General features: G+C 42.4%; 2 protein-coding genes and 1 long non-coding RNA gene across 6 annotated transcripts; 1 reads left to right on the top strand and 2 right to left on the bottom strand.

Annotated features, from left to right (window-relative positions):
• The first annotated feature begins 9,293 nt into the window (after window positions 1-9,293).
• On the top strand, window positions 9,294-66,616 carry TASP1 (taspase 1). Of its 4 annotated transcripts, none has more exons than XM_035110063.3 (14): window positions 9,294-9,459; window positions 10,989-11,205; window positions 11,850-11,917; window positions 13,615-13,683; window positions 25,115-25,235; window positions 25,799-25,883; window positions 27,448-27,527; window positions 31,447-31,553; window positions 36,511-36,630; window positions 39,296-39,374; window positions 45,577-45,687; window positions 56,644-56,754; window positions 58,042-58,115; window positions 65,248-66,616. In XM_035110063.3, the coding sequence occupies exons 2-14, from the start codon at window positions 11,061-11,063 to the stop codon at window positions 65,338-65,340; spliced, it is 1,263 nt and encodes a 420-aa protein (XP_034965954.1). In that variant the 5' UTR covers window positions 9,294-9,459; window positions 10,989-11,060; the 3' UTR covers window positions 65,341-66,616. The 4 variants fall into 4 exon arrangements, with proteins under 4 accessions (XP_034965954.1, XP_034965956.1, XP_060128407.1 ...); XM_035110065.3 differs by having other exon boundaries at window positions 9,328-9,459; window positions 58,045-58,115; XM_035110064.3 differs by having other exon boundaries at window positions 9,398-10,075.
• A 1,838-nt stretch (window positions 66,617-68,454) lies between these two features.
• Window positions 68,455-88,365, bottom strand: LOC148686168 (uncharacterized). Its single transcript, XR_015949302.1, has 3 exons — window positions 88,251-88,365; window positions 74,781-74,889; window positions 68,455-68,582 (listed from the first exon to the last, which is right to left on the bottom strand). It is a non-coding gene; the product is annotated as an uncharacterized LOC148686168 (long non-coding RNA).
• A 5,283-nt stretch (window positions 88,366-93,648) lies between these two features.
• Window positions 93,649-124,322, bottom strand: ISM1 (isthmin 1). The gene is made up of 6 exons (XM_035110066.3): window positions 123,479-124,322; window positions 105,004-105,243; window positions 102,386-102,659; window positions 101,417-101,560; window positions 98,254-98,343; window positions 93,649-96,236 (listed from the first exon to the last, which is right to left on the bottom strand). The coding sequence occupies exons 1-6, from the start codon at window positions 123,599-123,601 to the stop codon at window positions 95,719-95,721; spliced, it is 1,389 nt and encodes a 462-aa protein (XP_034965957.2). The 5' UTR covers window positions 123,602-124,322; the 3' UTR covers window positions 93,649-95,718.
• Window positions 124,323-128,504: the final 4,182 nt, after the last annotated feature.

Raw genomic sequence — 128,504 nt, 5'->3', positions numbered from 1 at the left:
ATCCCAACTGGAGCTGAATCTTCTGTCCATGGTATATCTGTTTTTGCATGCTCGGAATGGTGTGTGGGGTGTAGGCAGGGCAAATAGCCACATATGACATGATTTGGTTTCAAGTGTGCTCTGAAATCACACCTTTTACAGCTCACAGTGGAGTGCTTGGAAGATTTCATTTTAAAAAGCACTGGCTTATGGAAACTCCTGGGCAAGGTTTAATCATTTGTATCTGAAATACGAGCATGTTGGAGCAGCCACAGATATTTGGACTTGGCTAACTTAGAATTTATTTGGAACATTTTCATGGCAAAGCTATCGGAAGAAACTTTATTCTGAGGAAATGCATAAAACACACTTGATTTACATTCCATGCACTGTAAAAAGTCCTTGTCCTCATGGGAATTTGAAGAGCTCAAGCTGCCTTGCACTATTGGTTTTTGCCACTTCTCTCTTCTTCTTCTGCATTACACATATAGTTGAGGTGGTTTTAAAATAATAAAGCAATCAACAATAGAATAAAAAATTTTAAAAAAATTCCTTCCAGCAGCACCTTAGAAACCAACTAAGTTTGTCATTGGTATGAGCTTTCGTGTGCATGCACACTTCTTCAGATACACTGGAACAGAAGTCACTGGACACTTATATATAGTGAGAGGGTGGGGAGGGGTATTACTCAAAAGGGGGTGGGAATGGGAGTTTTTATTGCAGGCATAACATGTATCTCAGAGACAGCCCGCCCCCGCCCCCCAAAAAACCACACTACAGCTGGATGCTAGAAAAGAGTCTGAGATGGGAGTGAAATTCTTGGGCATCCTCAGATAGGCGAAGTGGTTATTGAAATATTCTGCTCCCAGGCCATTTGGGGCTTTGAAGGTCAAAACCAGCAACTTTCTCATCTTTCAAAATGCTAGCTGGGTGGTTGTCTTTGTTTTGTGTTTAGCCTCTATTACCTTAAAGGGGATCAGGAGAAATTAGTAAAAGCAATTTATGCCTGGTGTCAAATCACTGCAAGAGGCAGTCTACAGCAGTTTTGCTCATCTTTAGAGCTGGAGGACTTTTAAGCAGCCTATTTTTGTGTGTATTGGGGGATTTGATTCCTTCAAATTGAAGGCAGGTATAGTGGTTTGGGGGATGTGGGTGGCACTGTGGTCTAAACCAGTGAGCCTAGGGCTTGCTGATCGGAAGGTCGGCGGTTCGAATCCCGGCGACGGGATGAGCTCCGGTTGCTTGGTCCCAGCTCCTGCCAACCTAGCAGTTTGAAAGCACGTCAAAGTGCAAGTAGATAAATAGGTACTGCTGCGACGGGAAGGTAAACGGTGTTTCCGTGCACTGCTCTGGTTTCACCAGAAGCAGCTTGGTCATGCTGGCCACATGACCTGGAAAAACTGTCTGCGGACAAACGTCGGCTCCCTTGGCCAGTAAAGTGAGATGAGCGCCGCAACCCCAGTGACTGGACTTAACTGTCATGGGTCCTTTACCATGTTGGGTTTGGGATTCACTTCACTTAGGTTAAGGATCCTCGTCTCAACATTATTTGGGGGGGGGGCTGTTCAAGTTTGGTTCACCCACTTTAAAGAGCATCTTCATCCCTGTAGTAAATAAATTAGATACTGTGTTTCTCATATTTTAAGGCATCCCTACAAAATAAGGCATGGCAGGATTTTCCTGAGGTGGAAAAATATAAGGCATACCTCGAAAATAAGCCGTACCGGGTGGTGGAAGAAGGTCTGTGGCAAAGAAGGGTTGCTGCTGCCGCGTTAACCCCCGAGACCTGGCTGCAGCCTCAGCGCGCAGCGCGTGCAGCCCCAGAACCCGGCTGTAGCCTTTGCGCACCGCGCGCGGACACCCGGGACCTGGCTGTAGCCTCAGCGCGCAGCCCCAGGACCCGGCTGCAGCCTTTGCGCACGGACACCCGGGACCCGGCTGCAGCCTCAGCGCGCAGCGCGCGCAGCCCCAAAACCCGGCTACAGCCTTTGCCTGCCGCGCGCGCAGCCCCAGGACCCGGCTGCAGCTTCTGCCTGCCGCGCGCGCAGCCCCAGGACCCGGCTGCAGCCTTTGCCTGCCGCGCACGCAGCCCCAGGACCCGGCTGCAGCCTCTGCCTGCCGCGCGCGAAGACCCGGTGGGAGCAGGTCTGTCGTCTGTACAGATACCGGTACCGGTACTTAATTAAAAAATAAGACATCCCTTGAAAATAAGCCATGCTGTGTTTTTTTCAGGAAAAAATTAATATAAGACGTGTCTTATGAGAAACACGGTAGATTTGGAAGAGTACTGTTTAGCACAAAGAAACAGCGAATTGGTTTTAAAATTGCCCTGTTAATGTTAGTCTGGCATGCAGATACTTATTCTAACAGAAAATCAAAAGTTGCCAGTTGTGCTTTGAACTGTCATGGGGGAAATAAAGTTTGGGAGAAGGATGACGTGCTACTCTCTACTTCTGTGTCTCTCTGTACTGGGCCTGTTAATTAATCCTCCTAGGTATGTGGGTGTGGGGTGTTTTTTTTTTTTTTTGGTATTATTTTAAATAATTCCAAAATTCAGCCAACTTGCATTCTCTGTGCGTGCTTATTCTATCCTCACTTTTTATGGACAGCTTGTATTTGTTTATAAGTTCTGTGTTTGCTCACATGTTGCCAACTGAATAGATTCTTGGGTTTTATCTACACGGCAGACTCTTTCTCCCCTCTCCTCAGAGGCCCAAAGAACTACGCAAGGGATCTTGTTGGGTTTAATGCTCTCTAAAGATATCTCAGCATATCACATGTGTCTTACACCACAATGATCTAATGTAAGTTTGAAGTATGGATACATCCATTGTGATGTAAGTTTGCAGTATGGATACACCCATTGTGATGTAACACATTGAACAGCATCCCAGGAGGTCTGATTAAGTGCAAGGAGACCATGAAGCAGGTGAGAAGGAAGGTGGCTCTCTGGCCATTTGGGCTTGGGAACTGTTGTCTTCCATAGGTGGGAGATCTGCTCTACTCCAGATTCCTTGTTACTCTTCAGAAGCTATGTTTACAACCTCAAAGTCCTATCAACCCTGACTTAGATGAGATTTGTGGTCATCAGGTCAACAAAGATTCAGCATGTAGGTAAAATTTTATTGAATATGTACCCCACACACAGAGACCTTCACCCCCAACCATAAAGAACCAAATTATTGTTTCTTTGTTATGTCAGGAAACAGAGAAAAGTAGTAGCTACTGGTACATAGCCCTATTAATGAATTTGTTTAAAGCTCAGTAAAAAGTAACCCTATGTGCCCGCGCATTTAAAAGGTGATTTAGTATCAAGCCATTTCCAAGGTTGGCAGCCATAGTGGTAATTGCTGAATGTGTAAGTCAGGCACTTAAAGATCTTATGTTACAGGTTGGAACCACAAGAGGTTTTGATTTATTTAATAACACAAAGAAAAAGATCAGACGAGCAGAGATAAACAGGCACGCGTGTTTTTTATTATTTCTGCCCTCCAGAATTAAATTTATTATTTCCAATCAACAGCGACAGTTGGTTTTTATTCCCTTTCATATTCCTGTAGCCTCCAAAAATAACATAGCTAAGCCATGCTGACACATAGTTTAAATAAACAGTGCTATTGAAGATTTTTTCCTTAAAAAACAAAACAAAGAAAAGAGCAGCTGAAAATGTTACAGTACCTGTCAACCTGAATTTTATCTTTAGTTATATTACAGTTTTACTTTAAATTACTAGAATTGTGTATTATGTTCACTTTAAATGTTCACACTTCATTTAATATTCTTTTTTTAAAAAAACTTGTTATGTAACTGTGATTGTAATCAGAATGCCTACTATAACGGCTGAATGGTCTTCAAAAGATTTGATAATATGGTAAGTTGAACTTAAACCTTTTGTCCTGGTAAACTCTTGTGTGTTTATGTTTCCCTATGGAGCCACAAGACCAGGCATCCCCAAACTGCGGCCCTCCAGATGTTTTGGCCTACAACTCCCCTGATCCCTAGCTAACAGGACCAGTGGTCAGGGATGATGGGAATTGTAGTACAAAACATCTGGAGGGCCGAAGTTTGGGGAAGCCTGCCAAGACCATAGGAGAAATTTGTCAATGGACAGATACCAACAATACATGTAGTTGTCTCATTGTTGATGGAATATAATTAAGATTTATTAATGATTTGCACAGCTGGCGTACTGGGTCATGTATCTCTGAATCCTCTTGGTTCTTTCCAAAGAATCATCTTGTGGGAATGCTGAGAATCAGAGGGCGGCTTGGTGTACCTGTATCTGATGCATGAGACCACAAATCCTTCCCTCACTGCTCTCTTGAGGGGAGGTAATTTGTGAGGGCATTCTCAGCAACAAATATAGTAGCATGAAAATTGAGCGCTGGACTGTCAGACATCCTGCGGTTAGATGTTTCATACACGCAGCCGTTCTTGCTAATGTCAGTGGGTGGAAATAAAGGAGAACTCCAGCCTCAAGCATTTTCATCTCTCGCTCCCCCCCCCGGCCGGCCGCCTTTTCTGGCTTGGCCCAAGTACAGAGCTAGAGTTGCGAAAGCAAGGGGCAGAGCAAGATCACATTTTACTTAGGAACTCATTGCCATGCTGTGGTTCGTGCACTGGAAGGACTAGCGAGTGGGTGTTAAGACAACTGGGAGCTATAAAGAATGCTATTCTGGCTGATCCAGGGAAGCAGGCTGAAACGTTTTGGTCATGTTGAGAAGGCGACTAGCTGAAGAAAGCATTGTGTGCTGGCAGGATGTCAGGGAAGGGACCCTTTCATGTAGAGAAGGAGCAGCTCCGAGCAGACATGTCCTGCAGTCCTTTTAAAGCTGCTGGGAAGGATCAAACTTTTTGCTTTTGGTAACAAGTGAGGGACTCCTCCCCTGCATGCCCCATTTGCTGGTTTTGCTCTCTTCATTTCATTGTCTTTCTAGCCTGCATTGTCTCCAGTGAGTTCCAATTTAAAATTAATGCAAAAAGTATCCAACAAAATTTGACGGAGCTAAACCATATGTTTAACAAAAACACATCAACCTCACACTCATCCCAAGGCAAACCAAGTACACCCACACCAGCCCCTCTTGTGTTATTTCTCGTGGTTTGAGGTAGAGCCCCTATTTGCATAAATCCTGTATATATGGAAGGTCTTGATCTACCTGTGCTTGGCCTGGCCACAGCACTTCGGACTGAAGATGGAGGCTCACAGGAGTTAGTGCTCCTCCGCAGAAATATCAGAAATGAATCCTTTACTCATAGACAATGAGCATGCCAAGGAGAGGGAAAGGCTAGAACCTGTCTCTTTCAGAGGTAGTTTCCCAAAGTGAGATTATGTTTTTGTATGGAAGAGCAATGAATTGCACCAGTTCCCCACCCCTTGCCCAGATACAGGTTGCCCAACTCATGGAGACTTCGGTTGAGTTCACATGACCACCTTAAAGAGCAGGGGAGTTATTTCTACTCCCTCCAGCTGTTCACATCTGCACAGCTTCAATTCATTTTGGTCTGTGCACACACCAGAGGGTATTGACCAAACAGGGATTATCTCAACCCTATGCAAAGGCCATGTGGCAAAGGACAATTTAGGAACATGAAAGTGTGCTACTCTGGTTTACCAGAAGCGGCTTTGTCATGCTGACCACATGACCTGGAAGCTGTACGCCGGCTCCCTTGGCCAATAACGCGAGATAAGCGCCGCAACCCCAGAGTCAGTCACGACTGGACCTAATGGTCAGGGGTCCCTTTACCTTTAAGGACTACAGTCTGTGTGAAGCTAGTTTGAGAAACAATGCATCAGACAGTGGTATATTGTAACAAAAGGGTACACACACATTATGGATAATGTCATGTGGACACTTTAAAAACTCAGCTGTGTATGCCTGCTCAGTCTGCTGTCAGGGTGCTGTTGATGGGCGACCTCAAGCCCTCTGCTCTCCTTGCTTATCTTTCCACTGGACTTGGACCTGGCAGTTCTTCAAACAGAGGTCTGTCTTCTGTTAAGTAGGACAGATGGCTATTGTAGATAGCTGTGCTGTTTAGAACGCCATGTTGTTGTAGCTACTTGTGAGCAAATGACTTAATGAGTTGATGCAGAAATGCCCTTCATAGGGCCTGTGGAAAGTTTGCGTTAGAGAAATGCAACTGACCTTAATCGCTCTGCAAAGGAACCGAGAAATACGGTGCATATCACAAACAGGTCTTGAGATGAAGTGGGGGTTCTATCAGGGACATCACTCTCTTTCTCTCTCTGACACCCGCAAGCAGCAGGCAGACATTATTATGTCCTCTTTTTCCAGGACACATCCTCTTTTTCATACATAGTGTCGTCATAGCAATCCATAGTAGTTATAAGTAGAAGTCGGAAAATGTGTCCTCTTCAGAATATGGCAACCGTATACAGTACAATAAGGTTACCAGACGTCCCCATTTTCCGGGGACAGTCCCTGGATTTACAAATCAGTCCCCTGACAAAATCCTATAATTCCTACTGAAGTTGAAAAGTGACCCCGGATTCATTGAAAAAAATCCGGTAACCTTTGTATAATTTTTTGATGTGGTCATTTGATTCCACATCTTACAAGTACTATGGTCACCACAATGGCTGTAGTAATGTGTTGTTGTTTAGTCGTTTAGTCGTGTCCGACTCTTCGTGACCCCATGGACCATAGCACGCCAGGCACTCCTGTCTCGCGCACTGCCTCCCGCAGTTTGGTCAAACTCATGTTCGTAGCTTCGAGAACACTGTCCAACCATCTCGTCCTCTGTCGTCCCCTTCTCCTAGTGCCCTCCATCTTTCCCAACATCAAGGTCTTTTCCAAGGATTCTTCTCTTCTCATGAGGTGGCCAAAGTATTGGAGCCTCAGCTTCACGATCTGTCCTTCCAGGGTGATTTCCTTCAGAATGGATACTACAGAATGTAGTAATGTACTCCAGAACAAATAAGAAAAATTGACGGGAATAATTTTCTTCATAGAATCATTGCCAGGTTGGGAAATAAATGTAATAAATGGGTAATGAAACCCCCGGTAATTAATGTAGACCCCTAAAATAAGACACTATGGGACCATACTACCACTTCCTTGACCAAATACTAAGGGTGATCTTGATAAGCTGCAGTTTGCTAAGGGTTGCTGGAACTGAAGCTCTGTGCCGGGTATACTATAGTTCTTAGGAATCCTTGGGGTGGGATGTGTTTTAAATTTATGTTGTTTGTGCAGCTAAAGCAAGAAATAGCCAAAGGAGATAATGCTGTAATAATAAATGACTCCGCCTACCCTCACATTGCTTTGAGATACACAGACACACAGATACACAGACACACACACAGCCCTGCCTAGTGGTATTATATCCATATAGCATTATTTAGGGTTATGCTGTGGCTGAGAGAGAAGCATAAAACAAACTTGCCCTGCTCTCTACTGCTGTTATCACCATGCTGGAGGTTGAGGAGGGTCAGTTGAGTGGGGGGCAGGGAGTGAGAAATGTCCCTATTTTCATCTGAGGAATGTTGGATGGTATGACAAGTTAATCCAGTGAGGGAAAGTCCCCTTTCCCCTCTTTTGAAAAAGGAAGGAATAATTGGCAAAAATGTATAAATCAAAATCGAATAAGTGTTGGAAATGCAAAGAGAAAGAAGGTACTTTCTCTCACATGTGGTGGTCTTGTAGTAAGGTTAAAGCTTACTGGGGGATGATATCTAATGAATTGAAAAAGATGTTTGAAATAACATTTGTAAAAAAAAAAACCCAACCCAGAAGCTTTCCTTTGGGAATTATAGGGGTAGAACTACCTAAACAATATAGAAATTTATTCAAGTATGTGACTACAGTGGCAAGAATGTTATTTGCCCAAAATTGGGAAGAAGTAGTCCCGACGAGAGAAGAATGGATACAAAAACTTATGGACTATGCAGAAATGGCGAAACTTACCAGAAGAATAAGAAATCAAGATAAAAAAGGGGTTTTTTATATAAAAGAATGGAAATGGTTTATTGAATATTTACAAACAAATTGTAAACAGATAAGAAAATTGGCAGGATTATTGTAATAACCTGCAGTTTCATAAAAGACTAAGTTAAGTTAATTTAGAATAAGTTAGAATATACAGGAAATGATAAAAATAAATTTAAGGAACCACAGAAAGAGGAGGAAATAGTTTTGAAATGTTAAAATGACTGGTAAAACTATTGAAATGTATATACAGTAACTGAAAATCATAAATAAAAATAAAAAAGGAAAAGGAAGGAATGTTTGTTCCAGAGCCTGCTCAACAATATATATATTCAGGAAAGGCCTGCTGCTCTCACACAGGCATGCTTTGTGGGGATGCGGGACAGGGCCTTCTCAGTGGTGGCTGCTCCCAGACTCTGGAACTTCCAACAGGTTTTTGGGAACTGGCTGCTTTTTAATGGTAATTATTTGTATGTTTTAAAACAGATTTTATACAGTATGTGTAAGGAAAACACTGAGGCCTAATTTGAATAAAATGTTTGGTATCTGGTGGGTGGGGCTTGTGTGTTTTGCCCCGGAATCAGCCTCTCCCTTTAGTGTGTGTTCTGTTATGTTCATTTAAGAATGGCATTTAACAGGGACAAACTGCCTCTTCTTGTTTTTTGCCTCAGGTTATTGTATTTAGTTTCTCCCATTATGTTATTTTTTTCAGAGTTTTCTTCATTATTTATACCGGTATTATTAATTGAATTTATATACCGTCCTATACCCGAAGGTTTCAGGGCGGTTCACAGAACAAAATCAAAATATAAAACCACAAAATATATAACCAACATAAAAACAACCCAATAACACCCCAGCCAATAAAATCCCACATTTAAAAAGGACATATTATTAAAGCTTAGTTTACATTTACATGAGCCACTTATTTTTCCTCAAAGAAAAAGAAACTCAGCTGAAGAATGGTATATCCTAAACTTTGGTGAGTGAGGAGATATTCCCAGTTTGCCAGGAGGAATGATTTTGTTAATCACGCCCCCGACCCTCCCCGCCTCCACAACAGTATGTGTATAGTTTTTAATTGTTTTTAAATCGTGGGGTATTTTTTCCTTAAAAAAAAAGTGATTCTTATTTTCATCTGCAGGCTGCCTTGAGTCCTGTGGGGGGGGGGAGGCGAGATATAAATAAATATATATGTAACAATGATTATAATAAAAAGCGGGGCCCTCCCTCTCCCCCTGCTCACTACCATCTTGTTAAACTAACGTTGATTTCTCTCCAGCCTCAGCAACACTTCCGCCACTCTTGGCCCCGCATATGGTGAAGGCACTGTAGCAGGAACCGGAAGTCAAAAAGACGCCGAAAGAAGCCTTGCTTGTCGGGCTTTCTCTTCTAACCTCCAACCCCCGCATCCCTTAGCGTTTCCCTTTCTCGCAGAGGCACAAGCGCCCGGCTGACGACAAGCACGCGGCGGCACGGGTGCGCATGCGCGCGCCGGGAGAGAGAGCCGCAAGCCCGCGCTAACGGGCGGGTGAGTGAGTGTTCCCAACGCAGCCCCAGGCAGCGCCTGCGTTCCCGCCACGCGCCGACGCAAGGCCGCGCGTGCGAGCGACGCTAGGGCAGCCCGGCCTCGCCTCGTTGCGCCGGCGGGCTCGAGCCCCAGTCTCCAGACGCTGACGGAGGAGGGCAGCGCTTGGGGAGCTGGGGGGCGGAGCTTAGCAGGGCGGGCCGGGCCCCGAGGCTGCGCTGGAACCTCGTCCGCGGTGCCTGAGGGGTGGAAGCGAGGCGGGAGCCTTCGAGCCGAGCGAATAGCTCTCCGCCTTGAATTCAGGGCCTCGCCGGCCCAGCAGCCAGGTCCTCTCCTGGGGGATGTGACAAGACTCTTCGCCCCGTATCCTGGGGCTGCTGCTCCCGTCAGGTCCCAGGCAGGGGCTCCCGTTGCATAGCGCCGCGTGGATGAGTCCATTCATGCTACATCCCTCTCAGAGTAGAGATGGCGCTTGACATTTCTCCTGAGTCCTGCCGTGTGAACTAAGGAAACTTCCCCGCCCCCGATTTGTGGCCATTCATGTGGACCATCCATCACCACCTTGGTCTCTGTTGGCTGCTTAGAGCCCAGCTGCGCCCTGCAGCTCTCCTGAGCTTAAGTAAGACCAAGTTGCTTGAGAAGGTTTGGTGGCCTGTGTGTTGAAGTCGCCTCGGGCGTGATGAGATGGGGTTGGTGCTGCGTTTATTGCCACCTTTCTCAGTGTGTGCTTTGCTTCAAGCAGGCTTGCTGTGAAGTAAATGCTATACATGAGGAGAGAGAGGGGAGACTTAATGTAAAAAGGAATATATGTGGTCCAGCAGTAAAGCTACCGCTACATTTGCAAAGCTAAGCAGGCTCTGGTATGGTTTCAGATTGCATGGGAGACTGAGATTCCTGAGTAGATGACCCCTGAGGTCCCTTCCAATACTCTTAATTCTATGATTATATTAAATAAAGTCTTCTATGATTTTTGCATTAATAACATTCTGCACTTCACTGACAAAATGTTGCAGTAGGTTTTGAGATCCTAAAAGGACATGCTGAAATAGTTAACATTCTAATACTGTGCCCAGGTTTTGTGGCAGAGGTGGAGTTTCAGAAGGGGAAGGGAGCCCCTTATTTTGGGGTGACAATTTTATTTTCAAAATGATAGGTCACCGGCTGAGTTTTTTATTTGAGAGAATTGTGATGTTCCATTTGTAAAACACATTCCCATTAGAATTATCAAACTAAGAAGGCACCTAAAGGTTTTCTGTGGTGGTTTTAAAAACCTAACTGCTCTCTATTTGTTTCTACTTTTATTTAAAGGCCAGCTTATTAGCACAATGGAAAAGTCAGATATGTGATACATGACTATATTGTAGAGTGTTGTCACATATGTAGGCTACTATCTGGTGTTTCCTATAATTGTTTTGTACTGAGGGGGGGGGTCATCCTACATGGAATGATAGTATTTTCACAAAAAATATACTGCATGAAATCTCCCATGGACAGAAAAATACTATACTGTATGCTTATTAATTTGTTTTCAGGGAGAGTCCTCAGCTGTGTTTTCTCTTGGATGGAACTATGCTATTCTCCACAGAAGATGGTAACGTTGAAGTATGAGCATGGAAAAGGGGATAAGCTCAGTAGAAGTTCTACCCTCCAGATCTTCACACACCACTGCAGTAGGGGAGATGGTGAAAGAACACGAAGCAAAGCAAGCTCAGAAAGGGAGACGAGTGGGATTTGTACTTGTCCATGCAGGTGAAGGCATGTGCGGTGTCCCATAGGAAATTTGTGTACAATATTTTGGGGGAAGGTGGGGGGTAGAGAAGAAATTGATATGCAGGAATTTGCTCTCATTCAGGGCTATGCTTCATCTCATTTAAGATAGGAAGTACGATGCATATATCTTTGCACTTCTCATTTGAGCTGGAGGCATCTCATTTTATGTTTAATGTCATATTCTCCTGCGCTTTCTCATTTGAAAACAAAAACTGTACTGGCCCCTTTTACATTTGTGGCCCAGTGTGGGAGCTGCTTCTGCATGGTGGTGCAGTTTCACACTTTAGCGTTAGGCGTGTGGGTGGGTATTTCTGATGCAGCTGGCACTCTGCTTGGAGACTGGGTGCTGACTGAGTGCTGAAGATGTACATGTTCAGTCCCTATTCTTGAGGTTGCACTGTGCATGTCCTTCTACTGCTGGATTGCACTAGGTGAAGGCAGTTCCCCCACTGATGGCAGTGCATATGAATGAACTTTTAATGAGATGGATGCTTGTTAGCTCCAGGAAGCAGCTGGGCTGTATTTTATATTGGTGAGGAAAGGTTAGTTCCATTAACTTTAGATAAGGTGGGAGGGTCTAACTAATTGAATTAATCCCTTCTCTCCCCCTTCCTTGATATTAGGTGCAGGGTATCATTCTGAATCCAAAGCCAAAGAATATAAGCATGTGTGCAAAAGAGCATGTAGGAAGGTAAGAGTTTGCTAGTTTTGGAGCAAGCGTTTAAACTTTTGGAACTTGTTGCTATATTTCTTCATGAAGTACAGAATTGAAATGTTTCTCTTTTCTCCATGTATACACAAGGATGCCCCCTCCCATAAATATGTAACATAAATTCAAAAATGTCATTCATCTGATAGCAACTTTGAACATTTAAAATTAATTTTTAAATTTAAGTGAGTTTTCTACACAATACTTGAGAAAGTCATCATCTTGTGCAAAAAAAAAAAAATGGAATGCTTATGTTACTTGTGTAGTGGTTCAGCTGCTTCAACACCTTGAGATGCATTGATCTTTTTGCTCTTCTTAATTTTCTCATTTTGCAAGATGTTTTTGATAAACTTTGGATCTTCACAAATTATCTTTTTGTTAGCTCTATATACGCTGTAATCTTATACATATGTACATAGGAGTAAGTCATGTTGAAGTTTGTGAGACTTCTCTTATGGTTGCACTGTTAACTATTTTATTTCCATTTTTTCTCTTATTATGCTTGGTATAGTTATAGTATCTGACCTAGATGGCATTGCACTGACTAAAGAGTAACCTGATTCCTTGTCTCTTGTATTTTAACTTCAGCTTTACCGCTATTTAATATGTTTTAAGAGTTTTAAAATCTCAATCTTATTTGTATAGTTACATATTTAGAACTTGCTTAGGAACAGCCATAAAAATATTTTTCTGAGTTAAAGTGGGATTTTGTATTGCTTCTCACTTGGGCTTTCTTGAACCTCTTGGAGGGAAGGAATTCTCAAATTGGGGAATAACAATTGGGAATATCTCCTTGTATCATTGTTAGGAACCCAAGCTCAGCAGTCTATAGAAATCATGATAGGAAGTGAGGAAGGCCCAGAGGTAATCTCTGTCAATTGGAGCTCTTCAGATGTGTCTCCAGTGTTATAGTAAGCCACTCCAAATATTAGAACATCAATGGAAGATGTTCCTTGTGGATCCTCTCCCCTTCCCAGTCCATCAGATGTTTGGATTGCTTTTAGTTGCTCTGTTTGGAATTTCACTTCACTCTACTTTCTGGACAGAAAGCCAACAAATGTCTAATCTGAAAGCAAGCCTTATAACAACTTTTTCGCCCAGTGTGGCATTAGGTTAATGCAGTGTGTGTGTGTGTGGTGAAAATCTGTTTCAGAACAGAAGTATGCTTTCTTTACAAATCCATAGTTTGAAAATTATTTTCTCATTATTGAGTGGTTTGTTTCCTATTTCATACAGTGAAACTGGGGGGAAATTCAATTTTTCTCTGTGTAAATGGTAGTGCTGGTATTTTAATGTCCTATTGTTATCTTAATATGTGAAGTACAATGTAGTCAGTGGTATTATGTGGTGCCTTAATTTAATAATAGTGAAATAAGTGTTTAGTTCCTTTATTTCCCTTCTCAGAGTACTCCATACACCAGGGATGGGGAACCCCCTAGATGCTAGTGGATGGCAGCTCCTCTATTCCCAGACCATTGGCCAGGCTGGCTGGTGCTGATGAAGTCTAGCAACATTTGGAGGACCACAAGTTCCCCATCCCTGCCCTGCACCCTTCTTGATTATAATTATGCTTTGTAATGTCTGTCTCAGGACCAAGTGTCTGGCCTTTATTGTATAGAAGATTTAGCATGTAAAAAATAAGAGGCAAAACTTTATATCCTAAAAATTCTGTCTTCTAGGCAATTGAAAAGCTACAGGCTGGGGCTCTTGTAACAGATGCAGTGACTGCAGCGCTAGTTGAACTAGAGGTACTTCTATTTATTCAGGCATTCACTCTTTTGGTTGCAGTTTGTTGACCATATTTTCCTGTTTAGCTGCCCTATATTAAATGCATTAACTTTGCAACCAATGCTATAAGTCTTTCATATGTGAAAGGACAATTTTAATATAATTATATATATATATATATATATATATATATATATATATATATATATACATTTTTCTGTCTGCTTCTACTTATTATTGCTGCAGGTGTCATTCTTTTTTTGGAAAGGGAGGTGGCTGAGCTTATCACTGTGGGTGCATTTCAGCCTTTTGTTGTTTTTTCTTTGGAAGTTAGGGTTTGCTTCCTTAATGTCTGTTTTAATCATTGTGGGGAGCCACTACCAATTCCTAATGTGCTTTCAATAAAGACATGCATCTGTTTTCATAAGATGAGGGACAATGCCATAATAAAACACCACATTAATTCCCTAGGTAAGACCTGGAACAACTAATCTTGCTACCCTAAAGATGTACAATTTAAATTTTAAACAAACATGTTTTTTTTTTGTTATTAAGAATATGCCATCAAATGGTTGGCATGTGCATGGAAATTGATACTGCAGATGAGATGGGTTGTTTCTGGATAGATGGGTGAATGCCAGACAGAGCTTTCCTTTCCGAGCCAGCTTTGTCTGCTTTCTTTTTCCTGGCCTCTGCTTCTTCCCTCTCTCTGTCCCTTGGTGGTTCTGCCTCACCTTATCTGCTGTCTTCTATATGCTCTTCGTTCTCTTTGGTCTTATTCAGTGGTAGTCCACCCCTGTGACCATGTTGGCAATGGTGGGAAGCAATCTTAAGTCTTCTCCCAAATATATTTGTAGGCCTAGCAATAAGCATTACTACAAGAATGGCTTTGCCTCAACTTCACCATAGAATCCACTTTCTTTAACTTGGTTACCTTTCCCCCCTGCATGTCTTTTTCTGCCTTTTAAACCTTAATTGGATGCTGAAATGTATCAGTTGGAATATGCACGGTGCCCCACCTTGCCCTTTAGTCCAGCTGTGGGGAGCCTTTGGCCCTCCCAGATGTTGCTGGGGAAAAAAAATATATGGAAAGATCTGGCTTTCAGTTCTTGATAGTTCGTCTCTATTTCTCAGTTCCAAGGGGATCTTGGAAGCTGTGAATAAACAAGGGTTTACAACTGGTAGAAGGAAAACACTACTTTCCATTCTGGCTGAACTATAATCATATGAGCTATTAATGGATTTGAGTTGGGAAGGAACTTTCCCTCGATATCAGATCAGGGCCTTTATCAATGTTGCTACCAGTACCTGTAATACTGATAGGAAAGTCTCTGAATGTAGTGGAATGAATAAGGAGCTCCTGACTGAGGTTACCTTTTTATTTTTTATTTTTAAACCTTTTTTTTACAGAGACTTCTACAGCGTAGACTACCAATCATCTGATTTTGTTTGAATGTGAGAAGGGGGGTGGGGAGAGATGATGTGCCTTTTCAGGCAGTTGTCTCCTCCCATCTGCTCCCCACTCAGTTCTGCAGAGTTTACATATTGTCGATTACACAGGATTCCAGCCAGTCCAAGAGGCATCACTTCAAAGACTTGTCAAGGAGCAGGGGTTTCTATTGATCTTTTATGAGCTAGCAGACAGTTTGCTTGTGGTATGCTGGCTGTTTTTTGCTCACTTTCTGTGTAGAAAGAACGTAAGCTCCTTGTGCCAGACGATGTGACTTCACAGAAATGCAGCCAGCTACTTTGTGAACCAGAGAGAGCAGTTTGCATGTTGAGAAAATAATCTGCTGTGATTTAGTTGTCAGTGACCGCTGTATTTCCTAATATTAAGGTGGCCGATGTTGATTGCAGGTGCTTGCCAGATGGGGACATACAATTATTTTTACTTTCCTTTGGTGCGAGCAGAAAGTGTGATGAATATTTGTAAATACAGCATGAAGGAATCTAGAACATCTGCAATGGGTACTTAACGGGACAGCTCAAGCTGCAAATATTAATGCTGCGAGTGGGAACTCCCCTGCGTCCCCAATGTGCAAATCCAGAGTTCCAGATATTTGGGTGGATGGAGAACTGGAACATGCTTTTCTTCATGGTTTGCCATTTCCTGCAAACCACACTCACCCGTGCATCAGCTGTTATGTCTGGTGATGTCAGCCAGGCAGGAGGACAGAGCTTAATCCTGTACTGGCTGCATGCCTGTTCTCAGCGGGGAGTAAGGTGCTTCTCAAAGCATGCTTGAAGCACCTTGTGCACTTCTCCTGTAACAGGGAGGGAGGGTGCTGCCTGCTCACAGAAATTTCAAGCAACATTTTTGAGAAGTGATGTAAAGCAGTCCTGCTGCTCTTGTTTCAGCTGAAATGCGATAACGGGCTGCCTGAAAGCGCTTCTCAAAAACGCAGTTTGAAGCAGCTCTCCTCTCCATTTAAAAGAAAAGGGGGTGACTACTTCCAACAGCAAGGGACGGGGGTGGCGCTATGGTCTAACCCATCGAGCCTAGGGCTTGCTGATCAGAAGGTCGGCGGTTCGAATCCCTGCAACGGGGTGAGCTCCCGTTGTTCGGTCCCTGCTCCTGCCCACCTAGCAGTTTCAAAGCACGTCAAGTGCTAGTAGATAAATAGGTTCTGCTCCGACAGGAAGGTAAACGGCGTTTACGTGTGCTACTCTGGTTCGCCAGAAGTGGCTTAGTCATGCTGGCCACATGACCCGGAAGCTGTCTGTGGAAAACGCCGGCTCCCTCGGCGTAAAGAGCGAGATGAGTGCTGCAACCCGAGTCGTCCGCAACTGGACCTAATGGTCAGGGGTACCTTTACCTTTTACTTCCAACAGCACTTCTGCAAAAGGCTTTAAGACAGCCCCCGTGTTCATAATTCAGGCTGAAATAGAAGCATGGGGTTTGTCTTACAGCATGTGCAAGTCTCCCTGCGTCCCCCTCTTTAACTTCTGAGATCAGGAGTTTAAAAGGGATGCGGAAGACTTGCACAGCTGCATATTTAACAGGTGGGTGGCCCCAACCATCTGTCAATCATATGATGTCATAATGCTGTGTGATATATAAGTCAAATTTGACCCATGGGGCTAATCCTAATAAGGATCTGGCCCGAGAAGCTGAAAAGCCCCCCCCCCCCCGGTTTATGTGGACCTTAATCAGATGTTAATTTCTCTGTATTGCTTCTGGAGTTGGAATGCCCAGGACAGCCTACAGAATTGATTAGTTTTCTTGGCATTCCCAGGGATATCACATACAAAGTTTTGCCTTGCTCATGACATTTTGTAGATTGCTCAGAGAAGATAAATGTGCTCAGTGTTTTGCAGTTACCTGTTGTTGCTTAAACACAACAAGATTGTTCTTGTTGTTGGTTGTAGAAATAAAGGGAGGGCTTGTGAATAATTTCAAGTGAAATAAAAACCAAATAAAATATAGTGTCAAGTCAAGTGCATGCTGTTAACTTTCAAGAAAGCAGTGATGAGACAGTTTATCTATTGACGTACCTTTGAATTATTATTTTTAAGCCTGCCGTATTGCAGGCTTTGGTTGTTGCTTAGCCTAAATTTTTATTTTTTATTTTTATTTGAAAAATGTTTTGTACTGAGCTTTGCGGTTGGCTGGCCATTTCTCTTAGCCTTTTCTCGCTCCTTTTTTCCGAATGAAAGAGAACTCTTATCTGTTTTCTTAACAGATGACTATTGTATTGACACGTTTTGGAGGACTGGGAAGTCTATGCTGAAGAACACTAGAGGTGGCAGTGACATGCATTGCTGCTATAAAAGATCTTTCACATTTTAAATGTGACTTTATTTTAATGATTGCAGCTCATAAAATGAGACTTTCAAATCATTCCTTCCCTTCTTTCAAAAGCATGGGTAGTCTTACATCACTGGGCTAATACCATTGGTATTTAAATGATACATTTGAGTTCATTCTTCTCATGGTAATTGACAAAGTTTAGAGAAAAGACCATTTCCCCCAGGTGTTATTCTTTTTCTGACTATTTTGGGCAGTGTGAGTGTGACGTTTTTCCTATGATGCCCTAACATTTTATCTGTGATTAAAACACAGTGGCTTCAAAGCATAGCCTAAGATTTAACATACCAAAAGATTCTTTTTTGTTGAATATCATAGGTTTGCCACTCCCATTTTCCAACTAGGACTTATTCTATTCTATTCAACTCCAGGGGTTGGCAAGGTTTACCTCATCTGGGCTGGTTCACTCCAGAGGAGATCCCCCTCCCCATGGATCCCCCCAATGCATGGATCGCGCGTGAGCGGCTGCGTTTTCCGGTGTCTGCATCTGTACAGACACGATTTCCGGTGTCTTTGTCTGCGCAGATGCGATTTTTGGCACTGCGGAAACGAGTCCCCGCGCCACGCTGCACCGGTTTAGCGCAGCATGTGGGGACTCACCGAGCGGGCGGCTCGGTTCGGGGGCAGCTTGTGGGCTGGTTAAACAACCCCTGTGGGCGCCTGTGGCCCATGGGTCTTCGGTTGCCTACCCCTGATCTACTCCCTCTCCCAAGTTGCTTGTCCTGTGGTGACATTATCAATAGAAAGGGTCAGTGCTTTTTTCTAAAAAAAAATGTTTAGGGGCAGGGTGGATTTGATTTAAATCAAACTGATTTAAATCACAATTTAAATCACGATTTAAATCACTAGTCAGTAAGGCTTGATTTAAATCATAGTTTTCTACATAAAGACTAATTCTTGCTGGTATAACTTTAATATGCAAGTAGATGAAGATTTTTAGAATAACAACTTTTCATATTAGTTTTTTATCCCCAGTTTAATAGGTTAATCATTCATATTTCGACAACTTTACTGTTGTACTTAGGAAGGAGAAAAATATTCATTACCTTAATAATAACACTTTAAATAGATTTATTCAACTGAAACAATAACATTACAGCATATGTTATTTGCTTAAACAAACATCCATGTTTGTTAACTAATTTGGCTAAACAAAAACAAAATATATATATTTTAAGAAACTTAAGACTGTCAGCCCAGCCTACACATGAAAAACTTAAATACTGTCCACTCCAAACAATCAGAAAAATATTGTTTCTATTCTATTCACTGAACTTCTTGAAACTTAGCAGTGAAGGGGTTGTTTCTGTATTCATAGGTTTGTAGAACAATAGGATTAAGGTCTTTTTCTCAACTCTGTTCATGTTATAACATTTTTGCTGTGAAGAAGAGGCATGTGATCTCTGTTGAGTCAAATTCAGTTTTGAGAACTGCAAAAGTAAACCAAGCATCTGTGATAATATCTTGTAGGCAGAGAAACTGCCCAATAATCTTACAAAAACCTCTGGAAGAGCATGACATTGTGAATGGATTAATGGAATTTATTTACCCAAAAATTAAACATATACAACCTTATTCTACATAATTTAAAAAACTAATCTTTATTTCATGATGGAATAACCTTTGGATGGTAATATATTTTCCTCAAAAAGCATTTTATTTAAAAAAATCCAATTTAAATCAAAAAAATCGATTTAAATCAAAAAAATCTGATTTAAATCAAAAAAATCGATTTTTTTGATTTTTTTAAAAAAATCATTGATTTTTATCCACCCTGTTTAGGGGTACAGTACTCTCATTTTCATTCAAGAAAATCACCATTTTATAGTTCAAATCGGGAAAAATAAATACAGTAAATGGACAAAAGTACAAAGATGCACAAAATGTTTAGGGGTATGCGTACCCCTGCGCACCCCCAGAAAAAAAGCACTGGAAAGGGTCAATCACCATGATGAGGTAAGGACTGGTTGGAGCAAAAGTGGAAGACTATTTTTGGAGCAGACGCGGAAGTAGGAACACGCTGTGTGTTTGTAGTGAAAATGTTATTTACCGTGAATTTCTGTTCTGTTGGAGGACATTCTCTTCTTATGCCTCCTCTTCCAGCAGGAGGAGTCATCCTGCCCTCCAGATCTTCCCTGCCTTAGATGGAATAGAACGGGTCTTTTGCCTATCTGTGGAAAATTCCCTTTTTTCCTCTACATTTGCTGTGAGTTCATTCCTTCTGTTTCCTCCTCTTCCCTTGCTGTGTTTGTCAGGTTTGTTGTTTCCTTCTTGGGTTTTTTTAATGTTTGTGTTCCCCCACAAACACCCACCCACCCACACCTTGTGTGTTGCCTTTGTTTGTTTTTACTCCCGGGGTGGTGGTGGTTTTCCTATTTATTTTCTCCAGTTTCCTTTTTGGCCTCCTGGTGAGTCCTGTGTTACTACATCAAGCAGGACTACCATTGTTGGACACTGAGCACCCTGATTACTTGGTAGATTTGGCAGGGTCCTGCATTACTCCATCAAGGAAGATCACCATTATCGTGAAAATGAACTCCTTCACTCCTCAGTGGCAATTGCAGTGGGTCCCGCATTTACACTGCCAAGTGATATTATTGTCTTCCTGGAGATAGGCTGCTAGTGTTGATTTCACCCTTGGTGAGTCCTACATTTACCACCTCATCAAGTGGGACCACAATTAAACAGGCTTTGGGTGCCTTTTTTGTTCTTTATGGAATGCACCTGTGATTTGTACTGACAACACTTTGTACTGAGCTTACATCAACAAGCAGGGTGGGTACCCTCTTGCAGAGGTTGCTTTTGTATGAACTGAGTTATCTTCCAAATAACTTAAAATCTTCAACAGTCCAGTTAACTGACGTTTTTAACCTGTGTGATTTATTCAATGGCTTAATTCAAACAATACAGAGATATTTCTGGGACAGAGAATATATCCCTTACCAGAGACACTCCTCCAGCTCAATCCAGTATACCATTAATCATGGCATATTGTAACCCACTGAGTCTTTGAATTGTCAATATGAGTTTGTTTCCAGCACTGTGATCAAGGCTTCCATACAGATCTTCATAAAAAGAATATATTTGTTTTTTTGGAACATCTGAGGAAATGTGCTAATTTAAGAAGTTGCTTTGTTGCATTGGCCACAGACTTTTGATCTGATCTGCTTATTTTGCTTGTTAATTAGTTGCCAGTTATTTGTGTAACTTTAATATATTGAACCATTTCAGTGTTTCTTCGCAGATGTAAAATACCACCTGCAGTTTGGTTTTGAGGAATGTTTTATTTCTAGCTAGAGTAGAGAGATGAATAGAAGTTGTAATTCGGGTTGTGCAGAACAGAAATGGGAAGAGAACAGAAATTCATATGGTGCTGTAATTTACTGATGTTGTGGGATACCGTTGTGGGATAGCTCAGTCGGTAGAGCAAGAGGCTCTTAATCTCAGGATTGTGAGTTTGAGCCCCATGTTGGGCAAAAAGATTATTGCATTGCAGGGGGTTGGACTAGATGGCCCTTGTGGTCCCTTCCAACTCTACAATCCTGTGATGTTCCCGGAGCCTGTCTCCAGGTGATCCCTTGGGCCAGTCCCTCAGCTGCTCTGCCGAGTCCAGACTTTCCTTAAAAGTACTGTCTGCCATCATGTACTGGCAGCAGTAGGTCTCTCTCTTTATATTCTTCCTCTAGTACATCTACGCAAGACACATGGAATGAGATACATTCACCTTGGAATCCAGCCAGACCAGATCATAGAGAGTTAAAACATAAATATATATTTGCTTATGAAAAATAATATCTAAAACAAGTAGCCATTGTACACAGAATTCTCATATTTTTCAATATCTTAACATAATCTTCTCCACAACATCTATGCTTTTATGCATGTGCTTTCATTATCTCTGTCATCTCATTCCTCTTGTCTGTTTTGCTCATACTCTCTCCTTTTAGTTGTCATTTCCAAACCCCACCCTGTCACTCATTCTGCTCTGCCGAACATTCCGTTTGGCTTCCCTAATGTCAATCATCCTTGCATTGACACTCGACAACTTTTGAAGATTAATGCTACAGGTCTTAATGGCCATTGCCTATTGACACTTTTAGGAAATAGGTATTCATACTATCACATGTTCTCCAAACTGGGGAGACCAATTACATAACCACATTTTAAAAAGTTATTATTTATATATACAGTCATACCTCAGTTTAAGTCTGCTGTGGTTTGAGTACTTTCGGTTTAAGTACTCCGCGGACCTGGAAGTCCAGGTTCCGCGGCGCGTGCATGCGCAGAAGCGATCTGCGCGGTTTGCACATGCGCAGAAGCACGTTATCGGCGCTTCGCACACGCGTGGAAGTAGCACTCCGTTTAAGTACTTTTCGGGGAGCGGACGGCTCCCCGGAACCAATTGAGTACTTAAACCGAGGTAGCACTGTACAGTACTTCCCAAACAGATACAGTTTATTGGTCTCTGCCCCCCTTTGGCTTATTTTCATATAATTGTAAGTAGCCAGTTGAGTGCTCGAGAAAGAGCTGACAATAAGTAAATGCGAGAAATGAAAGAGTGCTTGCTTATAGTGATATCTCTGTATTGTAACACAGAGTGCCTCTGGCTCATAGTTCAGTCACACTATTGGGAATGTAGTAGGTTGTATTCTAGAGCCTTTTATATCTTTGTCTTTCCTGAAGGAGGCTGAAATGCTCAGTGGACACTGCTACCTAGCTATTACTGTGATTACAATAGGTTTGTACACAGTCTCATAAATGCAATAGTAAGGATTTGTTTTTGCAGAAGCTCTCTCTCTATATATGCATGTATATAAATATATCTAAAACCAATAACTTCATATGTCCCAGAGGCCTGAGATTTTGTTTTTGACAGTTCATAGAGAGATAGATAACTGTAGTTATTTAATGATTGGTCTTTAGGCATTGTATGTAATATTAGCCCTGTGTATGAGCAAGCAGGTGTTAATTGAACTACTGTATATCCATGGCCACTGAAATAATGTTTAGCACATAATGGCCCAGTTTCCATATCGTGGTTAACTGGCTCTGTGAGTGGAGATTGATGCTGCTGCTGCTTCGCTCCTTCCGTAGTGCATGTGGGAGCATCGATGATCTGTGGCTTAGCATTCTGTCTGCACCAGGGATTGTGGTTTTGTTTTGCTCCAAACAAACCACAGAGTGAAGGCAGGAACAAGCCTTGCCTACTCTTTGTAGTTTGTTTGAAGCAAAGCAAACCAATATCTCCAGTTCAGACGGAACACTAAGCTAGGGATTGTTGATGGTTACTTCCAGTTGCACAAGGAGAGGGAAGCCCCATGTCCCCAGTCAACAATTAACTATGTCTTACCATGATATGTACATGCAAAGAAAAGCTGTGCTGGAATCTCAGAATTCAAAAACTTCTCAAGGTGTTACAGCACTGAGCACAGTTATGAAACTGCCAATATATTTGCAAATAAATATTGGATGGAAAATATTGAAGAAATGTAAGTGATAGCACATGTGACGACTATATGATTAGAATTATGAACTGCTGTTGTTATGGGAATAAGTCAGTGATGACATAATTCTCATTCTCACTGTGATAAGCTATGCCTTAAGCTCTGAATACTTGGTTGATAAATGCTTTGGCTGGTATTGATAAAGAATATCAGTTCATTGTGATGGATTGATCTTGCTTATTCACCAGAACAAATCTATGATCATTCTGTTTGGGAGGATTGTGTGTGTTTTGCATACTGCTTAGAGAATGCAAAGTAGTTGTGTGGGTTTTTTAAAGTAATAAAATCAATTGTGTCCTTAAATGTTACTCCCTAATTTGGAGGCTGGGATGGAAGGAGGAAGAGAAATGACAGTGCAACTTGGGCAGATTAATGGTCTCATCTTAAAAATGGCATTGCTTTCAAGGCTTTGTTTGGTCTTTTATAGAACTGAATGTTTGTAGCTGGAATAATTAACATCCTGTGTTATATGCTTTATTTTCTAGTAGAAGGGATACCAGTAAGTTTGTTGCAATAAAGTTTTACTGAAATATGAGTGAAAAGTTAGGCATGGCTAAGTGAAGTCCAACTTCAATAGGGACAGAGTTCGACTAACTTGCTGTGGATCTAATCCAAAGTACAGTACTTTAATCATAGCTGTGGATTATCTGATTTCTGCTGGCCTACGTAAGGGTTATGATGACAAATACTCTTTATTTCCACACTTCAAAGATGTTACTTGCTTTGTAGTGTTGGGGAAATGAGAATTTCTTCCATATGAATAGTTTGACAGACTTGTTTCTTAAGCCACACCGCCTTTATGAGATGTGTAAATGTGATAATAAAATGGCTAGTTAAGAAAGAAAATAATAGGGTGGCAATTTTGCGGAGTTGGGAGAAACCACTTTATCCTTTATTTAAGGGGTATTAAGCACATAACTTTATCATCCAGCTTGCAAGTCCCCAAATGTTTCACACAGCCCTGCGTTCAGCTGTGTACCTTACTGACCCCTATTCAAATTCTAAGCAATTCATATCTGGTGGCCAGATCTCTTTACCATGATGCAAAATGTCCATAATTGCAAATTTCCTTGTGGTGGCAGCTTTATTAACCCCCAACTACCTCCTCCTACTAGAAGAGTAGTGGCTGAGAAACCCCCACGACAAATGCAACAGATATAATCCTGGACAATATGCACAGAATATGGACAATATGCATACTGTACTTGGTTTTCTGGTTGCATAACTATATATAGACAGTTTAGTTTGGAGCCTCTTTTCTAACATGCTTCATATGTTATGCAGCATGGAACACATATTTGCACGGTGTGTGAGGCTCTATATTACTTTCCATGCATATATGTAAAGCTTATGTTTATTCATAAAAGTCTAAATGAAACTGCCTGAACAAGACTTCTTCTTGCCATACTCAGAAGCAGTTGTCTTTTTCTTCATTTTTAGCTTGAACAATCAAATTATTTTTATCTATTGTAAACTGTACACAGGCAACTCCCTGTTTGCACGGGGTTTGCATTCTGGGTCACAGTGCATGTTAACGGACTTGCCTATACATGTTTTATTTTGTCTTTCTCTACAGGCACAGGTACAGACACATTTTGTTTCCCATATTTATTTAGGTTATATTTGCCATTCTTGCCCGGAGAGAGAGACGAAATCTCTGGTGGATAATCCAGGGATGCATGTTTATGTGTTAGAACTACTTCCAGTATATTGGATGAAATCTGACACTAGAATAATGATGCAATTTTAGCATTTGTTACCAGGGTCGCGTCCTCTCCCCCCGTTTACCCTCTTCATGTGCTCTGCCAATTTCCATGTTCGAAATCCATTGAAATTGTTTCTCTGGTCTCTTATTCAGTTGTTGCAGATAGTGTCTCAAACACTTCCCACCCTAGCCCTCTTTAAGGCTGAAAGCAAAGTTGCTTTTTTCTCCACCTGCCATTCCTTTGCATCTTCCTCTTCACTCTGCCCCCTTCATTGACTTCTCTCCTGCAAGGAAACTTGAGTTTCAGCTGGTGGGATGAGCAGCATGTGCTGGGAGGCCAGTTGGCCCCAGTACTCATCATTCAACTCCTTTGATAATATGCATAATTATGGATGGTTTGCCTTCATGCATTTTTTCTTTACATTTCTTTACAGGATTCACCCTTTACTAATGCAGGAATGGGGTCTAACCTAAACCTTTTGGGTGAAATAGAATGTGATGCCAGTATCATGGATGGAAAATCACTCAATTTTGGAGCAGTTGGTGCTCTCAGTGGTATGTTGAGCAAGCTCTAAAAGATGGAATGTGTAGATTCAAAAAGATAATTGAGTATATAGTTGGAGTCCTACTATGCTATAAACATTGTGCATAACGTTACTTCAGATCCTATTACATGAATAGCATTGCATGTGACGAAGAACAAGCACCGTATCTTTTAGGCATTGTGCAAAATAATCATTTGATGGCTATTAGCCAGGTTTGTTTTCGCCCTTTCGATGTTATTAGTTTAAGGTTTTTGCCTTCATCTATCCAGTCTCTGTTCTGTTTTTAATTTTACATCTCTGGTGTTTGGGGTGCTAAAATAAGGCTTATTTTTGAGATGTTAATTGCAAAGCCAAGGAATAAATGAACATTTTTTTCTGAATAACCATAGCTGCCAAGTTTTCCTTTTTCTCGCGAGGAAGCCTATTCAGCATAAGGGAAAATCCCTGTAAAAAAGGGATAACTTGGCAGCTATGGAATAACTTGTTGAGTTAATTGGTTTAAATCCAAGGTAATTAAAACTATCTGGAGCACTGCATAACCATTTCCTTAAATGACTTTTTTCCTGTTCCCAGGAATCAAAAATCCTGTTTCTGTGGCAAATAGATTGTTGTGTGAAGGGCAGAAAGGAAAGCTGTCTGCTGGCAGAATTCCACCTTGGTAATTACTTTATACTGTTTGTTTCTTATTTTGGGCAGTAATGCATACAATATTTGAAAGTTACTCTTATTAAAAGAAGGCTGATGCTTTTTAGTGTGGATCAGTAATAGCATGCTTTTAAGATGAGGACTGGCTTTGTTGTTGATCTTGGAACATCTTGCATGCTTATTACAGCTGTAAATAGCATAACTTTGCCTTTTATCTTTAATATTCTGTTCTAAGTCTGAACTTCTTCCTCTGTGGTTGTTTATGCAGATATTTACACTGCTAAGCTTTTGTTTCTGATGTTTCGGGTTCAAAATATTAAAAATCCAATAAATCAGACCTCAAAGCTAAACATAGCTTGTTGTTGTGAAATGTTACATTTGTGCTAAAAGGACAAATGTAACAAAAACTCTGGAAGCAACAGAGTTTTAAACTTACAGAATATGCTCTCATTTTTCTTGAGGAAACAATGGTTTCACATTGATTTAAGTTTTGTATAGATTTGAAGGTGAACTATAGTTATTCACATTCACTACAGTTCTAATAATTTTCAAGTGTGGAAGAATAAGGACATATTTACTATAAATTTTAGTAATAATAATAGCCAAATTATGGTCTGAATATCCTGTTCAAGCTGATTAGCTTACATGATATATCATTCACCTATAAATGTAAAAATAGGTGAAAACAGCCAAAAATCTTGCCAGAGAAATCAGGTTGAAATAAGTTTTCCTACGGTCTATATAGAATGTTGATAAAGGAGAAGATCTCTTGATAGAGTATAGGGCAGGCTTCCCCAAACTTCGGCCCTCCAGATGTTTTGGACTACAATTCCCATCTTCCCCGACAACTGGTCCTGTTAGCTAGGGATCATGGGAGTTGTAGGCCAAAACATCTGGAGGGCCGCAGTGTGGGGATGCCTGGTATCGGGCCTAAAGTGCTTAAAGCCCCTGATCCATAGGGGTAAAACAATGTCATATCCCAAATCTGTTTTTAACAGGGATCACGTTCAGTCATACAGTGGTACCACGCAAGACGAATGCCTGGTGCAACGAAAAACTCGCAAGACGAAAGCATTTTGCGATCTTGTTGTTGACTTGCAAGACAAATTTTTCTATGGCCGGGCTTTGCAAGACGATTTTTTTTGCATTTTTTTTGCTTTGATTTGTTTACATTGGCCAACCACAAGACGAAATTTTCGCGATACAAAACAGCTCGCAGAACAAATTAATTTTGTCTTGCGAGGCACCACTGTATTCCTCTTCACAGAGGGCTTAAAATACTTGGGTCTTTCTCTCTTGAGGAGGCAACAACAACCGAGTGGCAAAATGATGCAGGAGGTATTATGAAATGGTTTTTACTTTTTCTCAGAATACAAAAATTTGGGCTTTTCAAGGGTAATTGGTATGTGGCAGGTTTTAAGATAAACAGAATACATTTTGTGTGCTGTGTTAATAACCAATGAATAACCAAGTTGCAATAGTAGTAGCTGGCTTAAATAATTGGCTACTTATTCGTTGTTGCTAGTCATGCAGTCAAAGTTTGTCTTCCCCACCCATTTTGTCTTCCCCATTGCTAGTTTTTTAGTTGGCGAAGGAGCTTTCAGATGGGCAGTGGATCACGGGATACCTGCCTGCCCTCCAGGTGTCATGGCAACAAGTGAGTAAACTGATCCTAGGAATTCTTGTTCTGAGAATCTTAAGGCACACAATCAAGAAAACATTCATATCAGTGGGATTTAGGCCGCTAAACACTTGGATACTGTTCAAATTAAAGGATCGTAGTCACACTGGATATTTATCTGCATAACAGCTAAAATATTATCTCTGGAGCTAAGGAGGTTTTAAATAGTGTAGCATTGTCAGTCTCACTTTCAGATACTTACTCTTAATTATTTTCGTCTCTGCCTCTCCTTGGTTACGCAGTTTATAAGCTGCCGACCTGATAGCTTTGCTAAACAAGCTTACTCTCGCTGGATTTCTAGTAATTGTGCTTTGTAATCTTTCTTTTGCCAATCATTTTACCCCCAGCCAGCTTTAGAAGGGAAGCTGCAGTACCACTTCAGCCTCAGTGCATTTTTGGTACACTCCATTAAATGACTGCTAGAGGGTGCTGTGTGATTGGCCAGAGTCAGATTGCTTTTCTGAGGATTAGGAACATGTTATTTTGTTGTTGCTGTGATTGCACTTAAAACTGTTTCTAGGGCTTATAGCATGTTTCTAAATTTGTTTTGGTGATTCCAGACAATATTGTTGTTTTAACGTTGGTGGTGAAATAGACATGGTGATTGCTCATGGCTTGTGAAATTGTTGGATATCTAGTGAAGCCTATCCTGGTTAATTTCAGTTCACTGCAAATAGAATGAATCTGAATAACATTTCTGAAAATATAGAGTATAATTAAACTGAATACACGGTTGAGGGTGGGGGAAAAATATTGACTTAATAGTAAATTTTTGACCAATCTGAATTTGAGAGGGTAATTTAACCAAGCTTGCATAATCAGCAGTTGAAAAGACCATGTCTCCAACAGGTGGCTAAAAAAATTCTTTTAAAAAAGTTCTTTTAAAAAGTATGGGTTAGTTTCCATTGATACATTAAGTTCAAACAAGCAGAAGTAAACTGATTTTTAGATATAAAATAAGTCATTGGAACAAACCAGAAGCCATCATTGTGCATCAATAAATTTTGCTAATCTGGTTCAGAAAAATATTCAGATTATTTAAAACAAATATAATTGTTTTAAATGCACAGATACTCTGTGACTCCCTGTGCTTTATTTCTTCAGACCACTCATGGGAAGAATTTATAATATCTGTGATTGACATACAGGTCAGCCAGCTTACACTTCAGGGCCTGCTGCTGGTAGTTGCCATTCTCCCTCCACAGGTATCCAGATAGGTAGCTGATTCCTGACTATCCACAAAGGTCAGGATACAGCTCACATAAGCATACATGCACTTTCCTTACCATATGTAGTTAAGCTTTTCCACCTTCTACTTCTGTCCTGTGTTACGTGATCTGCAGCAGATACCAGCTATCAAGTGATGAATCTGACAGATCTGAACCATTTGGAGACAAAGAACAATTGAACCAAAGAGATTTATTTAGAGGAATTAACAGTTTCAAGTTTATCAAAGGAAACACGAAAAGAGTGTTCAGTCTTACAGTGTTTCTTTCATATAAACATTAAGTGCCATATATTAGGGTGACATACTAATAGAGAATTGATAGGCACCCTGTCCATCGTAGGGAGCAAAAGGATTGCCCTCCCGATCTTGGCAGATGTCATCACAAGCAGTGTGTGTCCACAAAGTAGCCAGTCAACACCTAACTTCAAACAGGTCTATATCAAGAAAAGCATTCCTTTGAAGATGGAGTGACATCCCATTGCTCATGGGGAGAAATATCCTCAGCAACCTTTGAAGTATTCACTGTTTCATGCATGTATGTTTTATTAATGTTGCTGCGAATGTTGATAGGCTGTAAGTTGCTTTGATTATTTACAAGGAAGGCAGGGTAAAAATAATTTAGAATAAACAAGTGTGTATTCGTTAACATTATGTTTAAATTCCCTGTGAGGGGGAATTTCATCTAAGAGTCTTTTAATCATTTTTAGACAGTGTAACCATGATTGCTGACCCCCACTTTTGTTAGAATAAAGTTGAGCTTGTGTTGAGATAAAAGGTCAAAATGCCAGAGATGGTCAATGCAGTACCCTCCAGCTGTTGATTACCTCCCATCAACCCCAGCTGACATGACCCAATGGTCAGGGATGATGCGAGTTGTAATCCTATAGCACCTGGATGGCACCATTCTGGCCACCCAACCAATGAAGATGATTGCATTAAAAGGAAAGATTGCCACCTTCCAAACACTTCCAGTTTGGAAGGTGGCAATCTTTCCTTTTAATGCAAGGCCACAACCACGATCCCAGTGCATGATCTGAAGGCACATGATGAAGCTAGCAAGGCAGGGGCCTGGTCAGTATCTTGATGGGAGACAGTTTGGGAGACCTGTATGTTTCTGTGAGTTCCATTATGAAATAAAGGTGGGGATCTAGAAATGAAATAAGTAAGCTAGATACATAAATGGATATAGAAGTGACCGCTTGAATCCTCTTGAGATTTTTCTCTGAATCCTCTGTGCAAAGCAGAGCAGTTTTGCAGACCCTTGCCCTCTATATTGGCTAGCATTCTTTTTATATAGGCAACTCCCATTTTAGGCGGAAATGATATGTTCACAGTCATGCACATGCTCACAGTGCTGCCCCTGGAAGTTACCCGGAAGTATCATAAAAATGTCACTGAAATGTCACTAAAAGTGCGGAACAGGGGCGGGGCAGAGTGAGAGTGGAATGGGTTGCTTGCAGGCTTTTTCAACGGGTTTCCAAATTCACACAAGCTCGAAATGACCCGGAATGCAACACCTGTGCAAACGGGGAGTTGCCTGTATTGCATTTTTATTGATAAGATAGAGAAATTAAGAACAATTATGTTCAACACAAATTTTAGAGTTGATCACATTTTAAGGAGAGCCATGCTGCTCAATACTTCAGTAGTCGAAACAAAATAAAAAAAAACCTTCCAGTAGCACCTTAGAGACCAACTAAGTTTGTCATTGGTATGAGCTTTTGTGTGCATGCACACTTATTCAGAAGCGTATTTGAAGAAGTGTGCAAGCACACGAAAGCTCATACCAATGACAAACTTAGTCAGACCAACACGGCTACCTACCTGTAACTAATACTTCAGTAGTTAGTGGTTTACTTTGGGTAAGTTTATACAGTGGTACCTCAGGTTAAGTACTTAATTAGTTCCGGAAGTCTGTACTTAACCTGAAGCGTACTTAACCTGAAGCGAACTTTCCCATTGAAAGTAATGGAAAGTGGATTAATCAATTCCAGACGATGAAAAACACCCACTAAAACATCAATTTAACACAAAATTTACTGTCTAATGAGACCATTGATCCATAAAATGAAGGCAATAATCAATGTACTGTACTATAAAATAAATAAGACAGTATTGTAGATGAAAAAAATTAACATTTATAGTGGTACCTTGGGTTAAGTACTTAATTGGTTCCGGGGTGCCATTTTGCTTCACTGCTCCCCCTGCTAACCTTTAGTCACACTGGGGAGGAATTGGACTGGCTTTGGGTTATGTGGGAACCAGTGCTTGTGATTTGTTTTCCCTAGACAAACCATGATTGAGAAGCCAAGAAGCAAACTAAAAACACTGGTTTTGCACATAACATGAAGCTAGTCTCTAGTTTTCCCTGTTGCAGCAAATGATTAGCAGAGGGAAGAGCAAAGCAGGGAGTTCAGAGCAGTGTGCACGCTGCTCATTTGCTTTAAACCTGAGTTTAAAATAAGCTGTGGTTTAGTGCAACATGCCAGCTAGGCCAGTTTTGGGTAATTTGTGTTTTTGATTTTCATAAATTCGTGTTTATTCAGTGGACAGGATAAACTACAATCTGTACATAGATCTGAGTTGCCAGTACCAAAGTGTAGTATTTAAAGAAGATGTCCTTGGTTTAATTCTTAAGTAATTAAAATGCCATTAAATATTTTATAGGACTTAGTTTAGCAGCTTTTAAGAGGAACAAGAGGAAACTGGAATTGGCGGAAAAGGTGGAAACCGATCTTTTTCAGTTGAAGAAAAGAAGACAATCAAGTGAAAAGGTTGGTATCTGTTCAGAAAGCTATTGGTCACCCTCAAATCACTACAGTGCCAAGGACTGAGGTTTCTGGGAGCTCTTGTTGCTATTGTGAATTGATAGTCAACACAATGTTGCAATATTAACAATCATTATATTTTAATGGAAACAGAGGTGTGCATGCATGCATGCTTGCTTGTGTTTGATTTGTCCTTCCAGCAATTTCCTTTTCTGGCTCATTGAAGGCTGCTCTGGAGAGTTCCATGGCCTTTGGGAGCAGCTTTATGGTGTATCTCTGTGTGAACATAACATGTGTACAGAGGATGAACCACTTGCACTCATAGCCAATATGTCATAAGTAATTTTTCCCCTCATCTTCAGGGAATATGAAAATAGAACTATCAAAGGAATCTACTATTGTTTGCAGAACAAATAAGTGTGCCTTACCATTATGATTTGTTTATATATTTTACTATTCATTTTCACTTTTTCAGAATGTGCATGACAAATGCAAACATGAAAAGATAAATATCTGTTGAAAAAATTTCCTCCAGTTTAAGATTTTGGTGACCATTTCTCACTTTAAAGCATTTTCTGTGGATCTGGAAGGGGATGAAATTTGAAATACCAGGTAGGTAAACATGTCTGGACATTTATCCAGCATTGACCTGGCCCAGAATGGTCCTCTATAGAAAAATTATAGCTGGGTTTTTTTCTTTACTAAGTGGTTATTTCAGCACTGTAGTTTTTACCTGCTGCCAACTATATTTTGAATACAGTTTTGCTGTCAGTAATTAAAAAGGAAAAATGAGGTGTACTGTAGAACCTATTGCTCTGTTTCTCCTTTTATGGAGAAACAAAAGCAAAAAACAAACAAAAAACTATTCAAGCTACTGCATATGCAAAAATTCATGTCTTTGGAGTATTGCTTATGTTTTATATCCAAAAAGACTAGGAGCATTAAAAATATAAAACTAAGGAAAGAGGGATTTCAGTACAATTTATATATTAAAGGTCAAGTCAATGCTTACATATGCCAGTACATGGACTTACCAACCTGCTATTTGAGATTTGGAGGGTCTTCTGACAATACTTTAAGGCAGCAGTTCCAAGCTCCCCCTCCCCCCCTGTCCCCACTGACCACTTGAAATTTTCTGGGTGAGTCTTGGCTTACCATTACATGCAAATGGGACCAGTTTCCAGCAGAGCATGAAATAACTCCTGTTGCATTGTACTATAGCTTCTTTAGTGCATAATAATTTTGAGTGTGTACGTAAATTCATTTTTACATCGTGAGATAATTATGTTCCACTTAAAATTTAGAAATTGAAGCCAGGTTTTAAAATTGCCTTGTGAACTTCATAGTAGTATATGTACTCCAACGCAAGCTGTGATTTAGAAAATTGAATAAATAAGTAACTGGATTCCAAAAGTCTTTTGTTAACAGATTGAACAGTTCTCACACACACACACACACACACACACACATTACGTTTGTGTGTGTGTACACAAATTGTTTCATTATTGTGTTAGAATTACATTGTCTTTTTAAATATTTGGGATTTCTTTGACCAATAGAATTTCCGCTTCCTCTCCCCCTGTCTTATAACACTGATGCAGGATTTGATTCACAGTTACTCTTCTGCAAATGGAACTGTAATCCGGTAGAGGCTGTCAGTTGGGGAAGGAAAGGATATTTCTCTTTGTAGTCAAATATGCCACCTTTCTTCCTGTTCTATTGGGTCCCCCTACCCTCCAGAGCAAGTTTCCAGCGCAGTGGGCTACGGAGGGAATGACAAATCAGTGAAAGTCTCCTGCCCCCCCCCACTTCACTGGAAGTGTCCCATGAGTGGTATTCAGCTCATGAGAACTCAGAATTCAAGCGACATGACAAGAAAGAGAGAGGTGGTCATGCATGTGAAATAGCTCATGAGGGGGGCATGGTATTTTGTCTTTTAAATCTGCCTGTTTTATTTGACTTTTTAGAGTGAAGGTAAGATTGTATATAGGACGCGGGTGGCGCTATGGGTTAAACCACAGAGCCTAAGGCTTGCCGATCAGAAGGTCGGCGGTTCGAATCCCCGCAACGGGGTGAGCTCCCGTTGCTCGGTCCCAGCTCCTGCCAACCTAGCAGTTCAAAAGCATGTCAAAGTGCAAGTATATAAATATGTACCACTACAGCGGGAAGGTAAACAGCGTTTCCGTGTGCTGCTCTGGTTTGCCAGAAGCGGCTTTGTCATGCTGGCCACATGACCTGGAAGCTCCCCCGGCCAGTAACGCGAGATGAGCGCCGCAACCCCAGAGTCGTTCACGACTGGACCTAATGGTCAGGGGTCCCTTTACCTTTAAGATTGTATTGCTTTATTACTGTAGCTTGATTTTCTGTTGTGAAGTCCCCTAGGATCTTCAGGTGAAGAAGAGTGGTATACAAAATAATCAATTAATAAAAAAATTATAAAGTCGTGTTGCATTTCCTATCTTGGTAATATTAAAATGGAAACGTTATATTATCTTACATCTTAACAACTGTTAAAAAAATTCTGTTTGTGTAATAGGACTTTCTTAGCCCTCCTCTCTGTGCCTCCCCCCCCCCCCAAAAGCAGCTCCTGAGAGTTGGGGCAAATGTTGGGGCCAGTGCAGGCATGGGCAAATGGAGTTGGCACTGAAATCCAGGCCCCCTTCCACTAGTGCTAGGCACCTTGTTATCTAACCCATTATTATTATTTTTACTTCCTGTGTGTGTGAGAGAGATAAGTTTGATGCTCAAGAGTGTGCCCTTTGCTCTGTTTTGGCAAACACTAGATTAGCCATCTGTAGAGTTTACCGGTATCTAAAGACCCCTCCATTAGCCTCATTAACTTTAATAGGGAGGCTGAATAATGTTTAGTAACAATTACTGCTTTGGGCACATTCTGAAAATTATGCAAGTCTGTGTGATTAAAGAATTCTAAAAGGAGAGACCTCCTCTCCCCATGCTTTCAGTGCAATGTAGGTGAGCAAGTGTGTGATCCTGAATTTTTTGCTATTGATTGTGAAGACAGAGCTTGTGGGTGATTAGGGTTAATTAATTGGCAATGGGTGTATTCTTTTGAATGGAATGTGATTATGCCTACAAGCTACAAAAGCTTTAATCTCAGTTAATGGTTCTCAAATGTTTTCGTAATAAACCTTCTAACTTTTAAAAACCAGTTTGAGCCTCCCTCTGGCAAAATAGAAAGCTTAGTTTTACTGTTTTTTATTCTCACTTGGCATTAATGTCATTCAGATCAAAGGAAGAACTGTGGTGAGCCCTTTTGGAGTGTTTTTGTTCTACTGAAGTTAAAGCCTACCAAGTCCAGGGAATCACCTGCTTGACTCTTTAACACAAGGATGAAGAACCTTTGGTCCTCAAGAGGTTGCTGGACTCTCATCATCCTTGACCATTGACCATGCTGGCTGGGGCTGATGAGAGCTTTAACCAGACAACATCTGGAGAACCATAGACTTTCCACATCTAACATTATTCAGCAGTAAGGGAGGTATACCTTGCTCTTTCCTGTGCATTAATTTGAATGTGGAACTTGGCATTGTCTTTCACAAGATCAGACAACCATTGTTTGGTTGACAAGTAAAGGGAAATAATTTTAATGGATAAGCTTCCTTTAGCCCCTGAGTATAGACAACAGCTCTTGGATATTTGCTTTATTTTTTTACACATTTTACACTACCATTCATATTTAAGATAGGGTGCCGGTATACAGCACAAAATACAGTGGTACCTCTACTTACGAATAACTACTTACGAATGTTTCTACTTACGAACGGAGCTCCGTCCGCCATCTTGGATGCGGTTTAGATAGGATGTTTTCTACTTACGAATTTTTAGATAGGGTTGCTTCGACTTACGAATTTTTTCTCCCAATGCATTCCTATGGGATTTGACTTACATTTTTTTTCGACTTACGAATGTGCGTTCGGAACGCATTAAATTTGTAAGTAGAGGTACCACTGTAAATATAAAAGAACAATAAAATGACAGATTTTTCTCATTTTAAATTAGTAAAATCTGTTAATGCCTAGGTAAAGAAAAATAATAGCAATGATAGTCCCAGGTGAACCTCCTTATTTTATTTGTGTATTTCAACAATTTATATATTTCTTAATTAGTTGTCTCTAAGACATGTACATCAAACTCCACAAATACACTAGAGGTAAAAAAAAGATGCTGACTAAATATCAGGAAGAACTTTGTGACAGTAGGAGCCATTCAACAAAGGAACGGAAACCCTCAGACGGTAGTGTGCTCTCCAGTGGATATTTTTGAGCAGAAGTTGGATGGCTATCTGTCATGAATGCTTTGGTTGAAACACCTGCATTCCAGAGTGTTGGACTAGATGATTCTTTCAACTCTACAGCTCTATGATTCTATGTTTTTACAATTCTACAATTAACATGCTTGCTGAAATAAAAAAAGAAGTCTTCAGTAGGTACTGGAAGTGCGAAAGGGAAGAGGCTGAATGTCTGAATGTCTGCATCTAAGCCGTGGGTTGCCACTAGGAGTGACTCCCCCAAAGACCTTGACGATTGGGCAGGGATGTAAAGGCAGCTATTCCCTAACTCTGGTGCCACTGCCGAAAAAGTCCACTCCCTTGTATATTTTTATACCTTGGATAGAAGAGCTACATATGATTTTAAAGCATATGATTTTAAAGAATGGATATGTAATGGATATTGGCTGAGTGAAGAGATATAAATCAGGCATCCCCAAACTTCGGCCCTCCAGATGTTTTGGACTACAATCCCCATCATCCCTGACCACTGGTCCTGTTAGCTAGGGATCATGGGAGTTGTAGGCCAAAACATCTGGAGGGCCGCAGTTTGGGGATGCCTGATATAAATGGTCCCACACTGTGTTGCTGGTTCTGTCAGGTCTTCATCTCTGGAGACATCAAAATACAGTCAAGTCTGTATGTTTTCAGTGTCTTTGTTTCCCTGTCACATAGGAGAATGACTCAGGAACACTGGATACCGTTGGAGCAGTTGTTGTTGACCAAGAAGGAAATGTTGCTGCTGCAGTGTCCAGTGGAGGCTTAGCCCTGAAGCACCCTGGACGAGTTGGTCAGGTAGGTCTTAGTAGGGCTTACATGTTGAGTTGCATTTTACCCTAATTGTTCCCAACTTGCTGTGAAAGAGAGAACTGGCTGGGTGACGTTCTTTACAACTTGGGGAAACTAGTATTTATGAGAAAGCTGTGTTTTCCATGATAAATCATTGTAAGTGGGAATCAGCCAAAAGCTTGATATAATAAGCAGAGTCATAATTTTGGGAATGGGTCTAGGGTACATAAAATACTGCTGATTGAGATGTTCCACATCCCACTGCTGTCTGAAGTATGGTTGGTAGCTACATGGGACAGGGCTTTCTTGACCATAGCACCCAGAGTTCCTCTTCTGGAAAGTATCCTGACAGCAGGTCTTGCAGAACACACAGTTAAGATGGCCCCTGGCCTCTTCAGCATCATCTTTTGTAATTGGAGTAAGTTAGGGCCCCACCTGCCCAGGCCAGCTGGAAATAGGCCAGCAAAGCAGGGAGCAGGACTTGCCCAGAAGGAAGCCAGAGAGACCAGCAGCAACGGTACCAATTTGTGTATTTTTTTAAAAAAAGCAAAACCACCTTAAACACATTATTGGTAATAGTATTCCAGAGCTCCCAATCTTCCACATGTTAGGTAGTTGCTTTATCTAACTAGATGTCCAGACTAGGAGCACAGAGAAGTGAAGGCAGCTGGGTGATGGTGGTGGAAGCTTCACACTGCTCCTTCAGCTACTTCACAGGCTTTTATCCCAGGAATGACCATGTGCCAAGAGTTCTTACACCTTGCTTAGCCTCTTGATATGTGGCATTAGATTGATTTCTTGATTGCAGACATTATCTTGGACTGGAAGACCTTTTATTGATATGTAACTACAGGTCATAAACTTTTGGCATGATCAGAGTGCCTCTAGGCAAATGGACACATGCGCCCTAGAACATGCCATTTCATCGTCCAAGGAATGTTCTTTTCCTTTGATCTGATTGTTTTGCTTAAAGGCAAAGTCCTATTTATTTGAGAGCACCATTAGCAGTTACTTTCTTCCCCTCTTTGGCACTTGCAGAGCCCACTTTTGTTCGAAATCATTTGCCTTTCTCATTCATACAGTTTAGAATTCATTACATTTAAAATAGTAATAGTACAAAGTAGGTCGAAACCTTCATAAAAATACTTGAGTGTATTCACAAAATTTTCCGATTCTCATTTTGCAAAATCATATCTGACTTATTGCAGAGTGTGACACCTGAAACCACATTTAAGTGCGTCTAGATAATCAGTACCATTTTTAGAGTTCCTGGAGCTGTCCAGCAACCAACTGCTTGAGCATCTTACTCAAAAAGGGTGTTTGTGATCGCCCTATAATTCTCACATTTTTCAAGGTTTGGAGGGACTTCCTTTAGGCGTGGTCTGTTAACTGCTTATTTCAGGGTGCTAGGGATCACCCTCTTTCTCTCCCAAGATATTTATCACTCCCTGAATCCAGTGTTTGAAATTCCCATTGTTCTAGGCGCATTTGCGACAGGGAATTTCATTAGCGTGAGCAGTTTCTGAGCTCTGAGCACAGTACTGCACCTAAGATTTCATATTAAAGCTGCAGAGTGCAAGGAAAGAGGACCTTTTTCTGCCTCCCCACTTCCAGCTACTCTCTGAAGACTGAAGAAGAGGCCCTCTTTTAAAAATTAGGGGGGTGGGCAGAACATGTGAAAAATGAACACAATATTTTAGCTGCAGTTCATTCATTTTCAGCTTTATATTCTTGTTATAAAAAAGCATGCCTAGACATTCCGTTGTTTCGCCCATAACCTAGGTTTAAGGTGCCATTTAGCTCCTAGCTTTCGTATCTCAGTTTGTAACACTGCCTGGATCCAGCTAGTTAACCCCCCTCTGCTAGCTGCATGAGGAGGGAAGGGCCAGCTAAGCGTTCTGGATACCTCCCTGATTGAAGTGCCAAACTAGTGGCATCCATGTCAAGTTGAATGCAAAGTATTTAGTGAACTTGTTGCAGCGTGCCCTTGAGGGTACTTTCACATTTCTATGTAGGCCAAGCTGGAGAAACCCCCAGACCTCCTGGAAAAAGCACCACAAGATGGCATGCTGAAGATGCAGTGATGACAGGGAAGTATGGTTTATACCAGGGGTAGGCAACCTAAGGCCTGGGGGCCGAATGTGGCCCAATCGCCTTCTCAATCCGGCCCACGGACGGTCCGGGAAGCAGCGTGTTTTTACCTGAGTAGAATGTGTCCTTTTATTTAAAATGCATCTCTGCGTTATCTGTGGGGCATAGGAATTCGTTCATATATTTTTTCAAAATATAGTCCGAACCACCACATGGTCTGAGGGACAGTAAACTGGCCCATGGCTGAAAAAGGTTGCTGACCCCTGGTTTATACACTGTCTTCACCACTGTTACCATGTAGGCTTGATAATGAGCTCTCATCTGTATTCTATGGGCCTAACATAGAATGTCCACCACTTGCTTGTATTGGATTGAGATCATTATGTCCAAAATGGGCTGTCAAATTGAATCACATGGATGAAAGACCTGATTATACAATTCTTACCAAGATAGAGGTATATGGCACCGTTTGCAGATGAACCAAGGAACATTATTTAGATTCTTTACCAAAAGGTTTTACTTGGTGTAAAGGGGCAAATAGTTCTCTCTCTTTTGTAAATCCTCCTTCTTCTTCTGTCAGGCAGCTCTTTACGGATGTGGGTGCTGGGCTGAAAACTTGGGAATTCAGAACCCTTACTCTACAGCTGTGAGTACCTCAGGTATTTGCTGTTCTTACAAATATTTCACTGGAACTTATTTTCCTTCTATATACTGTTATTTGAAGTGTATTCTCATGGATGAACCTATATGAAGTACTGGAATAGATTCTACTGTTATCATTATCTTATTCAGATTGACATTAATGGGAAGATGATGCTGTTACCATAATCATAAATGTGCAGATTAACTTTGATATGCAGATACATGCAAAATGCAGCAAAAATCATGCTTGCTCCAGATTAAAGAATAAATAGTTGTGAAACATTTATCTGTGCATTTAACTATGCCAAACTAAATGATGGTTTAGTATTGCATGAGAAAGCCTTCGACTTTTGTGCACCCCCTTCCCTTCTTTTCCAGTGCAGCCATGAGAAGGAGATTAGAAGCTTAAATTTTCTGTATACTGCTAATGTCTGAACCCCAAATTAGTTAGTCTTGATTTAGTTGTAATTTTAAACCATAGTTTGAAGTTGGACATTATCAAGTATGAGTACCAGTACCTCATATTTTACACGCACAAAAAGAGGGGGAAGGCACTGGATATACTTATGGTTGCTAACAAACACATTTCAAAATTTGGAGGTGCTGCAATGGAAAATTAACTTTGGCTTTATCTTCCTTAAACTGCTGTTGAGAAGAAACTTGTTCCAAGGTGCCACATGGAATTTATATTTTTTATGTAAACATTAATACTTATTTGAAGAAAGGGGTGCCTAGTGAACGCTTGTCATATCTCAATGGGAATTCTATTCCATAGAACAGGGGCAGCCACACTAAAAACCCTGCTCCGAGTTACTGCAGAGTGGGCTTCTGAGATCTTCTGAGATCTTTGGAATTTGCAGGAGAAAGTGCCCCTTAAGTTGCAGCAGTCTGCTTTGCATATGAGGGATAATGCAGTCTATATTGTTGGGAATCCTGAACAAGGCTAGTCATAGATTCTCATTTAAAATGTAGTTGTAGTAGTTTTCGGGGGGTGGGGTGGGGATGCAAATTGTGCCTTCTTTCCACTGCTGTAGTATTACTGTAGTAACACCATCTCATACTCCAAATATCTCGCCTCTCTCTCTCTTGCTTCCTTTTCTTCACTCCTTACTGTCATATTGTAGAGTTTAAACTTGTCAAGACAGTGACCTGTCTTTCCCCCCTACTTCTCTATGTTGCATATATAATAATGATCAGTATAACCTTTCTGTTAGCTTCTGACAATCAAGTAAAATAACAATTGATTTATCTAAATCATGCTACCAGAGTTTCTTCCTACCTACCAGAGTTTTTAAGCAGCATGCTAGTTCCTAATTGCATTATTCCAAAAATTATCTTTCAACGATGTTGAAGTCTCTTCAAAATTGGTTTGCATCTACAGTATTATATATAAAGAGAGAGTGGGAGAGAGTTTTATCAAGAATTGTTCCTTGAAAACAGCAGGGATAATAGGGAGATACTATAGTATGTACACATGTGTGGTTTTATTTATTTATTATTTACTATTTATCATTGTGACTTAAAATGCTACGCTGAGAAACTCTTTTCAAAAATACTTACTGCATGGCAAGTTTTGATATACTAATGAGTGCCACCTCTGGAGTAGTATACAATGCTGATTTTTTTAAAAGTGTTTTATAGCAGATAACAATTTTAATGTCTTTGTGTGTTCTGTTTTTGTTTAGATTCCAGAGCTGTTTTGCTATTGCGGCAAGAGTATCTAACAATAGCTCACAAGCTATTAACATGCTGCCTGACTTTCTCCCTCATAGCCTTTTGCATATGGCTTGCAGAAAGAGGGCCTGGGTTTTCATTTCTCCCTCCGTTCAATAGGAGTTGCTTTCATGTTTGAAAATTGAAAACGCGTGTGTTTCAGTGTGGTGTATGAATGTGGGTGCCCTCTGACACACCTGCTTCTAATTTCCTGACTTGAAAGGAAAGCCCATCAAAAGAAGCAGAAAGCAGTTTCTGTGACATGCTGCTCTGAAACCCTTTTGCTTTACAGAAGTTCTTTGCTATGCCATCTTTATTCCATTGCTAGATGACTCTGAGTTGCAGGGCTGGAATAATAAGTAATGTTTTACTTTATCCTATGTTGAGGTTTTTTTAAGGCTCTTGTTGTGGTTGCTTTAAAGTGCAGAAATCTGCTTAGGGGGAGAGCATGGTGTAGGTGCTGGGCTTTGTGACAAGCTCAAACGAGAAACAATACATATGGTAGTAAATGGTCATGTAAACTGATAAAGCGAGTTACACTGTTAACAGTTAAACTTTGCAATTTTTTTCCAGTGTTTCATTGTAAAATACCTGAAATGCTGCCAGAACTGAATGGTGTGTCCTCTATAAATGATTTCCTGGCTTAATAATGGCAAAGCAAAAGATGTTAGATACATTTTGAGGACTACTGTAATGCACACTGTGCCTGTAAATGCTTCCTCCAACTTTGGAAGCAACTCATTATAATGAGTAAATGAGAACCAAACTCCACGTTATGCAGGAGATCCACAACTGGATCTCCCAACGTTTTCTTTCCTTGGGTTGAAACCGCACGGGGCTGCCAGTTTGACTAAAGTGGTGGCTGGGGGAGGAGGTGCTGAAGGCACACACAAACATGCACACTCACTCACTTAGCTGCTGCTCGCCCCATGAGGGAAATACGCTCTACCTTGTGTGTGTGTGTGTGTGTGTGTGTGTGTACGCAAAATAGCTGTTTAAAACATCTTAATGCAGAATAAAATGATCAAATAACAATAAAAAGTGACAAGAACAAACAAAGTTTAAAACAGCATAAAATAGTCAGATAATACAGCAGATAAAGCAGTCAAACCAGCAACAGCTAAAATAATAAAATAAAAACAGTAATGTGGCGCAGCCAATAAATCCAACAAATTAAATAACACACAATTGTAGCATAAAATGCTCTGCATTCAGGGGACGACTCAAGTAAATAAAGTTCAGAGGCAGATAGTAGAAGAGGTGGCATTGCCCTGATCTAAGGCTGTGTGTCATGGGCTTCCCAATCATACTTTGCTGGTGCAGCATAGATTATATACTGAAATAATAATAATTTAATTTTATATCCCTATCAAAGGAGCCTAGTGCAGTGAACAACAAGCAAATACAGTCGTACCTTGGAAGTCAAACAGAATCCCTTCCGGAAGTCCGTTCGACTTCCAAAATGTTCGACTTCCAAAGTGCGGCTTCTGATTGGCTGTAGGAAGCTCCTGCAGCCAATTGGAAGCCCTGCCGGACGTTTGGCTTCCGAAGGAACATTTTAAAACTGGAACACACACTTCTGGGTTTGTGCCGTTCGGGAGCTGGAACATTCGACTCCCAAGGCGTTCGGGAGCCAAGGTACGACTGTAAAACCATTAAAAATCATTAAAATTCCAGTACAGATCCAGACTGAGAAAGGTGTCACCTTAAATGGCTTGCTAGAAGAGGAAGGTCTTCAGTAGGTGCTGAAAAGACAACAAATGGTGCCTGTCTAAAATTGAAAAGGGAGGAATTTCCAAAGGGTAGTTGCCATGATATTAAATGCCTGATTCTTACATGGTGTGAAATGGATTTCCTGATAATATGGGATCTGTAGAAGACCCTCCCTTGCCTGCAGAGTGCAGTGACCAACTGGATTCATAAGGGGTGAGACAATCCTTCAGGTATTGACATTGCACATAGTGCACAAAAACACCTCACAGTTGCAGTGCAGAGAAATAAAATCCAAGCAAAACGTTCCACATTACTTGGAGGTAGGATGTTCAGATGAAAACAGGCATGGCAACTGCATGACATGATTCACCGCTGAAATTCCCTCTTCTACGCAACCATTAAAGATGCAGCAGCCCTGTCCTCTTTATCATATGGCCATCCTTTTTGAAGGCAATGTAACTTTCAGCACAATCCTAAACATTTTTAAAAAAGAAAATCCCATTATGGTATGTGTGTCTAGGATTGCAGCCTTTGCCAAACAGTCATGACATTGGTAAGATGACAGGCCAAATCCTGAATTCACAGGTTTTGCTGAAAGGATTGAAATGAGAGGAAATATATGGTGTAAACCAACCCAGAGCACTTGAAATCTAGAGGGGAGGGGGAGGAAAGAAAGCCAGGCAAAAACAAACTGTTTTGAACAACCTGAATACATCTCATTCAGGTACCATTCCAAAAGCATCTGATCACTTTCAAATCTGGGTAATTTCTGGTGGTTTCTTATCCTTTATGGTCATATCTGGAAGGACTTCCAGAGTCTTTCTCTGGAATTGTGCAAGTCCTTCACATTGAATCCATTTTAATGGCTAGAAGTAAGTTGGAACAGTGAAATTTTGGCTGAATTTATGGGGATTAAACAATCTTGGTGTGTGTTCTCCTTTTAGGCTGGTATATTATGAGCCAAATTAACTTAAAGGCGTGTTTCTTTTCTCTCTCTTTTGTCCCTTGCCAAATAAAAATATTTTCCTAACATATTAGTGCAGTACTGTGTTGAAAATAGACAATCCAGTTCTGCAGACGCTTTGGGATACTGGTGGCGGCTCACACAACTGAATTATTCTCCATGCAGAAATGATGTCTGGGAAGTCTAGACTAGAACCCTAGTTTTATGTGTGGAGAGAGTTCAGTTACGTGAGCACTTGGAGTCTGAAGTGTTATAGTTCAGACACAGGTTTGGTGCAACCTGAGAGCGAGGCCAGTATTTAGAGACCCTCCCATGTTGCACGTGTGGTAGAAATAAGCCGTCATCCAAGGTTTATTTTCGTTTTCAAAGCATAGAAGTTAGTCATAGCTCAGGTAGAGCGTTTACAAGGGAGGAAGCCACAATACGTGTGTTTTCTGTGGCACACAGTTTTTCTTTATCAGCCATACATTTATGGATAGAATGCCCAAAAATGATCAGCATGAAAGAGCTTTCTGCTCGTCTGCCATCGGCTGGTAAAGTCAGAGGGTGTGTCTTTGCTGCCCAACTGTGTTCTGGAATTCCTTGAAGTCTGCCAACAAACTTGGCGGTGAAAAGGACTGGGTGTATTACAACTGGCAAACTCTTACTGCTGAATCCATGGTTTGTGGCTGACTAAATTTCTGGGATCCTGTCTGTTCCATTCAGTTTGAGAAACAGGTTCACCTTTACTCTGTCTGAGCCCATTGTTGCACAGTTATCCCCACAAGCACTGAGCATGTTAGTCAACAGACATCTGAAGGCAGCCCTGTTTAGGGATGTTTTTAATATTTAATGCTGTATTGTTTTAATATTCGATTGGGAGCCGCCCAGAGTGGCTGGGGATACTCAGCCAGATGGGCGGGGTACAAATAATAAGTTGTTGTTGTTATCAGCATTCATGCTGAAAAATATCCGCCACCTTGAATGAAGCCTCTGTCCTGAGAATGGCATTGGGAATAAAGTTAATGAGGAGCATCTGTGGTCTTAAAAATCACAGAAATCATAACTAAATATATTGAAAGGACAAAGCAAAGGTGCTTGCTGGTGTGTTTGAGTGAGACAGCATTCTGGAAAATGTTCTGCTCTACTTTCATTAAAGTACAGACCTAGGAAAAGTACAGACCTAGGGTGTAGCTTTTTAACCCTTTAAAACGGGAATAGGTGGGTTTTCCAATTATTGGCTTTCCTGGCATCTGGTTGAGGCGAGTGAGGAGAGAAATGTTGCCTTAAACTTAGTTATACTGGCTCTTAACTAGTCTCTCTAATCAATCTGTGAAAATTCTGACATCAAAAGGATTTCTGTATTTTAAAAACTGATATAGCCTTAACTGATACACAACTATGTGCTTCCTTGAGTGTCTGTATAAATTGGACTTGACAGTTAATCTATAAAAAAAAGTCTTAGTTTGATATTAGGGGAGGCATGGATGAGAGAAGGATTATCAAACACTTTGTACTTTGGCACTTGAGGCCTAAATAAGTAGGCATTTTCTTGAAAGTAAGCCTGTTGGGTTGTACTTGACACAGCAGCCTTCACTGTGCTGTGGAATCCTAAATCATTGTGAAATACGAGGTAATAAAGAATAAAACTGATGCCTTCACTTTTTAAATGTTTTCTTTTCCTTTGCATTATTTTGCTGCTTGGTTCATATGTCTTAACTTTCCGAAATCTTTCATGGGATTTGCACAGAGACAATATTGCAATGATTCCCCCCCCAAAAAAATGTGTTTAAGTGCTTTCCTCAATTGTACAGATATAGGTTAACTATGTTTGTTAATGTTTTGTGTAGGTTGTGGGGAGCACCTTGTACGGACCTTATTGGCTAGAGAATGTTCGTGTGCTTTGCAAAATGAAGATGCTCATCAGGCTCTACTAGAAACTATGCAAAACAAGTTTATTAGTAAGTACAAGATTTGTTAGCAGATCTCTGATGTGGCTAAGAGCTGGTGTCTGTCTACTTCTCTTCTGATCCTCCCCAAAGTGACACTTGTTCTACTTCACAAACTTCCTAGTGTTGCTTCAAGAGGGTATTCTTAGAATGTCCCCATGCTCGCTTAAACACTATGAAGCCAATGTTTCATAGTGCTGGTTATTGGCATTAATGGAGGTCACCTTCTGTGTTAGATGGAGACAGGTGTTGCTTCACATCTGCAGAGCAAGCAGTTTCACTTAAACCTTTCACTGTGCACAGGCAGTTTTTAGTAAATGTTTTATAGAGCAAGTGAGGTAAGTCTTGCCAGTGGTGTAGCCATGTTGTTCTGTTGTTGCTGCAAAAAACAATGAGGCTTGTGACACCGGGAAGAGTAACACATTGATTAGAGCTTTAGCTTTTGCGGACTAATGCCTGTTCAATGCAATGCAGTCTAGTCTATTGGGATGAGGTGGGGGGGGGGAGGTTGAACTTCAGAGTTCCAGAACACTCTATTGTTTTTGCTTAAGCCTGTTGCAGCAGAAATGGTTTTGGTATGTTAGGGGGTCTTGTAACACGAGCCGATAGCTATAGTATGTATAACACATAGATGAAATAATTCAGAGTATAGAAGAGAGATATAAATAGGCAATATTGAGGAACATCTTGGTGGCTTTTGTGTTTCCTACTGTTTTTACTTCAATACCTTTTCTTCTGTGCTATCCTTTTGATTCTTTGATCCCACCTGCTTTGTTGTGTGGATGTTTGAAAATGAAAATGTGTAGATGGTTGAATGTGTAAGAGGTTCGTAACGAAATCCTAAGCCCTTAATAGAAATAGAATTTTACCCAAAAGTTGTAAAGGATTATGTTGAAGGGATGTGTGCATGTGTTGAAAATATGGATTAAGAATGTTTCTATGAAACCATTTCAACCAACTTCTCGTTGACTTGAACTATTATGACTACTACTACAGTACTACTATTTTCAATTTGGGATAGCTTGCTAAATATGGGCAACTTTTTCTGTTGAAAGTTTGCCATTCATTTTTAGGCAGGAAAAGCCCTTTCAAGAATTGACAGAATGAGGATTAGTGAGTAGATTTCTTGTCACAGTAGCAGTGTTTGAATTAGAATGATCTTGTTTTGGCTCGGCTCTCATTATTCCTGGAAATACGTGTTGAATTTATGATTAAAAGGACATTAATGCTCTTGCTTTATGTGAGGACTCCTAAAAAAGAAAACTGCCTTCTTTGCAAAATCTAAGATAGTCCTAACCTCTATTTTATCTTCTGTCACATTAGTCACCAAAACAAACAATGGAAAAGTGAATGGCTCTTTAACTTGATTAAGACCTTGATGTAATTTTAACAACATCCTGAATAGTTTCCCTCCCCAGTAACTACTTCACAAAACACTGCTGTATTTTTATAAGAATGTTTATGAAAGGGATGTTTAGAGCCTTTTAAAGTACAACACATGCCTTTCTGTGCTGATAACCTTGTGTGAAGGTGGGGGGGAGCCCTACTGTGTTTTAGCTGAAATGTTGAAAGGGAACTTTTTAGAGACAATATTTCAGTGTTGGGCCCAAAGGATCCTGAAACTGGTTTGCTAAAAGCTACCGTTTCTCGGAATCGGCACAGCTACCTTTTTGCAAAAGTACACCTAAGAGGTTATGCAAAAATACTGGGCATGTGCTGAATAGCTCTTTTCTTAAAAACTTTCCTGCTGTTGATTTTAAATGATACAAAAGTTTGCTTGAGGTGTAATGTATGATGCAGGTTTTCCCTCTCCTATGAAATAACTGTGAATAAAATAGGCTAATAGCCTTCTTATGACAGAATGACTTGTTCTCGAATTTATTTTATTTTTTTAAAAAGTAGCATGCTTTATGGTAACATTAAAACGTCTACTATAACAGTACAGATCCTTAGAGAAATAATAGCTCGGCAAGAAGTAACTGAAAAGAATAGTCAGAACTGAAAATATTGGCCTCAAGGGCAGCTGTATACAGCTTTTTTCCACCCCCTTCTGCTGATGCTCCTTCTCCCCCCAACTTTTTTTTTCTTTTCATAATTCAGATATCCACATATCTGAATATGGGAATATTTCTTCCCACTTAGGAATACCTGACTTAGACATCTGTTTTTTTTTTTAAGTGATGGGCAGAATTAGTGGCAGGTGGTCTTTTGTCATCTGATATTTATAGCAAGCACTGTGGAGAACACAAATGATGATTGAGTTAACAGTAGAATACTGGTTTGTTTATTTTTTATACAGATAGTGAGTTTAATGAAGATGTAGGATGATGTACACAATGGTCTGATGCAGAGTGAAAATGGTATTCTGTATACATAAGCATATTTCATAAAGAGCAGTGGGTTTTGTAACTCATTTGTTCTTTCAAATTCAGCCAAGTTTGTGGAATGCAGCTTGTGGAATGTTTATCCTGTTTTGCAGGCAGGCAGATTGGGAAGCTAACAATGGAAATATGCGTAGAATTGCATGTAAAGTACTTTTAAACCTTTGGGAACCTGATAGTGGTTGGTTGGTTTTTTTGTTTGTTTAATGCTTGCATTGATTTGCAAAGGGAGTATTTATTTGAATCTTCTCATTGCAGTTTCATCATTTTGTGGTGGTTGCTTCATTCTGGAGGTGGGTCATCCTTTTTTGGCCACAGAAGCTGTTTCTGTGGCCAAAAAAGGAAGCCCCACCTCCAGAATGAAGCAACTGTCTTGCTATCCCCATGGTATCATCATTCATTAGGCATAGATAGATGGAAGTGTTCTAAATAGTCCTTTACCTTCAGATATACCGTACTTTTTTTAACCAAGAGAAGGAAGGATAGCTGATTGTTGATGCCCCACCCTGTAAGTCTGTGTGGGGAGAATCCAAATTGCCATAGAGAAGCTTTGAGGAGAGCAACAAACCTATCAAAGATCCATATAGTTTTAGGGTAGCAGCCTTTCCTTTTGATTGATGGCATCTAGCCAGGACACCCTCACAGAGCTACAGTTCCCAGCACTTTTAAGCTACAGTTCCTACAATTCTTTGGGTGAAGCTACAAATGTTAAAGTGGTAAAAGATTGCTTTAAATATATGGTGTGGGTGTTAGTCTAGGTCTGTCATTCAAAACCTTCTTACTGGCTTTCTCTGCTGTCCTGAAGTGCTCGCCCTGTTTCCTTTGTTGTACCACCTCCTTGATTATATAAAAAGAGGGAAATGTTAACCAGTGGCAGGGAAAGTTATTATTTTTTGTTTCTGTGCAGGGCACCTAATGAACAGTAACTAACAAGCGAGTTTGTTTTTTGTTGAAGAAAACTGAAAGTACAAAATGATTTTAAATTGTAAATATGGAACTTCAGGCATACTGAAACATGCATGCAGAACCAAGCATCCTTTCCAACATTGTCATGGGCACGCAAGTGAATTGTTTTTTAAAAAGTAAAATGGAAATTCCTTCATCATTTTTCTCCATGAAACTCATTAGCTAGCTTGAAGTCTTTTGATTATGGAACTTTAGAACCCTATAAAGTCTAGTAAAAAGTACACTTTGTTTTCAGTTCTGACCTAGAAACAGTAACACATGCATTCACATCATTAACAGGGAAAGGAAAAACCTTTGAGTGGAGACCTGGCTGTTCCAGCCCCCACCTCGCCAAAGTGTACTGTTAAGTAGGTCTCAAAACCCACAACCAACCTAACTTGCTGCACCCCATTGCTTGTTGCCATGTAAGCGGAGCCAAAGGTCTATTGAATTTTTGGATGGTTTCCATCTAACTTGGTTTAAAAGCTGTTCTAAAAAACAAACAAAACAAAATCTTGGAATCTGATTCACCAAAGAATTATTGGCATGATCATCTGTCTCCCTTGAGCATATGCCATCTAAACAGTACGTTGTCCCAACTAAATATTGCTGTTGCATAAAGGCAATATTTTTGTGTGATAATTGATAACATTTAGCAAACCTTTTTTTTAAAAAAAAGTATTTGTGTACACAGTTCTGTAGGATGAAAACTAAACTGGTGATCCAAATAAATCTTACCTTTGACATTTGTTGCGTTAAAGAAACTGTAGAGGCTGTTGAAAACATTTCCAAACTGTTTCTAGCACAAATGCTGCTTTGCAGATGTTATACCCTGTTTCATATTTTAAGACATACCCATAAAATAAGCCATAGCAGGATTTTTAAGCATTCAAGGAATATAAGCCATACCCCGAAAATAAGACATAGTGATAGGCGCAGCAGCAATGCCAGCCGCGGCAGGAGGAGGAGGAAAAAAATAAGACATCCCTTGAAAATAAGCCATAGTGTGTTTTTTTGAGGAAAAAATAAATATAAGACATGTCTTATAATATGAGAAACACGGTATTTGTGTCTGTGCACATCCTATATAATAAAGTCCAAGTGTCTCTGCGTCCAAGTTTTCCCGTGTGTCCCTGGGGTACTGCGCATGTGCGCCAGGGACACAGGGATTGGACAGCAGACACTGCACGCGCGCACTCTCCCCCCCTGCCTCCTCCAACCGCCGCTCCCGGCCGGACACCGCCTCACTGCAGGGCACGTCAGGGAAGCGAGGGTGGAGGCCGGCGGAGGCCTCCTCCTCACAACCCTCCCTGGCCCGTGAGAGGAGCGGCGGGAGGCCGCGAAGCAGTGGCGGCGAGGTAGACGTTTGTGTCCCGCGTCCTTCCTGTCGGCGGCTGGGGGAGAGGAAGGAAGGAGGAGAAAGCAGCACTTTCTCCTCCTCGGTTCCTGTCCCCTTGCCGCCGACAACAAGGGCAGGTCCCAGGATTCGGAGAAGCGCTGCGCAAGCGCTTCTCCGAACCCCGGGATGTCTCCTTGCTGTCGGCGGCTGGGGGAGAGGGACGGAGGAGGAGAAAGCAGCGCTTTCTCCTCCTCGGTTCCTGTCCCCCTGCCGCCGACAACAAGGACAGGTCCCAGGGTTCGGAGAAGCGCTGCGCAAGCGCTTTTCCGAACCCCGGGATGTCTCCTTGCTGTCGGCGGCTGGGGGAGAGGGACGGAGGAGGAGAAAGCAGCGCTTTCTCCTCCTACGTTCCTGTCCTCCTGCCGCCGACAACAAGGACAGGTCCCAGGGTTCGGAGATGTCTCCTTGCTGTCGGCGGCTGCGGGAGAGGAACGGAGGAGGAGAAAGCAGCGCTTTCTCCTCCTACGTTTCTGTCCCCTTTCCGCCGACAACAAGGACAGGTCCCAGGGTTCGGAGAAGCGCTGCGCAAGCGCCCGTTATTGAACGGGCTGAAATACACTAGTACAATATAATGTAGCCTTTAAGACTTGACAACAGACATTGCAGAGAAGAAAAACACTTTTTCTTACATATCCAATTTAATATTGCAGTATGTTGTCAAATTTATGTTTCATAAAGCTATGACAAGAAACTCAATTTGTATGTGAATACAGGTGTCTCCCCACTTATGCAGGGGTTATATTCCCAGGTACTGCGTGTATATGTGAAATAGTGGGGAACACCATCTAAAAAGCCTGTAAACACCCCCTAAAAGTCTGGAACCTCTTGAAAAAACCTTTTTAAAAAGCAGCAACACTTACCAGACTGGCGTAAATGGAGGCTCTCATTCTTCCTCATCGCTGGAGAGGACAATGTGGAAACAACGGCAAGGAGGGTGGGGTAGACCGGTACCCTGAAGGGCCTGGCTCTGATTCAGAGGTAGACTTTAGAGTGCTTGACTATGGGTAATTTCTGCAGTTTCCCTAGCACTGTGCATATAGGCGGTCGCACATGAGTCAAAATGTGCGTGAGGAGAGGCCTGTATTTATCTGTGTGTGAGAATAATAAAACTAAATGGGATGGCATGCAGTCTGTTCTTGATGGTAGATATCAAGGAGTCAAATAGTGCAATAAATTAACTGGTTTTATGTTTGCACTGATTGATACATGTAGACCAGCATCAAACCTAAGAACTCATTTTCTGTTAATATGAAGTGGAAACTAATCAGGTGAAACAAAATTTTGATCTTGTTTGACAGCTGTGCTGATCCAAAGGGGGGCGGGGAATTATTTTGGCTGCTGTCCTTAGAGCTCCTTTAGGACTTGGAGATGCCATTAGGACTACTGATTTGTTTCCAGGTCATTCCTCCTGTCCCCAGACTGAAAGCACACACAGATGGTTCGCAGTTACAAAAAGCAGCAGTGGTACTCACTACTGAGGAGGGTGGCCACTTTTTAAACTGAACACTGGCATATCTCCTCAGCAGCATTAGCTGCTATTTTGAAAAGTATACAAAAAGTAAAAACTCTTGCCCTTCCATGCTTATGGGATTCCTTTTTGGATCAGAGCCTAGATCTACTGCCTCCCTTCCTCCAGAAAATAATGTAATCTTCTCAATAAAAGTTTAGAGTTGGGTTCCCCCCCCCCAACACAAATCTGGGTAACATTTCCCCTCTGACCACCCTGTTGATGCAAATCGTGGTTGCTGTTTACTATGTGTGTGTATTTTTGAGTAAATCTTTATTTATGAACAGGCTTAGATGTTACTATGCAGCTTGAAATGTAGTAGAAATATTTATATTTCAAACTTCAAAGTCTCAAAATGCTGCTAGTAGAAACTAAGTGAATTCGAAAAATGGAGTGACAAGTATTCTTCAACCGCTGTTCACTTTCTGCATAGTACTATGCTACTTTTTTTACTTGGTCCTGGCTACAAGACCTTCCTAGTCACAATTTATATTAGCAAATACCCAAATTCAGGAAGTGTAAAGAAGTTTCACAAATGGATTTTCCTGTATTGACACCCCCTTTCCTTTCCAGGAATGAGATGGTACATATTCATAGTCTCAAGTAATTTCTTCATATGCGTGCAGGCGCACATCACGTGGTACATGTTTTTCTCTTACACAGTAAAGATGCTTTGGTATGGAAATGACATGTTGCAAAGTTTCCTTTATTGCACTGGAATAAGTAAGAATGAGGTTAGGACCCAGGAATTTCTTTATTGAATATGAACCTAATAAAATTCGTGTGGTAATTAACGTTACTCAGCTATGCTAGTTATTAAATAGTTACGGAGGGGAAATGTTGCTTTTAAAAAAGAATTGGGAATAACATGTTGGAAATTCATTGCAGCCTAGAGCATAAACAAAGGACTGGTAACATGATATATGTCAGAATTGTTAATTAACATTAAAAATTGTATTTGAAGTCTTCTTTTTAGTATTTAAAGCTTTCACCAACCTGATGCCCTCCAAACTTTATTGGACTACAATATCCATCCATTCTGACCAATGGTCATGCTGGGGGAGATGGGCATTATTCAAAAATACGTTTTTGAAGGTGGGTGGAACTTGCAATCTGTTTAGATAAATTTAAATTTTCAGAGATCCAGAATGAAGGGAAAACCCATGAGCAGGCTGCTGCAGCCCTTCTTGAAATGGTTGTAACCAGAGTAAGTTCCCTCTTTGGCTTTTGAGGTGGGGTGGGCAGGCATATCAATTCATAAAGCTGGCCAGAAAAAACTGTGCATGGTACCTTCCCTGAAAAAGTCAGACATACCTGGATAGTTCAGTTGCTTAGAGTGTGGTTCTGAGTGCAGGTTCAATTCCCGTATGGGACAGATCCATATTCCTACATTGCAAGGAGTTGGACTAATGATCCTCAGGGTCCCTTCCAACTCTACAATTCTATGATTCTATTACTGTGAATCTCCTAGGTCTCTCAGATACTCTTTGGGAAGGTTAGGGGGTTCCTGGGGTCTTTGTGTTAATTTGATAGGTCATATTTCCCACCCATTTTTAAAGTCCCGGAGCCAGGAATACCCTTATTTGTCAGGCCCAGCCTCAATGTTCCTGTTTGCGAGCCAGGCTCACATTGGTTGCTAGGTTCTGTTCAGCAGCTGAGTTTTTATCTGTGAAAGGTAGCTTATCATTAAACATTTTGCCTTCAACTGACTTTGATTAACTGTGCTCCTCAAAAGTTAAGTGCCAGTATTGGAGAAACTAATTGGAGATGTTACTCGGAGTAGTAATTAGCTCATGGCTTTGTGAAATAGATTGAACTATATCCCTAAGATTAATGTTATGTTACCTTCATATCCTTAGCTACCCAGCTATGTACTGCAGACATATGTCGCAGCAATCATGAAACAAACAGTGCTTTGTCACATTTTGGTTGTTCTAGCTAGAGACTTGAAGTTTAAAATCTTTCTCATTCCTCCCGCATGGTGAAGAGACTGGCTCCAGTACAAGCACTGTTGCCCATGCAAATAGCAGAGGTTGGGGGGCTGCTCCAGATTAGAGTTGTAGCAGGGAGCAAAAGGTTAATACCCATCTTCAAGTGCTTGCTTTAAAAAAAAAAAGCCTGCACTCCCAGGTTAACCATATGACAGTCACTTGTAGTGTGGCCCTAAGTTTTCACTTTTTTGGTGTGGTGTATAAAGCAATCTTTCCATGAGTGGAAGGACATCTGTTGATAGTGGTCCATAAAGCAAGTAAAGTTAGTTGCACTTAAAGTCCCATAGAAATCTGTGGGACAAGCTAGTTAAACAACTTGATTGGGCTGCCACCTAGATTGATGTTTCTAGCTTCACCCCACCCCACAAAAAAATTATGGTGTTAATATTTAGATTGCTCGGGATTTTACTTGACTAATTGCTAATTGTTTTGTGGAATCTCAGGAACATTTCTTCTACAGTGACAGTCTGTGGAATGGATACCACAATCCCTGAGCACTTCCTTTAGGATGGGTGTAGAGCAGGCATCGGCCCTCCAGATATTTTGGACTACAATTCCCTGACCACTGGTCCTCTTAGCTAGGGAAAACATATGGAGGGCCGCAGTTTGGGGGTGCCTGGTGTAGAGATTGAACTCTGTACTCAAAGACCTTATGATGAAAAAACACATCTTTGTCCAAGGTTAAAAAAAATTGTCAAAAATGTACGTTTTTCTCAAGTAAAAATAAATGAAATTGTTGTCTTTCACTGTTGTTGCTCGATATTTAGGGCAATAAACATTTAGCAAATGTGTGATCAAAGACTTTTTGGCCTTAACTAACTTGTTACATTTGCATTTAATCTTGTGGCTTAAGATGTTTAGGTCATATTTAAACCATAAAATACTTTCCACGTTCTGAAAGCGTATGACATTAATTTCAAATCACACAAAAGAGGAATGCATTAGTTTTATTTGGCTAATTTAAAAATAATTACAGCTTCTGGTATAGCACCTTTTTTCAAAAAAGCATGTTTTGAATTTGAAAGGAAACATTTGTCAGACAGTTGTTTTCTGCTCTCTTGCCAACGTTTCTGACGGGCTTCTCAGCACGGAAAGCACAGGATGCAAACAGCACTGACTTTGGCCAGCTTTCTTTAGTAGTGGGTACTGGAACTCATAGAAGTCCCAGTATTTTAGGACCTGCTGTTTATTGTCACTTCAGTGGTAGCGTGCTTATTCTTCTTTGAAAACACAAGAAAAGAATGTTTCAAAATGCTTTGAAGAGTGGCTGAAATGCTTCAATCTGAGTGAGTGATCTACTTCTCTGCCAGTATGGGATGGGATTCTGTAGGGAGCTCCAGGGCCTAATGCTGTCGTCTAGGCCACTCCTCTATCTGAGGCCACACCCATCAATGGCCCTGCTCCATGGCCCTAGGCAACCCAGTCAGATGGCTGGAATGTGTATTTGAACTGTGTTACTGCCTGTTGCTTGCCTGAGTGGAGAGGTGTGTGTGCAGAAACCTCTAACTTCTCTATGGCTTAAATGTGCTATATAGTACTCCTTGGTTTACAGAGGTTAAGACTCTGCACCCACGTTTTGTCTCTGGCTTCACCCACCACTTGCCCACAGCTTCCAGAAGTTTGCCCAGGAGGAAATGTGACCATTGAGATGGAAAAGATTCCCCACCTCTGCTATAGGGCTTAATTGGATCCTTCCTCCCTTTCCTATATGGTGCAGGGCATACCGGAACACAAACAAGCTCTTAACTTTGCACGTGTACTGAGTAACCTGCACTGCACAATCTTGGACAGGAGTGAAGTGGTTGATTCTACATATGGGAGACACATGTTGGCCTCTTGGGGAAGGTAATGACCACGTGCATTAGTATGTGCCTTGCAGAAAACGCTCCTGGTTGAACATGAATTTTATCTTTTATCATTTCCTCTAGTGAGAAATGTAATGGGCCTAATTTGATGTGAAGGACAGAGAAATGGGACCACCAGCAGACAAGATTTATTTTTATTTTTGCATACTCAAGTGATTCCTCAGATACGCAGAAAAATGCTACCATATATTCCGGCGTATAAGACGACTGGGCGTATAAGACGACCCCCAACTTTTCCAGTTAAAATAGAGTTTGGGATATACTTGCCATATAAGAAATACGACCCGGCGTATAAGACGAACCCCGACTTTTGAGAAGATTTTCCTGGGTTAAAAAGTAGTCTTATACGCAGGAATATACAGTACTTGTTTTAAAACACATGGAGGCAAATGTCAGAAAAGTTCTGAAGTTCTGGAATTGAGGACATTAATGTAATTCGTACTATATAAAAGGTAAAGGTAAAGGGGACCCCTGACCATTAGGTCCAGTCGTGACCGACTCTGGGGTTGCGCGCTCATCTCGCATTATTGGCCGAGGGAGCCGGCGTATAGCTTCCAGGTCATGTGGCCAGCATGAAAAAGCCGCTTGTGGCAAACCAGAGCAGCACATGGAAATGCCGTTTACCTTCCCGCTATAGGGGTTCCTATTTATCTACTTGCATTTTGATGTGCTTTCGAACTGCTAGGTTGGCAGGAGCTGGGACCAAGCAACGGGAGCTCACCCCGTCACAGGGATTCGAACCGCCGACCTTCTGATCAGCAAGCCCTAGGCTCAGTGGTTTAGCCCACAGCGCCACCTGGGTCCCTTCGTACTATATAGTGCACTTTAAAAAAAATCTATTTTCATGGTTCTCTCCCCCCTCCCCCAAATTTCTACCCAGGTTCACCTTTTCTAGCCAATGAGGATGGTGTTCTCGGAGGTGTGATAGTTCTCCGATCTTGTTGGTGTTCTGCAGAGTCGAACTCTCCACAGGATAAGCAGTCTCTACTAGGTAAGTGTGTGAAGAAAGCCCTACTGAATATCTTATTTTTAATTTCTTTAATTTAGATATATTACATTAACTGCAGCTTGTGAGAGCTAGGGGGAAAATGAATGGGAAGTCACAAATTATAACTCATATCAATTAGTTACCCTATATAATAAAGTCCCTGTGTCTCTGCGTCCAGTCCCTGTGTCCGCGCTACTGCGCATGTGCCCCACGGACACGGATTGGACGCAGAGACTGGACGCACACGTGCACACTCTCCCCCCCTCAACCCTCTGCCTCCACGCACTCCCCGTCCCCGCGCACTCACTCACGCCCTCGAGCGTGGGGTGGGGCCGGAATGCGGTTCTCTCTCCCTCAACGGCTTCCCCTCCAAACCGCCGTTCCGCACCTCGCCTCCCGACTAACGGCGCGAGGGGAAGAGGGAAAGGGACCGCGAGGGATTGTGACGCGAGCGCGCAATGGAGCGCGTGCGTTCACATCCCCGCCGCCGCCATTCCCCACCTCCACCCCATCGCCGCATCCCAACCCCTCCCCTCACCCGGCGTGAGATAAATCCTCGGCCCGGTCCGGCTCCCGCGGCCCCGGAGCCCGATGCTGCCATCTTGGTCCGCCACCGCCTCCTCCTGACAACCCTCCCTGGCCCGTGAGAGGAGCGGCGGGGCCGTGGCCTTCCCTCCCTCTTTGCGCTCGGCCGCAGGCCACGACAGGAGAGTGAGTTTGTTTACTTGCTTTCCCGGCGTGCCCCGCGGCCGAGTCCAGGGAGGGAGGGAAGCCGCGGCTCCGCCGCTCCTCTCACATATGTTCTAGCGCCCGTTCAATGACACTAGTAGCCCATAAAGCTGTCTAAATGTCAGAATTTTACTATTGGCTGTTTCCAGTTTTGTTCCTTCATTTGTGCAAGACTGCTTGTTCCATGAAAGATTTCCATGAGTGAAAGCAGGAAGAAAGCAGTTTTTGCCAATTATTCTTACTCTGCCCCCTCCCTGCCTCATGCTACCTTACATTCTGTTTTCAAGGGATCCCTAAGCCCCTGCAGTGGGATGTGGCTGGGAGAGTGCAGGGTGCTGAAGGAGAAATTGGTGAAAATTACCTCTTCTATTCACCAAAGACTATGGGGGGATAGTATGTGTCTAGGTCCTCCTTCTATGCTCTCCTGAAGGGAAGACATGGATAATCCTTGCTATCTGCCTGTAATTTAGCATGATTTCTCTTGCCATCTGGTCATGGCTCTACATGGGCTTTCTTTTACACTTAATAAGTAAAGCATTACTGTTGTGTTTAAACCCATAGTAGAGTTCCTGTGGAGTCATACAACAGAGAGCATGTGTGTCGGGTATATGTCAGCACAGGATGGCAAAGCTAAGGTAAGTCACAAATAATACTTAGCATGTAAAAAATTGTTATCTTGGGGTGCGTTTTCTCCCTATCCCTTTCTTGTCCCAAAACAAAACTAAAGGATACTGAAGGGTTGTAAATTTCCTGATTGAATTTGGATTCTGTCTTCCCATATCCATACCAAGCCTTGGCCCAGTTCAGATATCATGGTCATGCTATTTGTTCAATGATCACAGGTGCTTATTTGTGCTTATGCACCACCCCCTTTTCCTAAGTTGTTCATACCGTAGGCCACAGGGTGCTCCCAATTACCAAATTATGCTTGGCCATGATGTTTTGTGTGGGTTTCTTTCTGGCATAGCATACCTGAAATAGCGACTATAAGCAATAGAGAATGAATAGTGTTCTTCAGCAAATCCACTTTAAAAAAATTGGCAAGAGCATTTCCTTTTGCTCCTGCTGCTTGGTCAATCCAGATCTTTGACCTCTAAATACTTTTGGGATCAGAGTTCTGGAATGAAGCAAAAGTAGATGCACTGATGAAGTGAAACTAAAGTAAATAAGTTTCAATGGCTTGTAAGAAGATGGAATTGGTGGGTGGAAAGTTAAGCCTGCCTCTGAGAAAGCTGAGGAACAACAAGCCTGCCCATTGAATGGTCTAGATACAAGCAACACAACTATGGGTTTCTTTTTAGTCAGGTGTTTTACAGGGAGGAAGTAAAATTAAAGAGACAGGTTTTCCTTTCAAGCTTTTATTTTAACTAGTCATATTGCAAGCCAAACTAATACAGTTCATTTGCTGATTTAGCCATATGTGAATATTTCATGGCATTGTGCAAAAAATACAATAAAAATATTCCTTATCAAAAGGAAGCTGCCATTTTGATGCCTTGCTCTTCTGGACTTGTGTAATGACCCTTGACATAGATTCAGAAAAATAAGACATGTCAATCCTTCAGCTTGCACTCTGTGCCCTTGTTCCTTATGACACCTCACAGTATCCAGTTTCCTGCATCCAAATGTCTTTATACCAAGAAAAATGGCTTATCTCCCTAATTCCCAGAGAGTCAGTATTTTGGGAGAGAGGAGTGCTACTGCTACTACTGCTGTATCGCTAGGCAAGTTCAATGCTAGATTAGAAGTACTATAATCCTAAACTTTATGTAGTACTAGGGTAGTATGTGCCTTGAAGGCAATGATGCTAACAAGGCTAATAGTTCAGTTTGCCCAGATATCTTTTCCTACTTGCAGACCCTCCATCGGACATCTGGTGTGCATTGTTTTCATACTGCTGGCAAATTCTCCAGCTGGCAATTTTGATTGGGCTGACAGACACAGCTGCTCTTCTTGGTTCACTTTTAAAATATGCTTGTGACCTTCCTTTAGGAGAGTTAATCCTTCTCTTTCTTTTGAGCCTATGGCTGCAAATGTTTTCCAGAAAGTAAACCGCAAATGTCGTGACCACTTAACTGCTAATGCTTAAGAAACCAACTGCTCTTGTAAAAGATGAATTTCTGTGTTCTTGGGAGTTGAGACAAACTTAAAGATAGCATGTAGAACTAAGAGAGTGCTTTTTTCTGTATAAAACAAGGTGCTGGTACTCATATATTGATAAAAGTGCTGTGTGTGCCAGCATAAAATAGATGCTAAAGACGAGGGGAAAAAGAAGAGCTGGTACCTTAAAATAATATTTGGTGTTTGCTAAAATACTGTTCTTTTCTATATGTTGCTTGCTTAGTATGCAATGCCTTTGGCATTAGATGTAGCTCTAGGAACTTCTGTTTTTATGAAAATAGGCAACAGATTGTGCTACAAGATCTTGTTGATGGATTTCCCTTTTATTTGGAGGTTTGCCTTCAAGAATAGCACTTCCCATCATGAGGTGTTTTTTCATGGGCCTGCTCTCTCTCTCTCTCTTGACCAACCACCTAACAATAGAAGCACCAGACCCAGCAGTTTGTCCATTGGCTGCGGTTACTTTTTGGGTTGGCTTAATAGAAGTAGACAGCAAGAGCGGCCTGGCTGTAAATGGCTAATGATCAAGGTTTCGATTAAAGAATAGTAGCTCTCTGAGCTTGTAACCACTCTCTTTTCCAGCAACTGTATTTAGTCTGTCTTAAAATACACTTTTGAGGAGGAAGATGGGAAATGGTTGGTTGGGAGGAAGCAACCCATTTGCCTGTGGAAATGTTATTTTGGGCTACAGTTCAGTACAGCTCGCTTTCGTGCCGTTTCTGTCCTTCAGCACAACACTTCCTAAAATTAGTGCCGTGCTTCTTTGAAAACAGCATTGAAATAGGCATGTAGAAGAAGTCTGATTCAGATCTGATTCAGAGATTATAGAGAGGCATAAGTAAATGCCTGAGGGAAGCGTTCGTGGTGCAGTTTCACTGTGGGTTCATGTATGGGTGGTAGGAAGGCAAGTGCTTATTATTGTGGGGTGGGCTCTTGTTCCTTTTGTTAAATGCTCTACATCTACACGGTTGCCAATAGCAGAAATGCAATCCCTCACTGTACCTTTTTCTATGCTTGATGGTGGACCTCACTCAGCTTCACCTAAGCTTTAACACAGGGGTCAGCAAACTTTTTCAGCAAGGGGCCGGTCCACTGTCCCTCAGACCTTGTGGGGGGCCAGACAATATTTTTTTGGGGGGAAATGAACAAATTCCTATGCCCCACAAATAACCCAGAGATGCATTTTAAATAAAAGGACACATTCTACTCATGTAAAAACACGCTGATTCCTGGACCGTCCACGGGCTAGATTTAGAAGGCGATTGGGCTGGATCCGGCCCCCGGGCCTTAGTTTGCCTACCCTTGCTTTAACACGTTCAGTCTGATCTGCTGAGCAGTAAGCTCCACTTGTTGCCGTAGTGCTTCCAAGCTTGTTTACGTAGGACTATAGCATTTATGTGTGTTTAAACTGTAGCCCTCTTGTTTGTGTGGAAATATCAGAGATTTCTAAAACAGAATTTTAAGGAAGTACAGTTGGGGTGCTTCCTCAAAGTTGTTGCAGTGTAGACTGCTACTGTTCAGGTTTCCATCCTCTCCGTTCCACATATTCCCATCACTACTTTTCTCTCCCTCTTCCCAATAGTCAAGCATTGTGAGAACTCTAAATAGACTTACTTCTCATTGGGCTGGGTTTCTTGTAAGGGGCATGCCTCTTCAAAGGTAACTGTGGGGTGCAGCGCTCATCACGCTTCAGGCTGAGGGAGCTGGCATTCGTCCACAGACAGCTTTCCGGGTCATGTGGCCAGCAGGACTAAATCACTTCTGGAGCAACAGGACACCGTGACAGAAACCAGAGCGCACGGAAACGCCGTTTACCTTCCCGCCACAGTGATACCTATTTATCTACTTGCACTGGTGTGCTTTTGAGCTGCTAGGTTGGCAGAAGCTGGGAGCTCACCCCGTTGCGCAAATTTGAACCACCAAACTTCTGATCGGCAAGCCCAAGAGGCTCAGTGGTAGACCACAGTGCCACCCGCTCCTGAATATATATATTATGTGTGAAGCAGACTGAGGTGGTTCTTTCTCTTCCATTTTTATATAGATGGCATATAGCTATCATTTCCTGGTTGTAATGGAAATGGAAAAACAATAGGCCTACTTTTTTATAAAAAAAAATTCCCCAGAGAGGGGAGAGAGCTCTCCATTGACATCAATGTAAATATTAAATATATCCACCTCCCTCTTCCAGCACTCTACTCTCGCTCTCCTTCCCACCCAGTTATCAGTTTTTAAAATCTCTTACTCAGTATTCCAGGCAAGTTATTATAGGGCTCTATGGTGGGAGAGTTGGGGAGGGGAAATGAATTGGCCCTTTTAGGATTTTTTTTAGCATCTTGCGGTTACCACGACTCTGCCAACCTAGCGATGGTGTGGTTTGGGCTTATAGCAACCCTAAAGTAAGAGCATGAGAAGAGTCGAACTGGTACCTGTGCCCTTTTCCTTCTCCCTCCTCAAAAAATACCTTGGTGCTTGTTGAAAATCTAAAAACGTCAGAAGCCAATGGGTTTGAGGCATTTCTTCTTTTAATATGCAGAGCAAGTGTTCTGAAAAAAGAGAGTAGTTTTATTATGCTGTGGAATAGAACAGCTTCTTGACATAGTAATACCTGCCACCTATAGCTAATTGGCTGGTATCTAAGGTAGCACTTTTGCAACTGCATGTTCTCCAGAGATGTTAGGACTCTGAAATTTCGATACAGTCAGAGTTGGAATATAATTGAGTCTAAGATGATTTATGTTTTTAGTTAGTCTAGTATGAAGTCTAAATTTTGAATACGCAGTCAGTGAAGACACTCCAAATCCAACTGCCAATTTTAAACCTATTCCTTACACTTTGAATTTGTGCCGCGAAGCCTGAATCATCCCCTAGGCCTGGCTTCTATATTTTATTGCCAAATGTACACGCCCCCCCCTCCCCAATTTTCTAATAATGGTAGATTTAAATTTTGGTCCAAAGGAAAATAAATGTGATTCATTTCTGATCGCTACAATATAAGAAAGTATAATCTTTTCTCCATTCTAAGAACTCTGTGCCAGCTCTCAGCAACATACTGGCATTAGTTTATACAAGAATGTTTTGTTCTTGTGCTATAAATATATTACTGAAGCCCAGTGCCTGTGTGTAGTAAACAAATGTAAGTGAATGTACATAATTTGGGGGGGGGTGTTTCTGCATTTCTGCCATATGGCAGCAGAACTGCTGAAATATGCATGTACCACTGTGTAATGTGTTCATGCAGTATTCCTTTCTTATAGCTTGCTTTCTGTATGAACATATTGTTTCAAACTATTTATGGTGTCCGTAAATTAGCTAATACTTATCTAAAAATTAAAAGGTTCCTATGTCCTTTTTTGGTGGGGGACGGGGGGGGACAGGGGAGAGACATGTGTTCCTTTGATTTCAAGATTTGGGGTATATTCTGTGACCCATTTACACTGTTAAAATGATCATGACTGCCTTTATACATACCAGTGACTTGTTTTATTGAAGCTTTAAAGCAAGCAAAATGGATTTTTCATTTCAACACAGTTTCTTGCAATTCTATCAACTTGTTTTATAAAATGAAAACATTTGTACAATATATTACTTTCTTCCAAGGAGCTCATACATGGTTCTTTTCTCTCTCCCCACTGCCCCCCCCCCAATTCTCACAACAATTTTCCGTGTGTATGAACTTCATGGATGAGTGGAAATTTGAACTTGGGGTCTAGACTTGATTGATTGATTGATTGATTGATTATATTTCTATGCTGCTTTTCATTCACATGAATCACAAAGCGGCATACAAGCAATAAATAGCAATAACATAATAAAACTTCACAAATGCAACACAAATCATACAGAATAGTCAACAAATCTTCAGTAAAACAGTTAACAATCTATAAAACAATATTTCAAAAAAATAAAAAGATAAACAGAAAAATTACAACAAAAGTCATATTATAGGATTCAGAAAGTACTACAGCGATGTTAAGAAAATAGCAACCAAAAAATAAACTAAGCACTGTTGAATTCATACAGGCACTTTCCCCACCTCCATGACTCATAATCTTTCATTCGATTCAGTCCCTTAAAAGACACATACACACAATGCCCGTGGCAGCAACTCTAATCACATTAAGAGTGCAGATGTAATAGTCATAGTGTGAATTTGGCCAGGAGCAAACTGCGTGACTAGCTAGGGATCTGTTGAGGAGAAAATATGCTGAGCACAGACCTGTCTTCAGTTCAGAAGACTTTTCTTGAAGGCAGAGCCAAACCTGTGTAACGTAGTAATCAATCCAGACCTATTTCCATAACTTCTTCCCTGGTACCAGTATATAATTTGTATCTGATTATCTGGAGTGACTTTCCTTCTTGCTCACCCATTAGCAGACCATAAATCTAAAGCCCATTGATGTATTTTATGCTCATATTTTTACCTCTCTCCAAGTCCCCTGTTTTCAGCACAGTGGAAGCCAGAAAAATGCTACTGAAGAAAACTGCAGTTTTCCAGGAACTGAGTAATATATTCTCCAAATGTTCATTGTGTTGAGACATTATTAGATTCCTTTCCAATATTAAGTGGAATGTCTGATTGTAAAGATTAGTCTATGCCGGGGTAACCAAGATGGCCTTCTCTAGATGTTGGATCCCATCAACCCCATTCTGCATGGCCAATGGTTAGGGATAATGGGTGTTGTAATGGGTGTTGACATCACATTGGCTGCCACTTGTATACAGTGTTAGGTGGATAGTTTGATATATGCCAGCAGCTCTTAGAACTCACAACAAGCCTTCTCAAAAACTGTCTTGATTCATTCATGAGTGCATTCATAGGAAGACATCCTTTGAAACATTAGTGCTGAATAATCCATTTAAAAAATATTCCCTTTGTGCAAAGGTATATATTAGTAATGCACTATTGCTGATATCCCACCTCCTGAACCTTCATGTCTGCTGATTTTAAACAAAGCATCCTAGTATGTGTGCGAGAAGAGGGATCGAATTGTTTAGTACTTCACATAAGTGTATCATAGCATGAAAAAAGTGTAAAGGGTGACTGACTTGTGCTAAAATAGCAAAGCACAGTTAGCATATTAAAGTATATTTAATAAACTTATTCCCATGGTGCATGTGCACATCTGTGCACACACACACTGTGCCATTGTAATGATGAGTGTTAAAATAGGATTATATTTTTCCAGTACAAATTAAGCATTTACTAAAGCATAAATCAGTTTATGTACCTTATTTAATAATCACGTATCTTGGAGATGTTATTTTTCGGTTACAGTGGTACCTCAGGTTACGAACTTAATTCATTCTGGAGGTCCGTTCTTAACCTGAAACCGTTCTTAACTGAGGCGCGCTTTCGCTAATGGGGCCTCCCGCTGCCACCACGCGATTTCCGTTCTCATCCTGGGGCAGAGTTTGCAACCCGGAGCAACTACTTCTGGGTTAGTGGAGTTCATAAACCGAAGTGTTTGTAGTCCAGAGCATTTGTAACCCAAGGTACCACTATCTGAGGCTTCATGTTAATGAATTATAATTCTGTTATCTATTTTTATTTTGTCTTTTCTTTTGTCTAGTGGTTTTTTTAAAAATCTACCTGAAGTCTCACCAATTTCTCTCTTGTTCCCTGATTTCTCACCAATTTCTCTGCAGACCCACATTTCAAGACTTCCCCCTGGAGCTGTGGCGGGGCAGTCAGTGGCTATTGAAGGAGGAGTCTGTCGGCTGGAGAGCTCAGCAAGCTGAACCGCTCCTTGTCTGGTCAGCAAGCAGAGCACAAATCCATTATGTATATTAAGCTCCTTGGTGTTTTAACAGATGTTGAGGATTTTACTCTCATTTTATACTCCTTATTGCAACCACGTGCACCCTAACTTGAAACAAGTGCTGCTGTAGCTTTATATTCTTTGTTTGAATGTATATGAGAATTTGTCTCCCAGTGGAATAGAAACTCTGTTCCCAGTTGTGCAAATGAAAATAATGTATGGATAATTTAATGTTACGGAACATTTTTATGTGTTAATTGGTTAGCCTATAAGAAAATTCCAAGGGAAAATGGTTAAAATTTGTGCGGTAGTAGCAAATGTTGTTGTTTCACATTGTGAAGCTCGAGGCTTCTGAGCTGCTTGGAATACAGAAGTGACCAAATGCTCTTTACATTATTTAATAGTTTCAATGGGTCCAGTGGTATCTTAAACATGTTCTTTTCGCATATAATATATATAAACAGTGATTGGTTTCAGTGAAATAATTTGGAGGGGGCTATGGCCTGACTTTTTGTTCATACCTATTCAGTTGATGGTACTTTTTTGGCTTAAGTATTGCATACTTCAAGCAGTTATATGTTATGAAAGGCTCTGTAAAGATAACGTACAGTCATAAAGTTGTTACTTTGTGTATAATGGAATATTGGAATGTAAATAAGAACAAAGTTTATTGGAAGAGTCAATATTATTCTTTGGTTTAAATATATTTTTAAGAGAATGGTGTAGAAATAAACATGATATTACTGGATAAATAATGTAAAGTGTATTAAATTGATGATGAAGAGGACCCTAATTCTACCTTTCTTCGTCAGTTCTTTAAATTCCAAATTTGTAGTAAAGGTATATAAATGTCTGCAATTATATTTACATGTTATGAATATAGAGTTACAAGTGGCCTTTTGAAGAATTTATACAGCCAAAATTCATGATATTGCATCATTTTATATACCTGATTCTTAGATATGATCTTATTGTTTCAGGATCTTCAGCTGTTTAATTGTTTGCATGTTTACAGGGATGTAATGGCTATAGAACAATCTTACTGAGTACTTGATGAGCTGTCAAAATAGACTAAGGGAATTTTCTTGGAGATTTTTTATATTGTGTTGAAAGATGTTATATGCAGCCTTTAGAAATAATTACTTGGCATCATCCAACATATTCTTAATCCCACAACCAACTTTCCTTGGCAAATTGATGTGCCATCACTGTTTAACTTCACAAATGAAACATTATTAAAAATTGGTTTTAATCAGTTTCATTCTATTTGATATGTAAAGCATGAAATCTCAGTGGTAAGAAATATCTGTTGATCTTTTATTCTTTCAGTTACGTATTTGAACATGATGTCTGCTGGTTTGCTAAACTTCATCACAGGAGCCTACAAGTTGTTGCCACAATAGCTGCATTTGGGTGTGTCTAGAATCGATGCACGAAACTTTAGCACTAAGCCTACCTGGAAATGGGCTCAATGCAGCAATGCCACACATTTATCTTCTCATCCAGAACAGGCATAGGGAGAACCATTTTTGTCTGGTCTGAAAAGATGCCATTTTTTCACAGCACTGATTTGCTAAACCTTCTGTCAATCACACAGCTAACTTCCCTTCTTCAAATCAGGGCTGTGTTACAGTGCTAATTGGTGGCTTTTGTGTGTTGGTCACTGGAGCCTGATGAAAGGAGAAGTGGAATGCCATTTAAAAACAATGCACTATAAAAAATGAAATTCAAAGTGAGCAGCCTGCCTAAGGTGCAAGGAGAGGGAATGATAGTCATGTTTCAGCTTGGAACCAGATTGCATAGACAATGAAAAGCAAATGTTTGGGAAGCTCACCCTGCAGCAGGGGGGTAGGGGAAACCCACATTCTTGTTTGCAGGCTCACAATTTTTACCCCCAACATTTCTGCTTCTAGACAAAGGAAGCACAATCTGTTTCTCACTCATGATTCCAGATACTATTTATTCATAGTAGTCGGATGCCCGGCAGCAGAGATCGTAAATTGGTCACATCAAACCTGTGAAAGAAGGGAATTGGTTCCATTGTTAAACTTTTTAATACACAAAGCACCATATTTTGTTCATGACTACCCTCACCTGGTGTAGCCAGCCAGTCAAAGCCGTTCCTGTGGCGTGATGCTTGAATTACATCCAAGTGCAATTAGGTGCAATTTCCCCCTTTACACTTTAGGACCAATTAGAGCATTTCTCCCAGAAATCGCCACCACTCTCCATATTTATTTACAAAATAATCTTGCATGTGGGTTTGTCTCAAGATAGGCTTGAAGAGAACTGATTATGTAGCTTTGTGTAATGCCACGTTTCAATGACCAGTGGCTTCAATTCCACTGAGCAACCACTGATCAATCTACCGGTACATGCTTTCTGTCTGAGCACTACCATCTGAGTGTCTACAAAGCACATTTGGTGGCAGGTGATCCGATGGGTTTCTAGTAAGTTCCATGTAGTTATAGAAAAAGAGGTGCCGGAACACACCATGAACGCTTCCCTCGTTTTCTTAGAATGGCAATGATGCCCACCTGAGAGGTGCCAGAACTGAGTACTGGTGAGTTCCAGCTGGAAAAAAATCCCTGGTACCATGTAAGTATTGCATTCAATACATAGAGAATGGATGAAGATAGTGCAAAGTTCACCTAGTGTTAGCAAGGTTTAGTTTTATGTCAAGCTTGAACAGTTAGAAGATCCAGAATATAAGGTACTATATTGTACTCCATATATTGTACACTGATAAAGATACAGAGAGGCAAAACTAACAATATTAATCAAGGAATGACTCATGGTAGATATTTGTTTAATATTGTTTGGTTTTCTTTCATTATATCTACAATATAACATAGAGTGAAATATATACTTATTTTTAAAGGTAAACAATGTTTCTGTGCACTCTGGTTTCCGTCATAATGTCCCGTTGCATCAGAAGCGGTTTAGTCATGCTGGCCACATGACCCAGAAAGCTGTCTGTGGACAAACGCCAGCTCCCTGAGCCTGAAAGCGAGATGAGCGTAACCCCATAGTTGCCTTTGACTGGACTTAACCGTCCAGATGTCATATACCCTGATTACCTTTTTTTAAATGTGCCGAGTCTTGTTATTGTTTATCCTTTGGCTTCGAGGACCCCTTCTCTCTCTTTACTTTATCCTGGGATTTTAGTTTTATGTAAGCCAGTAAGTGATCCAGATTGAAAAGCTTGGTCTGTGTAGCATTCTGAGAAATAAAAATTAATTATTAGCACGATGAGATTTGAACACTAAATGCTTGCTGACAAAGCCTTGCAAGTGCTGATTTCACTGCCACTGTTAAGGATGTCAAATGAGGGTGTGGCGTGAACTAAAGTTTAATGAATGGGCCAGGGTTCCTCACCTAAACTACTGTTCCTAGCATCTTGGGTAAATTGCCATTGGCCTCGTTTCCCTTGAGAAATGGGCCCAGAGTGTGCCTTTTAATTTTAGGAACAAGAAAGGATTATCAAAGATAAATGAATTCCAACATAATTGAATTCTGGGGTCCCTGGCACCATGTAATTTTGGCTCTCAGCGGTAACTGATATTGTCCAAGGAGAAATTGCACACTTGTTGGTTGAAATTATAAAGGAAGGGCAATAGATGAAGTGCATGTAAATACAAATTGCTTGTACACTGTTGATTTATGTTAATCAAACACGCAATTAGACTAGTCACGCACTAGACAGGTTGGAGCCGTGATTTCCAACTGGTTTTTCTTAACAAGGCTTGGCCATGCTCTGTATGGTATTACACCTACAATAATAATGTAGCCTATTATAAAAGGGAAGTATTTTAGAAAGCTATAATATAATATTATAAAAGGGAAGTATTTTAGAATGCTAAGATAATTTTAGAATGAAAATCTTTCATGTGAATGATAGGGAGACAAGAGCTTCCACAAGGTTTAGCCTGGAGAAGAGAAGGTTAAGGGGTGATATGATAGCCATGTTCAAATATATAAAAGGATGTCATATAGAAGAGGGTGAAAGGTTGTTTTCTGCTGCTCCAGAGAAGCGGACACGGAGCAATGGATTCAAGCTACAAGAAAGAAGATTCCACCTAAACATTAGGAAGAACTTCCTGACAGAGCTGTTTGACAGTGGAATTTGCTGCCAAGGAGTGTGGTGGAGTCTCCTTCTTTGGAGGTCTTTAAGCGGAGGCTTGACAGCCATCTGTCAGAAATGCTTTGATGGTGTTTCCTGCTTGGCAGGGGGTTGGACTGGATGTCCCTTGTGGTCTCCTCCAACTCTATGATTCTAAGGTTTGCATAATAAGTGTGTGCTACTTGTGGGGAAATGCAGGTGTGTGTCTGAGGGCACCTGATATTATTTTTAGCCCATTTTAAGATTACTGTATTCATTTGGGAGAACCTTTTAAGAGAATGCAGTTACTTCCAAGTGGTCTGGGAGTATTTTTTTTACAGCTCTTTTCAGCTGTATGCAACACCTTTTGACTGGAAGAAGAAAGACAGACTACAATTGTCCAGAGTATTCCTAGCTGGTGAGTTGCTCCTTGATGCTGTGCTGCAAGGAGCATTAGCTCTAAAATTATAATGCCTTCTGGGGTTTGTAGTCTTGGAATATACCATCAACTTGCAACTTGATCACCTGCAGTTTGATGAGCTTGCATTTCTCAGGAGCTCTGTCTAGAGTGAGGAGCAGTTCTAGACCCGTGGTTCCCAACGTGGGGCACACGCCCCACAGGGGGGCAATTTGATTTTTAAGGGGGGCAATTTGAGAATGAGATTTATTATTATTAGTCATGGGGGTGCATCAGGATTTTAGAGATGCTAGGTGGGGCATGGCAAAAAATAAATAAATGGTTGGGAACCACTGCACTAGACGATCTGTGTTAATTTTAATGGCTGTTGTCAATGAAATCTTATGACTGCATTGACAGGTCTGGAATCCTGGGACAAATCTATTCTTTATCTCCACTGCCCCAGCCACACACACAGACTTTTTTGTGATAGGCCAGGCTTCTACTCCAATGCCAGAATTTACTCTCCTTTGATTCTTGCCACACGGGAGTTCAGCATGAAAAAAGGACAGGCTCTAAAGTCTACAAGAGGAGGAAGGATTAAATATAAAACTGGCGAAGAGCCACACTGAAGGATTGTAATGTCGGTGTTTGCAGTACTCTAGATTTACTGTGACCAGTGTCTTAATGACTGTGGGGGAAATTACCACAAAGGGAGGGAAACCAGCTGCAGTTGCTGAAACTATAGTAAAGGAAGCCAGTTTAAATGAAAGCTAGCCATTTACTATGCCTTGAAAAAGCACAGTATTTTCTCAGGGTGGTAATTGACAGCAGTATTTCACAAGGCCTTGGATAAACTACAGAACAATATAATACTGACATCTACAGCAGCTAGGGATTCCACCAATATGCGTTTATCTCTTAAATTGCCATTGGTTTTATGATATTTAGATGTTATGTTTTGAAATTGCTTAGTGTAGTCATAAAACACTGTGATTATGCAGTCATCACTTTCTAATAATGCCTTCATGCACACTTGGGAGGCCAGCTCACAAAGATACAATCAGGTGATTTAAAAACAAGAGGGGAAATTCTTGATTTTGTTAATTAATAAAAAAACTATAAACACTGTTCTCTTCTTTTCTTTCCATTAAAGAGGACATACCTGAGACCAGTTCAATGTTGATATGCTTAGCCCACCGGTGATGGGAAAATAACCCTTCTGCAAATTTTGATGCCTTGCAGCATATTGGTCATTCAGTCTGAACTCCTTTTTCGTGTGAGTTATTTTGAAACATTTTTGCTCACAACTAAGTAAGAAACAAATCACAGAGTGCTAACTACATTCCAGATGGTTCTGCTCTTGTTACATCCAAAAGAAAAATTAACGGGAGGGGGAAGCTAATATTTTAAAACAAGGTTGACTAAGCTTGATTGAGCTTTCCCCTGAAGCACATCATGTCCTCTTTCTGAGAGCGGTCTTGCAAGTTGCAAAGATAAAGACCTAGATTTCTTAAGTAATCACTGGATGAGTTATTGGATTCAGATGTATTTGAGATGCACTGGGATCCATCCAGGTAAGTTCTCCTCAGTCAATCCCATTGAAATTAGTTGTGTCTATTAATTTTAATGGGTCTACTTTGAGGTATGACTAGCAAGGGATTCAACCCAGTGTTCCCGTTTTCTCTTGCTCTCTAAAACACACACTCAGTTTGGTTTTAACAGAATTCAGTAAAACAACTACAAGTTTCCAACTTCTGCAGTGTGTTGAGATCTTAAAGTGGCATGCAAAGTTTAGCCAAATTGAGACACCGACTTTTTACCTAATTCTTTCCTGGAAAGCATTAAGCTTGGCAAAACCGTTATTGCTCAAACTGCATTTAACGACAATGAACTGCATAGAGGCAGACGTCTGTGACTCTCAAGGCAGTTACAGTAACTGAATTTTGGAGTGAACTTAAAAGTTTAAAAATAAGCTCTACAAAGCTTCCTCTCCTTATTCACCCTCCCTGAAAGAATATAGATACATAGAGCACCATCAAAGTATCTCGGTTCCAGCCATTAGTTTGCATTCTGTTGCTACTGTCCAGAAAGAAGGAAGGCTTTGCTAAGGAACGGCATTGCTGAGGATGCAAATAGACCCACTATTGCAGATGTGTCTGTTTTTTGCTCTATCACTAGTCATAGCCAGCTGCAACAGGTCAAGCATTTACCCTGCAATACTTGCTATATGTGTATTCTCTGAACTAAATCCCACTTAATTCAATGAGACTCATCCTTGGGTAATGGGTGTTTGATTGAAGCCTTGTTATCTATCTCCCTGCCCCTTTTGAAACATCTTGTTGAGCCTTGAAGAAGAAGAGAGTATCCCGCTGTTTGCCATTTTGACCTGCTTTCTAATACCTCTGCATCATTAATTACTGTTTTTATTGTATTTAAATAACATTTTGTCTAGAAACATGGATGACTGCAAGTTGGCAATTCCTGACCATGACAGGGAGTTCAGAACAATCCTTGACTTAAGCCAGGCATCCCCCAAACTTCAGCCCTCCAGATGTTTTGGACTACAATTCCCATCATCCCTGACCACTGGTCCTGTTAGCTAGGGATCATGGGAGTTGTAGGCCAAAACATCTGGAGGGCCGCAGTTTGGGGATGCCTGACTTAAGCTTTCAAAACTCATCATGCCCAATCAGCTGCATACATGTTGAAAGAATTGTCACCAGTATAACAATATTCAAAATATTAATCTGGACGGTGAATTGAGTTCTTGTCTTATAAGCCTACATCCATTGCGATCTCATCTTTGGTTTGTTCTGCCAGCCAAGTGCCAAGAGCAATAATGACTGACTGCCAGTTGGCCATTAGCCTTTTCACTAGTCCTGAAAAGTCATACTGAGGAAATCCATAAAGTTTTCATATGTGTTGAAAAATGTATATATTTCCATGTAGGGTATGACTAATGGCAATGCAAGCAGACGGCTTGTTCATGTTTAAAGCTGTATAATGGAGCCACATCCTTAAACACCCAGTTTTGGCATCGAAAGCAGTGTGAGAGGTGAGCGAGGTTGTCTTTCTTGGAGCTCTTTTCCAGTTTGGTTCCTCAAGCTGTGCATAACATAGTTGCCTGAAACTGCCACCCTAGGAAATACTTAACCCTATGCCACATTTACACAAGTCATTTCTTTTTGTAGAATAGTAGCCCAAAACACTGCTGAGAGAAATACCGCACATTATATTGATAAATGAGTACTGTATAAGCTCCCCAAAGCATGCTTGGGCTGTGATACATTTTGTATCAGCACAGTATAAATTTTAGAGATGCACTATCTCCACAGAGATACCTAGGATTGCAGCCCTGATTTCTTGGAATGGGACTCCCTCCAGTAACTCCCATAATCTACATTTTCTCATTAGATGTCAGCAGTTATTCTTGCCAATTCAGGAAAGGTAACTTTTAATGAAACTTTGAGAACATTCTTCTGGTGCAAACGTCTGCTCCTTCGGCACATTTCTATTTTATATAGACTTACCTTCCAAGTCCCGGACTGCAGAATCCGGGACCGGCAGCCGTGTGACACCGGAAGTTGCGTCGACGTAACTTCCGGTGTCGCTTTGCCCTTCTATGGGCACCAAAAATGTCCGCCGCCGGCTTCAAAAGTAGCTTCTACGCATGACCGGAAGTGCGTAGATGCAACTTCCGGTGTCGCCCCGCCCATCTATGGGCACCAAAAATGGCCGCTGCCGACACCGGAAGTCGCGTCTCCGCACTTCCGGTCATGTGTAGATGCGACTTTTGAAGCCGGCGGCGGCCATTTTTGGTGCCCATAGAAGAGCAAATCAGAAAGAAAAAAAATGGCTGCTGGCAGGAGAAAATAACAGAAAAAAACGGGAGACGAAGTGATACGGGGGACCACCGGGAAAAGGTAAGTAAAAACGGGGGGTTTCCCGGGGAAAACGGGGTACTTGGCAGCTATGTATGTAGATGATATGGCTCTTAGCTTTACTTTGGATTGACTTGCTGCTTAAAAACCAGCTACTTTTTCATACTTCTGTAAATGCTGAGTGAATCTTCTCTATTCCATGCTAAGCATACTAACATCTAAAACATTAATAGTTCCTGCCATGATACAAAAACTATTTTGGTGGAGGAAGTATGGAGAGTGCAACATTTAATATCTCCTATAGGTCAAATAATGCTGACCTGTATATGGTGAGTTCTGGCATCTATTTTTCAAGAAAAATAGCACTGAATGCAACCCAATGCATAATCTCAAAGTCCCAAGCATGTTATCCCTTAACAACTCAATAAGCCTTTCCTTGCTTGTCTGGTGGTGCCACCAGTCTGTCTTCCTTTGCTTTTAAAGGTAATGAAACAATGCTACTCTTCTCTGAAGTCATGGTCAACCCCATATGCTTCTTTCAAGTTGACCTGCAAATTAATTGTTTTGCAGCAACCATAAAGGTTACCTTGAGGATCACCAGCCTTCTTGGATAATGGTCACGTTTTGAATTTCGATAGTCCTGGGGGCACACATAACACAAGATGGCTGCTGCAGAGTGCAGCATAACACAAAATGGCTGCCATGGGGAGCAGGACAGAACCCAAAATGAGAGAGACTACCATCCCAAGTGACCGTTTGCTTACAGTGGGAAATCAGCTGTATCCAGCTGGTCCTCATTATGAAGGTCTCTTTCACATACACTCTCTGACTAATCCTATTGGTGTCTATGACCACCATGGAGCATTCTTCAGTACCAGGAACAATAGACAAAGTAACCACACCACGCTCATTTCACATTAATCACTTAGAAGGTACCTCCACATTTTACCCCATGACATCCTAGGAGGGCTAGAGACTTACTTTTCCGTCTTCATGGGTGCATGGTGGCTGCAGGTGCTGGGTTGGTATCGACTTACCTTTCTAGGGCAACTTCTTATTATCACTTTCAAATATCAATAGTGAGGTTAGCTGAGGGTTTGAATGAACTGACTGTCCCACGATGACCCAGTTCAACTTCATGGTCTTCTAAAAGGACAGATGAAATTAAGTGTCAATACAGTGATGCACCCTGAGGACTTTAATGGGTGTCTGTAGAAAGGGGGACAGGGCAGAAACAATTCAATGTTGAGTTTTAATTGTTGTAATTCACCCTACTACATTAGGGAAAGGGGCATGTAATTACACACACACAAACACACACAAACACACACACATACACACACAGGGATATGTGCCTGTCCTGGAAATTTGGTGTCCCTCTTGCTTCCTTCCACAATAATAATTAGTAGCCATCTTAAGGTCAGCTTAAGATGGCTACTATTTTTTTTTTTTTTAAGAGAACAGGATAGAAATTGCATTAGGCAATCTGCCTTAGGTTATGAGAGAGCATACAATGATGCTGTAATACCGAGAAAGCAAGGAGCTAACCTTCCTTGCCTTTGATTGCAGATCTCCCTGGCTATTCCCCCCTCCCATCTACTGGATTTTCCTTAATGTAAAGCACTTCTGCTTGTACGAGACAGAGCACCCAATGTCCACTGATCCCTCTTAATCACTGCAGCCTCTGTCTCACCTAAAAGGTGGTTCCTGAGGGTTGGGGGACCCTCTGGATAAGAAGGCATAGAGGACTTGCAGTAGGTAGACAGGACCGAGGAAAATTTGGTTCCTAGATGTCCCTATTTTTATTGGAGAAAGGTTGGAGGATATGTGCCTTGTGCGAGTGGATCACATTTCACTAGTGCACAGCCACCATTGTATAAATCCTTGATTTCCAACTCTCAAAGATGTAGGACAGGAAGTAAGGATAGGGATTTGGAAGAACTCTTGGAATGCAAGTGAATGCATGAGTGCACAGTGTTAGGCAGCAAGCCTATACCCACTTACCTGGGGGTAAGCCCCATTGAATTCTGTAGAACTTCTTTCTGTACCATGTCTTCATAATACCTCTCACATGGCCAGAATGTTAAGCAGATCTGTGCAAGGAACCATTTCAAAGCTGCACCAGGCCAAAGCTTTTGAGTCACTAGGTTCTGACATGTAATTTTTGCCAAGGGCGCAATTGCTGAAGGACATGCTTTGTTGCTCCTTTTGCTTACACAGTGCCTTGCCCAGGTGGGCGTCTGTGGGGGTGGGCGAAAGCTTTCTCCCTATGGAAAATAAACATTGCACCTCTGGAAGGCACTAGCCATTCAGGAATACAAGTCCCATTTCCAACCGTGAGCCACTTCTTGCTATAAGGGGCCTTTGTTTTAGAGAGAGGAGTGGTGGTGATATTTGGTAGTGAAAATAAACATTGGAAAGATGAGGCTTCTCCATGTGGCCCATCCAAGCAAATTCCAAAGAGAGCAGTGTTGCATTCTGAACAAACAACACACTTTGTTGTTGTTGCCCCCCTCAATTTATTATGTTCTCTTTTCTGTTTTATCTACCATTCATTAAAGTAGAGCTATTCATTATTGTAATCTGACTTTTTTTTTTTAATGCAATGATTCAAACATTAAATTAATGGACCACCCTTCTAAATGGTCTGAAATAGAAATTTGATTTGGCAATGCCCATTGCCCATTTCTGTGGGGGAACGTTGATCAAGCCTAAAACTGAAAAGTGGAGGTGTGGGGAATGGAATTGACGATACAGTTTTACATTCTGGTCGCGAGGCAAAATAAACAGGTTTTGTGACTTTCCCGGTTGGGACGGGTCTATTTTTGGTCTGGATGTGGGAAAATGTGACCAAACTCTATTCTGGGTAAATTGCTTCACATGGCATTGAGTTGCCAGTGCCCAGGGAGTTTGCTGGAATAAGAAAGGACAGCTGAAGCCAGAACTTAGTTAATATTTACAGCCTAAGACATTACGATACCTGAGACAGAGAAGCAAATGTCACACTCGGATATCCCTGCGCACCTGAGTTAGAACACCACATGCGCCTTTATCTGGCATTAAAAATAAGAAACATCTATCATTATTGCTGGCCTTTCACGATGATCTAATCTCAGCTTAATAAACAGATATAAATTAGCTTCATATATCCACACATATGCCTACTATGTTCCTTCACATGAGTGGGTAAATGTGAGATGGGAAGCCACAATTAGCCAGCACATCCTGCTAAAGCCAAATCAGGAACGATGGCTAATGGCTTCCAAACATGATACAGAAGCCAAATTTTAATTAAACCCTGCTTTTATACACTGGCTTGTTTGAAAGCCTTTAACCCTAGCTTCCCAGTTCAACATACAGTAATGGAAATCTATGGTTAGCTGTGGCTTCCTGACTTGTTTTCTTGCTTGCGGGACAAAGTGGCTGCATATGGGAGCAACACAGGAAACTGCCTTTTACAGAGCCAGACCATTAGTCCACCTAGCTCAGCATTGTCGACACTGGCTGGCAGCAGCTCTGCAGGGTTTCAGACAAGGGACATTTTCATCTTCCTGCAGATGCCAGGATTTCACCTGGCACTCTGCAGGCAAAGCAGATGCTCTACCCTTGAGCTATGGTAATCTATATATCTGCTTATTAAACTGAGACTTGCTTGTCCAAATGAGGCCAATGACTAGGCCAAGTCCACAATAATGAATGTCAAGGATGTGGGACTTGTTTATTGTTGGTTGGTTGGTTGGTTGGTTGGTTGGTTGGTTGTTAAGCATATGTGTGATTCTGATTACAAAACTGCTCATCACAAACAAAGATCCATTGAAAATGTAACACAATAAAATAACCCCAAGAGCAAAATATTATAAACAAACAAAATGTAAACAGAACCTAAATGAAGCAGCTGTTCCTGTTAGACACAGCAGCAGAGATTAATGGTACAGTCAACACAGAAATAGTAAAAAATAATTTAAAAAGCAGGTCACAGCAACCCATCCATAGTCCTGGAGACCACAAAAGCCTTAAATTGGCATCTAAATGACACAAATGTAGGTTTCATCCTGGGGAGGGCATTCCAGATGTGGCAGGAAAACCGAAAGGGCATTTTCTCTGCTTGCCACATGCCTAATATTTGGAAGGCTGAGGCAACCAGAGAAAGACCTCAGATGAATATCTTAAAAGACTGGACAGGTATAGGAGAAGGCCTTGGTACGTGTGCTGTGTTATGAACTCTGTGAATGCCACTCTTCCCGTTAGCCAAAGAGGCACAACAGTTGGGTCCATCACACACTCCTTCGTGGCAAAAAATTTCCTTTCCAAATTATCTGCCATATGATCTTGGTCAGCTCAGTGGGACCATCTTCCAACAACCTTGTTTTGCAGGTCTCTAATACTTCCATGTTGCCTATTTTCATTTATTTATCGAAAACTGATTTTAGACAATGATTTCACTACAAAAATGAAATTAAAAGCAAGTCAAATAGCAAGAAACAAATGTAGCAATTGGGCTTTAAGAGTTTAACATATTTAAGGTATTTAAAATGTTGTTTAAATGCTTGGCTGAATTGTCATTTTTTCATTCTTTTTCCTGGCACGAAGGAGGAGGAGTAGTTTGGATTTGATATCCCGCTTTATCACTACCCTAAGGAGTCTCAAAGCGGCTAACAATCTCCTTTCCCTTCCTCCCCCACAACAAACACTCTGTGAGGTGAGTGAGGCTGAGAGACTTCAGAGAAGTGTGACTAGCCGAAGATCACTCAGCAGCTGCATGTGGAGGAGCGGGGAATCGAACCCGGTTCGCCAGATTACAAGTCTGCCACTCTTAACCACTACACCACACTGGCTCTCTAGTCTAGAGAACAGCTGGTGCCAGGGCATACCTTGCTTGTAAAGGTATTCAGTAGCTGAGGTGCCACTACCCCCCAAAAATCCCCACTCCCTGAAAATGCAAGCCTCACCTTTCCAAAAGAGACTGTGTTTGGAGAAGGGCATCAGTCAATGATTTTAGTGTGCAGACAGACTGATATGGGGGGAGGCAATCCTTCAAGCAATCCAGTGCTTTAAAGGTAAGTACCAACACTTTGAATTGGACCCAGAAGCAAGTAGGCAGCCAGTGAAGTTCTGTCAAAACAGGTGAGATACACAAGCAGAGCGAGCAGAGACTTTGGCTGCTGCATTGTGGGCTATCTAAAGCCTCTGAACCCCTTTCAAAGGCGGCTCTATGTATAACTCGTTGCATTAAGCCAGACAGGATGTTACCAGAGCATGGATAACTGTGGCCAGATGGAGAAAAGAAGACAGTGGAATTGTGGCAGAGCTTGGATTTGAGCACCATGTGTCTCTGCTCATTATGCCACATGGCCAATGGCTTGCAGGATCAAAGAACAGTTAATGAAATATATTTCTTGAGGTGATGGCAGTCATCTGCAGAGGGCAGATGACTGCCATCACCTAAAGTTCTTAATAATTTCTGACTGGGGAGGGACAGTATACATGCTTGGCAGATCCTTCAGGCTGGATTAAAGAACCCTGATCTGTGGCTCCATGTGCTTTTACTCATTAAATCACACTTTGATGGTCTTTGTATACAAAAGTAAGATGAATCAATGCAGGTGGTGGCTGCTTCTGCTGCCCTGAAACCTTTTGCAGCATTTTGACGGTGGCATTTGGGCTTTGTACAAGGCATGCTTACCAACTCTCTTAACCCATCCTGAGCCTTGAACTAGAGATCAGGATGCACGTTTGCTCCACTGTAAAGTGGCAGCCGGGGTGGGGGGGACGTCAGCTGATTGGACAAAAGAAGGCTATGCGAATTCTCCATCTTCAATCTGTTCACCAAAATAATTCTGAAGTCTGATGCATCCCAGTCTGTGCCTGCTCTTTTATAAAGCATGCTAATACCTCTGTTTACTGACTTTAAAGAAACAGTTTAGATCATTTGGCAACCGTTCATGATGGCCAGGAGCCACCCTCTTAGTACAAGTTCAGTGCTGTAAAAATGTAAACAGTTCCAAATGGGTAACAGCTGGAAGACTGGGGATGTAAGAAGTGGATCTATATTAGCTCACGGAAATGGGGTGAGGGTTGTATGGATGATGACTTTGTTCCACACAGGTTGGCCACATGTCCTGCTTTCCATGCTTTCCATGTGCCCTCCGTACTTGCCCAACTGAAGTTTGGTTTAAAGATAAGCAAATGTAAGAGTGGGGAGAGGAGAGGCCTAGAAGTTGCCCATCAACAATGAGCACCCAGAGAGCAGGCTGAGGAGACACACACAGGTCTCTTGCTGATAGTCTTGCCCACTAGGTACCCCCCTTTCTATTTAAACCCCACTAATTATTTCTAAATATGCACATATTAATTAGCATGTCCAAAATTTATACAAATCCATGTCCTCTTTTTCAGTGATGCTTTTCCTCTTTCTTCGCAATGCAAAAGCAGCCACCCTGGTTCCACATCTGGAGTTTTCAAATATTTGCCGTCCCCCATTGCCATACTGGACAGAAGTGCTGTGTGTCATAAACCATATGCTAGATTTCTGTGGACAACTATGGTAGTAGAAAATTGCTTACGCTTTGCTTGTGTGATGGACTATATATGAGCCAGACCAACATGTTCTGCTTACAAAAAGCCTTTCAGTTGTCCATAATAGGTATGCTTCGGAAGTAGCTAGATATTGCCCCAAATGCCAAAAAAAACAGACTTCCAATACAGGAGGAAATGAAGCCCAAACGTTATCACTTATGTATTACTTTGTAAACAGATCCTTGATTCTAGGTTTGATTGTCTCATCACAACCATTCCACCATCTTCTGTTCCCAGAATCTAGCTGCTGGTCATCTTACTGGGCTCTGTCCTTAACAGATGCCTGACTGTTCCATGTCAGTTACCCTAGAGCAGAATTGTGGAGGCTGCAGTCTTCCAGATGTTGGACTACAGCTCTCATAATATTGGGCCATTGGCTATGTTGGAGTCCAACATCATCTGGAAAGCCACTGGCTGCTCACCCATGCTCAGTCTACAGCATGACTGGCGAACCTTTGGTGAACAATCGCATGTTGCTGAACTACAACTCCCACCAGTCCCTGAGAGTGTAGCCAATGGGTCTGGGATGAGGGGAGCTGCAGTTCAGCAACATGCAGAGGGCCAAAACTTCCGTACACCTGCTCTACACCCATAGATCTTACTCTCTTTGTTTTTCCCTTATTGGTCTTACAAAGCAGGAGCCTGTTCCCCTAAGGTACTTTGAAAAAGCCATCTCCTCCGTACATTCATTCTGCCAAAGTGCTGTGCCTTCCCTCAACCAAGCAAAGATGCTTGTCAATCAGACCAGTGGCGGAGGAAGCCGCTCGAGCACCCGGAGCGGCAAACATGACATGCACCCGGGGGTGGGGCGTCACTATGTAGCATGCATGTGCGGTGTCGCTACGTACAACGCATGCGCCGTACGTAGTGACACTGCACAAGCGGTCTACATAGCGGTTTGCCGGCGGCGTGGTGCCAGGATCCTCTGCTCGCGGTGGAGGATCCTCCACATGTGGCTGTGGCAGAGTGAGGGCTGCTCGCGCCGCCGCGGTGGGGCGCCGCCTTGTCACCCCGGAGATGTGGCACCGGGAACGTACCGCCCTCACCGCCCCCCATTGCAATGCCACTGAATAAGACCTGTCCTCATCTTAAAGCAATTATTTCACCCTAAAGGTTTTGTATAGACATCAGACTTCCACTCTAAATACGCAGTGCATTTAGCAAAATAAGAATGGAAGCAGTCGTTCTCTTCATTTAACTTCTCTGGCATGGATTTTTTTTGCGTTTGGGGGGGGGGTTGCATTTTTTTATTTTTTAAAAAGCCCTGAATGAGGCTGTTCATTCATACGCAATAAGGAGAGCTGGAGACTGTATTTATTTTGTCCATTTAGATTTTAATCTTCGGCAAGCCACATGAGATGGCGCTCATCCAAGGCTCTAGTTCCCCTTGGAGCACATTTGTAGAAGCCGTTTTCAGAAGGATGGCTCATAAAACACTAAACAGCATAATATATCTGATAAAAGAAACCACCCCCCTGCCACTATTTCCTAGTGGGAAGAAATATTAAACCTGCCTCCTCCTGCCCTCAAGCACTTCCCATCCTACCTTCAGCCATTGCGGCGCTGGTCGTTTGCAACAATTGCATTGCACTGAAAAGCAGACAGATGGGCTGGTGCTCGTGTGGACGTTTCTAGAAAGGCCACCACAGCATCGGCATGGCATTTATTGAGCAATGTCACATACCTGTGCCAAAACGTTTGACAAGAGGCGCAACAAGAATCTCTACCAGAGGATCCACTGTTTGAGATCAAGTTGCTGGCGGGACCAACGCTTATGTGAACAGTTTTGATCTTAGAGCCAAATGTGACTGGGGAAACCAAAGTAGGAGAAAACAAGCTTGCTCCCTCTTCCATGTGACAACCATTGAGATATTTGAAGATGGCTATCATATCTCCTCTCAGTCTCCTCTTTTCCAGGCTAAACATACCCAGTTCCTTCAACCATTCCTCATAAGGCTTGGTTTCCAGACCCTTAATCTGAAGGCAGCCCTGTTTAGGGAAGCTGTGAATGTTTAATAGAATATTTTATTTTAATATTTTGTTGGAAGCCACTCAGAGTGGCTGGGGAAACCCAGCCAGATGGGTGGGGTATAAATAATAAATTATCATCATCATCATCTTCGTCGTCATCATCATCTTGGTTGCCTTCCTCTGCACATGTTCCAGCTTGTCAATATCCTTCTTGAATTGTGAAGTTGTAAGCTAAAGAAGCTGTCCCTAACTGCTATGAAAAACTGTGCAAAAATGTTTTGAAGGTACCGTGTGGCTGAGAGATCATGATGCAGATATGTTGGTATTTCCAAATGGCAGGGACGGGGAATCTGGGCCTCTCCAGACAATGATGGACAGAAACTCCCACCAGTTCAACAACGTCTGGAGTGCCACAGGTTCTCCATCCCTGCCTTTAGACATGTGGATGTTATTGCAGGACAACAGATGTGAAATAACTGTGTGACTGAAGGATGAGTTGTATGAATCTCTTAATTTTTTGATAGAGACTTAAAAATAAAAAACTTGATGAAACATCCTAGTCTGGATCCAAAGGGCTGATGACCTTGCAAAGGAATTAAGAAAGTCATTGTCCAATGGGATGTTCATTCTTGAATGTTCTTTTCCCCAGCTGATGTGTGATTTTCTTTGAAGACCGGGCAGCTGTAATGGAAATGCTAGGACCTTTAAAGAACATGGAGTTCTCTGCAGCACAAGCTGTGTCCTGGCTTTTTCTGATAGCTCAGAGAAAATCCAAAACTATTTATGCCTCTTTTTCTTTTTCTTGCACCAACTCAAATATAGCAACAAGAAAATGCCACATAACTCATGAAGTAAAGGCTGGTCTGTGCCAAGGGTAATATTTGCATTTGGGAAACATGACCCAGATTGTATGAAGCAGTAGCCTCCGCACGGCCTCCGAGGTTTCTTTTGGCTGGATGTTTATGCGGACAGTCTTTGCTGTTCATTCATTTAATGGCTGAGAGGCAGCTGAGTGTTTTTACATGAAGAAACTGGAATACCTCAGTTTTTACTATTTTGAACCACGCTGAATGCTGTCTTCACTGCGGCACTGGGGGAAATGTGGCAAAGTGAACACAGTGCTCCCAAGGTTCAGAAACAGTGAAACTGATGTGCTGGGCTCTGGGCAAACAAGTGCCCCTTGTGTTCTGTGGTTCTCAGCTTGGTTTTCCAGTGGGCTGAGCTCCACTGACAACTCTGTTCTGAGGCCTTACTCTGATGCATTTGTTTCCCTTGAGGGCTGCCAGGACTCAGTTGAAGAAGAAGAAAAAAAGTGGCATGATATGGCCTCTGACATTTAAATGATGCAATGCCCTTTAATAAGAAACTGATGTGTATCTTAAGAAGGTGGCCATGCACGAGGCAAAATCCTTGTTGGCACATGCATGTCTGGCCGGGGGGGGGGAGGAGGAGGAGAGAGCTAGCAGGAAGAGACAAGAGGTGTCTCTCCCCCAAATTGTAAAACAAAATGGAGAGTTTTGCTGGGTTTTGATTCTGGGTTCCCTGACTTCCAGATTCAGCTCAGCCATAGAAGCACACCTGGGACCTTATGCAACTTTAACAATTGCAAAACTGTGCTTCTCCAGTGATCTTCCAAGGGGAACCATACCAAGCTAGGTTCTGTCTCTAAAACTGTTCACCTCTTGTGTAACAATATGGCAACTTGGCTAAACGTCTTAGTATTGAGAATAGGGCTTTTATCTTCTTGATTTTAACTATCGGTATTGAGATCCCTTACTAGGGGTAGGGTGGGGGTGAGGCTGGCGAGGAAGGCCGCTGGACTTCCAGTTGTCACCCCATCAGCTGAGTGTTGGTTTCAGATTTGCACTGCTTCTTAGTGCTTGTCTTTCTGCATCATACAGGGGTACAGAGAACTGCATTCTGAGGAAGACCCACAATAAGAGCTGAGTGCATATGAATTCTGACATGAATATTATTACATCGTCTGAAGGTTTTTTTTTAGTAATGTTGCAATGTTCCTTGGGCTTTATTGTTTTTGCTGGTGCTCTCGCCAGGGCCATGAATGGAGAAGTTATTTTGCTTCCTTAAATGAAATTCCATGTGGCTTCTGTCCCAGCTTTGTTCTCCTCACGTTCGTGTATGTTTACTCGACTCCTTTGTTCCAGATGGGTTTCTCCGCACTGGTGTAAACTTGCCAAAAAATCATCAGAGGACACTGATCCTCAAAATGCCCAAGTTCTCAAGAATGCAGCCCCTGGGGCCAGGAATGATTTCATCAAAAGTGACTTTCCAGCCACTCTGAAACCTTTCATGTCTCTTGTGAAATCTGCCATCTTCAGGCAAACAAATCAAGAGCCAGATGATTGTCATAAATGCTCAGATACTCCAGCAACTTAAAGCCCCTCTTATTTTATCAAAGCAGACAAGAGTGCTGTGACTACACTGATCAGGTATGAAGCTGCTAGAAAGACACACGTGAGTTCGACTGGCTGTCAGCTCCCTGACAGCAGCAACCACTTCTCATCGTTTCAAAGTTATAATCAAAATAAGTATTTGGGAGTTTGGGGGTACCCAAATGTGCTTTGTGACCCTTCTAAGCTTCTGACAAATTTTTACTGCCGTTTATATTTGTACTTAAAAGCACAGTAGGTGCCACGAGAATTTATTTTTTCTTTCTTTCTTTTCTTTTTAAGAAGAGGAGGAGTTTGGATTTGATATCCCACGTTATCACAACCCGAAGGAGTCTCAAAGCGGCTAACAATCTCCTTTCCCCTCCTCCCCCACAACAGACACCCTGTGAGGTGAGTGGGGCTGAGAGACTTCAAAGAAGTGTGACTGGCCCAATGTCACCCAGCAGCTGCATGTGGAGGAGCGGAGACACGAACCCGGTTCACCAGATTACGAGTCTCCCACTCTTAACCACTACACCACACTGGCTCTCACGAGAATTTATTTTTGCCAAACTAAAAGAGGGAAATTGGATTTTACTAGGGAGGCATTAATATTATTGGACTTTGCTTTCTGTGACTTAAGGTAGGAATTTGACCTTGTAAGGAACAATTGGGCATAAAAAGGGAAGCAATGAATCTTCTCAATTATGGATTTTCTCAATTTTGCACCCTCTTGACTTAGTATCCTGTGCAGGAGAACTGTCTACACTGCCCTAAATCCGGCGCTGGAAAAGGAAGCCACACAGCAGATCCTATGCACAAAAAACTGGCGTATCGGGGAGAAGATGTGAGAATTGATCTACTTGACATCAACTGGCCTCTATGGTATAAAGTAGGACAACCCAGATACAAGTTAACCACCTCCAAGAGAACTAGGTCAGCATTCCCCAATGTGGCCCTCCAGATATTTCTGTACTATAGTTCCCATCATCTTTGATCATTGGCTCTACCAACTGGGGCTGCTGGGAGTTATAGATCAACTGATTCAAACAATTGTGGCACAATGAGCACATCTGAGGTAGGAAGGGCCAACTGAACCTAGAAAAACCAAGGGCAATTTTTGGACAGCTAAACACACCACCGTCATGAGTATGGCATTTGCAGGCTGACACAGAGATGCTACAGAATGTAGAACTGCAGCAATTTTGTGGCAGAATAAAACATCTGTTGCTAGAAGGTTGCACATGTTAAGAAAGCAAAGACATAAATCCCATTCTTCAGACAGTGGCAGATTTTGCTTTTTGTGCTAGACTCAGTGGGATTTCAATCAAGTCCTCTTGGAACTGTCAAGCCCAATTCCAAGGTTGCTGCTACTGCAAATTTCCCTATATTGCTGTTTTTCTTTATCTCTTCCATTTCCAATTTCTCTTTGGACCAGCATTTTCCAATATGGAGGTGGCCAGTTCAGACAAACCAAAAAGCAGCAAGAAAATTATTGCCTTGTCTTGCATCAGCTACATTATAATAGTTGGTACCTTCCACATAGGTGGAATCTACACACCCGAAAATGCTTTTTTAAAAAAAGGTTTTGAAAAATACATTGAATTTGGCATAGCTCACTGTTGCCATCTAGTGTCACATTTGTATATTGCACTTTATAACACATTTAAATGTTTTGTTTGCAGCTGTATAGCTGAGTCCCTAGTTGCTTCTCAGTAATCTTTCCACCTCAGAGGTGGCCCACCAAAAGCTGTTGAACTGCAACTCCCACCATCCCAGATAATTGCCCATGCTGGCTGGGACCGATGGGAGTGGGAGTCCAACAACATTTGGAGACCTGTAGGTCCGTTGGTGGCCCTGATGCTAAAGAAGGGCTTGAGCCACTTGTCTGCATTCCTAGAATGGTTGGAATGTGTGACGATAGAGCTTATAATTCAGAGTTATTCCTTTAGTATCAAGATTGTGAGGTAATGTGAGGGCTTGTCCTAAAGTCACATGTCTCAGGCAGTTTCAAAGGGAGAGAGCAGAATTTCCCAAACTTAGTCTTCAGCTGTTTTGGGAATACAATTCCCATAACCCCTGACCACTGGTCCTGCTAGCTAGGGATGATGGGAGTTGTATTCCAAAAACAGCTGGAGACCCAAGTTTGGGAAATCCTGACCTAGAGGTTGTTACACAGGTTTGTCTTGGAGGTGATGAACTTTTGGCCCTCAAGCAAACATGGACAATGGCCAAGGATAATAGATCTCATAGTACACTAACATCAGGAGGGCCACAGGTCCCTCACCCCATCTTAAAGACTCTGGGGAACAAAGTCATTCCAACATATTTCTCTAGGGCAGTGTTTCTCAAACTTGGGTCTCTCACTGTTGTTAGACTACAACTCCCATCATGCCCTAGCTAGCAGGACCGGTGGTCAGGGATGATGAGAGTTGTAGTCCAACAACAGCTGGAGACACAAGTTTGAGAAACACTGCTCTAGTTTGTGGACCCAGAATCACTCACTCAAGGTGCCCAGGGTGCCAGAAGTGAAGAAAAAGGTATTGACTGAATCATTACAGCAGGTAACATAGCAGTTGAGCTTTTTCTTATCCGGACATGCGTTTTCCTCTGCTTCAAAGGAGAGTTTGTACAGATGAAACTGGGCCTCTCTAGCCATGCTAACTAATGAAGGCAAGGAGAGAAACTGAGCTGTTCTGACTTTGTTGAGTGCTCAGGGGCTTCACTATCAATGGCCCTGCTTCCATGTTTCAAGAGTAGAGCCAGGGCTTTGTTTTCGGATTCTCCAGTAGGTAGTTACAACAAGGGGGGCCCCACAGTGTAAGGCACAAACACAGGGCCGGCTCTAGGGGAAGGCTGGGTGGCACGGGGCGCCAGGGGAGCGCCACGCAGCAGAGCTGCACCTGCCCACCAGCCGCGGCAAGAAACAGGGCGGGGCGGGGGCGCCGGAGCGATCTCCGCACCACGGTGCCAGGGCGCCCAACATGCTTAAGACGGCCCTGCACAAACACAACCAACCAAACTCTTTGCTGTTCACCCTTTTTGATGGTATTTCCCAATCCCCCCCTTTGCAAACATCTTCCACAAACAGAAACAAGGCGCACAATGCAGAACAGCAACACACTTAAAATAATGCCACAAGTGGAAGAATTTAGCGCCCGGCAGTGTCTCCATTTCATGACCCTCCTCATTCTCCCACCTCCATTGACGACTCCCATGATTCTGGAGGGTAGGCCCAGCCCAATGTTTTAGGATATTGCACTTTCCAAGAAAGAAACAAGGAAACATTTTCCATTCTTTCCTTTTTCTTTTTGGCACAAGTAGTTGTAAATTATTTCCAGGGACAACAAATCTACTTCAGGAAAATAAGGGAACAAAAACAAGTGTCACCATCCTCATGAAAATAGTTATGAGATCAACCATATAACGCAGTTGGGAAGCAAGGGAAGGTGGAAACCAATTTCCTTTTCAGAGTTTTACAGTGTTCTATTCTTAAAAAACAACAAAAACAAACCATCCTATTGGAGTAAACCCATTAAAATCAATGGATCTCATGTGTTTGTACTTTACCTGAGTATAATTAATGATGGATTATCGCCCGGTATCCTGCAGAAAAGTGTGCTCCTTTCCTGCTACTAATATGTTTGCAATGTTTCTATAGCCCTTTCCACCCAGACATATCCCTTTCAAGCATAGTGGAGCAAAGCGAAGACTTTTTGTAAACTTGGCAAAGAGTTCTGCCTTGTCACAGAGTCCTTTGCAGTGTAGCTTTCTTTGCTGTAAACATGTTTCAACAAAGCAGAGTGTTTTGTTCTGTGCTAGCAAACAGCTCTAGGACAATGTATCTCCAGACTGTCGTTGCTTTGCTTGAGGGATTCAAGAGTGTACTTCATTGGAAATTTAGGTTTGTGCAATTAAAGTTCTCTGTTGCGCTAGCACAACAAATTCACTTACAGAACAGAACAAATCAAAACAAAATGTTTTGTAGTCAGGAAAGTGACAGAGAAGTTCTCTGAAAAGCATGAGGTGAAATCATGATTATTGGGAAGATCTATAAACACTCCACAAGTGAATCATGATGAAGGCTCAATAAAGACCACACATAGTCAAATTTCTGCCTGGGTTTTGCCCCATCAAATCAGGTTGAATGCTTAATACATAGGTTGGCAGGAGGTGCCCTATGAGAAATTCTCAGCAATCGCAGCTGGAATGAGTAGCCTTTATGGTGATGATTTTGCTTATCACCTTGAAAAGTTCAAATGCAACTTAACTGCCTCAGGGCTCTAAAGGCTGATTGACTATAAAGCATCTCATAACTGACCCTATGAAATCAAACTGTAGCCTTTATCCCTGCCAGCTGCCACGTCTCCTTCCTGCTCTGAAGCTCTGCTCATTGGTTTGAGCAAAGAACTCGGCTTGCTTTGCCGGTTAGAGTGTGGTGCTGATAATGCCAAGGTTTGCAAGTTCAATCCCCAAATGGGACAGCTACATCTTCCTGCATCGCAGTGAGTTGATCCTCAGGGTCCCTTCCAACTCTACAATTCTATGAAAATGAGGTGCCCATTTATGCTGGTGTGCCAAAGTCTCCGTGCTTCCCCTAGGCAGGTTCCTCCTCCTTAGGGAAGGGCTGTAGCTCAGTGGTAAAGCATCTGCATTTCCAGGCAGAGCCAGGAATGTCCCAAGGTACCATAAGGAGCCCTTTATTGCAAATGGCTGGCTTGGTTTGGAAAATAATGCTCTCACAAGGGCTCCAAAGTGTAAGGGATGGACAATGTTCCAATTTCCCCAAGAAAAGTGGCTTTTCCTTGCCTCCTTCTCCTCTTAAATTTAAAAAAATGTTTAAGTAGCTCCCAAAGGCCATCTTTTCTATGTACAGTATTTCCAAATGCAGGATGTATGAAGAAGAAGCAGGTCTGGAAAATATGTTGCAATACTGGATACAAATTTACTGCATACTGACTATGGGAACACACACTTAGAAATAAGGCACAGGCCAAAGGGTATATTCAAGTAACTGATTTTTTGTTCTTTTAAAAAACGGTTTAGGAACCTTTGGCCTAAAACAAAGGACATCTGGTATCTGAACCTGTCAATGGTATATAATAAAGCACAAGCAATCTGGCCAGGGAGCTGTTGGTGTTTGTGTCAAGCTCTGCCCGATTTAGCTACCTGCACTTGCAGCCTGCATAGAGAAGATGTCAAGGAAAGGTCAATCCTTTCCAGCCCTGACCATCTTGAAAGTTCAAAGCAGACCATAGTTCTGTCCCGCTCTTGCCTGGCAGAAGGCGACAAAAGGCAATGAGGTGTAATTGGTTCAGTCCTGCTCAAATTGGACCCATCACTCCATTGATCTCAATGGGCTTGCTCAGGGGCGTCCCATCCCGTTTCGCCACCTGAGGAGAAACAGGAAAGTGCTGCCCTGCATGTCCATCTGGTACCCACCCCACCGAAACCTCATTTCCCAGGGTCGCAGGACTGCAGTTTCTGGGTTCGGGAGAGATTTCGCAGCCCCATGAAGCTCTTACGAGATCTCACTGGAACCCACAAACTGCCACTGCCACTTCTCCATAAGCGGCAGCAGTGCCCCTTGGATTCAGCCGCCTGAGGTGGTTGCCTCAGTCTGCCTCATGGATGGGCCGGCCCTGGGTCTAACTCCAAGTAGCACTTGGTTGCAGACACTGCGCTGTGTCACATTTATTGTGTTCAGAGGAATCACGTAAACCCCTTTAAAGGAGAAAATACCAAACGCCCTCATCATTCTGTGTGGCTGACTGGAAAGCTACGAACCTGTTGCATGTGTGATGTTTTAAAAAGGACTGTTTAAGAATCAAAGCTCGGCCTTCTCTTCATGCCTGGGTTGTCATTTGAAGTGCTGCCGTGGAATCTAAGTTTTGTTGAAACTGTGACTCAATACCAATCTTCTGTGAAGTACAAAGAACATCATCTCACCTACCCGGTGGATTTTCCATGTGTTCCTAACAATTGTACTGTCTGGGAGTGAGCTGGAGAGTGAAAGACTGGGGGATTTCCTGCCTTTATTTACAGACCTGTGGGCATGCACATGCACTAGTAATTACCCAGTCAGTCCCTTAATTTGCCTTGTACCATGCGGGTGCAGTCTAACGGAAACTGCCCGAGCAACTTTCCACTGAAAAATTATAACCAGATACATGTTCGGAGGGAGAATGCCACACATTTTTATCGTCTTCTGTACAATTGGAGGGTGGAGTAGGGGGAGGGGGTTGTAATAGGTCCCCCCCCTCCCGCCTTACATGCTGAGGAATGTCTTCCACGGCTATGTTTTTACAGTTACTGGAATTTTTTCCTTGTGCCCTACTTGCCCCCACCTTTAAGCTATTGCAAATGCAGCTGAACAGGTCAGTGTCATCTGATGGCAGCGTTAGGTTTGCAGTGGTGAATGTGCCTCAAATCTACTTCCAAACTTCATCTGTTTTCTCTTTATGGCCACAATCCCAGGGCCCACAGCCCAGGGGCCACTTAAAGTCATGGGTTTGAACAGGTTTAAGTACGGCCAGATCAGTGTTGGATTGGGGCCTGTGTACAAGCAATCTCTACCCCCTGCGCACACACAACCATCCATTTTTGGCTTGGCGCAGTGTTATCTGTCGTCGTAATGGAACATGATAATTTTGAGCACACCCAAGGGCACAGACTTATGAGACGGGTGAAAATGTACGTGCTGAGATGTAAGGAAATGGACATTTCGATGCTAATATTTTATAAAAAATAAATTGGTGAGGCATGCCTGGAAATAGCCTGGAAGTAACTTGCTCATCTTGTGGGCTTTCCACCATACTATGAATCACTTGTTTACTTCACATAACAGAAATTCAGCTGTATTCCTCAGCTATAGGCGGGACATTGTAAGTGAGAGGGGAGAGTGAGCGGGTGCGAGGCCTGTACCTCAGTAGCAGGGCCTCTTCTTTCCATCCAGAATGTTCCAGGCTTAATCCCTGGTGTCTCCAGATGGGGTTGAGAGAGACTTCTGCCTGAAAACCTGGAGAGCTGCTACTAGTCCGTGCATGTAATACTGAAATTTGGCAGGTTTAATCCCCTCAAAAGGGTCCAAGAAGCCTGCAAACTTCATCTACTTCTGCCTCATTTTTTTTAAAAAAAGTTATAGATTTTTCCTTATATTTTTTGTTTGATGGTGCCCATCACAAAACTCTATTTGTCTGTAAATTGGTAAGCTCTGTCCACTCAGGAGGGGCTACTATGCCTGCAAATTTCATCCAATTTTACCAAGAAGGGGAAATATAGCCATTTTTAAAAATTTCCCCATAACAGTGAATGGGGGAGGCACGAAACTTTACTTCTCCAAATCAGGATTCAAATGTGCACCAAACTGGGCAGGCTTTGAAGCACTTCAGACCAAAGCAGGCTATTTTTCCAAGGACTGAATTGGGGTATGAATTGGATCTTGCAGTCAGTGCACCACCCCGCCCTCCTCACCCAAGTTTGCACAACATTTCTGTGGCAAGCATTTCTGAGAGATTACTGATACCAGTTGGGAGGCGAGGTAATATTTGAATCCTACCTCCATGTTTCGGCATTAGCTCGAACTCTTGAATAATCTTCTGCCACACCCGCTTGGCCTTCCTTTGTTCCTGGCTAGCTGATGTGTTGCTTTCTCTATGGTTTCCAATTCAATAGTTGCTGGTCTAACCTAAATGCTGTAAGCGCACAGCTGGCTGAACCTTGGCTCAGTGCAGCTCACACATGTTCATGGTGTATGCATGTTCTTGGGCCATAGATACCCAAGCTCCCCCTGCCCTCCCCAGCACTCTTTTTCCACCATTCTATGAGAACAGAGCAGTCATAAGGCAAACCTGCGCTAAAGAGGCAGACCTCTTGTAAATTATGTACTGTACAGTTCCCACACACAGAGAGACCACATTAGTGATGTCTCTGTGGGTTGCTCAATGCTTGGCGTTAAGGTTTTCTGATTAGGGACACGCCATGTTATGTTAAGGAAGATCTAATTACATTAGACACAAACGCACACTTCATTATTTACAAAATCAAGCCGTAGCCATCAATGGACTGCTCCAAGCTGGAGCCAGAAGTAAAATTGGACCCTGCTCTGTCACAGTTGTCAATGGGATACTAAAACTAGCAGGCTATAAAATTCATTTTTTTCCCCAAGCAAAAACAATAACATTATTATTATTATGATTTTAAAATGCTATTCCTGAAGACCACAGAGGGAGAAATATTTTTCCTTCTGATCTGTTCCAGGGCTGCTGCTGGGAAAAGTTGAAGTGAGCCTGAAAACATATTGTTGTGGTCTGCCAAAGTGTTTCTAGTCTTGGCAGGTCTGAAGCAATAGGATTTTAATGAATGAGGTGAGAGACAAATTATAAAATAATTCCCTCCCATCACCTTGACAAGTCTTGTGGCAATGGCTGATATTAATGTTTTATTAGACCTCGCTGTGGAAGCTATATTTAAATTTTCCTTATTTTTCATTCTTGGTCACAGAAACCAATGAATCTGTCCCCAAACTCCCAAACTTGGTAAGGAACGTATTAGCCTTATGGAATGTATTAGCATATACAAAAATTGTTTTAAGATGCTTTTACTAGAAGACACTGTTGGTGGGTAGCCTGCTCACTCTTCCTGGTATTCCTCCCTCACCTGCTCAGGCTTTCTTCATGGAGCTATAAGCATTCCTTCACATTTCTTCCGTTGTATTTAACATCCACATCATGAGAATGCAAATGAACAGATGTTTCATCATGGCTTTATTGATAAACCTGGATTTATGCACCAGCTCTCTATGGAACACGATTGTCCCTTTTAGAAAGTCCCTTTGCTTGCCACTTTTAACTCTGCCGAATTCATGTTAGCTGCAGTTTAATAAATATGCTACAAAAGAATGCAGTAAAGTTATAACACTCCATCCCTTCACTGATTTTTCTATAAAAAACTTTGTTAAGGAATAGACTTTCTTTCGTAAAATACTATGCATTTATTTGGTATATGGCCAAATGACTTGGTATAGACTCAATAATAAATAACAATAAGGGCATATTTTAAGAACAAATCTCTTTACAGTATGTTCCTTCAGAAGATGAGTTTGAACAAACAACAAAGGTATCACATGGAGTCTGCTTTAAATTGTTCTCCCATGGCTGATTCATTTATGTTAGCAAAGCATGATGCGTGTGCATGGGCAGTAAAGTGGTTTGGGCCATATTCCTTTTGCTGTGGTAGAGTTTGCCTGTGTAAACATAGACAAGTGCACTTAAATTCACTGTAGGATTCAGTAGGCTTGAGAGTTCTCAAGTTGGTTGGATTGGGACTTGCTCTGCAGTGGCATGGAGAAAATGTTCCCTGCCCTCCTAACAAAGCCACTACTGTACTACAGAGAAGAAATTAAAGTGGCTTCTACATGGAGACTGTGTATCATGTATACAGACCCTCTAGGAGTGAAAGCTCATAGAATCAGCAACTGTGGTTTATGAATAAACTGAACATGGGAACACATCGGTCATAACATGTATCAGACCCTAATGTGCATGCGCAAATGTGCATTTCTGACACTTTTCCAATTAACTGATCCGGTTATGTGTGTGTTTTTAATTGCAACTCCCAGTTTTTAAGATACCGCCCACATTTTTCTTTATGCACAGCGGGTAAGCCTGCTTCAAGTTGCTTAAGGTTCTTTTGCTTAGGACTGCTTCACACATTGTGCAGGATAAATCAAAGTTAGTCAACAAAATGGGCAATCAAAAGGGAGATGCAGCCAGTTCTGGGTCCCAAAAAAATGTGGCTATATGATACATGAGTTTGCTGTGTTTACATCCTTATAATAAGACAGTGTGTGAAGACGACTTTGAGGGACTTCCATGCAGCTTCTCCCTCCCCAGGCCTTATCTTTGAGTGGTGGCACAAAATAATAATAGTAATGAAAATGTGCTTTACATCTGCTCACATCCCTGGAGCTATTAAGAGCTCTTAGTAACTGGACCTCTGCCAAGCTGAATTGCAAGGCAAATCCAAAATGGGAATGAAGAGAGTTTTGCTTTGTCTATTATTGTATCTACCAGCTTCGTTCCTCCTCTTGAATAATTACTGCCCTTCCCATTAAAAAAAGCACCTTTCTTTTTCTTAAATATGTCTAAATATTTTCATCAATATATCTCTAAGGAAATTATGCTGCATTTGTATTAAATAACTTATGTATAGGAACTGTTTAATAATGATCTGGTTATAGTCCTTGGCTTTGATTTAGTAAAAGTATTTCAGAGGTACTTGTACACTTTGCAGAATAAGGGATATTTGATTGCGTCAGCCACACTTTAGGTATCACAGTCTTTTACTCACCAGAGTCAATCACACAGACATACCGTAGCATTTGACACAAATCAAAGTCCCTGACTTCTGCACAGGCACAATGGCAGCGGATGCTGATATTTCTCTCTGCTGTTCTGAACAAAAGTAGTACCAATCAGATGCAGTTCTCAGATGCATTAGATCAGGCATTCCCAAACTTCGGCCCTCCAGATGTTTTGGACTACAATTCCCATCATCCCTGACCACTGGTCCTCTTAGCTAGGGATCATGGGAGTTGTAGGCCAAAACATCTGGAGGGCCGCAGTTTGGGGGTGCCTGCATTAGATAGATAACCCACCAGCAAAAGCCCCATAACTGGGGTTTGCAGTTGAGAAATGGACTCTTGAGTTCTGTTGCTTCAACCACGGAAAGCTGAGCTTTTCCTTACCGGAGCATGATTTTAAAAGCACAAAACCTTACATTGGTGCAGAATGCATAATATTATGTAAATGTCTATTTGCACAGGGGTCCATATGCAATTTCTATATGCATATATAAATAACACACTTATGAAAAAATGTGTACTCTATACAACTATATACAGTTAGCTGGGGTGGGTGGAGAAATGGGACATTAAATCTGTATGCTGAGAGTTTCTTTGATTTGGGGTCCTGCAGACCAACCGCCCGTGTTCCACAGACTCTGAAAGAGGTTGGCTTCTTTCCCCTGCCTCTCCTTCTCAGTACTCTCTTGCTTCCTGAAACTGTCTGTAATAGTCCTCCTCTGAAGGGTTCTCTGTACATTTCTGACCATTATTAGGAGGCCTGGCTTCATTATAGCGGCTCCAGTCCCCTTTGCAAATGATCCAAGGCAAGATGTCCACTTTGTAATGAAGTTCGGCGGAGAATTCTATGCTGATCAGATTAGGGGTGCCTGCTCCTTTGCCCCTCGTGATTAGCTGCATGATGTCGTCGTAGCAGCAGTGCTGTGCAGCCAGGGTCGTACTTTCCAAAGACAGCATGGACCGGATGCAATAGCGAGCGGTTGGCTTATAGATCTCGAGTTTTTCCTTTGGCCCACTCGCATCTTTCCAGCGAAAGCTTTTCCGCTTAAGCCGGTCGTAGATATCGGCCGTGCTGTAGGCAACCTCCGTGGGGTACGTGCAAGGGCAAGCAGGGAGGTCGTTGATCACTTTGTGCATGTACTTCTTTAAGAATTCACTCTTGCAGCTCATCCACCTTTCACAGCTGTCAGTATCTGGACAGTAGAAAAGGGACACAAGGAGAACTTAACTGTGCTTCAAAGATGACAAAAATGCAGGATTTTGACAGCGTTTAGCTAACATCACACTCCGGTAGTCAAGAGTTTGCTTTGTGTTCTATCACAAAATCAATTCCAATATTATTTTAAAAACGTTTTAAGGCCCTGGAAAACATGCAACAACAACAACTATTTATTATTTATACCCGGCCCATCAAACATTAAAAAGAGGGCTGCCTTCAGATGTCTTCTAAAAGTCAGATAGTTGTTTATTTCCTTGACATCTGATGGGAGGGTATTCCACAGGGAGGGCGCCACTACCGAGAAGGCCCTCTGCCTGGTTCCCTGTAACCTCACTTCTCGCAGTGAGGGAACAAGCAGAAGACCTTTGGAGGAGGACTTCAGTGTCTGGGCCGTTTAGGGCTTTAAAGGTCAGAACCAACACTTTGAATTGTACCAGTTTCACTGTCAATACAGTCATACCTCGGTTTGCGACCGCAATTCGTTCTGGGGAGCCGGTTGCTCCCCGAGTTTGTCGTAAACTGAGGGGCTCTTCTGCGCGTGCGCGAAGCGCCAATACAGTGCTTCTGCGCATGCGCGCGCTGTGCAGATCGTTTCTGCACATCCGCATGCCGTGGAACCTGGATGTAAACACTTCCAGGTCCACGGCGGTCACAAACTGATCGGTCGCAAATGGAGGCAGCCGCAAACCGAGGTATGACTGTATGTGATATGTCAATATGTCAGCCTTTCCCCATGGAGTGTGCATATTGTCAGAAGAAAAGATATATTCTTTATTATTATTATTATTATTGAGATGATTATAGTGAGTAAAAGTAAATAAGAGGAAAAAAGGACAGTAAAGGGGGAAAGAAAAATGATAATTTTGTTTAAAAGCAGAGGAAAACAGCAATAACAAAATAACCATAATGTACAAGTAATGTTACCAATCTGGTATATATGTCGATGGATTAAACTTTTTGTTTCTCTCAAGCATATGTTCATGGGTCACAATGGTTTTCATAAATACATTCCAAATAACATTTAAATTTGCCCATGTATAATCTTCATCTGAAAGCAATCCATTCATGTGTTGCAAGAGTTGTTGTATCATCTATCCATTGACCAAAGGGGGCTGTATTTTTGTCCTCCCACATATCAATATCAATCTTTTGAAAATATACTGTGCATTCTTTAGCTACACTAAAGCTGAAGCGAGTGTATTGTAGTGCACCTAGTTTTCATGAGGTTCCCTAATGAATAAAAAACAAAACGTGGGTTAGAATTTGGCCGAGCACCCCTCACCCCACCCTCTGCCTCTGTGAAGGCCTCTCGCATGCAGCTGCACAGAGACACTGGAACTATAATCTTAACGGATGATATTGAAACAGCTCCTTTATAACTGAAACCATAAGTGGCTCACATTCCAGACTTGTAATATGTGGGGAGACAGCAAGATATCTGTGCAAATCAGGATATGACACTAGCAGAACCCTCATGAATGATGAAGTGAGGATCTGCATCTGGAATAAAGAAAAGAGTCAAACCTTTGTGCAAGTTTTAAGAAAATCCTCAACCTTGCTCCAAGCAATGCTTTCGCATCCCATAAACAATGCTCCGGATTAACCATGTCTTGGCCAGCACGGACAGATTTTGCAGCGCTACCTGTTGGATGCAGAGTCACCCTGAACATATCACGTGCAGCTGTAGTATTCAGGTTTTTGCCTTTTGTCCTCGAGTAACGAACTTGCAATGATTCAAGAAGGCTGTGGCGCAGCTGGAAGCAGAAACTTTAGTCCAATGTTTTCCCTTTGGAAAGCCCACTGGGAATGGCTGCTGAACAATGTGTAACTGGCTCAATCAAAACCCACACATTACAAAGATGGGGAAAATTTGAGTGCTCCCTCACAGCACCTTCTTAGAAGTGTCCTAGGGAGAAACTGTCACACAGATTGAAGCCTGCCTGCATCATCTGGCTCTGAAAGAAGATAACCCCCTGCTCCTATCTGCTTACCGACTTCGAACAGCTTTGTGGCATTGAATTCTTCACTTCCTGCGAGCAAGCTCACTTCTGTTGCTGCTGTCCTGAAGGTGTCTTCAATCCCTATAGAAAAAGGATATATATAGTATATATACAGTAACAGAACATAATAGAAGGCAGTAGAGAAAACAGGCTTGCATTAATATCCCACTGATTTCTTATGTACCTATAAACATTCATGCCGTCATTGTTACCTTTATTTTATTGGATTTCTTAACCACCTGTCACCATGAGGTCCCAAGGGGAAGGTTACAACAGCAATATAAAAATACAATATTAAAATCGGTTAAAGCTTTTGCTTTAGATTCAGAGAGAATGTGAGAGAACCCAAGAGAATGAAAATCACCTCTGAGCCTCAGCAGTCTTGCACTTTAATACAAAGGTTCAAGACAAATGTCCCCCCACCCCTCTCTGACACCACCCCCTCTCTCAAATATTTTAATATTGACTTGAGATTAATACCTGATACTACTCGCTGGTGCCATTAAGCACCTTCTGAATGGTTATGTTTCTCTGAACATCACAGCAATAGCCTATAACTGCCAGCGACTGGAAACTTAAGTCGCAAGATCGTTTTTCATTATTTTCGGCTCGCAATGCCAGCAAACGAGTGCTGAGCAGAGGAGTTTTCGACTGCTACGCAAGCAGATTTTTATTTTATTTTTACAAAAAAACCAGGATGTACTACTGGTGTTGCAGGCTGATGAAGACAATGTGACTGACAGACACGGTGGTGCAAATATTTGGGCTATTAATAAATCCAGACCTTAAGAAACCACCCCAACATGAGAGGAACAACAACAACAACAACAACAACAACAACAACAACAACAACAACAATGCCTGCAGATGTTCTCTCAGCTGTGCAGGAACATCTTATCTGGGGCCATGTTTAAATGACCTAACCACACGAGCAGCGAAAGAACCACCTGATTCCACACACACCCTTCATCTCCAGCTGGGACAGGTGGAAGCACCTTATAAACAAAGTTTACATTGTTTGGAAAATGTCTTTGGACAACGAAGGCAATCCTCTGTCTGAAAGATGCTGCTCTGTTGAGCTAGGTGCCTCTATGCCAAGTCAATATTAACAGCACCTTTGAGACCGAGTCTTGCCTTTCTCCCCCTCAAACATGCACCTCACAGATGCAGAGTCCTGGGCTAGTCAATTTAAACTGCACTCTCTAAGGTGGATGACTTTGGACTGCTATTTTCATGCCTCTATTCCTGTCGACAACAGAAAGGGGAGATGCGGGGCGGTGGGCGGATCAAAAAATCAAGGTTGCTATCCCATAAAAAACAATCAAGTGGGGAAAAAATCCCTTAAATAAAGCAAAGATGGCACTTTCTATGTAGCCTAAGACTATGCGCATTCTGCAATGCACATCCTTCAAATTGGCATGTCAGCATTACGCATGACAATTCTGGAGAAGTATCCGCAAATTATCTTTGTAAGTTGAAGACACAGTTATTTGTACAGATGTTTTTCTTATCCTTGAGCTTTCCCTTGCCCGTTGTTCCAGACACATACCCTCCCTACAGGTTATGGAAAGTTTGTTGAGCTAGATACCCAAGAACCCACCATGAAGGCAAAATTCACGGCAGTTTAGTTTCTGCCCTTGACATTTCCAAGTTCTCAGTGGAGCTCTAATGAGGGGAGGGTTCATTCTCTCTGGCAAATCCTTGGGCAATTTCTACTGTGATGTCATGTTCCTTTCAAGGAAACCAACATGGCATAGCTGCCAAGTTATCCCCCTTTTTAAGGGATTTTCCCTTATGCTGAATAGGCTTCCTCGCGAGAAAAGGGAAAACTTGGCAGCTATGCAACATGGCCAGCGGTCAGGCGCCAGGTTGAGACACTCCATGTTGCCCAGGCATTGGGTTATTAATCTGGAACATACTCTGGTATGAATTGGGCCTTTTTTGTGGTTCTCACCATTTAGGGCAGGGGAAGGATCTCTTCTTTTCATAGCATTGTTTGAATTGTGTTTATTGCATCCTGGGTTTTGTTTTGTTTTTGCATCTGGTTTTTAACTGAGAGTTTTTAATGCTGTTTGTAGTTTTATGGATCTGTATGTTGCTCTGATACATTTTATTTGAAATAATAAAGCAATGAAATAATAATAGTAGCATGATGAATGAATATGCTTTTTTTAAAAAAATAGTGCTAATGCTCTCTCCACAAGTTAAGAATTCCCCGAAGATCTCAATGTGTTTTCTAGTTGCACTTTTGCATCTAAATACAGGCCGTGATGGAGGGATGAGTGGGAAATATCAGGGGAGGGTTCCATTGCCTAAGCTAAAGTATAGTTACCAGCATGTTCACATCTGAGTGAAGGGCCTCCCTGACCTCACTAGTGATGTGTGTGCAAGAGTAATTGTTTAGCTAAGGTATCACATCCAAGGCATTAGGCTTTGAACTGTCATAGCTGTCTTGATCATCTCATTTTGCATATTGCTCTCTTTCTTTACGCTTTGAATGCTGGTGTCACTGCAAAAACACCAAAGCATCTTATTCTCTTAGCACTTATCTTTTTAAGCAATACAGTCATACCTCGGTTTAAGTACACCTCGGTTTGAGTATTTTCAGTTTAAGTACTCCGCGGACCTGTCTGGAACGGATTAATCCACTTTCCATTACTTTCAATGGGAAAGTTCGCTTCAGGTTAAGTACGCTTCAGTTTAAGTACTCCACAGACCGCCTGGAACGGATTAATCCGCTTTCCATTACTTTCAGTGGGAAAGTTCGCTTCAGGTTAAGTACAGACTTCCGGAACCAATTGTGTTTGTAAACCGAGGTACCACTGTACAATAATGGTAAATGCAATTAGAACTTCAGAAGGCAGGATACTCTTATTTCCTATAGTACCCCATCTAGTGCATCGTGCAAGAAATGCAGGTCTCTCTTGCCTACATCTCTGTTGGCTCTGCTGAAATATGAGGCACACAGCGTGAACAGTGCTCCTGAAGGCCCTTTAGAGAAGAAAAGCAACTGGCTCTGCCCTGAAGGCACAACAAAGCTGATAATTCCAGATATGGGGTAGCATATCCCATTATTTTAATATGGTGCTTTTCAACAGCAAAGGGTTGCAAGCAGCTGTGCTGTTCAGGTCAAAGCAATTAAGCGGAGCCTAACCTGGACAGTTGGGCCTGTCACATGTCCTCGATTCAGTGGCTGTGCAGGCATAGCCACAGGTTCTGGTGCGCTTCTGATTGCCGTTGCCACAGGTTATACTACAAATAGACCAGGGGCTCCAGTCTCCTTCCCCATCTATGTAATCTGCAAGGGAGGAACAAGAAAAAGCAGGGGAGAACTAGCCGGTAAACAAGAAAACGCTTGATTATAAAAGTAGAAATGGCAAGAAAACAATACATGTTGATATCTGAGGATGGGCTCGGATATTAAGTGGTGTCTTCAACAAAACATTTGCTGCTGTTCACAATGCCAGTCAGCGTTGCCTTTTCTTGGGATACTCTATCCTATTCCTCCCTTCCCCAGTTTTCCATTCCATTCTCATTGAACAGGCTGACTTGATTTGGCTTCCCCACCCTTCCCCACAAAGTTTATGTGCGCGTCTGCAAATTTTGGGGCTCCCTCAAGCTGGCTGATACTTCCCTCTCCTGTGTAAGTGGGTGTGCTTTGGCTACATGATAATCAGAGAAGATCGGTATTAGTGCATAGTATATATTATCTAAATCTCAGGAAATCAGTTAATCTGAAATAACTGAAACACATTTCCTTTTCTCTCTCACCTGTGCACCTGACCTTCCCTTCCCTCTTATTGTCTGTGGTGCCCAGACACTCTCCGTAGTGGTGGGTGCCCTCCCAACACCTGCCTCCCTGTTAGTGCAGCGCCGGGTGGTGGCGAAGTTGTGCAGATGCACAAGACTGGTCCCACTGATGCCCCTGCGTGCCCCCTACCTCATGCCACCCTCCTCCAACCTAGTCCAGGTAAGAAGCAGGAATGCTGGTGTCAGAAGCACCTACTCCTGCCCTCTGTGCCTCTGCCCCACCTCACATTTCCACTGCTGATGGTTCCTCACCTGCAGAGCACTGCCACCAATCTGAGGTGCTACAAACAAGGGATTATGAAGGCTCACTCACCATACTCTGGCTGTTCCTTTGAGTCAAAGGTCCGGTGACTAGGTGCGTGGCTTTCCCACCCACCACCGACGGGGTTCAGGAAGTTGCTGTCTTCGGTTGTGCTATCATACTTGTAATCCTGGTCCCCGCTACTCATGCGGGTGATGGTGGGTGCTGATCTCTGCCACCAGTTCCTCCAGTCTGGTGATGGGACAGGCCAGCTGGGTTTGCTGCCTTCCTTTCGGAGATCCTTCTCTGGTTCAGAGTCTGGCCCGTCAACAACTTCTATTGTCACCTGGATAATTCGATACAGCAGGCAAATAAGCATTCAGGTCTCTACAGCTATGTCCCAAACACCAATCCAAGGAAGGAAGAAAAATATCTTGACATGCCAGTGAAAGGTTTTGTCAAGCCAAGACAAAAGGCAAATGCCACCTGGAACTTGCAAGGGAGGGGGAAAGGATTACAGTCATACCTTGGATCCCAAATGCCTTGAGAGTCTAATGTTTTGGCTCCCGAATGCCGCAAACCTGGATGTGAGTGCTCCGGTTCTTTGGAACCTGAACATCTGACGTGACTTCCACGGCTTCCAATTGGCTGCAGGAGCTTCCTGCAGCCAACTGGAAACTGCGCCTTGGTTTCCGGAATGGATTCCGTTCAACTTCCGAGGTACCAGTTTGTGTGTGTGTGTGTGTGTGCAACAAACAGAAAGGATGTCTGCTGTCTTCTGTCAGACTGGTCCTCAATTAGTGGAAGAAGACTCACAAGTAGATCAGGCCTAGGGAGGTTTGTAGTACTAGCATCACCAATATTGACTTTTTTCTTTGGGTTTCTTTTTAAAGAGGAGTAGAGGCAGAGAGCAAAGGTTCAAAGAAGGACAGAGGTGCCACAAGACACTTTGTTCTTGTTTATGCTGCATAGAATTAACGTGGCTCTGGAAATGTGAGAAACAGTGACTTAAAAAACTGGAGGAAGAGGAGTTTTCACAAAAACAGAAGCAGCGAGGTATCGGAATCCAAGCCCAGGAGCTCCTCACAGTTGGTACACATTTAAATAGGCTGGGAAACCGAAGGGGGGGGGAGAACATCACACAGAAAATAATTTTGGCAGCCAAATTATTGGCTCGACACATGACTTCACTTTGTTTCGAAGGAAAAGAAAGTGAAGCCGTTGCACCCTGAATAGCCTTGCACCGCTGGCATGACCGCATGAGCTGGCATGTGTCAAATCAATGGGCAATCAACAAAAGAGCTTTTCACCAAGAACGAAGAAAATCTCTGATCCCCAAGGAAATATGTTACTGGCTTTTTAAAAAAAGCACCTCATTTTCAAGGACTTCCTGTGAATTCGTTTACTTGAGTGCAGTGGTGCATTTGGCTGCTGATTTGGCAACGGAGTTTTAAAAAAGCATCCGTAGCACAAAAGTAACAGCTGCTTGGGTTACCCTTTTCAAATGTCTCCTTGTCTTGCTAATACTGAAACAATTGCACAAATGGAAAAGGGGCTGAATAAAAATATTTCATTTCTGGGAAAGATTGAGCCAAATAATGCGTAAACAGACAGGCACTGTATTCATTCCAAAAGGCACTAGGTAGAACAAGTCTCAAAATTTTGTTCAAGGCTATTGTCAGTGACTGACTGCTGTCTTGTATTGCAAACATTTTAAAAACAACTTACCCAACTTTCTTGTAAGAAAGCCCAAGGAAGTGTTTATTTTTAAGTGTACACGTCGGGGAAAGGTAGAATAAGTTATACATATCTACTTGAAAATATTCTGTATATGGTTGTATCCCATGTTCGTTATTGTTCTTCTCAGAGTATACCCACTGAAATTAATATACGCAAGTTACTCGTTTTTTTATTTAATTTCAGTGGGTAGAACACAATGGATAGAACTAACATTGCGTGCAACTCATATCAGATTCTGACATTAAACCAGTGACATATACAAAGCGATGTGCCATTTTCAGGCAAACAATTCTGCTCCAAAATATTGCAAATGTTCTGGCTGATGACTTTGGAGGAACTTGCTCAAAGTCTAGTGTTTGTTTCAAGTTATGCGTTTTGTCCCTGTTCCACAGTTCAGTGGTTTATTTCCATTCAAGCTAATGTTTACCCATAAGGTTTTGTTTTCTGGGCTCATTTCAACATTTGAACCAATCCTCTTATACAATATTCTAGGCAAAGCAGGTCCAAACCATTTCAAAGAAGCTACGTGAGTGTTTCAGCACCACACGTTTACTGTTTAATTGCAGTGAAACATCTTCAGTCAGATGAATAAAGTTCCAAAGAACTTGTGCCAGACATCTCCACATTTACTTCAACTTTAAATGCATGACCTTTGTTGCAGGGTTTGCTAAGATACTTTTGCTTTATGTTGATAATATGCTTTATCATATTGACACCAACAATATACCTTTTGAACAGAATAATCCATCTGTTTGAACAGATCAATCAATCCATTTACCAATCACCTCAGCTGTATGATAAATGAAAACCTGGGGGAGGAAAAGCTCCTTTCTTACATTTCTTGTTTTCCATGTGGTTTGTAGGTTTCGTGAATGAAATTGTACCTTTGTTAGACACTGTTTATTCCATGATTCAAGTAAGAGCCTAAATAGGAAAGAAGAGTTTTTTACCTGGATGTTTGGGTTTTGCCCATTGATGTCTGCTTTTGAGAGGTCAGGAAAGTTTGGGAGATCCAGGAGGAATGGCCTGGGCCCATCTCTTTGCAAAGCTGTATGCCCATTCTCTTGCCTGAATCGCTGCTTCGTGAACGATTTGTGCGCTACATGGTGGTCAGGATAATCCTGTCTGTCCTCAGGGTTTAGTGTAAAGCTAGCTTCAGGTGATGGAAGGCCATCTGTGTGGAGGGCATCCTGGGGGCAAGAAGCAAACACCAAGATTACACACAGCAAGTAAGAGAGACGAACAAGAGTTAGCAGAACACAGTGGGCTGGTTTACATGTCACAGTTAAACTTGATAACTATGCTTTAAAGGTGTGCTGGTACACTGGCAAAAATGGTGTTCACTTTGCTTCTCCCCCACTCTAACAATGGTTTGCTCCTGCATTGCCATTTGCCTGAGGCAACCCTAAGCCAGGGGTTGACCAAAGCAGTCTTGAGTTTAGCCCCATGCACAAAACGTTTTGCACATTCACTTTTAAGCCACGCGATTCCCCCTCATTTTATCATCACAACAGCTTTGTCAGGTAGCTTGGGCTGCAAGATAGTAACTGAATTACCCAGTGAGCATTACAACTCAGGGGCTTTTCACACCGACCATTTATAGTGGAATAGTCACTGTTTGATTCGACATTTTTAAGACTTGACTTAAAAATGTTAAGAGAGTGAGTGCTGGGTTTTCCTTTCCATGGTAATAGTGAGCTGTGCCCAAACTGAGAAAAGTTCAGTGGTTACAGTCACACTCCTAAAGTGTCTAGCCATTCAGCATGCTGAAGAGGCCAGCCCTTTTAAATTTATTTATTTTTAATGCCTAGTATCCCAGAACAATGATCTTGTGGAAGTATAGGAAATCGGAAGAGGAACTACACGTCTGGCAAACCTGGTTATTGTCGGCAGCTAACGACTGTTGTCATGGATCAGATGTTGACTTAGTACCATCATCTCTATCTGCCACGACTCTCCTCTGAACCCAGCTCTCAAACCAACAGCTCGTAGTGGTCCAAGGGAAGCAGCATGAGACAGATGTACTGTATTCCAGACTATTGCCGTTGACCCCCCCCCTTTCACACAAAGAACCATACAATGCTCGTCCCCATGCCTCACAACTAAAAATATTGAGGATCCATCTTTAACCAAGTTGGATTCCTTACAGTATAAGAAGCAGCAGATTTCCAAGTACATTATTCTGGAATACTAGCTGGAATATGTATGTTGACGTCATGCAGCAGCAATGTGTCAAAAAATCTGAAAAACCCAGCAACCATTATGCTAAAAATGGAAAGTGTGGAAAGACCCTAAGTGAGGTTTTCAACCTGGATGTCACAGGTCCTAGTCTGAGACCTAGTCTGCAGGGAGTTGTTAACTGCTATATCTAGAAGCTACGAACATGAGTTTGACCAAACTGTGGGAGGCAGTGGAAGACAGGAGTGCCTGGCGTGCTATGGTCCATGGGGTCACGAAGAGTCGGACATGACTAAACGACTAAACAACAACAACACATCTAGATTATCTCCTTTTCAGGTTGACTTCAAGTGGGTCTTCAGTTCTTGCAACATGGTAGAAAAACCCTGCAGTTGCAGCTTTAAAAGCATGCAGCTTCTCAGAGCTGTCTGTAGTTTCCAGCAGGCAGCTGCTCTCTGCTCTTTGCCTCTCCTCCTGCCCACTCCCCCAAATCATTCACCATCTCCTTGCTAAATATATTTGTGGATCCATCACCTGTCAAATGGTGTTTCCCTTAGTGTGTTGAAAGCATTTTGTCGATATGGCTCACAAAAAACAAGGATTTCACCAGAGATTCAGAGGCCAAAAAGCATCTTGTGCTTAAACAGATTGCCTCTCCCAGGATGAACCTTGCCTTTTCAAATATAACACTTGTCCACTGCGTCCTCCTGGGGCTTTAACTTCAAACTGTAACAGAAAGGTGTTATATTTGAAAAAAGCAGGGTCATCTGGGGAGAGGCAATCTATTTAAACAAAAGATGTTTGGGGTGCTTGTTTATAGAAGCAAATGCCCTGAGTGTCAAGGGAATTGCACCTGTGGGCTCTTTCCTTCATTTGTGAAAGTGTCCATGGCATTTGCCAGAGTTCAACTCAGAAACAATTTTTGTCGGCTTAGTAATGCTCACCTCAAAAGGAGATGTGAGCATTCAAAGCCCCAAATTCTTCTCTGGTTGCTGTATGTCAATCGTATGTTGTCAACTGCAAGTTGGTTTTCACTTTACTGTACAGTACATGGCAAAGGTGCTGAAAGTACATTTGTTGGACCTTCCTGGTATGTTCCCTCCATGTGTGCCTACATAAAGCATGTTTCCATCTCAGTGTTTGCTGCTCCAAACACCCAGTTTATGCTACAAGCACCCTTGTTACGTAGAATGAATCATAGAATCATAGAATTGGAAGAGACCACAAGGGCCATCCAGTCCCACCCCCTGCCAAGCAGGAAACACCATCAAAGCATTCTTGACATATGGCTGTCAAGCCTCTGCTTAAAGACCTCCAAAGAAGAAGAATCAGCATTTAGCGTTTTGAATGATACAGTCTGGAATACCCTATGCCAAAGGATAAATGGACATAAATCTGACATCAGGAATCACAAGACAGAGAAACCAGTAAGAGAACACTTCAGTCTCCCAGGACATTCTATACAAGATCTCAAAGTAGCTGTCTTATTACAGAAAAAATTCAGAAACAGACTGGAAAGAGAAGTTGCTCAATTGCAACTTAATACCAAACTTAAAATCATGGAGAGACCTGGTCTGAATAGAGACATTGGATTCTTATATCATTATACATGTCAAAGCTATTTTTAGCCATCTCACCCCTTGCTTTTTCCTGTAAGACCAATTGCAGTCGTTAACAGTCGTCAACAGGTTTAGCACACCTACCAGCCATTCACCCATTCCCACCACCCTTCTGAGTAATACCCCTCCCCACCCTCTCACTATATACAGTATAAGGGTCTGGTGATTTCTGTTTCAGTGTATCTGAAGAAGTGTGCATGCACACGAAAGATCATACCAATGACAAACTTAGTTGGTCTCTTGGGTGCTACTGAAGGAATTTCTTTTTATTTTGTTTCGAATCTGGAATATGTAAAGTGTGGGAACTACCAGGAATGCTAATGGTTATTCAGAATAATTTCTGAGAACAAAACAACATTGTCTTTAATAAGCATCTGACTATTTAAGGCCTAGAATTAGCTGGACAGTGAAACCAATAACATGCCTAGTTCTCAAAGTGTTGCTGGCACTAAACTACAGTATCTGAACCGGTTAGTGTTTTCTTGTATGCTATGTGGGCCTAGGCTGGTGGGTTTGAAAAGGCCTGTGGGGGTGAAAGAAACGTCTTGATGCCTTTTATGTAACTAGTAAAACACCTAGTGTACAATTCAAGTTTCCACAGCACCTGGTTTATAATTAAAAATGATAAACGCAAGAGACTCCAGGCTGAAATTGTACAAAAACTGTATGGCAGACGCCACACAATCTCTTCCTGCAAGAAGCAAGGAAGCATGCAGAAATAAAGTTCTGCTAAACGTTAGAAGCCTCCCTCTTTGAAACTAATGAATGCGGCTTCATTTCGACATTGTTCAAGCCCTAATACTCCTCTCAGCCTATGCGCTATTGTTACAACATCAAAGACCCACTGCTGGCTCAGATACAGTCAATATGAAAAGAGATGGCCCCCTAAATTTACTGCTTGACTGCGTTCTCTTTTAAACGGATAGCACCGTGGTCCTCTTTCAAAGAGGTATCGCAGACATAGATCTTCTTTATAGGACATCATGTACAATAAAGCAGAGCTATAACTTTGTAAAAAAAGAGAAAGAAAGAAACTAACAACATGAAGCACCTTTAAAGAATCCCCATGAGGTGAACATTCCTTATAGAAATATCTCTGTGGTTACCAGTTTTTAAAATGCTTGGTACAGTCTGGCCATAGTTCAAAGCTCTTTGATGATGTATCATTGTTTAACTAACTAACTGAATTATATTTTAGCTAGGCTATAACTTCACATGTTTTATGCTCTGAAAATTATATATATTTAGCCCCAAACATTAGGAATGAAGCAAAATGGCAATACTTATTGCTGGGTTCCTCACCATAAATCTACCCAATGCAGAAAAAGATTTCTCCCTCCCCCCAACATGAATGCTTCATTGAGACTTATCTAATTGAACTAAAAAATAATAAATGGGGCGGGGGGATCCACAGCTCTATTAAAACTATTTTGTTCCCAGTCTTGAGCAGTGGATGATTTGAAGGCTACTTGGTTCAAATAAAGCCTAAGATCAGTTACACATTATGCTGCCAGAACCCAAATCTCCATTCACGATGGGAAATGTAATCCATCCTTGTTACAGAGCTATTTTAGCATTTGCAGATGCTACAGCAATGTTAAAAACGGGGCTATAACATGCTTCAAGGGCCATGGAAGAGGCACATGCAGGAACAGGAAAGCCAAGAAAAACAGGAAGAGAGTCCCGCTCACTTCCATTAGCACCATGGGGTGTAGGCAACTGTGCTGGTTCACTTGGGAAAAATATTAATCTAAAAATCACGGTCGGGCAATACCTCCATGAGGCCCAACTAAAATGGCACAAGGCAAGTGAGTAAGCTTTCATCTTCTCCAGAGCTCTTCCTTAAGCTGGATGTTATGCAAAGCGGGATGTGGGGGAGATGGAAGAGCAATGGAGATATTACATCGCCATGACGTAAGAGTGAAGACAGGTGTAGCCTTTCCAGGTGAGGTGGACGTGGCTTTGCTGCCCTGTAGGCAAGTGCATTTGAGTGCAGTAAATGGTACGGAAGGCACCACACTTAAGAGTGCCCGAGACAAATGAGACACACACTACAGTATGATGTCTCTCGCCACCCTTGGGAAGAAAAGCTTGAGAAGAAAACCAACCAACCAAAAATCCTGAGAGAGCACCACTGGGAGGCTTGGTCAAAAGAATTCAGGTGCTTAAAATGAGATTTTTTGTGGGTTTTTTTTTTTTGCTTCCTTATAGAAACTAATCTTCTGCCCTGAGCCAGATTTCATAGAATTCCTTCAATTTTAGTTTGTAGTAATTTGTGTCTCAACAGCAGGATCATCCACTAGACATTGGAACTGGCACATAGGCAGCCAATTAAGCCCTAGATCTCCTACGGCCAGACTGACTTGCTCAATAGAAATGGTAGCCTTGTTGTTCTAAAAATCACATAATCTGAAGAAGCTAATTTTCGCCCAGGATAAAGATGATTGTCCACAAGCTCATATCCCCTATTAGGCTATTAGCATTTACAGAAGCACTACAATAACACCATACCAATTTATACAATAATGTATGGGAATAGCGAATATTGCTCTTTTGTGTGTGTGTATATTTTCATTTTTATATGTATCGTTGTGTTTTGTTTTTTCTCCTTCTCATTTTTCCTTCCTTCCCCCCTGTATCACTTTATTTCTTTTAACTGAAATCATCTTAATAAAATATAAATATTTTTTTTATTACAAAACTTTATTATGTACAATCGATACAATAAAATGAGTAATACATCTCTAATGAATACATTGTTCTTATTCCGTTCTCACCCAATAATATCCCCTTGAATCCCTCCCCCCCCTAACCCACCCATTGACTTCACAACCGTGTCTAAACTCGTCCCACTATTCCTTTTGGTTGTTCTGCATACCTTACTCTTCGGTTTTATGATATTACATAATTTCTTTTAAACTTTCTTTATATCCTTATTTGCTAACTTTAGTTGTTGAGGAGCCCTTTAAATATCCAAAAAATTGTATGGAATTTCTAACTTTTTTGTAAGTAATTTAGGAATGGTTTCCAATTGCTTTTTGATTCTTTATTTTTTTTACTACTAAAAAAAATATTTTTAAAAGTTTATATCCCTAACCTGCAGGGGTGGCAGTCTAGTGGCAAACAAATGTGAGAAAGAGAGTGGGCTGCACAACTGAGTTTCACGATTCAGTTTTAGAAGTGGGTTCCAATCTAAAAAGGACTTGTGATATTGTGATGCCCTTGAAACAATGTGCTGCTTGCACTAGTCAAAGTGCAATACTTTCCCAGTCAGAGCCAAATGTAGTCTTCAGAGAGGATATACATTGGCTCCAGAACAGAAGTGAACTGCAATTAATATGTGTAGCACATACTGCAGGAGCCCTCGCAAAACCTCTCCTGCTAAGACAGGAATTTACAAATACAAGTGGGGTGGGGGTTGTTTCTTTGGTAGGAAGACAGAGCTCAAACACAGATCCCCTCCAAATCTCCATCTATCGTTACAGTATTCAAATGCCACCCTAAGAGTTAAGCATTGATACCAGTAGCAAATAATACATGTAATGTCTAAACAAGATTTCCACATGCCTTTCACATTCATGCAGCCCAAATAGCTTTAAAAGCATCTCCAAGTACAGTAAAACAATATGGGGCATCCATTTATCTAGCTGGTTCATATTTTGTTGGGAGGAAGAGAATTTTGTGAAGCAACATCCAATGATATTCGTAGACATGAGTTTGAGCAAGGCATGCTTGGCTTAGCTGACACATGAAAGAACTCCAGGAAAGGAAATCTTCTAATTCTTCAGCACATGCAAAATAGCTGCAGATTTACAGCAGGTGAAACCCACAAACAGGAAATACCCAAAATACCACCTGGGTTTTGAGTCAGCTCCAATATTTGCTTCCAGGCAACTCAATATGAAAAAGAGGAAAGAGCTTGTTTATTTATAAGAATATTTCTAAAACACCAAATCAAGGCGGTATACAATAACACCATTAAATTACGTGTTCTCTGCACACATACCCCACACAATTCCACCCATGGCTTCCATTCCCGAGGTTCGTGAGAAGCAGTTTCTGTTTTAATGTTGTTCTCAACAAAATCCACACAGGGGAACACCCTATGGAACTTACCTACTGGGTAGGAGTGCCATTAATTTTCACATGCTACTACTAATTACTAATATATGTAGCTGCTTACTAATTAAGCAGCTACATATATTAGCAATTTTGTTAAATGCTGTTAATACTAAACACTGAAAGTAACCTATTGTCGCTTCATTCCAAGGAGGGCTAATTACTGTACCAAGGAAAGGATGCAAATGAAGAACATTCTCCATCCTCAGAAAGCTGCCCGACAGTTTATGACTGCTATTCTCCAAGATACAACTTATCTACCTGCAGGGATGAAATACTTTCCTTAATCTCTTGCAAATTGTCCCTCCCTTGGAAGTGTATCATTGCAGCCTTAGCCTATGTGAAATGAAAGCTGGATATATACAGGGAAAGAAGAACAGGAAGAGGCCCCTGCAAACAGTCCTAAAAAACAAAAGTGCTCTTTGTTTTAAAATATAATGTGCTTAGACCCTATTTTACAAAATGCCAAAACCCACAAAACAACAACTTTAAATGTTACCAGAAGATAGTCTGCATGTAGTTATGCATAAATGAAAAATTACCCATCAGCATTGCACAAAACTGCCAGTAGGGTAGAATAAACTTCCCAAAAGTGTTATTAGTCATCTGCCGTTTCTGAGATGTTTATACCTGAAATTGAAGTTGGGCTGTCATTTTCTGACTTCTTGGTCCCATACTTCTTCTTCTTCTTGTAAGCATCACTGGGCATGTTTGTGCTAGAGAGACTTTTTTTAGGATTAATCATGACATTCCTGCATTGTTTGGCAGATCTTTGTGCCCTTGTTCCAAAGAAGCAGTCCGCTTGTTCTTCGAAGAGAACGGCATCATGACACGACTTAGATCAGAAGTTTTAAAGACATTGTACCTTCGTAAAACTCCTTTTGCGTCACCAAATAGTCTGCTGAGAGACTCCTGCAAGTTCACTGCAGAACTCATCTATTGGAGAAGATCCTGGGAGAACCTGCCATTGCCCAGGTTAACAGGAAGCCCGCTGCCCTGCATTGCATGTATGGATGGGCAGTGGCAAGCAAGCTGACTTTAAGGATCCCTTGGCAAGCTTCCAAGGAACCTCCAGCTTCTCCTGCATGCAGCTCAAAAGCCACAGGTTTATATAAAATGGCCATAACTAAGAGTAGCTTCAGAAGTTACTGAAGAAAAGGTACCGGCAGGATGAATAGTCAATTCCCCATCCAGCTCACGGTGCTTCTTATAGCTTATTCTGCCTGTAGATGTGGATACAGTGATTGTACAATCAGCTAGTGGATATTCACCACCAACACCTATGTCTGCTATAAGGCACTGAGAAAATGCACAGGAGTGCGCAACCGTTAGATTTTGGCATCAGAAGACGGGACCTCTTTTATAAAAAAAAGATCTAGATGCTTCAGGCATGTAATAAATATTTTACATCATTAGAGTCTGCTCTAAATACCTCAAGGAACAGACTTCCAAAGCACGTCTCAGCTGATGAATTTCAAATGTTTGCAATCCATTGTCTTAATGGAAAACACAAGGAAGCGTGGCGAGATCGTTCCTTTGTGTTTCATGGAAACTGGCATGCCTCTGACTCTTCTGCTCTGGTGAGCCAGGTGGCCTTGGGTGAAGTGGCCTGGCCTGAATGGTTTCCTGCAGTAGAAAATATCCGAGCTCTCAGAGACTAATAGGCTGATCATCTTGGCTCAATACATCTGAGAAGGATAATGGTGAAGGTAAGGAAGAAGTAGACTAAGACTAATCTGATTGAAGCAACACGAATAGAAGTTCTAGCATCCATTAGATTCAGCAAAGAAGTCCCATTCCTTTGGTTGGAGAACTGCAGTGCAAAATTCAGAGAAGTGCAAATTTCCAAGGGTGGGTGGGTTTTGGTTTGCATATTGTTTCACAAAGTGCAAATTAGGTAGATTCACCTTGAAATGAAAACTGAATCAAATTTCTCTCCAAACCTTCTAGAGATACACCAGTGGTGAAACCCTGCTGTGGTTCAAAAGTCATATCACGTTGCAATGGTTTCCCCCTGAGTGAGTATTATGTTTAAACCATTCCTCCCCAGAACTCTTTTGCTCCTTGAAAATAAAGGGCAAATTCTTATTAGAAACAACCACCCTTTGGTTAAGCAGATATTGCTCATTAGGAAGAAGTCAGGCATGCTGAACAACAGTTATAAACTGCGATTGCAAACCAGCAGGAAGTCTCAGGAATGGCTCCTGTTTCCTGCCCCACCGACAAATTCTCCTCTATTCCATCACCAACTTTAAATGAGGTTGCGTTACCTAGGTCCCTCTTAACCAGGTCATGCAAACACACTTCAGACTCTTCTGTCAAGCTCTAAGTCAGTGATAACCATGGTTCCTTCTGATGAAGGTGCCATAATAAATCACAGTTGAGTGTTAGAAGGGAAGGGAAGGGAGGCAGAGGGAGGAACTCATGCTGGAGTGGTGAAGGACTGCCGAGGAACATGCGCCTATTCTGAAGGACTAGATAAAAATATGTATAGTTTTATTCTTTGTAGATGCAGAAAAACACTTGCATTCCTAAGGGACTTGAAAGTATCAGTCAAAACCTGCGACATAATATAGTGGAATCTTGGTTGTCGAACGTAATCCATTCCGGAAGACTGCTCGACTTCTGAAACGTTTGACAACCAAGGCACAATTGCTGGTCAGCAAAATCCATTGAAAAAATGCGCCTTGGAAGCCATTCGACTTCTGAGGCGCGTTCGAAAACAGAAGCATTCACTTCCGGGTTGTTGGCGTTCAACGTTCAACTTCCGAAGCATTTGACAACCAAGGTTCCACTGTACTTTTATTTACTTTAAAGACATAGTAGTGACAGTGGATACCTTTTAAAAATAAATAAATATTCAGCCTGCATCTCTTTAAAGAACAGGGCTTGAAAGAGGATGCGCTGTCACTGATATCCGTTTTACTAGTCAAAATGCAGAACTCTAGACCAGCAACAGTAACCAAAAGCAGACAGGAACCTTGAGAATCAGAACTTTTCATCAAATGAAAGTGGTTTTCCCTCAGTTATTTGTTTAAAAGGATGAAAATGTAGCCAACTGCTTACGTGCACAAGGTCTGGTTCTTCTCCACACCATCCATGTATGCATATATCTGCACACATTTGGATGTACATGCACCTATCATCTCCTCCTCTTGTTGTAACTGTTCCAAACCAAGGGGAGCACTTCCGTGCTCCTGTGTCCTCGATCAATTTGCTTTCTCTTTTCTGCACCGTTTCCAGCTCAACCAATACTCTTTTTGAGGTGTGGCAGTCAGAACTACACATGGTATTTCAAGGGCAGATGTGACAAAGATTCACAGAGAGGTATTAAAATGTTGGCATTTTCATTTTCAATGAGCTATCCACCCTAACCCAAGACTTCTTTCCTGGATAGTCACTACCGCTTCAGATCCCATTCATGTAAATAAACTCTGTACAAATAAATTAATGCAATTATCTCCAATATAACTGCCTGCATCCAGAGGATTAGTTAGAAAAAGGAGAGGAAATATTTAACAAGCATTTTTCTCCTAGCTGGCAATAACAACCGCAAATCCTGTTTTAGATTTTAGGCTCCACGCTGTCTTTATGTCTACATTAATACTGATTTTAGCCGAATTCTCCTTATACGAGAGTGTTTGGCAATTTTGCCTTCTGTGCCTTTATCTTAGGAATTCTGCATTTGATAATTCATTTTTATTTATTTTTAAGATTTATTCTGTTCATATCCCACCCTTCTTCCCAAAGGAGCCCAGGGCGCCAAACACTTCTGTGATAAAAGAATACAATTACAGTTAAACATTTTAAAATCATTTTTAAAAATGTTAAAAACGGCTAAACAGTTAAACACAATTTTTTAAACAACAGCAATCCAGACGTAATCAAATTAAGCATCTAGATAGGTCTCCTGAAAGTGACAAATCTGCAGCAGGAGTCCTGTACAGGGATTAAAAAAAAGAATAAAAAAAGGGTAAAGGACCCCTGACAGTTAAGTCCAGTCGCAAACGACTCTGGGGTTGCAGTGCTCATCTCGCTTTACTGGCCGAGGGAGCCAACTTTTGTCCGCAGACAGTTTTTCCGGGTCATGTGGCCAGCATTAATAAGCCGCTTCTGGAAAAACCAGAGCAGCACATGGAAACACTGTTTACCTTCCTGCTGGTACCTATTTATCTACTTGCACTTGACGTGCTTTCGAACTGCTAGGTTGGCAGGAGCTGGGACCGAACAACGGGAGCTCACCCAGTCACGGGGATTCGAACCGCCGCCCTTCCAATCGGCAAGTCCAAGACTCTGTGGTTTAGACCACAGCGCCACCCACATCCCATGTACAGGGATATTATCTGCTTAATGTCAACAAGCAGGAAGTTCCAAAGCACACACTAAAGGAATGACTCCTTACAAACTTGTAAGAAGCTCTGTGCGGCATGCAACTTCCACAGACTGAAGTGACTGAATCAGCACATATATATATATAAGGACTCCATACTGTCCCAATTCCTGGGATTAAAATGGAGACTTGGAATTCCAGAACAGAACGCCCACTCATTCATCTGTCATTTGTGTGTCAGAATGCATCACCGGAGAACGAGCGAGGACATTTTTGTCCCTGGAATTCCAAACAGGGTGTGAGAGAACAAAATGTAGTAACAATTTATGCCAGGGTAGACTGGGGTTGCCAGATATCCTTTAAAAAAAAAGACAGGAATTCCTCAGTTATTGGTCATCGGGTGAGACTTTTGGGTGAGTCACCAGGACTGGCAGCTGTGGGTACTAGAGGCAAAATAGCAAAGATGCTTTGCAGGAGTTTCAGATGGGCCTCCAAAGTAGGTCAAAGTTTTGTTGGTATTCACTGCCCGAGCTGGTTTAAGAGTAAAACTGCCCACCACACAAACCAGAATCAAAGCAGCTTTTAAAAACATGTATATATAACTTGCACAAAAAGACATCTGGCTTTTCTAGCAGCAAAGTGGCAAATAAGAACTGCGGAAATGCCCATTTAGTGTTGGCTAAGAAGTTTTTTTAAAAAATAAATAAATGCCTCCCATGATTTCTCAAGGGTACACTTTGTGTGTGTTTCTACTTCATTGCTCTCTAGTCTCATTGCTTATTTACTTGGCTACCTGATGTTTGAATTTGGCCACAATGGGCAAGTGGTGAGGGCAGGGAGAGGAAAGGGGACAGGCTGCCACAGTGAGCACCCTCAAGCAGGGTGATAGGGTGCTCTCTAATAGACCCATTGTTCACAACCCAACTCAATGGGTGGAGAGGGGGGGGCATCCTTTGGGTCCCGTAGGTTTCACCCTTCCCAATGCTAGACAGTATGGTCACCTTTACAGCCGTATTTTCTCCATAATTTGTGTTTCCATCATCATCATCACTATTTCCTACGTTAAATCGTAACAATACAAATGAGAGTTCTGACACTTTTAACATCTCTCTATTTTTCTTCCAGTGCTCAAAAGAAGCCTGCCATGGGTGTGTTACACTCAAAGTCATAAACCATGTCAGACTTATATTCCCCAGACGAAGAGAAAAGCACAAATATCTGCTCCTAGTATCCTCTTAATCTTCCTCTGTTGTGTAACGAGTAGCCTCTCTAATAATAATAATAATAATAATAATAATAATAATAATAATAATAATATATTATACCCCACCCATCTGGCTGGGTTTCCCCAGCCACTCTGGGTGGTTCCCAACAGAATATTAAATACACAATAAAACATCAAACATTAAAAACTTCCCTAAACAGGGCTGCCTTCAGATGTTTTCTACAAGTCAGATAGTTGTTTATTTCCTTGACATCTGATGGAGGGGGGTGGGCGGGTTCCACCGGGCAGGTGCCACTACTGAGATTAACAATACTGATCCTATCTTTTCCTGCCTTTCTATTCCGACAACAGAGTGAGGCATCTCCAGTTCTCACACTGGGATGGATTATAAAAAAGATTTACTAGGGGTCATATTCTAGGAGTAGCCTCCTGGGATTCAGATTATCAAGGTCCCCTCACCCAAGGTTCCTTCCACTTTTTGCATTTTGATTGTGGAGGCCAAATTTAAAGGACAGCCCCTCTGTTTCCCCCGGAGTTGTCTCATCCAGCAGCAGTTACTCAGCAGGGCTAATATGAAAGTCACCAAACATGCCTTGAAACTCCAGTTGGCTGGTGATTTGCTGATTGAGATTATAACCTCACTTACTATGCAGTTATTTTGGAGTAAACTCCATTGAACACAGGGGAGCTTACTTTTGAGCAATCATAACCCCATAAGGAATCATAATCTGAAAAGCATTGGGCTGCAAAAGTCAAGACATTCTTGAGGTCGCAAACAATGACACTGTGTGGAGGCACCCTGAAAACAAAAAGCTCTGGAACATTTCTGAGCACCTGCCACCCCTTCGCACAACCCCTCAGAAATGCTGCAAGAGGTATGCAATCCCAAATGCTATGAAAACCAAACTGTCTGCAATATTAGATGCAGATATTTGCCAACCAGCTAAAACCATCAGCCACCTGGTTTACTACTGTTTGTTTACAGCACATCCAATAAATCTCCTTTTCCATGAAAGTTTCCTTCCTATTTTTAAAGGAATATTCCTATAGAACGTAGGATAGATTTAAGAGAATTCAGAATCCTCCCTGGAAATATTAGAAAACTGGGAGCTAGCAAATATTTCAGAGGCCCCAAAGAATCAGTTTACTTGTGCTTTGAAATGTACAGCGAAGGCAGGTTACTATAATTTTGGCTAGAGAATAAGTAAATTTGCAACTTGTGTTTCCATCTGTTTAAATGCTTAGTGCGACATCTGATATACTCTTTGCCTTTAATGTCTGCAGGATTCTGCTCTCCCAAATCCCAGAGCTGCAAAATCAATTGAGTTAGGAAGTATATAACTTTGTATTGCTACACATGGCAGAATCTATGAAAAAGATCTACTGAAGCTCTTGCTCTGCAGTGTTTCTCAAATGCAGAAACTTAATTTAACAGATCGTTTTATGAGGAATGGTGAGATTTCATGAAATCAGCAGTCCATATACAAACACATAAGTCGCTGTTAAATAGAATCTGCCTTTTGCCTTTTTTTTTTAAAAAAAAACACCCAGATAAGTCACTCCCAGCTCCTCAATTCAGTAGCATATAAATAACTCCGCTGGGAGTTAGTTTCACCTAGATTTTCATTTGCCCAGCTGTTTCCCTCATTATGTTACTGGCCTGTAAAGAGAGGCAAATTCAGGGTTATTCCAGTGGTACCAAACGCCTCATAAAACAACAACAGAATCTTTCTCAGATTTACTGTTCTACAGAAGGCACTTCAGGGTCCCACAAGGAAAGAAAGCATCATTCATATAAAAAAAGTTATAGCTAGGCATCTTGAAGATATTGTTAGCCAGAGTGAAAGTTGTTCTACTAGGACAGCCTACAAGAAATGGGTCAAATGATGACCCTTTGTCAGTCAGAACACAGTCCAGCGGCCCTCCAGATGTTGCTGGACTACAGCTCCCATAATCCCTCACCACTGGCCATCCTGGCTGGGGTTTATGGGAGTCAGCAGGTTCCCCAGTTCCGGCTTTGTTCTTACATCCTTCAAGCTCTCTCCTAACAAATACTCTTTCTCTCTCTTCATTTTGGCCGTGGTGGTGGGGATTTTGTATCTGCTTGGTCTCCCTGGAGCAACTTTAGGCTGGACTAACAAAAGGAAGCAGCTTAAAATAGGAATTCAGCTGCTGGGCAGCCCAGTGTCACCATTTCCCCATATAGTTCTTTCCCATGTCTCTTCATGCAGAAGTGCATCCTAAGTTTGGTTTCATGCTTCAAAGCTGCACTGAGGTTAAGTTCTAGGGGCCACCTCCTCATGCCATTCAGCTATCTCAACCTCCTGTAAGCAGGCAGGGCTTTTGTGTCCTTACAAACAAGGGGAAGCTCCTTTAAGGTATTGTCCCATTTTAATACCCTAATTTCAAGTTGCAGCCATGCAGCTTTAGATGAATAAGCACCCTCACAGAAACATCCTCACGTCAAAAACTGACCAGTTGTGGGAACTATGCAGCCTTCTATTAAGAAGATGCTTGGGGGGGGGGTTTAGAGAGAAAGGTACTTTCCTCCAAAACGCAGGATGCAGCTGTCATTGTCCCAGCACATTATGCCGTTCTGAAGGCTGAAACTTTGGCAACATAAATGTGGCCTTCCTGCATCCCATCTGCACAAACTCAGTCACACCTACCCGGAATTTAAAAAAAAGTAAAATGAGGACAGCATTTATTGGTTTCAAAGGAGGGGTGAGACCAACCTAGATGGGGAGAACTTAAACCTTGCTTGCTCCTAGATGAAGCACACATTATTAGTTTAGAAAACACTGAATCGTCCACATGGTTTTTGAGGCTGGTTTTTAAAATGTCATAAACTATCTCAAAACTTTAAGGACTGGAAAGAGATCAAAATAGTAAAGTATCTGGGCTCTTCACTTTCCAAAATTCCCTATCCACAGATGGATGTAGAGACTATAATAAGAAGAGAGGTTCCCACAGTATCTATGCAGCACCTGTCACTCACACAGGTGACTCCTACTTCCTGCCCTGAGATCTTCGGATAAAGGCTGGTATACAAATCTGATGAATATAAATCAATTTTCCTTAGGCCATGCCCGCTTCTCCAGAGCACATTTCTCACCAGCCCTGCTCTGTGCTCCTGCAAGTGCTTTCACCTGGCTGGAAGTGTGAAAATGGCTTTTGCTTAGGTGGATGGAGCCTCTGAACAGCTGGAATGTGGTCTGCTGTACTGCTCTGCACACTTTTGCCTCTGGGCATGCCCGCCACTGGCATGTGGCCCCTGGAAAGTTCCCCAGGAGGGAATGTGGCCCTTAACATCGTGGCTAAAAATTGTGGCCCTTAACATCGTGGCTAAAAACTACAAACCAGTTAGTCCCCATCTTGAATCTTGCTACTGCCATGAATTTACTAGCTGGCCCATAGGTTTTCGTTCTCTCTCTCTCTCTCTCTCTCTCTCTCTCTCTCTCTCTCTCTCTCTCTCTCTCTCTCTCTCTCTCTCTCTCTCTCTCTCTCCCCCCCCCCCCGTGTGACATCTGAAACAGGGCAACACCGCCCAACCTCACAGGGGCGTTGGAGGGAGGACAAGATACTTTCTTGGAAGCCCTCTGAACCCCCGTGCAGTAGAGCTGTTAAAAGCTATCAGAAAATGCTACGAAGCATTACTACAAATCCACGCAAATGATAATTATCTTTTCCCCACACTCTGGTCCACTTCCATGCCATTCTTCCTTAGCATTTCCCACAATGTTTCTAGTTCAGTAGAGAGGAGGGGGGTAGTTCTAGAACAGGCATTCCCAAACTTCGGCCCTCCAGATGTTTTGGACTACAATTCCCATCTTCCCCGACCACTGGTCCTGTTAGCTAGGGATCATGGGAGTTGAAGGCCAAAACATCTTGGAGGGCCGCAGTTTGGGGGTGCCTGTTCTAGAATTTGGGATGGAGCACACCTGCTGTCACCCGGAATATTTGCAAGAATATTACCACAGTATTATTGTTGTGGGCAGAGGGATATATTCTATTCTTTAGACTCCCAAGTCCACACTGGTTTGGAGATGCTCATAGGACATGTGAAAAATATACAGGCCTATCATACCTGGACTGGGAAAAGGACTTGGCAGGGTGTGTGTTCATGCGAGCTTAAATACAAAGGGGAAAGACAGAGACACCTTTTGCAACATTCACTGGAGGTGTGGGTGGGGAGGAGCACAGAGCACAGTGGGCTGAAACAACCTCTCATGCAACAGTGTAATGGTGATTGGTGTTTGAAGGGTGCAGCAAGTATTTTAAAGTGGTGGAGATGAATGGGTTGAGATCCGCGGCAGGATGCACAACATCTTGGGGCCAGCATGAGAAGATCGGGAGCAAGTCTCTGCTCCACTGCATTTCAGGCAGGTAGGCTGTAAAAACTGGGGACCTTGCAAAAGAGGTAGGTCCCCAAACCCTATGCATGTAGGTTCTATCCCGACCTTTGGAAGAACATGTGGAAGTCTGGAGCAGGGACCTCACACATGATCCTACTCCTCTACTGAAAGTGTGAAAGGAGCCAAATGTACAAGTTCTAAAGCAGAGACAGGGAACCTCCAGTTGATGAACCTCATCAGCACCAGCCAGCATGGCCAATGGTCAGGGTTGCTGGGAGTTAAGAGTACAGCAAAATCTGGACCAACCCAGTCTTCTAAAATGATGGTGGAAATAGTCTGAAATCACACAGTGGATACACTGCAAGGCATTTTTTTTTTCCAGGACTGAAAATGAATGCCATAGGGCATAGGCCATGTTCACACTCCTGTTTGCTGTGTGCACTCGCTATATTTCTGTTGCACTAAATTTTTAATCCATGCTCACACAACGCTATCCAAACTGCAAGTAAACCATTCCTAATTCATCTCTAGCCAAAGTGTGAACACTTAGCTGCCAGGGGGGGTGGGGGGTGGCAACTTCTTTGCACTCTAAAGCGGCAACATGAACACACCCTTAGTTAAGCCGAAAGAACATAGAGTAACTTATCAAAAAACACAAGCTCTGCATGCGGATGTTCTCGAGTTCAATCCCCGGCATCTCCAATTAAAAGGAGAAGCAAAGAACACATTTGTATTTCTTCGGAGGTTTGTTCCACCTAGCAGTCAGTATTGTTTATGTGGAGTGGCAGAGCCTCTCTGGGGTTTCAGGCAAGGGAAGGCATTCCAAGTCCTACCTGGAGATGCTGAGGATCGAATTTGGGAACTTTGGCATCCAAGAAGACAAGAAAGGATGGGTAAGACCTTTCTCCACCCAAGACAAAGAAGAGCCAGTCCCAGTCCGGGGGAGTCTTATAAAATGCCTTATACTGAGTCACGACCACTGGATCCATCTAGCTTAGCACTGTCTACACTGACTGGCAGCAGCTCTCCTGGGTTTCAGGTGGGGGGGGGGCATCCCAACCAATGCCAGGGGCTGAACCTGGGCCCTTCTGCATGCAAAGCAGATACTCTGCTATTGAGCCACAACCCTTCTTCTCCCTGCAGTGTTTCTCAAACTTTGTTGTTGGACTACAACTCCCATCATCCCTGACCACTGGTCCTACTTGCTAGGGATTATAGTTGTAGTCCAATAACAGCTTGGGAACCAGGTTAGAGAAACACTAACTGAACTAACAACCCGATAGCTCAGATTGATAGAACAGGAGACTCTTAATCTCAGGGTTGTGGGTTCTAGTTCCACACTGGGTGAAAGATTGCAGGAGTTTGGACTAGATGACCCTTGTGCCTTCTATGAGCAACTTCACGCTTAGTTGCACCAACATATGTGGCGATCCCAGTGGGTGAAGTAAAAGAGGAGACGGGGTAGGGGAGTGAATCAAGAGGGTGGCTACCAAAGGGACGCCTCGGTTCCTTGGCAAATCCTCTCCCTTCCCACCCCAGAATGTAAACCCGCAACTCTCGACGGGAACCGCGGAGGCTCCTGCAGGGGTGCTCGCTCACCGGTTGGCGCTGGCTGTGGTTTCCCGTGGCGGCGTCGGGCTCCCTGCCCCGCAGCACCGTGATGTGCAAGGTGAGCAGGAGGAGTCCCAGCAGCAGGAGTAGCTCGGCCGCCAGGCGCACCATCCTCTTGCAGCGGGCGGCTTTAGGGCTCCGCGACGGCGACGGCACAGCAGCGGCAGCGAGAGGAGGAGCCGCGGCGGCAGTGGCTGCGGCAGCAGGAGCCCCGGCCGCGCCGGCGGCGTCTAGTGGGGCAGCAGCTGGATTCCCTGCGCCGCTCTCGGGATCAACCGGGCTGGCAGACGACGACGGGGAGCAGGAGGAGGAGGAGCTGCTGCTGCTGCTGCTGCTGCCGCCCGCGCCTCTGCCGCACCGCCACCACCCCGGCGGAGCCACTTCGGGGCGGGAGGCGGCTTCCGAGGCGGCGGCGCGAGGAGGCTTCGGGCGCCCGCCCGACGGCAGCGGGGCCGTGGCAGGGGGCGGGTCCGGCTGCAGGGGGCGCTGCTCTCGCTGCTCCTCCGGCAGCCCGGCGCCCGCATGGGGTCGCGCCCGCCGGCAGGAGCGCACCGGGAGGCAGCTGCCGCCGGCCTCTCGTCCGCCCACGGCCGCCTCGTCGGGCCCCGAGCGCGCTTCCGAGGCAGCCGGAGCAGCGGCGGCGGGGCAGCCCTCGTGGCGCAGCGCTGCCGAGAGCCGTCGGCGCTGCGCCTGCGGACGACGAAGGCGAGGAGGAGGAGGTGGAGAGGGCGCCGGAGAGGGAGCGCGCCTTGCGCTGGAGGTGCCCGGCCTGCCTTCGAAGGCAGCATGCGAGGCGGGGGCGGCGTCCGCCCCTGCTGGCGGTCGAAGGGAGCGCCCCGCTCAGAGGGCTCTCTAGTCTACCTCGGGCTACTACTGCCCCCAAGACCGGGAAAGGCGACTTCTCCTCCTCTCTCCAGCCTCCCAGGTGCTCCCCGCCCGTCCCCACCACCGGGCGCCTTCGCAGGGGCGCGTACTGGGGTCTCCAGCGCACCCGAGGGCTCCCGGGACGGTCGGCGGGCGCCTGTGTTCTTCAGCCCATGAGCCGGGCTGGGGTGGGTGCTGTCAGAGAGGTGCGGGTGGGGGCTGCTCCGGCCGCCCCCTCGGGGCTTCTGCGCGTCTTGCAGGCTAAAGGTCCTCCCCGGGGTCTTCGGCGTGGCTCCCGAACCTCTTCCCTTCCTGGCTGTAAAATCCTCGGGGGGGGGGGGGGACGGGGACCAGGAAACGTCCAAGTCTTTGAGGGGCAATTCGCTGGAGAACTTGTTCCCGGTCCTAAGACGGCAACGGCGGAGAGTTTGTGTGCGAATCCCCCCTCCTGCTGGCCGGTGTGTCTCCGCTTGCAAGAGGCTGTCTCTCTTCCCCGTCCAGCCAGGCTTTCTCGTTGCGTGGGTCTCATGCTTTTATACCGCGCTCTTTCCCTCCTCTGCATGGTTGCTGTCTCTCTCCCTCCCCAACCCCCCCCTCCTCGTAAAGTTTTATTTCTTCTGATCTCGTCAGAGCAGCCTCTCTCTCCCCCCCCCGTTCCTTGCTTAACTCCCTGTTGCTGTTTACTTGCCCCTAACTGCCAACTTGGATAATTACAGGCCAGTACAGCAGCGGACACGATGCCCTAGTAGGTTTGCTGTATTTCATGAAGTAGGTTGTTGCCTGTGGACAGAAGTCCCCTGACCAAGCAAACCATGTCATACGGAACTAGACACTCTAAGTCGGTTTTAGACATCAGAAAACACAGGCTTTTGTTGAGCATTCATTCTGAAAGGCTTGCAGGCGGTGGTGATGTTAGATAATGTTGCATCAAAGCAACCTTAGCCCACACTTTTGCCGTGCATTTTCTCTTCTCTCCTTCTTGCAAAAGGCTCACATTTGGGGGAAGTGGGTTTGCTGCCCCAGATTGAATCCCACATGAAAAAAATGAAGGCTGGGAATGCCTCATGGGTGCTTGGAGACAGGAGTTTATTGTGGAATTGGCACTGCTTGTGTGTGCAAGTTTTTCACAGCATCCACATGACATCGGCTTCATCAAAATGCCAGCCCATATCTCCCCATTCATTTAATCCAGATGTCCCCTTTCTTTCTTTCTTTCTTTCTTTCTTTCTTTCTTTCTTTCTTTCTTTCTTTCTTTCTTTCTTTCTTTCTTTCTTTCTTTCTCCTTGTGCAAATTCAGGTTGCTGAAAGGTCTTCTGCAACACACTTACTTCCCCAAAAGATTAGGTTTTTTGCTATAAAGAACATGCTGGGCAAATGCACTGGAAAATGTGGGAGGGCACTTGATTTTGACGCATCATCTAACCTCCCCGTAAACAATCCAGAAACCACTTTTCCCCCAAGACATTTCTCCTTAAACAGTAACAATTCAGAATGGTCATGTTTACATCCCTTTTGTCTGACACCATTAAATGTTAAGACCAAGCTCTTATTTGGCCTTTTGTTTCCTGATAAAATATGATTTTTCCTCCATGGTTAGAAATGACATGTCAACAGAAAGTTCAAGCGCTCTTTACATATGTACAAGTGAAAACCAAAGTCACTCAAATGACTTTGTACCCGTTTTAAGCGAGTTCAGGGAGGGCTTCTTTGCACAAAATGTGGCCTCCGGTGATTACCACAGAAAGTGTGAAGAGAAGGTAGGCACATAGGAATTTGCCTTGTCCATATGCTCTGACTAGCAGTAGTTCCACATGGTTGGCCTCAGCTATGGTGCAGTTGGGTAGCTTGATGCCTTAGGTTTTTGGTCTTACAGGAGCTCATCTTTAGCCAGCCATGTGTATTACTTCTGTTGTGAATCCCACAATTAACATATCTCCCTCCCCTACATCACCATCCTGTGCTTTATAGTTGCTTCTACATTCCTCATGTACTGTATGTTAGAACACACACAAAGAAACACTCAGAACATGTGCAGTTTCGCATTTTAAAGACTCACTTGAATCGCAGCACTATCGTGACTACTGGAACAAAATGGAGTTTGCTTCTGCTGCCCTGATGCTAAGGGTGTTTTATTTGGGAATGGGACCATTGTGGAGAGTGGGATTTATTGTTGGCATTTGTCTGCTTCAAGAGACAATGGATTGTACCTCCAGGGATGAAACTAAACCGCTGGAGAATCACAGCGCCTGCTGTGGCTGCAGAGACCGGTAATTCGTAGCTGCTGCCTCTTGCGTTGTTTTCGTAACACTGATGTAGCTCCCCAGGGCGCAAAACTGGGAAGTGTGTATGGAGGTCTTGGGCTGCCCATCCTTGCTGTTGTGGTTTAAAGGAAAGCAGAGCAATATGCTTGGCACCAGCTTGGCTGCAGGAACTGCCAGAAGTACAAGGTGCTATCCAACTGCCTTGGGGACTCTGCTCCAAATTTGCTGTTTTTTCTTCTCCCAAATCTGTCCCACAAGGCCGTGGGTGTGGGTTTTCCTCGGGGTTTACTCCCGAAGCCTTTCTTATCGCTGAGTATAGCTGCAAGGGAGCGAAGATTTAAGACCAGAGATTTCCTTCTCCTAGATGGGCTACTTTCACATGTGCCTCTCTAGCATGTGCAGTTTCTGCCTTGCTGACCATTGGTCCCAATAATGGAAGACCTGGGTAGAAAAGAATAATATATATTTCAAAGTGAAAAATAAAAGGAGCCCCCTGCTCATGTGCTCATCGCTGACTATGGTCATCCCAAGATGTGCGTTCATCAGGCCAGATCTGGGGGCAGAGAGAGCCGTGTGAGTTGCTTACATGTCTGCCTCACAGGTCAACCCTACCTATGCCCACTCAGAATGGAAATAAATACCGTTTAAGCCTGTGGGGTTTAATTCTGAGTAAATATGAACAAGATTAGGCTGCATGGGTGTGAATGGCGTGAACAATGCAGCTATCAAACGCAGGCCAGGCTTTTTGAATCCTCGTGGCACCAGCAGTAAATCTTTACTGCACTATGGAACATAAGACCTATAAGCCATTGAGATCACAGTGTATGTTGCCGTTCCTTTGAAAGCTTTGATTTGGAGGAGTAAAAATAATCTACTTTGTGGTTAATATCTAACATGTTTAGATATTAATGTGAACCAGCAAATGCAGTTAGAGTTGACTGACTTGAGTTAAATTTTATAACAGAAATTACACATGGCTCCATCGGCAGCTTAAAAGGCATCTATGTTGGTTCTGAAAAGGACACAGGCCTAGAAAAACTCACTTGTATACAAGCCCAATTCAAAGCGTTGTTGTTGTTTTTTAAAATGAATTTGAGGCTTAGGGATGAAGCTTCTGTAGTTCAGTGTCCGTTCACTGATATATAAATAAGATCTAGAAAAAAAAGATCAGTCAGTGGATTTATGTAGAATGAAACACAATGGACTGGCTACGAAACAACATTTTCCACTATTAGTTCTTGGAATCTGATTTGTTAAGCCACCGGCATCCAATCAATCACATACTTCCATACCTTTTCAACCATTCTCAGACAAATCACCTTTAGAGGGCCAGCCACAGAGAGCCCAATTTAGTCCACTGGTAATCACCCTGTGTCTTCTGAGGAGGGAGGGAAGGGGGCAGGCAGGAGTGGAGCTGGCTGGCTGGGGAGAGGACCCCAATGATTAGGGGAATGCATACCTCTGTGTCCCCCCCAGAAAACACGGACTGGATGTGTGTGTGTGTGTGTGTGTGTGTGTGTGTGTGAGAGAGAGAGAGAGAGAGAGAGAGAGAGAGAGAGAGAGAGGCAGGCAGACTGTCCACTTTTCACTTTAGCCTTGCCCATGTTTTGCAGGCCCAGATCACCTTTCCCCAACTGAATACAGCCCTTAAAAAGCCTTCCCACCTCTACTTTAGACAAGAGTGTGGAATTTCTTAACATTGTGCAATGAAGCAAGAGTGCCAACTCCTGAATTTAGTGCCAAAGGGCTCTGAGATCATAGAGCCATAGTATTCTAAATTGTCCCATACAGGGATTGAACCTTCAACACTGGCATTATGAGCACCACACTGTAGCCAACTGAGCTCTCCACAATTTTGTGGAGTGGCAAAATAGCTGTACAGTACTATA

This window comes from Zootoca vivipara, chromosome 3 (genome assembly GCF_965207765.1).
Source record: "Zootoca vivipara chromosome 3, rZooViv2.hap1.1, whole genome shotgun sequence".
Taxonomy (NCBI): Eukaryota; Metazoa; Chordata; class Lepidosauria; order Squamata; family Lacertidae; genus Zootoca; species Zootoca vivipara.
This window is presented reverse-complemented; position numbering and strand designations above follow the sequence as displayed.

What these genes read in the sequence shown, in the direction of transcription:
- TASP1 (XM_035110063.3), top strand. Translation starts at nt 11,061, where the DNA reads ATGAGCATGGAAAAGGGGATAAGCTCAGTAGAAGTTCTACCCTCCAGA. An exon ending in AGCAGTTGGTGCTCTCAGTG is followed by an intron (nt 25,236 to 25,798) that starts GTATGTTGAGCA and finishes TCCTGTTCCCAG; the next exon opens with GAATCAAAAATCCTGTTTCT. An exon ending in TATGCAAAACAAGTTTATTA is followed by an intron (nt 45,688 to 56,643) that starts GTAAGTACAAGA and finishes ATTTCTACCCAG; the next exon opens with GTTCACCTTTTCTAGCCAAT.
- ISM1 (XM_035110066.3), bottom strand. Translation starts at nt 123,601, where the DNA reads ATGGTGCGCCTGGCGGCCGAGCTACTCCTGCTGCTGGGACTCCTCCTG. An exon ending in ACCACAGCCAGCGCCAACCG is followed by an intron (nt 105,244 to 123,478) that starts GTGAGCGAGCAC and finishes TCTTGCCCCCAG; the next exon opens with GATGCCCTCCACACAGATGG. An exon ending in AAAGGAACAGCCAGAGTATG is followed by an intron (nt 101,561 to 102,385) that starts GTGAGTGAGCCT and finishes CCTCCCTTGCAG; the next exon opens with ATTACATAGATGGGGAAGGA.